This window comes from Anolis carolinensis, chromosome 3 (genome assembly GCF_035594765.1).
Source record: "Anolis carolinensis isolate JA03-04 chromosome 3, rAnoCar3.1.pri, whole genome shotgun sequence".
Taxonomy (NCBI): Eukaryota; Metazoa; Chordata; class Lepidosauria; order Squamata; family Dactyloidae; genus Anolis; species Anolis carolinensis.
This window is the reverse complement of record NC_085843.1, coordinates 242,385,371-242,501,888: the sequence shown is the minus strand read 5'-3', so window position 1 is coordinate 242,501,888 and position 116,518 is coordinate 242,385,371. Positions and strand designations below refer to the sequence as shown.

The 116,518-nt window shown below is 40.8% G+C and overlaps 2 protein-coding genes across 2 annotated transcripts; one reads left to right on the top strand and one right to left on the bottom strand.

Annotated features, from left to right (window-relative positions):
* The first annotated feature begins 2,121 nt into the window (after nucleotides 1–2,121).
* Nucleotides 2,122–10,448, top strand: srprb (SRP receptor subunit beta). The gene is made up of 7 exons (XM_008106362.3): nucleotides 2,122–2,343; nucleotides 3,816–3,910; nucleotides 4,344–4,421; nucleotides 5,898–5,980; nucleotides 6,883–7,019; nucleotides 7,559–7,613; nucleotides 8,379–10,448. Exons 1-7 carry the CDS (start codon nucleotides 2,202–2,204, stop codon nucleotides 8,593–8,595), a joined length of 807 nt encoding a protein of 268 aa, XP_008104569.1. The 5' UTR covers nucleotides 2,122–2,201; the 3' UTR covers nucleotides 8,596–10,448.
* An 8,257-nt stretch (nucleotides 10,449–18,705) lies between these two features.
* Nucleotides 18,706–102,007, bottom strand: rab6b (RAB6B, member RAS oncogene family). Its single transcript, XM_003218360.4, has 8 exons — nucleotides 101,670–102,007; nucleotides 62,039–62,097; nucleotides 44,700–44,753; nucleotides 39,359–39,464; nucleotides 33,263–33,374; nucleotides 32,846–32,939; nucleotides 31,876–31,942; nucleotides 18,706–21,178 (listed from the first exon to the last, which is right to left on the bottom strand). Exons 1-8 carry the CDS (start codon nucleotides 101,737–101,739, stop codon nucleotides 21,114–21,116), a joined length of 627 nt encoding a protein of 208 aa, XP_003218408.1. The 5' UTR covers nucleotides 101,740–102,007; the 3' UTR covers nucleotides 18,706–21,113.
* Nucleotides 102,008–116,518: the final 14,511 nt, after the last annotated feature.

The following is a 116,518-nucleotide window of genomic DNA, read 5'->3' as shown; positions in this document are numbered from 1 at the left end:
GTGAGCATCCACAAAACCAGATAAGCTGGGACAGAGAACAAGCTCTCTAGGTTGAAGGCAAGCCATAGAGGTTTATTACCATTTGGTCAAAAGGGATGTAAATAAAAGCAATACGCTTCAGAAAGTACAAACACAAATTCACAGAAAAATACAAGATATCTTATACAGTTCTGACAGCTATTCAGACTTCCCACTCCCTCTCCGACTGGCTGAAAAAGAGGCAGGCTAGGATTTGTTTCCCTGATGAACTCAAGTGTCTAGTTCCATGTGAGACAAAGGGTGCAAGACCAAAAAGACAAAGATGATAATTCTAGATATTCCAAGGGCATAGATGCTTGTATAGAGAGTTAATGTATTCATTTTTGCTGAGTCCCCTTTTCCATGGGAGTGGCAGACTCTCAAGCTGAACGAGCAGAAATCCTGAGCCTACCCTGGTGACAAAGATGATCATTTATCTGCATACATACACACATACACAAACAGAAATGATAGTTATCTGGCTTGGGAAATAGCTAGAGGGATCCTGGCTGTAATTTCCTTTCCCGAGGGATTATGCAAATGGAGGGCATGGAGAGGTAGCTGCCTTCTAGAAACATTTTGATACATTTCATTTGATACAGTTTATATAGTTGATACATTTAGGAATTTGCACAAATAGATACAAGATACAAATTATACACAAATCATCAAATTGATACATTTTATTAAAGGTTTAGCGTCAATAGAATTTGTAGGGGGCAGATGCTGCTAGGTCTATTCCAGAGCGCTTTAGCATTTCACATCTAAGGAGCCATGGAAAATGTTTAAAAATAATGAAAAAATCATATATATTGTGTGGGGTCTCTTGGTGGTTTATAAATCTGTTTTTTAGGGGGTGCCAAGGCTTGACAACAGGAATTTGTCTAGAACTATTTAAGAATATAAAGTTCAACTCAACACTGAAAACAGTGAACCCTTCAGTAATGCATTACAACTATGAAGATGCATTGACTGCTAGCTGCAGAGAGGCATTATAAAGTTGCCTTGGTGAAAACTGGAGAGGACAATTCAGTTCCCATGCTCTCCTGATGCCACTGACCCAGAAAAGGATGCCTGGCGTTGTCCATAGAGACCTCCAAGGTCATGTGGCCGGCATGACTGCAGGGAGCGCTGTTACCTTCCCGCTGGAGCTGTACCTATTGATCTACTCACATTTTGCATGTTTTCGAACTGCTAGGTTGGCAGAAGCTGGGGCTAACAATTTCTGTTGAAATTGTCCACATGCTTGTGGATTTCAGTGGCTTCTCTGTGTAGTCTGACATGGTGGTTGTTAGAGTGGTCCAGCATTTCTCTTTTCTCCAATAATATGTTGTGTCCAGGTTGGTTCACCCGGTGCTCTGCTATGGCTGACTTCTCTGATTGAGTTAGTCTGCAGCGCCTTTCATGTTCCTTGATTCGTGTCTGAGCAACGCAGTGTTTGGTGGTCCCTATGTAGACTTGTTCACAGCTGCATTGTATATGACCAGTCAGGCCTTGAAACTGCAATGTCATTAAATGCTAATCAAGTAGACTCCTGCAGAGGCGAGAGGATCCCTCTTGTCCATTGCTGAACAAAATCTGGCTACCAGTATTAAAAAACCTCAAAAATCAGGACAGTAAATAACGAACAACATTCAGAAAACAGGGGGATTCCAGACACGAAACAATCAGGGCCAGGTAACACCTCCCAACAAAGGATCCCCCCAGGCAGGAATCAGGTAGGCCTTGAAGTTACAAGGCCATTCTATGCTAATCAAGGTGGTCAACTGCAACATTCACACTTGCCTCCAACAGACAAGAGTCCTTTCTCCCACCCTGGACATTATTCCAGAGATATATAAACCCCATTTGCCTAGTTTCCAACAAACCTGACAACCTCTGAGGATGCCTGCCATAGATGTGGACGAAACGTCAGGAGAGAATGCTTATGGAACATGGCCATACTGCCTGGAAAACTCACAGCGATACAGGCTATTGTTTTGTTTCAAGGTGCCAAAGCCACGCCCACTTTCCAACGAGCCACGCCCACTTCCCATTAGCCACGCCCACAGAGCGCGACAGGTGCGCGCAAACGACCAGCCTCTTCAGGAGGAGCGGATTCCGGCGGCTCCTGCGTCTGCGCGCGGGGACCGGAAGTCGGCGAGGCTGGGGAAGGCCACGTCGCCGTACGTCACTTGAGCAAGATGGACGCCGGGGAAGTGAGAGCTGCCCGCCGAGGGTCCCCGCCGGCCCCTCAGGACGCCCCGCTCCCGGCCCCCGACGAAACCCAGGCCCAGCTCTTGGTCTCCGCGGCAGTGGCCTCCGCGCTCGTCATCGCGCTCCTGAGTGAGTGAGTCCACTCTTCGGCGCTGCAGTAGTCAGGAACCGCCAGGTGCAGCCACATTGGACAGCAGGCCTGGGCAAAGTAGGTCCCTGCAGGTGTTTTGGCCTTCAACTCCCACCATTCCTCACAGCCTCAGGCCCTTTCCTTTTCCCCCTCAGCCGCTTAAGCGGCTGAGGGGGAAAAGGAAAGGGCCTGAGGCTGTGAGGAATGGTGGGAGTTGAAGGCCAAAACACCTGCAGGGACCTACTTTGCCAGATTTTGTTCATTTTCATGGTTTCCTCCTTTCTGTTGAAATTGTCCACATGGTTGTGGATTTCAGTGGCTTCTCTGTAGTCTGGCATGGTGGTTGTTAGAATGGTCCACCATTTGTGCATTCTCAAATAATATGCCATGTCCAGGTTGGTTTATCAAGTGCTCCCAACAAAGGATTCCTCCAGGCAGGAATCAGCCAGGCCTTGAAGTTGCAACATTCACACTTGCTTCCATAGATACACAGATGCCTAGTCTCCAATATACCTCACAACCTCTGAGGATGCCTGCCATAGATATGACTGAAACGTCAGGAAAGAATGCTTCTGGAACATGGCCGTACAGCCCGGAAAATTCACAGCAGTGATTCCAGCCATGAAAGCCTTTGACAATACATCCGGCTTATTTTATTTTATTTTATTTATTTATTTATTATATCTCGCTTTTCTCCCAGAGCAGGACTCAAAGCAATGTCCTAGAGGGGTGCGATCGTCCCCCTCATTACTGGCCTTTTGGTCACAAATTAAAACCATTTTATGGGACCAGGCCTTTCCTGGCGACTTTATTGTTTTATTTGAATAGGCTGTGGCCAGACAGCTCTAGTAAGGTACATTATTAATAGCTACTTTAGATCTGGCAATGTTCCCATATTGGCAAAAGGAAATGGCACTATCTAGGAGATTATCACAATTGTTTTTACAAAGAATCTCAGTGGCCTGAGGTTTAGAGAGTTTTTTAAATTTATTTATAATTTATTAATCTGTCCAAGTATATGTATTGTGTGCTATTTGTTTATGTAGTTTATACTATTTTTGTTAAATTTTTATGCTGCTTTTAGCCATGTACGCTGCTTTAAATACCATTCTTGGCAGAAAAGTGGGATAAAAAATAAAAAAATAATGATAATTGTTATTTCGAATCACAGGAGTTGTAGTTTGGTGAGGTACTTTCTGGCAGAGAAACCTGAACACTATAAAACATTGAGCCAAAGTGGTTAATGTGGTATCAAACTGCATTAATTCTACAGTGTAGATACACTAATATACACATAGCCTGAAGGTAATTTTATACACAATATTTTAATAATAATTTTCTGCATGAAACGAAGTTGGTGTCCATTGAACCATCGGAAAGCAAAGGTGTCACTAGCTCAGCCATCCCTGCAGATAATTTTGGAATTCCGAATAAGGTATATTCAACCTATATTTTTTATATTTTTCTCTAGTTATTTGGAAACTTGTCCAGTCCAGAAAGAGCAGTCGGAGAGCAGTGCTTCTCGTGGGTCTCTCTGACTCTGGAAAAACTCTTCTGTTTGTAAGGGTATGTGAGTTTTTTTTGTTTTTCTTCTATTTTCCAGGCTTACATATTGTTTTTCAGTTTGCTAGAACTTCCTATGGTAGTCTTTTTTTCTTTTTAAGGAGCGGTGAGAATAAAGTATGAAACATTGTTAAGCTTCCTTATTGCATGTTTTGGTACTTTGCTTATATAAATGAAAATAGATACAAAGAATATTAAATTATACAGTTATTTTATTGAGTTATTTCATGTAATCCAGTAACTGGCAATATAAATGAAATGCAGATGTTACATGTGTAACAATCATGTCAAAACTTTCTGTCAAAACTTCTGTCAAAGCAATAATGTGTTCCTTTAAGGACCATTTTGTTAAATTGCTTATGTAAGTTCAAGGGATAATTATTTGAAATTAATAATATCGTTCTAACCTTTACTGCTTTCTTTTATTTTTTCTTAGCTGTTAACAGGAAGTTTTCAAAATACCCAGACTTCAATTACTGCTAACTCTGCTCTGCACAGAGTAAAAAATGATAAGGTAAAGATGGAAAGATCGTGTTTTTTCTTCTCTTCATATTTTTATGGCTTTCTGGACTGAAAGAGTGAAGGATTTTACTCAAATAACACTATGTAACAAAATTTGATTTTTTTGTTCCTCGTTTGATAATGTTATTTCTGTTTAATTGTGTGGTACTTACTTTGAAAGTAGTTGTTATACTCCTGAAACTTTGTTTTTGTAGCTGTCACAAACTATGTTGAATTGGTTCAATGATATGTTCATTGAAAAATTATAGCAAAATGTGCTGCAGGATGTTTTTGCAGTTTAATAAACCTTTCCCATTCCTGCTCATGGTCTAGAACACACCAGTAAGATGGCTATTATGTTTCTAGATGATGTTTGGGATGCACTAGTGAAAGATGGTGAAAGATGGAGGAAAAGCTTAGTAATGTATTATTGATATCTTCTTGCCCATGTCTCAGCCCTTTAAAAAAAATTGCTGAACTGAATCATATTGTTAGTATTTGCATGTATTACATGTTTATATGTCAGGCATATAACACTTACAATGTTAGGCATATAACACTTACAATGATCACATAATAAAAATAAAATATACAGTAGACTGTTAGTTATCTGAAACTCAAGCAATCTCAAGCAAATGGCAAAAAATCAGAGAAATAATATTTATTTGGGACATTTCTATATTGTCTTTCTCCAAGGAGTCAAGACAGTTTACAACTACAGTTAAAATATAACAATATAAAATAACCCATTAACATAATCCCAAGTCAGTCCATATTGAATGGAAAATTATCAAAATTACCATATATACTCGAGTATAATATAAACCAAGATTTTCAGCACCTTTTTAGGGCTGAAAATCCCCCCTCGGCTTATTCTCGAGTGAGGGTCCTGGCCGGCTTATATTAGGGTTGGTTTATACTCAAGTATATATATAACCAGAGTTGGACAGTCTTATCTTAGTAAAGTCTTATTATTATCTTAAATTACAGTTTTATGTAAATATTCAAAAACATTTAACCTTCTGATGCCTCAGTTCAGGTAATTTGGTATCTATTTTTATTTTGGAAATTTACCAGTAGCTGATACATTTCCCACCCTCATCTTCTACTCAAGTCAATAAGTTTCCCCAGTTTTTTTGTGGTAAAATTAGGTTATCTTGATCTAATAACATAATTGTTCCCAGGTTTTCTGTTCATCAGCCTTTGGTAGTTTTGGTAGAAATATAAATTTGTCATTTTATCACAATATCTCACATTCTGTCAATATATATAAAAAAAACAGAATTGATATGTGAAGTGATGTAAGTCTATAAATATTTATTTGAGAGTACTTAATTATGTGAGAAAATTAACTAAAATGATAATATTTGAAGAGAAAAACTCACAGACTTAACCAGAATATATCAGGCTGATTGTGACCTTCTGTCTGAAAATGTATCCTTGAATCTGTTTAGAGGTTAAAAAAAAACATATATTGCTTCTCCCGCAGAATGTGGACGTGACCTTGATTGACCTTCCAGGCCATGAGAGCTTGCGGCTTCAGTTCCTGGATAGGTTCAAGGCTGCAGCCAGGTAAGAATAGGAGGATAATTCGATGATTATTGCTCTCAGGCCAAACAAAAACTCTGCTAAAGAGGGATCATAATATTACCTTTCTGAAAATAAATCTAAAAATTTAAATAATTTGCTGATCATTTCCTAGTGCTCCTTCATTTTCCTATTTCTCTGAAGGGTCTGTCAATTGCATAGGGGAAAAAAATAATACAGGCAGACCCTGAGTTACAAATGACTCATAGTTACTAATGGGGTGAGGAAGTGAAGAGAAATCTACCTCTAAGAAGAGAAATTCACTCCTTTATCATGGAAAAAAGGAATCTCAACTGAAGCTTTATCATTAATCGTTGTTTGCACAACAAGCCAATTTTTTCAAAATCCAATTATCACAGGGACAGAAAGTGTAGTGAAATCTTTTAAACTGCAAGACAAACACCACAGGGGTATTAACCCTTCTTTATGCTATTCAAAGCATATATATGGTTGGAGTTACACTTAAAAAATGTACCTGTTCCGACTTACATATAAATTCAACTTAAGAGCAAACTTACACAACAAATCTACAGGCAAACACAGAGTGACAGACTCAAATTACAGAAAAAGATTCCACGGTGGAATTTCCACCATAATATTTGGAAGAACATTACTTACTAACATTATATTTGTTCAACAATGGAACATGCTGCGTCAAGAGTGCAACAGAGTATTCATTTCAAGGTTTTTAACAGAATCTAGATATCCATCTGTCAGGAGTGTGTTGATTGTGTGTTCTTGCATGACAAAATGAGGTTGGACTGGATGGCCCTTGTGTTCCCATCCAGCTCCATGATTCTTTGATTATTTATGCAGACAGTTGTTGGATGTTGGCAGTTGGACCAGTGCACTACCTAAGGCTGTTCTGTATATTTTCTTCCGTGTAGGGCAGTTGTGTTCATTGTTGATAGTGTAGCCTTCCAACGAGAGATGAAAGATGTGGCAGAATTCCTGTACCAGCTCCTGATTGACAACACCCTGCTGAAAAATGCACCTCCCCTGCTAATAGCCTGCAATAAACAAGGTACTACATATACACTTAAATGCCAAGTGGTGATTTATCTGGGTATTAGATACTTAGTTTGGCAGTTTTTTCATATCCCTTTGTTGCCTAAGTTGTATTTACAAATGTTGAATTATGTACTACCCAAATGAGTCCAGGTATATTACATTATATGGAAAATACCAGGGTTTCTGACAAAGAACACCCCACAGCAAAACAACAGTTGTAAAATCAGTAGTATTGTCTTCTATCTCTTTCCAACTCCACTGTTGCTGCTTTGATGGGAAGTGACCATTTGGTCAAATCAGTTTACCCAAACAGGTAAACACATTTGGCAACTTTACTTAAAAAGTAAATAATTGAATCATGGCACTGCAGTTGAATAGTTTGTATGTTTGTTTGTAAAATGAAAATCTATTTCCATTTGAACAATTTGTACAGTGCAATTTACAGTACTTAGTAGCAGAATATTTTACCAGATTAAACACACTTGGCATGAAATATTGAGTGTCAAAATAACATGAGATCATGTGATATAATCTAAACATTCTTTTCCTTAGATGTTACAATGGCAAAATCTTCCAAACTCATACAGCAGCAGCTTGAAAGAGAACTGTAAGTTTTGAGAATACTGTAGTTTGCTTGTTAGACTTCATTCATGTCTCTCTATTTCCTTTCTACCCATACCTGCCTATCTCTTCTTTTATCTCCATGGACTTCACAGTTCATTGGAATGGGATAGGAAAAGAAATGCTGAGCCACTCACTTACCAAGTGAGGAGGAGAGAATTACAGAATCACACAAGTCAGTTTAATCAAGCCACTTTATGGGTATCACACTTTTGAAATACTGCCTCAATCCAGATTATTTTGAGATCTGTTTCCTCAAGATTTTAATTACCTTGAATTATTGTCCACTAGATGGCAGTAATGTACCTCAGGCTAGATGGGTAGAAATTTCATTATCTCATTTGTGGTTACCTACTTTGAAGGAACAGGCAAAGGATGAAGTTGATCCTTAAAAATCAATGTTCAAATAATCATAAATGGTATGTATGTATTGTCAGAACTACCAACATGTTACAGAAGTGAAGTTCAAGGAAACTTTAAAGTTAGCTCACTTTTCGAACTCATAATGTAACATACAACCTGTTCTGTTGTTTAAGTAGGTAGTCATTTTAAGAACATCCTATATATTATAATAATAGTTGATTGTGTCTTGATTTTTATAAGCTTTGAGTATGGATCTCTGATGTAATAAGGTGGAACTTCCCCAGAAAAGTGAATATTCTCATTGATAGTTTAGCATAAGCTCTCTACATGAGATGTTTATTGCATGTGATGTTAACCTCTATTTATTTTTCTCTCCCCCTCCCCCCAGAAATACCTTGCGAGTGACTCTCTCAGCTGCCCCAAGCATACTGGATGGTGCAAGCTCTGGATCTGCATCTCAGCTTGGGAAGAAAGGCAAAGAGTTTGACTTCTCCCAGTTGCCCATGAAGGTGGAATTTGTTGAATGCAGTGCCAGAGGAAGCAAGGGGGAAGAAGGGGATGCTGACATTGAAGAGTTGGAGAAGTGGCTGGCAAAAATTGCCTGAGGACTGGGAGAAAACCAAAGCACCTGCCAGGAAAACGGAATTGGAATAGTATACAAGATCTTATGGGAAAGACTTGGAATTTCCAAGAGGAGTGTGGATAGGGTGAGAGAGCAGTGGCAAAACCATTCTTCTCTGGGATGTTTCGACTTGGCCCATTATGCTCCCTTTATTGCAACAGTAATGCTCTGTTGAGGAATCCTTGGTCTCCCAAGTACTTCTCAGCCAAGTGTAGGTCATTTATGTGCTTCCTATGTTCACTTGCCTCTGGTTTTCTTACTACATCTTATCAAGAGATGCTTTCAGAGAGATATTCTGCATTGGATGAAATTTTAGAGAAAGAGAGAGAGGAGATCTTCCTCATTATTTTTCCATCACACCTTATTTCCTTTTCATTTTCTGGGAAGCAGTACAGTACTCCACAACAAATGAAATGTTTTCTACCTATAACAGTGAACCTTTGAAAGCAATGTACTGCTAGATATTGCAGTGCCTCAGCATAGGTTGACACTGTATACAATATTCTGCTGCTTGGCTTGTAGCTATTTGGTATTTCTGTTGCAAATCTTCCAAAGTATCTTCTGTAGAGTCAGGAAGCCCTTCTAGCTGAGGCAAGTGGTTTCCAGACAGTGAGAATGAAAATGATGTGCTATACTCTACAATGCGTGAATGGTGCTACAGTATTTGGAATGTGCTTATGACACTTGTGACTGGAGCCCCTTCCATTCTTCAGCTTGTTCCTTCAGCACTTGCTAAAATAACCCCATTCTGGTCATGTTACATCTGAATGTCCCTTTGGTGCCCTAAGACGTGTCATTCCTGCAGTAGTTGGAAAGTGTTTGTTAGGCAAATTTGATTTTTTCAGAACTGCATTTTTATCTATGCTTGACTTTTTCTAACTTTCCTAGACTGTTTTTTTCCCCTGTCATCACCTTTAATAATACTTAGAGTGTGCTTTCCTGTTGTTTCTACAGCAGAACAAGGTTGCTTAGAATTTCTTGAGCTTTCTCATGAAATATAAAAGATTTTTTATGGATTACAATTCTTGACAGTGAGCAAGAAAAATGTGTATGCATATATATACACACACACAACTATGTAGTTGAATCTTATTATTCCCAACTATAGTAGATCTATTGAATCAAATGGATATTGCAGCACTGATTCATTGTCAACTGTAGTTTCAGTGGCTCATTTCTGTTGGGAGGCTACCAGTTGGATTGATGCTTAAGACTCACCCATGCCTTTAAAAACTCATACCCTTTTTAACATGTGTCTACAAGCACATGTCTATTACAGCTGTAAATTTGCTGTGAAAAACTTTTCCATGTTGTAGGAGGCAGCCTTAGCCTCAACCCACTTGAGGATATACCCATTGAATTAGTATGATTTACATATGTGTTGGCATTATCTTTTGGCATACCATTTATCAACAATGCTCAGTTTGCTCCACTTGTACATTCAGTTTACTCTAATTGGGAATAACTGTTAGATAGAAGCCATGCGTATGCTTCCTGCTAATGGCTCTGTCAGCCTTCATCATTTGCTCCAGTTTGTGGATTGATTGATAATTGATTTTACATTTCTGAGCAACTGAGTTGGGGCATTTGAGCGTAAAACAACTTCTGAGCTCAGGAACAGCACTGATATTGAGTTCATCTTGTGAGCCTTTTGCAAGGTTCACACAACAGGAGTAAAAATTCCAGTCCTCATGTATATTACTTGCCATTGAGTCTATGACTCCAGATATAAGAAGCTGTCTTATATATGCTGCATTCTCAAGTTGCAAAGTGGTATTGAGTCCAGGTCTTTTAAATTGTTCAGTTTTGTAAATAAAAAATGTTTGATTAAACTTTTGACTGGCATTTCTGTAATCTATCTCAGATACCTCTTCTCACCATTAAATTATTTTCTACAAACAAGATGAAGAACTGCTGCATTTACATAGTCTGAGTTAGCATACATTTCAAAGGATGGGGCTTTGTGATTTTGAGAAGACTTTATTGTGTTACAAAAAGTGCAGTTATTAGATGTTCTATATTTATGTTTGAATAATTACACCTTTTCTTAATGTTTTGCTCCTTGATTGTAAACCTCTAACATAGAAGAGGATCTTATTTTGATAGAACATGAAGATGTTGATTGCTGTTACAGTCTTAGTTCACCAACTTTTAACAAATTAGAACACAAGCCGCAGATAAGTTTTACCTCATGGCCTTTGTTAAAGATAGGGAAATTATTTGTGACAGGTACATTTTACAGTGTGATGGTTACACTCACTGGCTGTATATATTTTAAACATTTGTGGTTAGAAATATATTTGCTTATGAGATTCTAACTGCCATGTAGTTGATGCTACACATGTAGTAACATCTTGCAGATAAAACATTTTAAGACAAGAAAAAAATTAAGCCCAATGCAATATAAGATATGGAATGTGTTCATGGTGTCTCATAAATAGCAGTGCTTTCCTTGACATTTGGTTTGCTAATTTAATGTGTTTGGGCATTTAACCCTTAATGGATGTGCTGCAGCTGGAGATGGGCTTGAGAAGAATTTATTGTGAGAAAACTGTTAGTACAAAAAATGGTTCTCCAATTCTAGCTCAAGAAATGGCACCAGTGATGCATGCAAGGTGAATGATCTAATAATTACTGAGAGTTATCGCAGAGTTCAATTACAACACAGATTTCATTGGCAACTACGCCAGTGGGACTGTTCCCCCTCCTTTTTTTGGCTTGGCTGTCTCCAGGCAGTGTTTGTTTTCTCTTTTCAATTGCCAATTAGTTCGGTGGAGAACCCTCCCTTGTGTGATCTTTGTACACTGCTTAGGAGAGTGCTATGGGAGCTATTCCTTGACAGCCCTTCATTCCAACCATGCATTATTTGAGCTTTAGTTCTGCCTTCTGGTTTAATCTCATCAATTAATGCAAGTGGTGGGAGGGAAGCTCTGCTACACTTTTGAGTATTTCCCAGTGTTCTCCCCTTGTCTGTAAGCCGCTCTTTGTAAATTCAGTAATTTTCAGAATCATTGTGTATAACTGATAGCAATTATATTGAAGTGTGCATCCAACAGTACAAGAAAGTATTTACTGAATGCAAGCCAAAAAGGGGTTTATTAATTGTGTCTGGGTGCTTCCATGTGCTACTGAACTCATGCTAAAATTCTCTTGATTCAAAGGTTCTATGTCTTCTGTGGTTCTCTGCCCGCTTCTAGTAATTGTGTCATTCTGCTTTCCATCCTCTTCTAGTAACAATGCCATTGGTTCTGCAGCTTGACAGTAGCTACATGTGTACATTTAAGAGAGGGTAAGTTAGCAAAGAGGGCCAGTGTGGTGTAGTTGTTTGAGTGCTGGACTAGGACTCTGAAGACCAGGGTTCAAATTCCCATCAGTGACATGAACCCACAGTGTGACTTTGGGCAGATCACACACCGTCAAAGGACAACTACATATTTTGTTTGAACAAAGAAGAAATGCGAGACTGTAATCCGGGAAACCAGCTTGAAAGGTCAAAAGCAGTTACGTTGCAGAAGAAATGCGAGACTGTAATCCGGGAAACCAGCTTGAAAGCATCTGGATAAGAATCAAGGGAACCGGGACTCAAAAAGATCTTGTCGTGGGTGTCTACTACAGACCTCCGAGTCAGGATGAAGGACTTGATGAAGCCTTCTGTCAACAGGTGACCAAACAGGCACAAAGAAGAGATATAGTAGTCATGGGCGATTTCAATTATCCCAATATCTGCTGGAAAACAAACTCAGCCAAGAGTACAAAGTCCAACAAATTCCTCACTTGCCTTGCAGATAATTTTATGGTCCAGAAGGTAGAAGAGGCAACAAGGGGATCAGCAACTCTTGATCTAATCTTAACAAATGTGGAAGACCTGATCAATACAGTTGAAGTGGTTGGATCCTTAGGGGCAAGTGACCATGTGCTCCTGCAGTTTGCAATACAAAGGAATGCTGAAACTAAGACAAGTCAAACACGCATTCTGGACTTTAAGAGAGCTGACTTCCAAAAAATGAAGGAATTACTGAGCGGCATTCCATGGACGCCGATATTAAAAAACAAAGGAGTTAAGGATGGATGGGAGTTTTTCAAAAGTGAAATACTCAAGGCGCAAATGCAAACAGTGCCAACAAAGAAGAAAAATAGGACAAGTGCAAAGAAGCCAGAATGGATGTCCAAAGAACTTCTAACTGAGCTAAAGCTCAAAAGTGACATGCACAAGAAGTGGAAAAGGGGAGAAATCACCAAAGAAGAATTCAAACGTATAGCCAACACCTGTAGGGAAAAGGTTCGCAAGGCTAAAGCGCAAAATGAGCTCAGGCTTGCCAGGGACATAAAAAACAACAAAAAAGGCTTTTTTGCTTACGTTGGTAGAAAAAGGAAGAAAAAGGAGGCGATAGGGCCATTGCAAGGAGAAGATGGGGTGATGGCGACAGGGGACAGGGAAAAGGCAGAACTACTTAATGCCTTCTTTGCCTCGGTCTTCTCAGAAAAAGAAAGCCATCTTCAACCTCAGCAACACGGAATGGACAAAGTATTGGGGGAAATCCAACCCCAAATAGGGAAACAAGTTGTCCAGGAACACTTGGCCTCTCTAAACGAATTCAAGTCCCCAGGGCCAGATCAGCTACACCCAAGAGTACTGAAGAAACTAGCGGAAGTTATTTCAGAACCACTGGCAATTATCTTCGAGAGTTCTTGGAGAACGGGAGAAGTCCCAGCAGATTGGAGGAGGGCGAATGTGGTCCCTATCTTCAAGAAGGGAAAAAAGAACGACCCAAACAATTACCGTCCGGTCAGCCTCACATCAATACCAGGCAAAATTCTGGAAAAGATCATTAAGGAAGTGGTCTGCGAACACTTAGAAACAAATGCGGTCATTGCTAATAGTCAACACGGATTTACCAAAAACAAGTCATGCCAGACTAATCTGATCTCTTTTTTCGATAGAGTTACGAGTTGGGTCAATACAGGGAATGCTGTGGATGTAGCGTACCTGGATTTCAGTAAGGCCTTCGACAAAGTCCCCCACGACCTTCTGGCAAACAAACTAGTCAAATATGGGCTAGACAAAACTACGGTTAGGTGGATCTGTAATTGGCTAAGCGAACGAACCCAAAGGGTGCTCACCAATGCGTCGTCTTCATCATGGAAAGAAGTGACAAGTGGAGTGCCGCAGGGCTCCGTCCTGGGCCCGGTTCTGTTCAACATCTTTATTAACGACTTAGACGAAGGGTTAGAAGGCACGATCATCAAGTTTGCAGACGACACAAAACTGGGAGGGATAGCTAACACTCCAGAAGACAGGAGCAGAATTCAAAACGATCTTGACAGACTAGAGAGATGGGCCAAAACTAACAAAATGAAGTTCAACAGGGACAAATGCAAGATACTTCACTTCGGCAGAAAAAATGGAAATCAAAGATACAGAATGGGGGACGCCTGGCTTGACAGCAGTGTGTGCGAAAAAGACCTTGGAGTCCTTGTGGACAACAAGTTAAACATGAGCCAACAATGTGATGCGGCTGCTAAAAAAGCCAATGGGATTCTGGCCTGCATCAATAGGGGAATAGCGTCTAGATCCAGGGAAGTTATGCTCCCCCTCTATTCTGCCTTGGTCAGACCACACCTGGAATACTGTGTCCAATTCTGGGCACCACAGTTGAAGGGAGATGTTGACAAGCTGGAAAGCGTCCAGAGGAGGGCGACTAAAATGATTAAGGGTCTGGAGAACAAGCCCTATGAGGAGCGGCTTAAAGAGCTGGGCATGTTTAGCCTGCAGAAGAGAAGGCTGAGAGGAGACATGATAGCCATGTACAAATATGTGAAGGGAAGTCATAGGGAAGAGGGAGCAAGCTTGTTTTCTGCTGCCCTGCAGACTAGGACACGGAACATTGGCTTCAAACTACAGGAAAGGAGATTCCACCTGAACATCAGGAAGAACTTCCTCACTGTGAGAGCTGTTCGACAGTGGAACTCTCTCCCCGGGGCCGTGGTGGAGGCTCCTTCCTTGGAGGCTTTTAAGCAGAGGCTGGATGGCCATCTGTCGGGGGTGCTTTGAATGCGATTTCCTGCTTCTTAGCAGGGGGTTGGACTGGATGGCCCATGTGGTCTCTTCCAACTCTACTATTCTATGATTCTATGATTCTATAACAAATTTTGCCAAAAAAATGAGAGGGTCCATAAATCGGACCCTAAGCTTGCTCACAGCAACAAGTCAGCACAGTCTATGTAAGTAGTGCAATATTGCATTGGGATAGAAATTATGTGACCCTCCAGTTACTCTTCGTCATTGTATATGCTTGTTGGAGCTTCTGTGATTTCCAATCCAACAAGGTCTTGAGGGGCGCATAATTCTCCCCCCACCCCTGCCCCGGTTTTAATACAATTTCAAATATATGAAAGATGTTAAGTATTAATGTAGTTTATTTACAGTTGGCTTGCAATTGGTGTATGAGTGTTAATTAACTGGTCCAGAAAAAGTAAATAGTGTAGTATCATCTAGATTTGGATTCTGGTTTTTCTGTGTGAGATCAAGAATTAAAGAGAATTTATCTCTTTTTGTCTCATGCTACATTTTCAGTTGACATGGAGAAGAAAGTTGCCAATGACCCCTCCCCCCCCCTCTCTCTCTCTCTCTCTCTCACACACACACACACACTTGATTTTTGTTTTGGACCTCTGGGGGCACATACTGAATTTGGTCTGTTTTACTCTGCCTGAAGAACTGGGATTTTGTACCCAAACACCCAGGATATCCCAGCCAACCTGTCAGCTGGCCTCAAAGTATTCTGTGCCTAGTTTTGATAACAGTCTGAACTACAGATCCTTCTAAGCCCTGCAATGAGGATTAGAATGCTGCAGAAGCAAACTCAAAGTCATACTCTATTATTATTTTTCTCGTAGTGGACAGTTGCACAACAAAGCTCTTCCCACTGTGACAGTTTTCCTTTTTAAATGATCTGTGTAGCAATTCAGTGTGAAAACTACATGCTATACCATATCATGTTATAGCATTTTGACTTAAACAAGATTTCATGCCCATTGGTGTTGTTAGTTCACTGACAATTATCCCAGTTCACAGTGTCTTGCCTGTGAACTACTGGTATCTGTTTCCCTCATTAAGTTGTCTCTTGTTGGAATGTTCACAGTAACTAACACCTCTCCTCCCATATCTCTGTTCACCAGTATAGGGAAACATTATGTGAGTGACTTCTGTAGTTTTCTTTAATTCAGCACCAACTCTAATTCAGTGCCATATTTTCTGATATATCTTCCTGGACACCAGGTCGCCACTTCCATTAACATAGTTTTCCAAATGGTTTAGGGCTAAAGTGATGTTTGTTGAATTATGGGTATCTGACATTGTCCTGAATGGTGAGATGGCTGTATCCTTTTAACAGATTGCTAATTGTAAACAATTACATAATGTTACAAGCATTCTGGAGTATTACCCTAAAAGAAATGACATTCCAGAAACTGATTGATTTTTTATCAACTTTTCAGATTTTATGCAATTATAGCATAATGCGTAAAGGGGGGATTTACTGTGATGTTACAGTAGACATTAGGAAAATTACTCCCGTGGGAGCCCCTGGTGGTGCGGTGGATTAAACCACTGAGCTGCTGAACTTGCTGACTAAAAGGTTGGCGGTTTGAATTTGGGGAGCAGGGTGAGCTCTCGTTGTTTGCCTCAGCTTCTGCCAACCTAGCAGTTCAAAAACATGCAAATGTGAATAGATCAATAGGTACTGCTCCGGGAGGAAGGTAACGGCGCCCCATGCAGTCATGCCAGCCACATGACCTTGGAGGTGTCTATGGCCAACGCTGGCTCTTCAGCTTAGAAATGGTGATGAGCACCAACCTCCAGAGTCAGACACAACTAGACTTAATATCAGGGAAAGCCTTTACCAAACCTTACCTTTCTGGGTATGTACAAGTGTATTTTCCTCACCTGGGAGATAGATAGCTGAATAAACTCTAATTATGCTGGGACCTTGTAGAGACCAGATTGATCTGGTAATGGTGAAAGCAGGCATGTTGATCATGAGTCAAGCCTAGCTAGCAAAGCTCTTGATCATAGAGAAACCTTTTAAATGTAGATCAAACAGGGCATAACTGTAGCTTTAATCCAAATAGTAAATGGCAGTGACATCATCATACCAACATAAGCAAACGTGCACAAATTGGATTTTGGTTGGTTAAGGAGGTGGACCTGTGAAGCTGCTATTAGGATTATCTTTTCAATGACTACTGCCAAATTGTAACGTTGCATGTGACAGAGAGGTGTTTAAAATACCATATTGTGTGATTGCAACTAGCCAAAATGACAGACTTCAATCATTTGACTACAGGGTTTAATTAATCTTGTGCTTGTGATGCCACAAACAAGAGAAGCTATGAATGAGGTAAAGAAGACATTGTGAAAGACACAATTTAGGTGGTGGGGAATCTATTCTTTGAACATGCCAATAGTAGAACATGGTCCAGACCAAGACAGTTCTTAAAGAGAAAAACACAAAAATATGCCATGTTGGAAATTCATTTTTGCAGCTCTCTTTAATAGAAGGAAATTTATTGTCATCTACATTACTGTGATGATCCGGAAAAGAAAGAAGCAGCAATTATTGATTTAAAATTGTGTTTCGGGGGATAATTGCCTTTGTTTCCCTTCAAGGATGAGAGTATGTGACTTGCCCATGGTCAACTATTGTGTTTCTGTGGCTGAGAGGTGATTCAAACCCATGTCCCCAGAGTCATACTCCAGTGCTGAAACGACGACGTTGGCTCTCAAGAGTAAGTGCATGCGTGCAAAATTATCTTTCCAGAGAGATAAGTTTAAAGTTATTGGATGAATTTAATTTGTGCCAAATAGATCTAGCTCTATTTAGTGTTTCTCTTTATAGAGGATGAAATTCTCCAAACTTCTCACATATACCACTTCACTGGGGATTTCTTTTTAAAAAGGCTTTTGACACTTTCATTTTGCTTTCTTTTGTCTATTTTTCTCATTGTTATCTACTTGTGTAGTGATCTTTAAGGGGAAAGCCCCACTTCAAGAGCAGTATTTTTCAGTTTGATAGCAATACTCAACTGTGTGGTATTAATTTAATCTGACATTTGAATGGTTACTAGGTTAAATTATTGTGAATTGTTTCCCATGGTCATTCACAAACTGTATTACTATCCTCTTAGTTACCAAATGCAAGATACTCTTCTCACTTACCTTCAAAAGCCTGACTTAATATTGATTTTCTCCAACACGTTCTCAATCTACCTGATTTTACCAATTTTCAGAATGTTCTTATGGTCTCATGAAATACCTTGGAGAAGGAAATCCTGATACATAAGATTTCAAATAAAATCTGCCTCAGGGAACTTCCATGCTGTTAAGAGCGCTGTATTTTGACAGCGCTATATTTGCTGTATGAACATTACATATGATTTAAAGGTAAAACATGCAAAGTCCCAATGAGTTTCATTTCTTAGCATCCAATTATGTCTCTGCAACACACTTTTGAAGAGAAAACGAGAAACAAGAAGAGCAATGTAGCTGCTTTTGTGATGAATGAAGCATAAGGAAAATGAGGGTCATGGAGAGTCTTCAAAGATGGTGTGATGGGTAAGAAAAGAGAAAACACAGCAGGGGAGCTATCAAGTCAAAGGTGAATTGATTTGGGCAAAAAGGGAAACTCTAGGCAGCTGACTGTTGCTTCTGGCTGCAGGCTATAATTGGAAGAACTAAACTATGAATGGTATGAGGGTTTCTATAAGTCTGCTAATGAATAAAACAGGCCTCCTAATTATGTGCCGGTACATGTTTGAGGGTTTGTCTTTGGCCATACAGAACATCACACAAGTAGAATGTTTCCATAATGAGGAAAAGAATGCACTTGCCATATTTATTCCATTATCATATAGTGGTGATAACTGGCATTACTTACAACTTTGGCTAAAAGTTGGACTAGAAAACATCTGGTCCCCTTATGATGCTGTTGATTTGGGTGATGTGACAGTGAGGGGACATAAGATCTCATGGCAGCCACTTTTTCCAGAATGTGACTACATGCGCCATCACACATAGATTGACAACACCTGGAGGTATTTCTCCATGTATTTTTTTCTTGTTTCACATGTATCTGAGTTTAATTTATTGAAGACATAACAAATCACACTGTTCCCCAACAATAACAAAAGAAACCCTTTTAAGACCCACACATAGCAGCAACGGTAATTTCCCACAACGGTTGCTGGCTGCACTTTCAAGTCATAACACTAGGAGAAACCAAGCATCTATATTGTGCATTGTCCACACAGCTGTGTGAGCTTATGTTTTATGTCATTAGAAAACATGCATACACATGTATACAAAAATTAAATACATTATCTATCGCTTCTTTGTTGCCAAGGCAGTCTTCTTTTTCCAAGGAGACAGGGCCCCTTCCTCTCTTTTGCTCTTTGTTCACTCATGCAGAAGTTACTATCACTCATAATAATGATCAACCACCATGAACAGTACAGTTGGCTAAAAGTGAGATGGTCCCACTGGGTACATTTTTGAAGTTATAGTAATTGACAGTTCTGTTTGAATCGTAACCACCATTTTGAGTTGCCTCTTTGAAGAACTCTATTTCTAACAATATGCCTGGGGAGAGAGAGAGAGCCTTTAGATAGCATTTTGGGGGAAAATAATTCTAGTGTTTGCCTCAATCCAATTTTAGATACAACGTGGCTGCCTGTATTGTGAAGAAGTCTGAAAGGGATCAAGAGTTCTTCCAGAATATCCCTGGGCCAATCATGAATGTCAAATGACACTGTGACACTGATTTTACATATGTACTGCAGTACATATGTATGGTGATTTATGTTAGCACCTGGAATTTTTCAAAAGTTCTGAGACCTTGAGTGTATCCGCAATATGCAGTTATAGCAATTTGCATAATTTTAATTCCATCCTATACAATCCTTGGATTTGTGGTTTGGTGAAATACTTGGAATTTATTCCTAGACAAGTCTTATGTTGCAGTTTAGATGACTCCAGTAGAGAAGGACTTCCTAAACTATTCCCATTTTTGACCCCTTTTCATTCAAGAAATGTTTACGTGATCTCAGGTATATAAAACGTGTACACAAATCAAACATTTACTGATAACAAACCAGCATTTGCAAGACTTGCTGAACAGTGTGTTGTCAAAGGCTTTCATGGCCGGAATCACAGGGTTGTTGTGTGTTTTCCGAGCTGTATGGCCATGCTCCAGAAGTATTCTCTCCTGACGTTCACCCACATCTATAGCAGGCATCCTCAGAAGTTGTGAGATCTGCTGGAAACTAGGCAAGTGGGGTTTCCAATATACCTCACAACCTCTGAGGATGCCTGCCATAGATATGGGCGAAACGTCAGGAGAGAATACTTCTGGAACATGGCCATATAGCCCGGAAAACACACAACAGCCCTTGCTAAACAGGCTAATTTTTCTTTTTATTAAGTACAGCTGAAACATTTTTTGCAGAGTCCACTGTAACGATTTGCCAAGTCCACAGATTTGTACAAATGTCTAAAACAGCCACTAGACTGCATTCAGAAGTCTTAAAATGTTTTCTGTGAACCCAATATGGAGCCAAGGAGACCCTGTTTGGGATTGAGATTCATAGTTTAAGAAGCAGGGCACCAGAGCTCTCCAGCAAGGAAGTGAAAGTACATCACCAAACTACAAATTCCAGGATTCTGTAATAGTAGTATCAACAATATAACCAACATTGTGGATATATCTTATCCGAAACACATGAAGGCCTTAAAACAATTATTAACTGCAGAAGTGTTTTAAAATATCTCCTATTATAGTAAAATATAGTATAAAAAATGTTAGTAAGCTGTGCATGCACTGTGCCCTCTTGCATGAAATTGTTTGGGAACTATGGAGGTATACTCTCAATATCATGAGCAAAGTTTTACTAGTTGTTGTAATTCTCTCTTCCATGGCTCTATAGTCAGAGATCTTGTATGGCACACTGGTAGTTGCAGCATGCTTTGTTAGCCTGTAACTGGAGTGTGAATGGGATAGTTAGTGTTAGGTGGAACTAATCACTCTGGGACTACTTCACTAAAAGATATGTCTACAATTTATGCCAAACACGGAAACTAACCAGCCTGTATAATCTTGGGGATTTCTCTGTAAGTTTACAAATATACAATTAAAAAAAAGGTACCCAAAAAAGGATATACATCCCCACGGCTGAAAATTGTATACACACACAATTAAAGTGTCTTGTTTAAAATTCTGAATTGTTTTGGCATTTTTAATAAAGTACAATATATTACAACTGAACCAAAAAAGAAAACAGTATTGGCTGTTGAATCAAGTATTCTGATCCTTGCCACCCACCCCCTCCCTAGAGAGAAAAGAAATCCTCCCCATCCAAGAACACAATTTGTATTAGAAAGCTAACCAATAGGAAGCAACACAACAAGCGTGTGGTGTCAAATGGAGCTGACGAATCCTGCGCTTAGCATTAACAAGAACAGCCTCCTTCACTGGCTGGTGGTTCCTGTGGTTTGTCCAGTTTGATGTCAATCACTGAAGGAAAGAGTTAAGGCTGAAAACCAATGTGGACTATGCATCATTTTGGGGAAACAAAGCTTAGAATTGCTAGCATTTGTGAGAATGTGTTGAAAAAATCCATCCATTAACCCAAACAATAAGAAAACAATTAGTCACCTGTTAATACATTTGTAAAATTATTTTTAAAATACTAAAAATGGGCAATGGAAAATCAAATTATCAAACAAAACTACAGTAGAGTCTCACTTATCCAAGCTAAACGGACCAGCAGAATGTTGGATAAGTGAATATGTTGGATAATAAGGAGAGATTAAGGAAAAGCCTATTAAACATCAAATTAGGTTATGATTTTACAAATTAAGTGCCAAAACATGTTATACAACAAATTTGACAGAAAAAGTAGTTCAATACGTAGTAATGTTATGTTGTAATTACTGTATTTATAAATTTAGCACCAAAATATCACGATATATTAAAAACATTGACTACAAAAATGCACTGGATAATCCAGAATCTTGGATAGGCGAGTTTTGGATAAGTGAGACTCTACTGTACTTAAATATAATGTTGTTGCCATCTAACAATTACAATGAATATTAAATAGTCTTGAAATGTTTAACAAAGGTTTTTAAGACATTGTTTCTGATTTCTATGAGCAAGTGAAATGTCAACAAGATTTCCTTACCAACAGCGGGAAGTTAGTCGTACCAGGAAGTATTGATGTTATATGCAAGAGGACAGGCCTTTAAACGTATCATAGAGTGCATCAATGCAATTTGGCACCACTTTAACTGACATAGTTCAAGGCTATGGGAGTTGTAGCTTTCCAAGCTCTGTAGCCTTCTCTGCCAAAGACTGCTGGTGTCACACCAAAGTGCAACTCCCATGATTACAAAGCCTTGAGTTATGGCAATTCAAGTGGTGTCAAACTGTATTAATTCTACAGTGTGTATGCACTCGCAACAGTACTTTTCACTAGTTATTTATAAAATGTTAGTAATATTTATAAAACGTGAATTACAGACGAACTCGGGATAATGGATAGAGATTTAATTTTTTAATCACGCCAGAAGTGACTTGAGAACACACTGCAAGTCGCTTCTGGTGTGAGAAAATTGGCCGTCTACAGAGACGTTGTCCAGGATGTGTTACCATTCTGCTGGGAGGCTTCTCTCGTGTCCCTGCAAGCTAGAGCTGACAGACGGGAGCTCACCCTGTCTCGCAAATTCGAACCGGCAACCTTCAGGTCAGAAACCTATCCTTCAGATCAGCAGTCCAGCCAACACAAGGGTTTAGCCCACTGCGTTACCGCAGCTTCTCCTTCTTTCTTTTTTTTTCGTGTCAGGAGCAACCAGAATTGCTTCTGGAGTGAGAGAATTGGCCGTCTGCAAGGACACTGCCCAGGGGACGCCCGGATGTTTTTGATGTTTTACCATCCTTGTGGGAGGCTTCTCTCATGTCCCCGCATGGAGCTGGAGCTGATAGAGGGAGCTCATCCGCGCTCTCCCCGGGTGGGATTCGAACCTGGCAGCTTTTAGGTCAGCAACCCAACCTTCAAGTCACAAGGCTTTTATCCCCTTGGCCACCAGAGGCTCCACCGCAGTTTCTTATGGATAGAGGTGGCATGTCCCCTTTCTACAAGCATTCTACCAAGCTAACTTAGTACTGTAGAGTCTCACTTATCCAACATTCGCTTATCCAACGTTCTGGATTATCCCATGAAGTCTGCCTTTTAGTAGTCATTGTTTTTGCAGTCAATGTTTTCAATACATTGTGATATTTTGGTGCTAAATTCATTGGATAAGTGAGACTCTACTGTATCTGGAATACATATCTTCATTCAGTTTGTCTCCACCCTGAATCTGATTTGATACTAGCATGTTATTAGCTTTTATATGATGGGTTTGAGCACTAACTTCAGTAGACACCATGGTGAACATTAAATTAAGCACCCATTAACCTGTACCTCCTTGCTCATCTGTCTTTTGCCGTGGATGGATTGTTAGGCAAAATTAGGGCCCGGAAATGTTACTATTTAGATGACAACTCTAGGACAAAAGGCTTCACTGAAATGGACAACAAAACTTGGCACTCACTCACTTGAAAGCATCCAAACCAGCCAATGCATCTGATTGACTGAGGGTGTCTGCGAGAAATGTGTTGCCTGCCAGGCAAATGAAGACCGGGGTTGAATTTGTTTGCCTCCTGGAGCAGAGACTTCAGCCCTAAGGGTTCAAATGGATGACATCACACCTCCATCTTCCTTAACCAGTCACAGGGTGGTCTCTCCCCCTGTGAACTGCAAGTGCAAAGCCCAAGCTATGCTCTCCGCATGTGGTGCTGACATATGTGATGTATATCAGACGTAGTCCAAGTCCCCAAGGGAGCTGACCTTTCCCAGCATAAAAGCCAGCAATTAGACTGGAAGAGCTGTTGTCAGTCAACATCCAGGGACCCTCTCCCTTCCGCCACAGTGGCTCTCAGGCGCCATGCCATCCCCCCCAGACAGGCACTTGCTTCTTCTGCTCTTGCCTGTCGCCTGTGGGGCAATGAGGGAGAAATAAAAGGCAAGCTCAGCAGTTGTGCCGCTGCGCCTTCACTTCTCCTCTGAGATTGAGAGAGGAGCAGTTCATACAATTAGCAAAAGGAGGAGGTAAAAGCTTTTTCCTGGCCTCTATCTTTTGGGCTCTGGATGATGTTCTTGCAATTGTACATATGTTGGAATATTTTCCTAGAGCTCAAATCCTTCAAATTTCCTTAACTATGCAGGAAAAAAATAAAGATTTCGCAAAAGCAGCTGGGCTGAATGGATTCCCCCCTGCTATGTAGTATTTTATGGACAGGGTGGTTTTCTTTGTTTAGAAGGAAAACAATTAAATACAAAGCCATACTTCCTATTCACAAGAAAAAATAATCTAACACAATCTGGGACTCTTTTTAGTCTAAAGAAAATAATTCTCCATTCTGATATGTCTTGTTATAATACCTAAGAACAAAGGACGTGAGACAAAATGTGTACCTATAGTATCAGCATTATTATCACCATCATCATCTTCATCTTGCCTTTTCATTCAGAACTGGGACTCAAGGAAACTATGCACGGGGAAATAAAACACAGATGGGAAAATAAAGGGAAATCAAGATTGTGGAATTATTAAACTTATTAATATCTCTCTGTATCATGGGATCAAAAGGCTCTTCTTATACAGGGGGATGGAGAGGAAAATCATGGGGTAAGTGAACTAAGTTAATGCCCAGCTCAGATGTTTCCTAATTCAGGTGTTCAGCTTCTACAGTATTATTATTTTTAATCCCAATTATTACATCTTCTGACAAAAATAATGTAACTAGTAAGTATTGTTTGTTTTCTGTCTAGAAAATGCAAATCTGGTAAAATAAATCTATATATATATATAAAAGGGTAATGGAATCACGGCACCGGACAAAACAATTAAACTAAATGCCCCACAACCTCGAAAGTTGACAGCACGACCTCTCATCCATGCCTCTACGTTCATACAACAACAACAAAAAAAGAAAAATTAAGTCCTAGCCACAGCAACGCATGGCCGGGCACAGCTAGTAGTCTATAAAGGGGAAGTTACCTCAGAGGAGAAGTTGAAATCTGGAGAAAATAAACCAGTGCTTGAGTGTGTAACTGATCAAGAACAGAAGAAACACAGACTTTAACTTCATTGCTGAGGAGAAATGTGCTATGGTAGTCTGATGATCATGTACATTGTTTATAATTGCTAACTCAGGCACTAAAGTACACTGGAACTCAGGAGAAAAGTAACTAAACACCCAATCATTTGTAATTAATTTGTTTTTCTAGTTATTACAGTCACTTCAAAAAGGGATAGCTGTTCTTTTGCAATGTAACTATGACTTGTTACTTCCTTTTCCAGTTTAGGATTTGATCTCAATTCTCTCATTAAATGTTGGAGGACGACTATTTTTTGGTCGAGATTGCACAAAAGAGGTTGTCTGCTATACTAAAATATCTCAGGTCAAGAAGGGGACACTACATTCTCGTGGCACTCAAACTATTTGATGCCAAGCCAGTTGCACAACTTCTATGCGGTAACCAGTTAGGCCCCTTTTCTGACTTCACTGCACTGGAGAGTGTACAATCCAAATTCTTAAGATCGGCCCTCCAGGTACCAAGGTGTGTCTCCAACACCACCCTACGTCTGGAGACGGGCTTCCTGAGAATTGAGGCCAGGGTGTGGGTGGTTATACAACTATTGGCTTTGATTATCCCTCTCTCCCCTTGGCCTTACACCACTTACTACGTTGGATGACTTTCAGTCCAGATGGGAAAAGGCAATAGCAGTCAAAATTTCATCCCTGGGCTTCTCTCCAGGACTGTTAACCAGTATGGGCTATGACCAAGCCAAATCTCTGATTAAACAACGAATAACAGACACTGAGCACCAATCAGACTTAGCCATCTCCCTATTTTTTTATCATCAATGGAGGCAATATGTTTTGTACCTCTCCTCTGAAATATCTCACTATGCTGGAGGTTTCCAGCCACTGGAAGGCCTTCACTCTGGCACGTTGCCATGCCCTTCCATCTGCCATATTGGAAGGCCATTACCAGAAGATCCCATACTCTGAGAGACTGTGTCCCTGTTACTCAGGACACATAGAGGCAATGGAACATGTGCTTCTTCAGTGCCTTGTTCTATAGAGATATTCGATCCAGTTTCATTACGCCGTAGCTATACAAACACCCAGGACGCTCTGGACAATTTTACATCTCCCTGCTGCTTTCAGATACTAACTTGGCTATAACTTATGTCACCATGTTCTGTACGGCAGTGATTAAAATACAGCGGTTGATGACTGATAGCACAAGCTAATACAAGCCGGGACTTCATAATAACAGAAAATTGGGATTACAGTCTTTTAATTATAGTATAGTATGGATATTGCTCTCTCCTTTGTTTGAATGGACCTCTTCCCTTTGCCACATGAGCACCCCTGTTCCCTCTCCTTAATTCCATAAATATTGTTGGATTTTAATATGGTCCTGTATATGGCTTTTAGCTTATCTTAGATTCTTAAATTAATTAGTCCAACAAATTCCTCACTTGCCTTGCAGACAATTTTATGGTCCAGAAGGTAGAAGAGGCAACAAGAGGATCAGCAACTCTGGATCTAATCTTAACAAATGTGGAAGACCTGATCAATACAGTTGAAGTGGTTGGATCCTTAGGGGCAAGTGACCATGTGCTCCTGGAGTTTGCAATACAAAGGAATGCTGAAACTAAGACAAGTCAAACACGCATTCTGGACTTTAAGAGAGCTGACTTCCAAAAAATGAAGGAATTACTGAGCGGCATTCCATGGACGCCAATATTAAAAAACAAGGGAGTTAAGGATGGATGGGAATTTTTCAAAAGTGAAATACTCAAGGCACAAATGCAAACAGTGCCAACAAAGAAGAAAAATAAGACAAGTGCAAAGAAGCCAGAATGGATGTCCAAAGAACTTCTAACTGAGCTAAAGCTCAAAAGTGACATGCAGAAGAAGTGGAAAAGGGGAGAAATCACCAAAGAAGAATTCAAACGTATAGCCAACACTTGTAGGGAAAAGGTTCGCAAGGCTAAAGCGCAAAATGAGCTCAGGCTTGCCAGGGACATAAAAAACAACAAAAAAGGCTTTTTTGCTTACGTTGGTAGAAAAAGGAAGAAAAAGGAAGCGATAGGGCCTCTGCAAGGAGAAGATGGGGTGATGGCGACAGGGGACAGGGAAAAGGCAGAACTGCTCAATGCCTTCTTTGCCTCGGTCTTCTCACAAAAAGAAAGCTATCTTCAACCTCAGCAACATGGAATGGACGAAGGATTGGGGGAAATCCAACCCCAAATAGGGAAACAAGTTGTCCAGGAACACCTGGCCTCTCTAAACGAATTCAAGTCCCCATGGCCAGATCAGCTACATCCAAGAGTATTGAAGGAATTAGCGGAAGTTATTTCAGAACCACTAGCAATTATCTTCGAGAGTTCTTGGAGAACGGGAGAAGTCCCAGCAGATTGGAGGAGGGCGAATGTGGTCCCTATCTTCAAGAAGGGAAAAAAGAACGACCCAAACAATTACCGTCCGGTCAGCCTCACATCGATACCAGGCAAGATTCTGGAAAAGATCATCAAGGAAGTGGTCTGCGAACACTTAGAAACAAATGCGGTCATTGCTAATAGTCAACACGGATTTACCAAAAACAAGTCATGCCAGACTAATCTGATCTCTTTTTTCGATAGAGTTACGAGTTGGGTCGATACAGGGAATGCTGTGGATGTAGCCTACCTGGATTTCAGTAAGGCCTTCGACAAAGTCCCCCACGACCTTCTGGCAAACAAACTAGTTAAATGTGGGCTAGACAAAACTACGGTTAGGTGGATCTGTAATTGGTTAAGCGAACGAACCCAAAGGGTGCTCACCAATGCGTCATCTTCATCATGGAAAGAAGTGACAAGTGGAGTGCCGCAGGGCTCCATCCTGGGCCCGGTTCTGTTCAACATCTTTATTAACGACTTAGACGAAGGGTTAGAAGGCACGATCATCAAGTTTGCAGACGACACAAAACTGGGAGGGATAGCTAACACTCCAGAAGACAGGAGCAGAATTCAAAACGATCTTGACAGACTAGAGAGATGGGCCGAAACTAACAAAATGAGGTTCAACAGGGACAAATGCAAGATACTTCATTTCGGCAGAAAAAATGGAAATCAAAGATACAGAATGGGGGACGCCTGGCTTGACAGCAGTGTGTGCGAAAAAGACCTTGGAGTCCTTGTGGACAACAAGTTAAACATGAACCAACAATGTGATGCAGCAGCTAAAAAAGCCAACGGGATTCTGGCCTACATCAAAAGGGGAATAGCGTCTAGATCCAGGGAAGTCATGCTCCCCCTCTATTCTGCCTTGGTCAGACCACACCTGGAATACTGCGTCCAATTCTGGGCACCACAGTTGAAGGGAGATGTTGACAAGCTGGAAAGCGTCCAGAGGAGGGCGACTAAAATGATTAAGGGTCTGGAGAACAAGCCCTATGAGGAGCGGCTTAAAGAGCTTGGCATGTTTAGCCTGCAGAAGAGAAGGCTGAGAGGAGACATGATAGCCATGTACAAATACGTGAAGGGAAGTCATAGGGAGGAGGGAGCAAGATTGTTTTCTGCTGCCCTGCAGACTAGGACACGGAACAATGGCTTCAAACTACAGGAAAGGAGATTCCACCTGAACATCAGGAAGAACTTCCTCACTGTGAGGGCTGTTCGACAGTGGAACACTCTCCTCCGGGCTGTGGTGGAGGCTCCTTCCTTGGAGGCTTTTAAGCAGAGGCTGGATGGCCATCTGTCGGGGGTGCTTTGAATGCGATTTCCTGCTTCTTGGCAGGGGGTTGGGGTGGATGGCCCATGAGGTCTCTTCCAACTCTACTATTCTATGATTCTATGATTCTATCTTAATGTCCTAACAGTGATATACTTATTTTAAAGTTTTAAATCTCTTAACCCACAACTCAGATATGCTTGTATGGGACTATGCCCCTCTTCTCTTGATCTGGTTCATTGACTAGATGACATGAACTATATTTTGGTTGACATTTTTGCTTGCAATGTAATTTTTGTTCTGTTTTGAGCTGGATGGGAAGACAGTGTCATGTACCACAGACTAGCATTTTGTAGCATTTGAATAGTTTTTTTTTTTTTAAATTCTCATTTGAGAGAAAATTTGAAAGAACACTGACCTTTAAAAATTCAACAATAATGCTAACCTAAAATATTGGGGGTATGAACTGTAGACATCACTTCATATAAATATATTGGGGGTATAGTTATTACTCTATATTACTCCATCTTACTCAGAACCAAACTATTGCATTTTGGTTCTCTTGTAATCCCACATAACCTTTGCTTCATAAACCACTTGGCATATTGAAACCCCCAATTAAATCACCCTCTTGCCAGCACGAAACAGCAATTCAGGGCAGAAGGGGCATTCATATGGCCCTTCTACCTAACCGAAGCAAGGGAATGTCAGGCAGCATGCTATAATCTGTCATTCTTTGGCAAACATTCCCCATGTAACCATTATTCTCTTTTTCCTGCCAGCCCCAGCGACAGAGGGAAGTCATTACTGCTGTGTTTAATTTAGAAACCATGACTTTCTCTGTAATAAATAAGACTTAATTGGCCCATATTCATTAGTACTGCTCTATGGCTATGTTTTTCTTTTGTGTGTTCACTCCATAATGGGAAATGGGGTTTCAGTTTAACAAGAGCACTTTTGTGTCTTTGCAGAACTCCCATCAGGAAGGGAATGGCTGCTGGGTGTTTATATTTGCCCTGGACCTTCTTGCAATGCAAGGCTGAGAAGACACTGAGGCACACAGTCCATTAACGGGGGCACACGGTTTTCATAAATCCAGTCTTTCACAAACAAATCTGTCTGATGCATTTGCTATGCATCAGTGATCAAGATTTTTTTCTGTGGACAACACAATTCTCTAAAGGTCTGACAACAGTACAGAGCCATTACCACATGGTGCTTTTATTGTTGTGCTTTCAAGTCATTTAGACTTATGGTGACCTTAAGATAAAGCTGTTATAGGGGTTTCTTAGCAAGATTATGTACAAAGGAGGGCTGACTTTGCCTTCCTCAGAGGTTGAAAGAGCATGACATGCCCAAGGTCACCCTGTGGGTGCCACAGTTGAGTACAGATTCAAACCCTGGTCTCCTGAATCATAGGGTGCATATACACTGCCAAATTAGTGCAGTTTGACATCACATTAACTCAATGCTATGGAATCCTGGGATTAGTTGTTTGGTGAAGCACCAGCTTTATTTAATAGAGAAGGCTTATACAACTACTATAGCATAGATGCACCCTAAGTCAATGCACACCATGTTGAGTCTCTATGCTGACAGTCCTTTTCTATGCATAAACCTTTTCCAATTCTTGCAGGAATTCCTGTTTAGGAATGTCCAATTCTTGACATTCCTAAACAGGAATGTCAAGGCTAACAGAGGGCTCTTGGAGGAAGCCTGAAAAAAGTATTTTAAGAAAGCTCACACTCTTAACAAAAGCAAAACTTTTTTTCTTCATTAGGATGATATGTAAATTATGGAACATTATGTTCCATTATGTCCCTGAGTAAAAAGCTACTCACTGTGTATGTGTGTCCGTTATAAGCATACATTTGTACACTTAAATATCATGCCTATTGGATCCTTCCGCTAGTTATAAATGACACTGGAGGTTCTATTCAGCATCTGATTCAGGCTTTAATATAAAAATGGTAATTGTTTAAATTTTAGAGAGCCTAAGCAAACTAATTCACTTCAACTGATAGTAACATGGGATGTGTTGATGAATTTCATTATTAGTTTTAAAAGAAGCCCTATGAAAAGATGACAGATATTCCTATAGTCGAGTCATTCCCAACCTGTAGGCCATGGCCCACTTGTGGGCAGTGAGACCTAAATAAGGTCCATGAGACATGCAAGGAAAATCAGCTCTAGATTATTAAATATGGTTTTCTATGTGTGAGCAGATGACGACTACTGGATGGCATATGTTCTGTATCAGAAACTAGAGCTGATGTGGTCTATCCAATGCAGTTTTCTGAATTAGCATCCCAAATAACCAAACTGAATCTAAAGTTGACCAAAAACTGATTCGTAACCCTTTTGGTACTAATGTCGGAGAATGGTCCCTGGTCAAAGTGGTCCCTGGTCAAAAAAAGTTTGGAAACCACTGCTGTAGTCAATGAAATTGCTTCCCAGGCTAACAATTGGTTGTTTGCATCATTAAACTGGCTCTTTCCCAACTTGACCATTTCCACATGGCTGAGACATACAATTAAACTGCTTGTTGAAGCTGCCATATTGGAGAAAGCTTCCCTACAATCTGCCCCCTTTTGCAGTTAGATTTTTTAAATAAGGTTTTGGCAGAAAAGCATTTAAACATATTAATGTCTGCAAGTAACAGGAAGTGATGGTAATCTAGGTAAAACATCAGCACTTTACTTTTCTGCATGAATGAACATGACATGAGGCTCCTGAATACTAAGGATTTGTGGAGGATACCTTTAGAAAAATGCCTTCCCTCCATTTGGTTTCAGTAGAATCTGCTGAGGGTGGACCTGGACTTCTGGACTGGTTGTGAAAGCTTATTGAAAGCATATATTTCAAGTTTTTATTATTATTTTAATTAGTGGAAGTAATTAATATTGATAATTAGTAATGATGTTAAGAAATTGCTTTGAGTTCTCCTAGGGAACTGCTATAGCACTATACCAATGTTTGCCTAGGTTTTCATAAATACCAGCAGGCTATAAATAGTAAAAACAACAACAATAATAATTGTATAATGTTTGTACATTTTTAGGTTTTAATTGGACTGTGCTTTGTTTTATTGTGAGCAGCTTTGAGTCTCCTTTTAGAGCAAAAAAGTGGACCAATAATAATAATAATAATAATATTAAAAATAGGAAAATTGAGTGCAAAAATAAACACATTATTTTACTTTTTAGAAAATCCCGAATGTTCAAAATGGTCTGAAATTATATTTGGAAAAAATAGAAATCTAAAAACTATCGACCCCTACTTTCAATCCCATCTTAAGAAAATAAGCTTTTTAATCTTCAGATCCTGAATGGTTAGGTTTAATTCAAACCCCCCTTTTATTATTTCACAAAGGATACTCCCTTCTTTGCTCTTCTCTTGCACACTCTCCATTCCTGGCAGAGCTGAGGCAACACGTCGGAAGAGCTGCAGCAAAGCAGAGAAAGATGGCACAAGCAGACCAAGAGGAAGATATTTTTTTTTGTGCAATTAGGATTTTTATAGCTGTATCCAAAATACCCTTTTGGATACAGGTATAAAAATCCTAATTGCACAAAAAAATCTTTTGTTAACAGAATTAACAAAATTAAGGACACAGAAGAAGCCCAAAACATTTTTTCCATTTATACATCAGCAAAGAACAACATTAGAACTTTCCTAGTAGAAAATGTATTCAACAGTTGCATAGGGCATAAATTTCAGTTTTCAAGTTGCAAAAGGTAAGATACAACTAACTGTAACTGCAACTGGCACAAATAAGAAGAAACAAATGCACATTAACGGAAAGGTGAAAACTTTTCAATAGTGTCAGAAGCGATTTGAGAACATACTGCAAGTCGCTTCTGGTGTGAGAGAAGTGGCTGTCTGCAGAGATGTTGCCCAGGGGACGCCCAAATGTGCTAGCTGGGAGGCTTCTGTCATGTCCCCACAAGCTAGAGCTGACAGACAGGAACTCACCTTGTCGAACCAGCCACCTTGAGGTCAGCAGTTCAGTCGGCACTAGGGTTTAACTCACTGCATCACCATGGCTCAGGTGAAAATTATCAAATGATGACTGGAAATTTCTATTTTAGTGTTCAGTGGTCACTTACGGTGACTTGCTATATCAATGTTCTCACTAAATGGAGCAATCTAGCCAACCTATGCAATGTTTAATTTCACCATTGTGTATCTTATTTTTGTGCAAACAAAACCCCAATTTTTAAATATTTACATGCAGGGAAAAAAGGTGCCATGTGGCTTGTAGTAGAGAGCTGTAGCAAATACACTGGACCAAACAAACCCAGCAGGGACCCCAAGTACTGATATTTAGAAATAAAGGATTTTTACCTGTTTCACATTGTATCCTGTTTTTGCACTGGTCTCAATAAACATGACATTCAGCTCTTTAGCTCTCTGTTCTCCTTCTTCAATTGTTATTTGCCTAGGATCAGACAAGCAAAAAGAAGAGACGACAATAAGTGCATCAAAAAAGAAACTGGGGAAAAGGGGGAAATAGAGGTTTATTACAATATACAGGAGGAAGAAGTAGTGGAAAAGTAATACCCTCAAACTGAGCTACCAATGAAGTAACTCCTTGATGGTCAATCAGACCAGAATTGTTTCTTAGGCAATCTATTATGGCATTCAATTTTTTTAGTGTCCTGACTTATAGTCCCTGTAGCTAGTTACACATGGAGATAAGAATTCTGACCATCACAATCTCCAAAAGAAATTCATCACTTCCTTCTCTTTATATGTATTTACCTCTTATCTGCAAGGTCTGTTTTATTGCCCACTAACATAATGATGACATCGCTTCCTCTTTCTGTTCTGACATCATCAATCCATTTGGACGTTTGCTGGAAGGAGTTCAGATCTGTGTAAGAGAAGGAAAACAGGAAAGTTGGGCAATAGACAAAAGCAATTTTCCAGATATCTCTTATCTGACCAATTCCAACCAATTTATATACTTGAGTATTTTACAATTACACTTGAACAATAAAATATAGCAGGGTAGACACATTGTCAAGTTTTTTAAAAAGACTGAAAAAAGATAGCCATCTTTTAAGAGAGTATATTACCCGTCTGCAACCTGGAACCTTCTAGATGTGTTGCCTACAATTCCCATCACCCCCAGGGAGCATCACCCACATTAGGAAGACAACAGAAGGGAAAATCTTGGAACACAAGAGCACAGAGGAGTCATTTTACATGGCCATAATATAACCAATTAGATATAATGTGATGCTACACATGCCTCCAAGAGCTTTGAAGCATGAATTATGTGAAATAGCAGCGAATAAAGGAAATGGACAGCAAAATACAAGTTTAAAAGATGATTCTTGCTGCAGGAAGTGGAAAGCAGAGAAACAATTCGAGAAGTGGAGAGTAGTCGTTGGAGAAAGGACTAGCTGAAGAGAAAGCTCAAAGAAGTTAACAGAGTCTCTGACAAAGAAACTCCTTTTTACAAAGTTTCTCCTTGTCTTCTGCCTAAATCAGCGGTTCTCAACCTGTGGGTCCCCAGATGTTTTGGCCTTCAACTCCCAGAAAGCCTAACAATTGGTAAACGGGTTGGGATTTCTGGGAGTTGTAGGCCAAAAACATCTGGGGACCCATAGGTTGAGAACCACTGGTCTAAATGGAAGGTTGTTTTAAAAATAGCAACTGAACTGAGTGTGTGTGAAGGAGCGTTGAGAAAGACAGATTGTCACTATACACAAATACAACACAATACAACAAAGCTGGGAAAAAGCAGGTTTCTACTTTTAGACAATGTCTGCTCATACCAGGCAAGATAAACAGCACCTACTTCCAGGATCCCTTACTGAGAAAAGGTTGAACAGCAAACCAGAGAAAAGGACAGAGCAGTTAAGGCAGTGGTTCTCAACCTGTGAGTCCCTAGATGTTTTGGCTTCCCAGAAATCCTAACAGTTGGTAAAATGGCTGGGATTTCTGGGAGTTGTAGGCCAAAACACCTGGAGACCCACAAGTTGAGAACCACTGAGTTAAGGTGTCCTCACACTCTAAACTCGTATATAGGATTTTGAGGTGGCGACCATGGGAAGAAGGGCGAGGGAAATGCATTTCATCAGCTTAGTCGCATCTGCCTTAGCTAGCGCTAAGACAGACTGAGGAGGGAATTAGAGTGAACAGAAGAAGGAAGCATTAGGACAACAGCCTTCGAGATTGGCTGATTTGAGAGGGCTGTGAGAAGAGGCAGAGAGAAAGGACCAGTCCAAGGAAAAGTATACAAGGACATGATATCTTTAGAAAGTCAACAAAGATGGAAATGGAGAGGAAAGGGAAGAAAGAAAGAAAGAAAGAAAGAGCATGGGAGCTCAAGCTACATTTTCAGTGCAAACTGAAGGTCAAATGAGTGGAAGGGCTTTGCTCACAGATACATTTTTGCATATAATGTACATATCTTTCAAATGCAAATAGAAGTCCTTGAGGATAATAATTGATAGAGGGGAATTGGCGCAACACTAGGACTTTCATTCTTAAAATAATTCACTGGTAAGAATTTCAACTGAAAATGTTGCTTGAATTAAATGTGTGGTCACCAAAAGTGTCTCAAATGTTGCTTATTAGGGTGAATTACACTGCTTTTTCCTACCTATCCATTTGCTAGGAGAATGTGCCATCAATTAGTGCAGCTATGGCAACTGGAACACGGGACACGGATTTGCCAAAGCAATCTATTTAAAGAGAACTTTTTAATGAGCCACTCAGAATCCTTCAGCTGCCTAGTTTTGACCCTTGTTGCCGTTTTAGCTGGCTCAGCTTGCAAAGGACGATAAGAGAGAGGCAGACCAACTTTTCTGTCATCCTTGATTTCCTTTGGCATTAATTGCAATAAAGAACATAGGAAGAGACAGCAAATAGCAAAAGATGGCTACGGAAATGTTCATGGTCCTTAAGTCAGATATTAACTTAAAAAGTCAACGATGTATGAAATATTTTACTTGGTGTCACTGTAGGCATTTATTTTTAAGTGATTATAACAATGTGTGGGGTTAGCCCAGGCCTGAGCAAACTTTGGCTCTCCCTCCAGGTGTTTTGGACTTCAGCTCCCACAATGTACTATTGGCCTGAAGGAGTGATATTTGTAATAACAAATATATAACATAACAAATTACAAATATTTATTAAAATACAAGAAAAAAATACAAACTAACAGAAGTAAGACACAGATCAAACATTTTGTTACAATGGCTGATGTCCTACTCATTATGATCTCATAATCTCTGGAGATTCTTGTTTATAGTTCTTTAAGATCAAACATAATCCTCAAAGCCTACCATTACAGCCTGGCAGCATTCTTGAGATGTTTCTGAGGTGTTGCAGATCATGATGCTGGGAAATGATATCACCAGCACTCTCTTGGTCAGATGGAATATTGAGAAAAGCAGTTGCAGCAAAGCCTTGAAGGTTCTCTTCAGCTGCTTGTCTTCAATGCACCCTGCAATTGGGAGTATCATAGGAGACATCTTCCCAGCACCCTGATCTGTACCACCTCCAAAACACTTCAGTAGGCGTGTTGCCTGGCTTAAAATGTAGGTTTGGAGAGAGTGACATAATCCGAAGTAACTACAACTGAGCTACTATCATAATAACATCAGATGATGAAGGCTCTCAGTGAAAGATTCTCATTTGCCTATAAAAGACAAGAGTGGCGGGTAAGAACATGATCTCTAGTGGAAGAGAGTTCCATAACTGGAGTGTCATCACTGAGAAAATCCTACAATACATGGTGGCTCTTGTTGTTTCCAACATGGCAACCCTATCATAGGGATTTTTTTGGGTAAGGGTATGTGGCTTGCTCTAAATTCACCCAGCAGGTATCCATGGCTGAGTGGGAACTGAACCCTGGTCTCCAGAGCCATTAGATTACTGGGTTGTTGTGCTTTTTCCGGGCTGTATGGCCATATTCCAGAAGCATTCTCTCCTGACCTTTCACCCAAATTTATGGCAGGCATCCTCAGAGGTTAGGAAAACTAAGCAAGGGAGGTTTATATATCTGTGGAAAAGCCAGGATGGGAGAAAGGACCCTTGTCTATTGGAGGCCAGTATTAATGTTTTAATTAATCACCTTGATTAGAATTAATGCAAGCTTCTTTCCTGCCTGGGGGAATCCTTTGATCAGAGGTGTTAGCTGCCCCTGATTGATTCATGTCTGTAATTCCTGTTTTCAGAGTGTTTTTATTTCATTTACTGTTCTGATTTTAGAGTTTTTAAAATACTGGTAGTCAGATTTTAGACTATTCTTTATATCATGGGTGTATTTGTACTGAAATATATGCATATCTGCAGCGTTTTAATTTTTGTATATTTTTTATCATGTTTTTATCATGTTTTAATTGTTTTGTTTTTATAGTATATTTGTTGCTGGCCCTCGTGGCAGAATGTAAGCCGCTCTGAGTCCCCTCAGGGAGAAGGGCGGGGTATAAATGCATGTAATAAATAAATAAATAAATATCTAAAAATTCATCATATTTTGCCCAGAAACTACCCTTCAAAGCAAAGTACATCAAAGCAATGTAACTGATCCCAGATTTTACATGTAGAATGCTTGAACACATGACCAATTGTACTTTTGGGCAATCATAATATAAGTCTATTTTTCCATATCTACCTAAGCCAAAGATCATTGACATAACAAACTATTACATGACACAGATGTGCATTGGTTTGGGACAAGATGCTTCAGAGAAAGGCAGTCATTATCTCTCAACCTGAGCTACTTTTCAGTGTGTTCACAAAAATGAAAAGGGAGGTGGGGACTTTATACAACACTTCAGTCTCTCTGGAAATAGAAGAGAAATATATGCGTAATGATCATGTAAAATTTGTTACTATGCCTGTGATATAAGGTCTTGGGCAAAGCTTTTAAAATATTAACATAGATAATTAGGCTTTTCAATGTATTGCTAAATTCAGACTTTTCATGAAATGCCTGATTTGCAACCTGGTTTATTATATACCCAATAAAGAAGCAGCCCCCAAACAAGTTTCCAGCTCAGAATCTGGACTGGGTCGACCTTGTTCTAAAACCCACTGAGTCCCTGGACTTCCCTTACTAACAGGACTAATTGGACTTCCTAGAAATGAAATCTGGCACTTTTACATCACAACTGGGTGCCATAAAATTAGCCATTGTCACCTCCATAAAATATTAATGAGAGAAATTACTACAATTTGAGCACTCCAGCCACTTAGCATATGGTTAAGAACAGTGCCAGGAACAATGAATATTTCACTTGGTCATTACAGTGGGCTCAAGGTATTTGCTGGGGGTTGGTTGCAGAACCTCCTGTAGATACAATGATCCTTGGATGCGCATGTTTTATTATACACAATGGCATAGTAAAATGATGTCTCTTGTATAAAATTGCAAACTCAAGCTTTTCCTTTTGGAAGTTTTCATTTTTGGGGAGAGGGGATATTTTCAAGTCTGGATGCTTGAATCTGTGGATACAAAACAATCCATGGATACTGAGAGCCAATTACACTTGCATGAGAAACAACAAGGTCCAAATCCAAATCCTAGGGTGCATCAAAAATTGAAGAACGAAGATCGTTTGACACCACTTTAATTACCGTGGCTAAATGCTATGGAATCCTGGAAGCTGTAGTTTTACAAGCCCTTTAGCTTTCTCTTGGCAAAGAGTGCTGCTTCTTCAACAAACTACAAATCCAAGGATTCCATAGCAATGAGATGCAGCAATTAAATTAAACTACATTAATTTTACAACGCAAATCCATTGTATTAGTGTAAACCAGTGGTTCTCAACCTAGGGTCCCCAGATGTTTTTGGCCTACAACTCCCAGAAATCCCAGCCAGTTTACCAGCTGTTAGGATTTCTGGGAGTTGAAGGCCAAAAAAAACTGGGGACCCCAGGCTGAAAACCACTGGTATAAACCAACTGAATGCATAGAATTCATAAGTGCCGAATGAACATTTCAGCAATATGTTGTCGAAGGCTTTCATGGCCGGGATCACAGGGTTGTTGTATGTTTTCTGGGCTATATGGCCATGTTCCAGAAGTATTCTCTCCTGACGTTTCGTCCACATCTATGGCAGGCATCCTCACAACCTCTGAGGATGCCTGCCATAGATGTGGGGTTTTTTTCATGTCAGGAGCAACCGGAGTTGCTTCTGGAGTGAGAGAATTGGCCGTTTGCAAGGACGTTGCCCAGGGGACGCCTGGATGTTTTGATGTTTTACCATCCTTGTGGGAGGCTTCTCTCATGTCCCTGCATGGAGCTGGAGCTGATAGAGGGAGCTCATCCACACTCTTCCCGGGTGGGATTTGAACCTGGCAGCTTTCAGGTCAGCAACCCAACCTTCAAGTCACGAGGCTTTTATCCCTTAGGCCACCGGAAGCTCCTATAGATGTGGGTGTAATGTCAGGAGAGAATACTTCTGGAACATGGCCATACAGCCCAGAAAACATACAACAACCCTATTTCAGCAATAGATTGTACGGAACTTTTCTTGTTGAGAAAAGCACCAAGATTAGGGGCTAAATCTTGGATGAACGAGGCTTCTTTGTGTAAGCACAGTCTTTCTAAGCCAGTGGTTCTCAACCTGTGAGTCCCCAGATGTTTTGGCCTTCAACTCCCAGAAATCCTAACAGCTGGTTAACTGGCTGGGATTTCTAGGAGTTGTAGGCCAAAACACCTGGGGACCGACAGGTTGAGAACCACTACTCTAAGCCAAACATTCACATACTTCTGATACACATAAGCCACATACAGAGCTTGCTATATAACAGAAGGTCACAATGGGGAGATGATGTTACCAAGCTCCAAAGGGCGGTTACACTGTATGGACATCCACACCCAGACTTAACTCACTTGTGATGTCATAGACCACCACAGCTACTGTGGAGTCTCGAATGTAACTGGGGATCAAGCTTCGGAATCTCTCCTGGCCTGCTGTGTCCCAGAGCTGCAACCGCACCTGCCAGGACCAAGAGGAGAAGAGGAAAAGAGGGGACACAAAAGAGAGGAGAGACACAAAGAGTTAGGAGGAGAGGCAGTCAAGCACGACAGGAAAGGGAAAGAGCAAAAGTTACAAAGAACTAGCAGAAGAAGCATTTCTCCATTCACTATCTCTTACGTCTTCTTAAAATATTTATTCTTGTTAATCTTTAAATATACAATTCTTCATTTCTTATTAGCATGAGATAACTACCATGGTCCTGTAGAGGAAGATGTGTCCTTCACCGTACAGCTGTTCAATTTTACTGTAAAGGTTTTTAATTTATTATAATTGGAAGCTGACTTGAGTCAGCTTCTCAGGAAAAAGGAAGATCTACATTAAAAATAAAATAAATATTGGTGTGAAGAATGTTGGGTGTGTGTTAATAAAAATGTTGGGTAAGCTCCATGTTTAATCTATCATATGTGCATGGATTAAACCAGATGTAGGCAAATCAATGTCCTATAAATATTTTGGTCTACAGTTCCCTCAGCCATTGACCATAACTTAGGTAGGCTGTGGCTGATGGCAACTTGAAGGTGTATCTACACTATAGAATTAATGTAGTTTGACACTATTTTGACTGTCATGACTGAATGCTAGGGACTCACTGGGAGTTATAATTTTACAAGGTCTTTAGCCTTCTCTGTGACAGAGTGTGGTGCCTCACCAAGCTACAAAAAAACAACCCAGGATAGCATTAAGCCATGACACTTAAAGTGGTGTCAAACTGAATTAATTCTACAGTAAAAATACACCCATAGTAAAAATAAGTCTTCTGGAGGGCATCAAGTCACTGGCCAGTTTATAAGGACATACATTGAAAATTCTTGTGAAGACAGGAGAATATGCAGATTGCTTTACCTCTCATGTGTGTGTTTATTATATCAACACAGAACACCTTCATAAACTACTTGGGAGTTTTCCAAACAAAAAGTATGATATAAAGGAAGCTAATGGACTTGATAAAATTGAGAAGGACCAAAAATATAATTTCAAGGCACTGGAGCCCACACTGCCAGATAATCTGGGATAAACAGAAAACCTGGGATCAGATCCTGTGATACAGGGCTTGTCTGGAAAGGCCTCAAGTTAACGTAGACATTGAAGTGGTACTGTGTGTACAGCAGTTCAGCAATATCTGGACATTTATGTGATTCTAATCCCAGGTGTACACAAGTCATAGCCAAGCTCTATTGACTCTATCACAGTCAGCAGAGCTACTTGTACAACAGGAGACTCTACTTGTGCAATGGGAGATTGAAAGCCTGCATGCTCTGGAATTTCACCATTCAACTGTGGATTGGAAGACATGTATCATGCCTTCCAATGAGAAAGAAAATGAGAGTGAGCGAATGGATGTGTGTGTGTGTGTGTGTGTGTGTGTGTGTGTGTGTGTGTGTGTGTAGGAGAGTATTTAAGGCCACATTCACACTAATGCACACCTGCCAAGTCTAATTCTCACTGACTTTTGCAATGTCGGCCATACACATCTGCACTACAAGCAGCGCTAGATGGTGCAGGCACTCAGGCGTGGTGTTAGCAAAGAGTAGAGTGCACAAAAGCTTTACAAGAGTTTAAGCTTGAGAAGCACTGCCAGAGAAATGCTTGACTGCAGCTGTTTCAGACACAAGCAATTCACTCTGCAGTATATTTGACTTTTTCATTTTCCTGAAGCCCAGATCCTAAATACAACTGAATTGGGTTATATTTGGGGGAAAGGATAATGGAAATGAACAGAATATTTCATATTTCTGACACTGGATCTGAAACACCCCCTAGGGAAGCTTAGGAAAATCTAACAGTGCTTTTGTGTTTTGTTTTGTGTTCTGAGCTCCTGAATCACTCAGCCTGTGGCTTTCATTAGAGCAATTGGAAAGCCTCGGAACAACCCATTAGGCCTGAGATGGATGCTGGAGAGTGCATTAACGCTGCACGAGATAGTTAGCTGCTACTTATTAATGCTGCAGCTGCTGCTTTTCTCTCATTAGAGATAACTCCTGTCTGCATTGACATTGGGTTATCCTTGTACAAAGTTCCCTGCAAAATCCATAAATCAAGACTTTTTTTCATGGTGGACCTCCCCCGCTTCCCATGTCATTTACCAACAAGTGCAGGGAAATAGCAAAATGCAGGCAGGCAGGAAGGACTACTGAGACAAGGAGCTGATTGTTCATTAGCTAGACCACACAGGAGCACAGTCCTTGTTCATAAGGGGACATCTTGGCATCTTGTCTGCACTGCCTGAGACCTTGGTGAACTACTGCTAATCAGAGCAAATAACACCAGCTAGTTAACAGTCTGTTGTAAGTGTCTTAGCCAGATTTTCTGGGGGGAGGGGTGTCACTGTATGGCATTCCATAGGTGGCTGAACTCAAACTCCTACTAGTCTTAGCCAGTGCAGCTAACAAGGAAGGATGATGATGATGATGATGGCAGCTGCAGTCCAACAGCATTTGGAAGGCCACAAGTTGTCCACTTCAGCTACAAAACACTTAGGAGGCAGTTTTTTTCCACATCTAATGGATTCAAGGCAATACATTTTCAATTGAAGAGCTCTTTTGGAATAAACTCACACCTGCCATGGTCACAAAGATGTTGATCATATTCAAAGCGACTGCAGTGAACTCTGAGGGAGCAAGCCAAAGAGCCTTCTAGAACTCTTAGATCATCGGGGGAGGCCCTGTTCTCGGTCCCACCAGCCTCGCAGGTAAGGCTGGTGGGAACGAGGGACAGGGCCTTCTTGGTGGTGGCTCCTCGGCTGTGGAACACCCTCCCTGGCAACATAAGGCAGATACCAACTCTCCTAGGCTTCAGGAAAGCCTTAAAGACATGGTTGTGCACACAAGCTTTTAATGAATGAGAACATGGACTTTACATGACTTGTACGAAGATTTATTGAGGATTTTGGATGAATGGATTCTAATCTTGGACATGCTTAAAATTTTATATAATGTGATTTTATTTTGCAATGGTATCTGTTTGATATGAATTGTTGTTTTTACATAGTTTTTAGGCATTGAATTTTTGCCTATTTATTGTAAGCCGCTTTGAGTCCCCTCGGGGAGAAAGGCGGGGTAAAAGTGATGTAAATAAATAAATAAATAAAGAGCTGCACTCTTAGAGATTGGGTGTGCTGGCCTTCATCAATTGTGCATGCCACACCCAGCCACATCTGAAAAGAAAGTACCCACCCACAACAGAGGGGTTGGAACCTCCACCATCACTGGATAAAATGAGGGGCAGAATAAGTTGATGACAGCAGCTTTGCTGATTCCTCCCACATGGTGTCAGAACTGGGAAAGTTGTATATATTCCATCAAGCTGGCTGGTCTCAAGAGGATCTCCAACACAAGATTATATGGAAGAGGTGACCTGAATAACAATTGTTCCCACAGCATAGTAGAATTTCCAGCTTATGCTTCCCATAGTAAGTTACTGCAAGGACCTCTCAGAACGAGGAATTTAAGAATAAGATGTCTCTGGATTTGGGTCCAGAGCAGCCCAGTCCAAACAGTGGGTGAAATGGTGATCCTGATCTACTATCAGAGGTGACTGCCTGACTGGGTCTCATGGCAGAGTTGGTCTTCAGATGAACTAAACAATTTAGGATCAAGTTATCTGAGCCTGCCTCATCTCTCACACACCTCCCTAATTTTTTTCAAGTCTTTAGTGGAATGTCTTCTGGTGACGCCACTCTTTCCTTTGGGCATTCTGTGGGAAAATGTCACTCAGTGTACTTGCTTCTGTAATTAAGGCATCTCAATATCATCTATAAGAATCAGGTGCTTGTGGAAAAATATTTTGATGCAAGTTTTGCTAAATTAGCCTTACTGATCTATTATCCTGCTGGATACTTTTTCAGTTACTGGGGCAATGGGACAGAGATTATCCATGTTTTCCATCATATTTTAAAGCATGTGATTCTGCCTTTTATAATTCCCAGCATGATTGAAATGCCAATGATATAGCCCTTGCTCAGCAAAATGAATAGATGCTACCAATATAGCTAAATCTCTCCCCATGCCCCTAGAGGCACATACAGCACCATCCCAGGGGTTTTTGTGCCAACAATGTTCAGTTTTCCAATATATTTGTATAGCTCAGAGGCACTAATACTCATTCCAAACTACTTGTTAATGTCAGGGTAATAGAATCCTTTCTACCTGCCAACAGTTTTTGGGCTATCCTTGGAAAGACAGACTCCTTATCTTTTACTATAAGTTTCTGAATAGCAGTAATAGCAGATCAGCATTTGTGAAAAAAGTTGGCCTATCAAGATCACTATTTACCAATAATGTGAAGCTATGTGAAAACATTCTTTTTTTTATCCAGACCTTGAGATAATTACCTTTTTGGATTACAATTATCAAAATGCAATACAGCCTATACTAGATGGAGAATTCTTGTATTTGTAGTTCAAAACAGGAACTTTCAGAAGATCTGAGTTTAGGTCTCCCATACACAGTTCAAGGCCAAGGCACAAAACAGAGACTCCGTAGGCCTGGTCAGTGGTCCTCATGAACCAGTTGTCCTCTTCAGATCAATCCCCTGCCCACTCCTTTGTGGTGGATGATGGTTCCATGATAGATGCCCAGTGGTTGAGCTCATAGAAATATGTGAAGACAGCCTAGGATATTCTCTAGGATAAGGGGGATAACAGCAACATCTCTTGGAGAAGGACAAATACACAGGAATCCTTGACTGCACTTCATGAAAAAGTCATCAGCCACTAATATGAAAACTGCCTACTGAAGCTATATACCTCCAAAGTCAGACTTAACCAATATATGAGGAAAATATAATTTGAGGCTTTGGGATTGGCCATGGTATTTGGGGTCAAATTATGTTATACAATCAAAGTGTTCTTATATTCTAACCGAATGAGGCTAGTGCTAGACAAAGAGATCTGCTAAGCTAAGTCTACAGTGAAAAGCACAAGGGTAGCCTATGTAATATTATGCAGGACAAGAAGAGACCACATGATTTAACAGCACAATTCAAATCTATTTCAAATACTTCATGTAGCTAAAAACACACACACATATCACATATATAGATATAGCAGTCTGTGAAAAACAAACCAATGTGAAAAAACATGTGTATATTATGTACAGGATAATGTGCAGTTTGCTTTAAAAATCTCCTCTAAGTTTGCCTGTTACATCTATCTGAATATGTAGTTTGAGAATATCAGCTCCTCCTGCCACTTACTGTCCGGTCTTCCAAGTACATGGTTTTAGATAAGAAGTCAATTCCAATTGTAGCCTAAAAGAAAGAGAAAAATATACACACATTAACAGTCAGTAACTATGATATTTCAGAACAAAAGTCGATTTAAAATTCTGCATCCTACTTAGAATTTAGAGCAGTGGTTCTCAACCTGTGGGTCCCCAGGTGTTTTGGCCTACAACTCCCAGAAATCTCAGCCCGTTTACTACCGGTAGTTGTTAGGATTTCTGGGAATTGAAAGCCAAAACATTTGGGGACCCACAAGTTGAGAACCACTGATCTAGAGAATCACTTTGAGGGACCTGAAGAATGTGCGCTTAGTCCCAGTGGGATTTCCTCCTTACAGGTATTATGTCAAATAAAAAAACTGTGCAGAAAGTCCTTTCAGTTTCAAAAGAGATTGCTAGACTGTTTGAATCCAGGTCCCCCGGGGGTTAAGGTGGTGCAGAACAAGAAGCACATATACTTTGCATCCTATTGTCTCACATCTACAGTGCTGGCTCTTCTCACAGAAGCTGTTTCACACTAACCTTTGAAAAATTACCTTTCTGGAATGAAAACTCCTGGAATCCCCCAAGTGTTTTCCAGAACGTAGTTCAATATTTCCAAGTTCCAGTTTTACAGATGGGGAGCAGATCTTCCAGTCCTCTAACATTAAGTTAAAAATACATTTGTACTGCTTTGCCACCTTTTTGTCAGCATGGTCACCATGGAATAAATGTAGAACAACATCCAGATGTGTCAGATTATAACTGGCTAGGCAGATGGGAGTTGAAATCCAACATACCAAAGGTATCTGATTGGGGTGCTTTACAATGTGCCTAGGGTGCTTTACGATGTATCAATCCTACTTTGTTGTTATAATTAGTAATGATATTGATATCATAATGATATTGCCATTCTCTTTCTCCAAAAATTGATGGAGATCCAAAGAGACCCTCCAATCACAGACACTTGGAATTGTTTCACTGTAGATCCATAGACAAAATCAACTCTAAGATCATGGGATATCAAATAAGAATCCATATAAAGGCTAAAGTGAACATCCTTAGTTGCAAAATCATTTTGGATTATGATACAAGCAACATTTATTTATTATTTTATTAGCTTTATTTCTACCCTGCCTCTCTCCTCACGGGGACTCAAGGCAGCTTACAATAACATGACACAACATAATAAATTAGAAATCATAGCAGATACAAACATTGAGAAATTTAAATATTTGTGTCATATCCATGTGTCATATCCACAAATAAGTTAAAATACAGTTAAGATACAATACAAATACTTGTACAGTTCAAATTACACTTAAACTAAATATCCTCCCCGACTCCCCCCAACAACCTCCCCAGCAGTGTGCTCCTCATCCTTCCGCAAATGCCTGAAGGCAAAGGAATGTCTTAACTGGTTTGCGAAAGGCAAGCAGAGACGGGGCCATCCTGGTCTCTCTTAGAAGGAAGTTCTAAAATTTGGGAGCAGCGACCAAAAAGCCCTCCCCCTTGTTTCCACCAAACGTGCTTGAGTGGGTAGTTGGACAGAGAGAAAGAAGGCCCTCCCCTGAGATCATAGAATTCTAACAGATTCATAGAGAGCGATAAGCTGCTTCAAACAACCTGGACCCAAGTCATATAGGACTTTATAGGCCAAAACCAACACTTTGAATGGTACCCAGAAACAGGTTTGCAGCAAGTGGAGCTGCTGCAACAAGGGGTTTTTCAGATCCCCGTGTTCAGCCTCAGTTAATGACCTGGCTGCTGCTTTCTGGACCAACTGAAGCTTCTGAGCTTAACAGCAGTCTTGATTAAAAGAGTGATGTTATTCGTTTATGATGAGATATGCAGAATTGTAAAATATATTCAATGCAATTTTGATAAAAAAATTAATCTGGTTATGCACAATCATTGACTTGCAGAAGGGGAAAAACAGTGATCTTGTATATGCTAGAGTGGGAAGGTGGGAAGAAATTAATGTGTCCCACCACACACTGATTCTGATCAAGAACCCTGTTTCCCTGCTGTTATCAACAGGCCTGCAAGACACAAGTTACTTTTTGGATTGCCAGTAAGCTCCCGGTTCTAAGATCTTCTGGGGAGGCCCTCCTCTCGCTTCCACCAATGTCACAAGCGTGGTTGGTGGGGACGAAGGAGAGGGCCTTCTTGGTGGTGGCTCCCCAGCTCTGGAATGTCCTTCCCAGAGAGATTAGGCAAGCCCCTTCCCTATCTTCTTTCTGCAAGGATCTGAAAACCTAGGGGTTCCTGCAGATTTTGGCCCTCCTGGCTGTGACCTTGCTCAGCACTTTATCCACTTCCCAGCCCCATGCCATACTGTTGCACTTGACCTGCCTAGCACCTTATAGTTGGCGACCTCAACACTGAACTGCATCTTGGGCCACTGATTGAGTATTTTGTTATTAGTTTTTAAGTCTGTGGTTAATTGATTGATTTGTATGTTTTGTGTACTTATGTTCATTATTGTATTGTTTTATTGTTGTACAGTTTTAAGTTGTTATGTTGGAAACCGCCCTGAGTCCCTTGAGGAGATAGGGTGGCATATAAATATTTATTATTATTATCACTTCCGCCAGTTGGCTGGGAAATAGTTCTGTGACTTGTAGTCTAAAAAGTATCTTTTCCAAACTTTGGGAATGTGAATCTATTTCCTGTTACCCTGATGTTGACTTGGGCAATGAGGTCAAGCGGGCAAGGCTCATCAGGGATCCATAAAGGTTATCCAAAGCAGCCATGTGGCCCATAGACTGACTGCCTATCACATACTGTATGAAAGCTAATTTGTTTTCTTTACTACTGGAGTTTATGCTGGTTTTCCAACCAAGCATGCAAATGCTAGTCGGGAATATGGAAGGTAAGCTCTAGTTGCTTCTTGGCTGTGGAGGCTTGACCACTGTAATTAAAAGGAGGTGTTCTCTAGAGCTCCAGCACTGAAATACTCACAGCTTGGGGAGTTTGGATTTCAAGTCACATCTGCTGCCAGGTTTAGTTGATTAATCAAACAGTATGTGCCGCAGTCTGCTAGGAGCCTCCCCTCCAGAGGGAGCAGCCAATGTTTATAAAGCGACACACAGCACTGGCTCTATGCAGTTAGCCCTGCGCAGCCAGCTGAGTTTATCTAAGTATTCGGGAATGTGAAAATAAGAGAATCTATCCATCTTCTCCCGTCAGAACCCACATGGCTGTTATATGCTACCGAGTGAGCGGAGGCAGACATCTGGGAGTGCCTCCTCTATTATGAGTCTGTCACAGCAGAAAGTAAACAGATAGAATCTGATTTCTCACACATTTACATATAAGGCCCCGTAGCAATTCATTTTATTCATCTCTGCTCTTTGTAGGAAGGGGAAAGCTATAAGAAAAAAAATCAACTCCAAGGTTAGACTCCAATCTCTACAAAAGGGAATATGTTTAAAGTCTTAGGCATGCTTATTAAAGTCTTCTATCCATTGCTGCAAATCTGTCCCTATAAAATTGGGGAGCTCTGGATTTCACTAAGCTTGTTGCATTTCAAGGGGCTCAGTGTTAAGCCAGAAAGGTCTTATTCTCTCAGGTTTTCATGACAACACTTAGTCACCAAGCAAGCTTGGTGGTGGCACATTCTCCTACTCAAATATTAATGCTCGTCCTATTTACATATTCCGTGCTCCTTACTAACAGAGAATAAACCTTCAAGCTTCATGGCTGATTATATGAATTAAAGCTTTAGTTGAAAGCCAAACATGAGCAAATAAGACACGTACTGTCTACAAATGGCAGTGAGAATTCTCCTTGAAAGCAACATTCTCCTTGAACCTTAAAGGAGGTCTTGTTTTTTTTACCCATCATCTCTTAACATTCTTCCCACAGCTCTATTGTATGCTGGGGAGATGAAATCTAAGATTTAGTTTACTATGCTGTGCTGAATCTGGATTCTTGAGGATCTCGATTTTTGTCTTTAATAAGTCCTCACTTTCCCTGGGGTCGCTCCCAGGGTGCTCAGATGATGGATAAAATGTTTTCAAGTGGGCATGCAGAAGGCCAATGATCCCAGAGAACAAGAAAAGGGCTTTAGGGTCTTTTTATTGATTTGCTCTGGCAGATGTCGGAAGGGAGATTGAGTGGGATTTAAGACAGAAAAAGCAGCGGAGCCAGAAAGGCAATTAGGCTCAGTGTCCTCACAACTCCCATCAGAAAAGCAAATAACCTTTTGAGTTTCACGGACCCTGAAGCTCAGAGATAGCCGTCACTTAAAAAGAATGGCAGACAGCACAACAAAAAGGAGGCTGGTAAGAGTTGGGAAGAATGATGCTAAATCATTGTCCTGCCCTGTTCCAATGGGAAGTGATGAAACGAGATGAGAGAAAAGTCCTTGCTTGCAGCCTGGGACTGTTGACATACAAACTGCCTCTCTTGGGGGAAGTCCTAGAAAAGGGTTTGCTGAAGCTGTGTTGCCCTTCTGGTCAACTGACAAAAGCCGAAGGCTGGACTGTTAAATGCTGAACCCATTTCTTGCCCTTTAGTAAATGGCTTCATGCTCCCCCATTTCCCTACCCCCATTAAATCACTTCTTGTTAGCTCCCTGTTATCAAGATTGCTGGAGCTCAACAAGGTTATTACAGAGGTTGTTAACCTTAAAGCGCCATCAGCACTTGCCTCCAAATCTACTTTTACAGGCACACCACTGATTTATGAGTATGTTTAACATTTAGAACATGTTATCTTTTATGGATTTGTTTTAAATGGTTTTAATTGTATTGATCGTTTAAGTGCATTTTAAGAATTAATTTTGTATTCTTTTACTTATGTCTTGTTATGCCTTTTTATCTTTTTCATAAATTACCTAGGGTCCAGTTTCATGGGAAAGGTGGGATAAAAATGAATAAATTATCATTATTTGTTGTATGGAAACCTTTATGGGTCCCAAGACCTTGTCTTAAAACAAGATGTAATTACAATGTGTGAGAAATGAGGGCACAAATAGGGGAAGAGGAAAGACCAACAAGGAAGAAATAACTGGTTTTAATTGCAGGTATAACTTAGGTCTGGATCTCCTGGAGCCCCTGGTGGTGCAGCGGATTAAACCTCTGAGCTTCTGAACTTACTGACCGAAAGGCTGGTGGTTTGAATCCAGGGTGCGGAGTGAGCTCCCGCTATTAGCCCCAGCTTCTGCCAACCTAGCAGTTCGAAAACATGCAAATGAGAGTAGATCGATAGGTACTGCTTCTGCAGGAAGGTAACGATGCTCCACGTGGTCATGATGGCCACATGACCTAGGAGGTGTCTATGGACAACGTCGGCTCTTCGGCTTAGAAATGGAGATGAGCGCCAATCCTCAGAGTCGGACATGACTAGACTTAATGACAGGGGAAAACCTTTAAAAATATCTTAGGTACTGAAGTGGATGTGTTCCTGGGCATGGCTTTAATAGCAAATTTGGTACAAGAGGCACAAAGAACAAAGAAAGAGTGGGTATAAGTTTTTACATCACAAAAAGACTAGTTTAATGTACTTCAAGAAACTTTTTATTAAAAACTAACAAGTTTACAATAAGGTGGCTTTAACTGCTCTCCCATATTCTTTCAGTTTTGCTGTTTATAAAGCTCAGTAAGGGATTCTAGGGGCAGATGCTATGTACCTTGCCTGTTGTAAGTAAGCATACACAGCGACAGCAGAATCAGCAAGAATAGAAAATATTTTTCCCAGTGGAAACTTGCTTTCGTGGATTACTGCAGACATGCTGCTGTAGCCTGACCTTAAAGACCTGTGAGGTTCTGCCATCAGCCCACCTTCGCTTACCTAGTAGTTCAAAAATAACAGTGTGTCGATAAATAGCTATTGCTTTGGTAGGGAGGTAATAGGTATCCTGAAAAACATGCAGGCAAAATCTGACAAGGAAGGCATCCATGTACGACAGGTTTCTCGGTGTGGAAAATGAAACAACAGCACCTCTCTATGGCCGAGTTGAGCACAGCCGGATGCCGGAGATGAAAAAAGGGAAGCCTTGCCTCTGTTTATGTACTGTCTGTCTTTGTCAATTGTATAACAGCATTGAATGTTTGCCATATATGTACCTGTAATCCACTCTGAGTCCCCTCAGGGAGACAGAGCGGAATATAAATAAAGTGTGTGTGCATGTGTATGTGTGTGTGTATGTACACACACAGAGTATATGGTTTCCCTCTTTATATTAATTCATATGTACTACATTTCTTTCTAGACACAAGAATTGAGAAAAGTCCATGCAGCCTCTATAGGGCTAAGTGAGCTGGTTGGAGACAGAGCCAGTGTGGTTGAAAGCATGGGCTATAAGCCAAGGAAATCTTGGCAATCTCACTGACTTGATAAAGTTCACGCTACATGTGTGCACCCACAGTATATACCAGATGTTAGGGATTAACAGCAGGGGAAGGCTATTGTCAGCCTCTTCTGCTGCTTATGAGCATCCTAGAAGAGTCTGTCTGGCCAGCCGCTTCTGGTGCACACATGCTGCATTTGATGGACCAGCATGTCAATTCGTGTGTGAAATCCCTGCCAGATGAGATCAGCATCAAAACGAGCCTGAGCTGGCGCTGTCTGAAGACACCATTCAGTGGCTTTCTCTGTAGTAACCTTCCTTAAGAGGAGCAGGCATTTTCACACAGGCAATTCTTCAAACAGCTCTGGACTGAATTGGCTTGCTGTGCACAAAGTCAAAACCATTTTGGCCAAGAAGTACATTCTTCTGATTCCTCCCTCCCACTTCCATTAACAGGAATGTATTTATTTAATGCATTTTCTGCCTTTCAGGGAATATTAATCTAATAAGTGAATAAATCAATTGATATTTCTTAAGCATCGGTTCTTAAAATCTCTGCTGAGCTTTTTCTAATGTTTCTAATAATTGTGAACAGGAAAAAAAACTACATACTCAGGTAATTTCTGCTCTTTCTGATCATAATCTGTCCTGGTTGATACGGCTTTTATGTTGTGGTTTTACAGCTAAATTTGACTGTAATTTAGTTGTAATTTATATTTTATTGTAAAATGCCTGGAGTTATTTTTTACCATAAAAAGGTAGATATAACTGTCCAAATAAATATAGTGAATAGCATTAGGAAGGTGTTTTTTATGGTATGTAATCTGCGTCAAATAAACTCTTAACTAGGTGGAATGTACCCCCCCCCCCCCAAAAAAAACATCTAAAAAGGACAGAGGCATTGGGATAGCCTGCAGCAGCAGCAGCAGTTATAATCCAAATGTGTATGAGCCTTAGGAAACAACATTAAAAGACATAACAGAACAATGGTACCTTAAATGGGGAGGATAAATATTTTAAGCTGCAGCTACACTGTTCAACTGACAGGGGAGATATGTGCCCTCTTTACATCAACCCCTTAGTGACTAGGAACTGTGAGCTAGAGAAACCATGTGTCTTACTTCAGAGAGGGCAATACTCGATTTGAAGGAATGACAAAGGTAGTCCTCTATGTCAGTAGTTTTTAGTCATTTCTTCAATGTGAACCCCTTTAAATATCTTTTGCTGTCATTCACTACCAATAATTAACCCAAGATTTAAAACCCTAGGTAAAGGTAAAGGTTTTCCCCTGACATTAAGCCTAGTTGTGCCCTACTCTGGGGGTTGGCCTCATCTCCATTTCTAATCCAAAGAGCCGGCGTTGTCTGTAGACACCTCCAAGGTCATGTGACCAGCATGACTGCATGGAGGGCCCTTACCTTCCCGCCGGGGCAGTACCTATTGATCAACTCACATTTCCATGTTTTCAAACTGCTAAATTGGCAGAAGCTAGAGGTAACAGCGCGAGCTCACCCTACTCCCCAGATTCGAACCACCGACTTTTCGGTCAGTACGTTCGGCAGCTCAGCGGTTTAATCCACTGCGCCACCCGGGGCTCCTTTAAAATGTATCAAATATTTATTTAAAGTTGATCATTACGTCTATTAATGACAAAAGACTATCTTTTGAGAACAATTATCACCAGTTGTCTGTCTGTCCATCTGTCTTCCCTACATTGATTGACTCTTTCTATTTTATATGCTTATGACATTTCTTCAAGCCTTTGCAGATCTCTGTGAGACATCATGGTACCCCAGGGGTCCACAGACCACAGGGATATTAGGGATATCAGGTCTAGGTCTTGCTTTAAAATAAAATAAAAAACTACAGGAAAATATATGAGGTGACTTGAAGTTGCCCACTCAATGCTAGTACTTGGACAGCAGACTGAAGTGACACAAGGGTCAGTTGATCAACTGTTTCTACTCTATTGAGACATTCTGTTTTTGTGGTTATTTGCCTTAAAGTTGTGTCCAGCTATGGAAACTGAGTCAAACATATTTCAGGTTTTTCTTGGAAAAATAAAATGTTCAAAGGGGATTTTGATACTGTAACTGTGTTCATTTTAGATTGAACTGTTTTTACTGCTGTTTTATGATATTGTTTTTATTACGTTTGTTCATTCATGCCATTGTATGTTGTTTTGACAACTGACTGTTTTGTACATGCTGGAAACTGCCCTGAGTCCTCTCGAGGAGATGGAGTGGTATATAAATAAAGGATTATTATTATTATTTTGCCCAAGTGGGTTTCCTTGGTTGAGCAGGGATTTGAAGTGTAGTCTCCAGAGTTGTAGTCCAATACTCAAATCACTACACTACTCGGGTTCTCAAAAATGTTTTGTACTGCTAATTAAATAAAAGGCTGGATTTGTGTGGAGCATTTGTGAAGCGTAATGATCTGCTTTCCTGCCAACGTAGCAGTTCGAAAACATGCAAATGTGAGTAGATCAATAAGTACCGCTCCGGCGGGAAGGTAACGGGCTCCATGCAGTCATGCCGGCCACATGACCTTGGAGATGTCTATGGACAACGCTGGCTCTTCGGCCTAGAAATGGAGATGAGCACCAACCCACAAAGTTGATCACGACTGGACTTAACATCAGGGGAAACCTTCACCTTTACCTTAAATGATCTGCTTAGCCCACATGCCCATTAGGAAGGATAGATGGCTGGAGATGGCTGTGCTAAAGGGCGGGATGGGGAAGTCAAAGCTGGACAGACTTTGGACATATCATGAGACAAGATGCTTTATTGAAAAATACAACAATGCTGGGAAAATTGGGAGGCAGAAGGAAAAGAAAAAGATCACATTGGCTCAATCATTGAAGCTATGGTCTAAGTTTGGAAGACTTAACCTGGACTATTGGTGACCAGGCTCTTGAAATGTTTCATTCATAGGGTCACCATAAGTCAAAGTCTATGTGGTGGCAAACAATTTTTTCTCCTATGGTATCATAGGTGTTCCACATCAATGTCTCAGCTAAGTTTCTATAAATATTCAAATATTTTGTTGATTTTTGTTAGTTTGCTATTAGAATGCATTCCCTGGTTCCTATTGCAGCAACATCCTCTGTCAGCAGAGAAAGATTTGTGATTTCTGACTAAAACCCACTGTATTTTATTTTAAATTTTTCATAGCCATGCAAAATTCTAACTACATGTTTATTATCTCATCCAGATCCAAGTATGAAGCCAAAACCATTTTATTTATTATTTTGGTTGAGATTCTGTTATTTGCGTGTAGTAATTGACCTGACTTCCAGTGAACTTGTGTGCTCTGATATGGAAGGATTCCAATTCATCTTATCTCACTCCACATTCATCCCTTGTGATTCCTTCCTGCAAACATGTTTTGTTTCTTTTCCTGAAAAAACCTGAATTAGATACCCTGTGAAACTGTGCCAGTTCACATGGTGTGGACACTGACAGGATTTTATGAGAAGTTAGTTTCCTTACAGTAATAATAAAAGGAAATGTGTATCTCTGTTTATATCTGTTTCGCCTGAATTTCCAAGACCACGAAACTAAGACATCAGAAACTTGGTCCATATACCAATTGGAATTCAAGCATTGTGCACCTCTCATGCTTATTTGGTTTTCATAAAATATTTATTTGGATTAGTAAGATTTGTTTACAGTCTGCTGTACCATCTTGAATCAACAGACTCTGTAGCCTTTCACAACCGTCTTCTTTGCCTTGTGTAGATCAGGAATATTGGTTTTTCCTCAAAGCAGCATTAGGGATATTGATTTCTCCACAAAGCCGATAGGCAGCACTATGAATTCCTTCTTTCTGAAGGGCCCAGAAGAGACATAGAAAAAGACAGAGAAGAGGACGTGCTGCTGAGCAATGGGTGGAGGAGGGCTGAGAAGTAAGAAAGGCTTAAAGAATACCATGGTGGAGGGAAAGATAAATAACAAAGAACAACATGTTGTTCTTGTTGTTGTTGTTGTTGTTGTTGTTGTTATTATTATTATTATTATTGTTGTTATTATTAATTTACTTAATTTTTATCCCACCTTTCTCCCGTTATAAGGGCTCACAATGGAAAATTGTCAGCTTGAGTCTCCTGTATTCCTCCTGCAATCTTTCTATGCATGAGATTCACATGTTTATTGGTGAAACAAAAACAGTATCTGAACTGGTACCGCTCCAAACCAAGTTCAATGAATTGTGCATGAAATAATCCTTATGGTTCCTTTCAATTATTATTATTATTATTATTATTATTATTATTATTATTATTATTATTATAATTAATAATAATAATAATGTACTTAATTTTTATCCCACCTTTCTCCTGTTATAGGGGTTCATGATGGCTTACAATAAATACCATGCATAACACAATGTAAATTAAATCAATGTAAATGTATTAAAATATGAGTAAATAATTTAAAAAGCCATCTCAGCCCTTTGTGTCATCAAACCTTTATGCATAAAAACATTAAAATGCATTAAAAAGAAATGAAAAAGCAAAGGGGAAAACAACTAGGATTTTGAAACTAGTACTTCTTTTTCTTTAAAAAAAAATCTGGTTCTCGCTCTGTTAGCCAGCAGATGTTGCTTTTTTGATTTTTTATATTTTGCAGGGTTAGGATGGTGCAATTACTAGCCACCTATCTACACTGATGTATTATGTAATTTACTGTAACACCAAGGTAAAAAGAGAGGTTAAGTGTCTCCAAAAGAAGTTCTTCTTTTCCCAGCTCCTGTCTCATCAGTTTCAAAGGGTATGTCAGTAAGAGCTTGATGAAATGCAAGGCTGGACAGGTGCATAGAGATGAAAAATACAGTCAATGAATGTGGCACCTGAACTCATGACCTCATTCTCTGTTATCGGAAAATATGGAAGGCAAAAGAAGGATGGTTGCTAGGTAAGAGACAGATAACAAAAGAGCTAACCCTAGATAGCTGCATGTATATGCAGGAAGGCAATGAAGCATAAAGCACTATATCCCCAGAATAGTTCCACACTACATAAGATTGCATTTGTGGGATGTTATTAAAAAAAACACCTATGGAAAATTGTCAGTTTCAGTCTCCTTTTTTCCTGACATGCAATTTTTCTATGCATGAGATTAGCATGTTTATTGGTGAAACCAACACAGTATCTGAACTGGTTATGCTCCAAATCAGGTTCAATGAGATGTGCCTGAAATAATCCTTATGGACCCTTCAAAATTTGTTTAGAGACCTTAAAGATATACTTTAATGTTTGTTGGTTGTTGTTGCTAACATGCCAACATGTTATATTCTTTTTAGGTCTTGTATGTAGCAATTTTTGTAGCTAGACTAAAGCTCTTTGAAGGTGAGCTTTAGGATCTACAGTAGAGTCTCACTTATCCAACATAAACGGGCCGGCAGAACGTTGGATAAGTGAATATGTTGGATAATAAGGAGGGATTAAAGAAAAGCCTATTAAACATCAAATTAGGTTATGATTTACAAATTAAGCACCAAAACATCATTTTATACAACAAAATTGACAGAAAAAGTAGTTCAATACGCAGTTATTCTATGTAGTAATTACTGTATTTACGAATTTAGCATCAAAATATCACGATATATTGAAAACATTGACTACAAAAATGTGTTGGATAATCCAGAACGTTGGATAAGTGAGTGCTGGATAAGTGAGACTCTACTATACCTCTAAAACACTGAGCAGAGAGCAAATGATACTTTTTTTGTTCCACTATCTCTTGAAATTAAAGAAATCCACTTGAGGATGGGAAAAGACATTGTAGTTGATGCTGGGAATTACCAGAAAACACTCTTCCACAACAGCAATATTACTGTGTATTTCAAAACCCATGAGAACTACAGCAACAAATATTACTTCCCAACCCATTTGTTATGTGTGCAGGAACCCATTATGTTTTGCTTTTCTGCTATAATGCGACACTCAATCTAGCTAGCTAGAAAGAAATGGAGATGTACTGAGACTGAAGATATTGCTTTAGCCTAAAAGGCCATAATCGAAACTCAGGTGTAGTTAAACAAGAGAATCCATCTAGCAGGGCTCTCATACAGTATGTTGTTCTTGTGATGCATTTTAAATTGCTTGTCAAAAGGTGAAGGGGGATTTGTTTACCCCACTAAATTGAAACACTAATTGAGCCAGGTAGCTATTTAAACCTAACATGGCAAAGGGAAAAAAATGCTCTCAAGGCCAATGGCCCTTCAGCTTGGCTAAAATACATTCTGTTGCAAATGGCCCAGGAATATCATCCTTTGCTTACAGGAGATGAATATTCATGCTGTCTACATTAGAAATCAGAAGAAAAACACCCAGAGGGAGAGAGAATGTGAGAGAAACAGATATGAGTAGCAACCAGGACCCATTTCTCTTCCATCTTTGTAATATTATCTTGCCTTCTTAGCACTGGTTGAATGAGAATTGCTTCCAAGAATGGATGAGAAGGCCAGTACTAATTCCTTGCTAGTCCTCAGTGATATAAGCGCTGTTGGAAATAGCAACCTTCCAAGCCTCTCACTATTTATTTGTAAATGTATATATTTGCTAACCTGTATTCTATGTGTATGTTGATTTGCCAGTTTGACTGACCTCTTTGGTGTGGGAGGGGTTATAGACATGTGATTGTACTGAGCATGTTCAGACTCAGGACTCCATTTTGTATTCTCTTTTACATCAGACCTCAGTGGAGTTGGATGTACATTGCTGTTTGGACTTCAATACAGAAATTTGCTTATGAACTTCAGTGAGTATAACTATACTAAAAGACTATGGACTATTGATTAAGAATGATACCTTGTGTACTCAACACAGAGAAGTTATATCCTATCTATAACTGAACTTCAAAAAGAAATGTGCCTGTATGGTGAATTAATACAAGATGTTTATGAGTAAACAATATATATTATTATTTTAAAAAGACTTTGTTTTTTTATCTCTGAGTTCATATTTTAAACTAAGAGGTTTCAATGGAGTGTACAGTGTTCTCTCACTACTTCACGGTTCGCTTTTTGCGGACTCACTGTTTCGTGGGAGGAGAAGGAGGCAGCGCCATGTTCCCTTCCCGCTTTCTTCCCTCCCTCCCTTCCGTCCTTCCTTCCTTCCTCAACTCTCCTTCCTTCCTAAGGAGAAGCCTAAGGAAGGAAGGAGAAGCCAAAGGGAGAGAAAAGGAGGCTGAAGCAGCTTTGTTTTCACCTCACAAGGCAGCGGCACCAGCGGCAGCGGGCATGCGCGAGTTTGAGAGGTGAGGAGAGGAGAGGACAGAGATGCTACTTGCCGAGTGAGATTGTAAACAACACAAATACGTCCCTACGACCTGGAATGTAACACCCACGATAAGTGAGGGAACACAATTACAACTGCAAAGAAACAACCATCCTCTGCTAACCAAATAAATTTTTGTAGTGACATGTCTTTATCCTTGGCAGTTTAAAAACATGGTTCTTCAGTTTAACAGCTGAGTTATCTGTCTGCCATTACATTAATGCTTGTAAATATCACTTGGTCAAAGAGTTGACTTCTAACAAGGTCATGCTTTTCTTGACTAGTGGTTTTTAAAAGGTGGTTTCCACATATTCATGAATATCCAGATTTGCCAAAAGGATATGTGCTCAGAGACGGGGTGCAATTCTTTTCCAATAAGCACAAGTCCTCTTTTTCGCCAAACGAACTGCACCCTGCAACAATTTTGTATCACTTAAATAGCCAAGACTCCTGTCTAAATAACTGTAGGAACGGTAGTTTGGTGAGATAACAACAAATCTCTGCTAAAGGTCTCTATAGCTCTCCCAAGCGACTCTTAAGTAGAACTTTGCAATGTTGCCTTTTTTCCAGAATTGAGCTCCAAGAATTCAAACAACAGCTACCCATGATTTTGGGAGATGTATTTAAAAATTTAAAAATTCAGTTCCTTATCTTAGTAGCATTGAGCAGCTAGAGACAGGGTTGGTATGAGTACTAGGCTTGCTCAAATAATTCGTTTTCCCCGTTAACCGTTATTAATTCGTTATTTTCGTTTGTTTTGAAGCAATTTTGAAGCATTGGTTGTCCACACGTCTGGATATCGCGGTTTCGAATCGTGAGAGGCCGTTTTTCGTTATGTCGTCGTTTTTTTCGTTAGGAAAAAAAAGCTTTTGCAAATCACCCAAACTCCCACCATTCAGGCCCTTTCCTTTTGCCCCTCAGCAAAAGGGGCGTCACGGGCTCAGCCAATGGGAGGGGGCGAGGGGGAAGGAGGCCGAGGAGGAGGAGGAAGACGGAGGGGGGAAATGGCCGCCGCCGCCGCCTCGCCTCAGCTCAGGCCTGGTGTCTCTCTGTGAGGCGGGAAGGCGGCGGATGGAGCCGGGAATGGAGAGACCGAGAGAGACAGAGAGGGGCCCGGCGGTGAGGTTTTGACGTCTGTGCGAAGCTAGGCAAGTGGGGTTTATATATCTGTGGAAGGTCCAGGGTGGGAGAAAGAACTCTTGTCTGTGGGAGGCAAGTGTGAATGTTGCAATTGGTCACCTTGATTAGCATTGAATAGCCGTGCAGCTTCAAAGCCTGGCTGCTTCCTACCTGGGGGAATCCTTTGTTGGGAGGTATTAGCTGGCCCTGATTGTTTCCTGTCTGGATTTCCCATTTTCTGGGTGTTGTTCTTTTACTGTCCTGATTTTAGCTTTTCTGTAGCTAAAAATGCATATAAAATTGATTCTATAGGGAGGATAAATGATTGGATTTCAACTCCTACAGCTTAGCTTTCTCTGCCAATAATGGTACCATATCAAACTAAACCTCCCAAGATTCTGTAGCAGTGAGCCATCTTGGATATTGTAAGGGATTTATTATTATTATTATTATTATTATTATTATTATTATTATTATTATTATTATTAGACCTTGCTCCCAGGAAGGTGCCTTCGCTGTGGCTCCCAACTTATCTATCTATCTACCTTTCCACATATTCTCCACATTGTGTGTATGTGTATGTATATTATATATACATGAGCCCCGATGGCAAAGTGTGTTAAAGCACTGAGCTGCTGAACTTGCAGACCGAAAGGTCCCAGGTTCAAATCCCGGGAGCAGAGTGAGTGCCCGCTGTTAGCTCCAGCTTCTGCCAACCTAGCAGCTTGAAAACATGCCAATGTGAGTAGATCAATAGGTACCGCTCTGGCGGGAAGGTAATGGCACTCCATGTAGTCATGCCGGCCACATGACCTTGGAGGTGTCTATGGACAACACTGGCTCTTGGGCTTAGAAATGGAGATGAGCACCAACCCCCAGAGTCAGACATGACTGAACTTAACGTCAAGGGATACCTTTACCTTTACCTATACACACACACACACACACACACACACACACACACACACATTATGCAGGGACTATATACACAGTATATATCACACACACACCAATTTAACAAAGTTTCAGCCACAAAAACAAAGTTTCTGAAGTAGAACAATGACTTTCACAGTAAAGACAACCCAATTTAACAGGAAATAAGACTTTCAAACCAGGAACAGATTTCTGCAATTATTAAAAAATGGTTTATTATAAAAGCTATGAAAATTCGCCAAAAATCAGAGGATAAGGGAAACGTTCCAAATTTTGGTGAGCTATCAGTGTTAAATGTGTTCTACCACTGTACCAAGTTGGAAGAAGATCACTCAAAAAATGAGGGTGGGAGAGTCCTGTAAAGTCCTCTCCCTCTGTGCTGTTTTTGGGAATTGCGCATGCGCGTCCGCCATTAACGAATTAATTTAGAAAATAACGAATTTTTGTTAATTTCGAATTTTTTGGGGGGCCAAATTCGGAAATACCATCAGAAACGAAAAGCTGCCCCCCTCTAGTTTTGAAACGAGTTTAGAATCAAATTTTTCGTGGATCGATCAAGCCTAATGAGTACCTAGTGCCTTTGAGTTGATATCAAGGTTTCATTACCATCACATGCTACTGCTAATTCCTAAAATCATAGAATTGGAAAAGATAACAAGTGCCATCCAATCCAATCCCCTGCCATGCAGGAACATACAATGAAAGCACCCCAAACAGATGGCCATCATGCAGCCTCTGCTTTAAGATCTTCAGAGAAAGAGACTTCACCACCCTCTGAGGCAGAATGTTCCACTGCTGAACAGCTCTTACCATGAAGAAGTTCTTCCTAATGTTTAAATGGAGTATTTTTTTTCCTGCAATTTGAATCCATTGCTCCATGTCCTATCCCCAGAGCAGCTTGCACCATCCTCAATGTGACATCCTTTCAAACATTTAAACATGGCTCTCATGTCCCCTCTCAGCCTTCTTTTCTGTAGGCTAAATATAACCAGATCCCTAAGCTGTTCTTCATAGGGTTTGGCTTCCAAACCTTTGATCATTTTGGTCCCCTTTCCTTTGGACACGTTCTAGTTTATCAATATCCTTCTTGATATTGTTAGTGGACACACTAACAAACATGGTGTTCAGGATCAAAGAATTTATGGCAGGTGGGCTTTAAGCATCAAACACTCTTTGGTAGCCATAACTGTCTTTCAGGGCTATCTCAGGCCCCTACTACACTGTCCTTATATTACAGGATCTGATCCCAGGTTATCTTCTTAGAACAGGATTATATGAGGCTCCAGTGTCATATAATCTGGGATAATCAGATAATCTGGGATCAGATTCTGGGATATAAGGACAGTGTAGAAAGGGACAAGCTTGAAGAGAACTCCACTTACAACTCACTTCAGGAAGAAAATATATGATGCAACCAGGCAAGTCAAAGCCATTTTTTGCTTTCTAAAACAGTTTTCTTTGTAGTGCCAGGGATAAACTGGTAGAGAAAAAAAAAAGGACCAGAAAGATGTGGCTCTATATATAAGGCTAAATTTAAGGAGATTTAAATTCTGCTTCTCTTCTGGTGCCAATTTTCATTTGCCATGGGAAAAGGGACAAGTTGTTTTGTAGAGGGGACACCCTTGTTTTCAACATTGCTTCCAAATAATTTTAATAAGCATTGTACTGTAATAAACACTATAGAAATAGCAAGGCTCACCTGGTATGTGTTATCAAAACTGTCATACATGAATCTTGTGATGAGGGATGTCTTCCCAACTGGAAAAAACAAACAAAACACCAGTTATAAAATAAACATAATGAATCTTCACACAATGTATAATCCTGGAATCTTCTAGCTGCATTTGGGGGTACTTTCAGGTACAGGCCGCTCATGTAACAACAGAGAGTCAATTTCATTCTCTTTAAAAGAATTTAGAGAGAGCAGCATTGTGTATTTGTATTTGTGCCTCAGTGCATGAAAGAGAAGTAAGTGAGGCAGTTAATCATTTCCATGTGCATTTCCATTTGTTCTATTGCAATTTGAACATTTTATAAGCCATCTTGGAAACTCATTGAAAGGGCGGTATAATTCTTTAAACAAACACAGTTGTGCCATTCTCTCCAAAGAAAATTTACCTGCCCTCACTTCTACCCCACATGTGCTTTTAAACCAACAGATATTAGAAGATCTCTGGACAATCTAGAGAACATTCAAATGAAGGCCAATAGTAGAGGATGCATATTCAATAAGAAAATATCACAATCATACAAGTTAATACACCAAACATGAAGGATAACAGAGGTTTCTGCTATTATATTGAATCTGATTCTCAATTTTCATGTGGAAACCATAAATCAGAAAGAAAGAAACAGAGAAACTCTCAGTATATGTGCAATGAATAAGCATTCTGCAAAGAAACGGGAAAACATGGAAAGGATTTCTTGAGGTTAGGAAGCCTTTGGTTGAGTTTCAAACCCATCTCTGTAAATTTTTTATATGTTTCAGGATTTCTAGGAGTATCCAGCTAACCCCCTGGAAACAGATACAGTAGAGTCTCACTTATCCAACATAAACGGGCCGGCAGGACGTTGGATAAGCGAATATGTTGGATAATAAGGAGGGATTAAGGAAAAGCCTATTAAACATCAAATTACATTATGATTTTACAAATTAAGCACTAAAACATCATGTTTTACAACAAATTTGACAGAAAAAAACAGTTCAATACACAGCAATGTTATGTAGTAATTACTGTACTTACGAATTCAGCACCAATGTATTGAAAAGATTGACTACAAAACATTGACTACTAAAAGGCCAACTGCGTTGGATAATCCAGAACGTTGGATAAGTGAATGTTGGATAAGTGAGACTCTACTGTAATACTTAAGCACCTGAAAATTCCATACACATAAATGAAAATGGTTTCAAAATGTTTTTACAATGGCTTTAGTTTGTCTCATTCAAAACATGTCACATACAGACCAATTCACCTATTTTCTTCAAAGTGCCAGATTACAATTCCAAGAGCTGTTTCATGCAATAGGAAATAGCAGCTGCCTTGCTGTGAATGTTAAAAGTATCTTCTGTTTTCACACTGTATATAATCAAATGTTGAGACTATATTTCAGAGGCCTATGTAATCAATATGTTGTAGTATTTGCAACTGCATTACCTGATAGGAATATGGTTCTCACATAAAGTTTTACTGTGTGAGGCCACATGGGACGTCAACCCTATTAGGAAGGGTAAAAACTGCTGCATCTCTAGCGTACACTTTGCTGCTTGTCCAACTATTGAAAAACACTTTTATTTTTTCCCTGGCTCTGGATTGCCATATTACTTGGGCCTCTTCCACAACTGAATAAAATACCACATTATCTACTTTGAACTGGAATATATGGCAGTGTGGACTCAGATAACCCAGTTCAAAGCAGATATTGTGGGATTTTCTGCCTTTATATTCTGAGTTATATGGCTGTGTGGAAGGGCCCTTGGTTAGCCAAGTTCTGTGAAAATTATGTGCCTGCTGCCCTCATACAGGTTTCTGCAATATTCAGAAGCATTTCCAGGTCACCCCTTTGATCCTGCACTGCCCCTTGATTCTCCATGTTCACTTTGAAAAGTTCTGAAAATGGGATGCTGATGAAATGGCAGGTCTATAGGGAAGCATACTATTTTTTACACTGAGGGCAATCAGATAAAAGGGACTTGGAGAGCTGAATCTGATTATCAATACCAACAGGAGTAGACCCACTGAATCAATGCAAGTGACCAAATTACTATTGATTCAATGGGTCTGCTCTAGTTGGGACTAACAATAGGATTTTGGCTAAGAAGTGCTTATAATAAACAGCAGTTTAATAAGCTAAATCTATTATGAGTAGTATCTTAAGGTCATGATTAGAACTCTAATGCAGAGAAAAGATGGATCATCTCTCCATTCTATTAATGGAGATATAAATAATAATATACAATTCTAATAAATATAGGAGGCTGCAATCCAAGCAGAGCCACGTGGATTACTGACAAACAAAAGAATGAACATCATTGCTGATACCGGATTTTTCCCAGATAAATAATTCTACAGATAAATAGATGGAAGTGACTGTGAGTTAACTAACATGGCAATCATTCCAGACATCATCACTGGTCCAGCAAGGAACCAAACTGGATATTAAGTGCATTCAAACATAATACCCAATTAATGATTTGGTGCATTCCCTCTTCCATCCTTCTCTGTCTTTCCCTTATGCATTTTGATTTTCTTATTGGATTTTGGTTTCCCAGCAACAAAATCACATCTGAATACGGTAAGATGTTACACCTGTTCTGAATGCAACCACCTTTGTTTGGTCCATAGATTTCCAGACTGAATGATGTAGAGCAAATCAGGGCAACACACTGCAGGAACTGGAGGCAGGAGCGAGCTCTGGAATCAATGGCTTATAAGTAAGGAAAGTCAAGTATTAATTTTGGGGTGAAATTAAGATACCGTGTTTCCCCGAAAATAAGACAGTGTCTTACATTATTTTTTACTCCCAAAGATGTGCTAGGTCTTATTTTCAGGGGATGTCTTATTTTTCCACGAAGAAGAATCCACATTTATTGTTGAACAAAAAAATGAACATTTATTCCATACTGTACAGTACTTGTCATCACAAACCAACATAACTAAACCAGACAAACTGTGACTCCTTCAAGAATTTCTTGTTACTACCATTATTTCCATATACAACTGGTATGTATATTTACCAATTCTGCATGCTATGATGTTTTGTTTGGCGGGCACCGGGCATGCTTCCAAACAAAAGCTTTGCTAGGTCTTACTTTCAGGGGAGGCCTTATATTTAGCAATTCAGCAAAACCTCTACTAGGTCTTATTTTTTGGGGATGTCTTATTTTCGGGGAAACAGGGTAGCTCTATCGTCATTTTTTAAAAAGGTAGTTCACTCAGTAATATCACTTTTATTGTGCACTGGGGTAATCTGAAATTGACTAAAATGCTTTCAAATTACTGTCCCCATTATAAGCCACACTTTTGTTCTTTTTAGGATTAAAAAAAAGAAATGAAAAATAAGAAATAATATAGTAGCCATCATCATCATCAGACTTTTTACTTTTTACCTGTCTCTTTCTAAGGCTCAAGAGAGTTACAGACTGAGTCAATAAATACTTTATTTTAAATCAGCAGCAGTAAGTTCCATTTTTTCTGTTGCATTACAGAATAAATTCATTTTAAAGTAATTTTCCAAACTGCGAACATGGTTTTAATCTTTTTTGTGAACAGTTCTAAGCAAGTAATGAAAAGCCTCCAATGTATCTCAGATGTATTCTCCATATAAAAGGAAAATGCAGTGTGACCCAGGGGACAGAGTGATGGCTTTGGAAAATCTGAATTAGTCCATTCAGCCATAGACTGCAAGCCTAGGTTAAGCAATTCATTCTTTCTCAGCCAAGTTTCTAGCCTCTGAAGCTGCAAAGATGGGCACGAAAATATTTCAATAATTCTTTGTCTTTCTTCATGAATGAATGATACAAAGTTATGCAAATGATTAAGATACTTGCATTATATTTGTATTATTTACACAGGTTACAGAATTCAGGTTTACCCTGTACAGAGTAAGAGGAACTAATCTTGGAAGTTAGCTTTTTATTTTTATTTTTCAGCATACAGAACCTCGGCAATAATAGCTCCATAAGGAGAAAGGTAAAGGTTTTTCCTTGACATTAAATCTAGTCATGTCCTTCCACAGATATATAAACCTCCCTTGTTTAGTTTTCCAATATACCTCACAACCTCTGAGGATGCCTTCCATAGATGTGGGTGAAACGTCAGGAGAGAATACTTCTGGAACATGGCCATACAGCCCAGAAAACACAACAACCCTTTGACAACACAGTTATGTACCAAATGAGTCAAGACTGTTGCAGAACGTCAGAATGGTCTCAAGAAAGCTCTTGGTCCTTCTCTTGGCCATTTCCTAAACACAAGTTGCTTTGCTGCCCAGATTGGCATTTTTGGGCAAGGCAACTGGAGAAAAATGGATTTTGGTTTCTCTGGAAAGATTGGATTGAAGCTAAGCAAGCTAAATGCAACACACACATTGTTAGAACCTTTGTAAACAGATGCCTTGCAGACATACATGGGTACTTTCTGTCTCTCATGACATTTTCATATCTAGGATCACCTTTTCTACAGAAAACACACCCTATATACATGGTGATGACAAACAAATGCCCTGATCATGCTAAGTCTACACAATAGAAAAAAAGGAAATGTTTAAGCCAAACTTTGGCTTAAGATTCATTTTCCCAGAGGACACATTTGTTAATTTAAAAACTTTACAAAGTCATTCATCAGGAGCCTTAATTAAATATGCAAATTCCTTCCATATTGTATCATTTGAAATGACAGGATCTGTCTTTAGCTTTAATGAGTGCACAAGCATTCTGCTCACAGTGGAAGGCAGCTCTTTGTCTAGAATTTCTTTTTCTCTCCCAGCCAGCCCAGCCAGAATCTCTCCTGAAAAGAAGGAAGCATGCACCATATTTTGCCTCTGTGTTGTTCTTGTGGATGTGGTCGAAAAATCTTTGCACTCAGTATTTGGCACTAGAGATGTGATTGGTCTATAGGATGGACAGCTGCTACTTCATGAGTGACAAATGTTTAGTGAACATTAGGGGTGCAGTGGATACTTCTTAATCTTTCTTAACTGGAAAAGTAAGCATGGATGAGTAGTGTGCTCTCCAATAGCCACCACCCTTCTTTGGGTGAGTTAACTACTTTCTTCTGGAACCTAAGAAAAATAAAGGGGAGGCTTGATTCCATGTGTCCCCCAATGAGGAAGAGCCTGGCTAAACTTGTAATTGGACAGCACTGTACCAAATCATTTTGCAGCTGGGATGACAGACAAGATGGCATCCTTCCCATGATATGTGCAGACAATGATTAGACCAACAGTTGAATCTTGACATTAACAACAAATGGGCCAGCATCTTCCATTGTTCTTGGTGGTAGCAAGCAGGTGAAGGGGTAAAAAGTAGGCCACAAATGGCCCAGATATCTTTGCCTCCCAGTATTTTCTGAGATTCCTGCCATAGGTGACCTTTATATGTCACTTAAGGCAGATTCTTCAGTCTGCTTCACAGCTGGACACTAGCAGAATGAAGCAGCCTGCTTCATCAGATAGGCAAGAAACAACTTAGTTTGCATCATATTGCCACTATATATAATTTGGGTTTTCTACCTCTAGCATCAAAATACAGTACTTTGATCTAGCTTTTGAGGAAGAAGATTCTAAAGGAATGGCAACTAATAATTCTGAGGAGATCGACCATTTCCACAACATGTTTATCAACACTGCATCACAGCAATGTAATGGCTTTTTGATGACATGATGCCATCATCTTAACTGATGGTAACAAACTTTCCAACCACAGTTGTACTTTTGCAAGAAGGAAGGGGCTCCATAATATGAGCTAGATGATAGCAAGACTGTAAATATCTAATAGAAGACTGTACTAGCCCATCTGACAGGACATGCTGAAACTCAATCCCTTATGTTTCTTACTCTGATACTTAGAACTCAAATGTGCTGGTTTTAAATACTTGGGGCATTTTGCCTTCTACTGGGTCCCTTTCACACTACATAGTTACAGTGTGATTATTCCCATTCTACAGAATCTTTGGATCTGTAGTTTAAGGAATCCCTGGCAGAGCTATAGTGCCTAAACCAAACTAAAAATCCCAAGATTCCCTAACCATGACAAGTAATGTAAAATCACAGAACTATAAGTGTGTAATATGAAAATCAAAAGCCCCAGTAGTTCCTTGCAGTATGGAAGACAGCAGGCTAGCTGAGTCACCTTGGCAAGAAGCAACCAAATGTGTTTCTTGCCAACCTTGGATCCTGGTATCCAAATTAGCATAATTTCACATGAGTAACTCAAATAACAGTATACACTATTTCTCTTACTTTTATTCATTTTTAAAAAAGCAGATGCAATTTTGTCTGTGAACATTCTTTCTAATCTACAGACAGAGATGAGTGTGAAGAGACCGCCACTTTGTGCTAGAAAACTCATTGCTCCTGCTCTTCATACATTCACGCCTTCTATAGAAACAATGGTGAACAAAAGGAACTAAAATAAATTGTGGATATTTATAGAGCAGCTCTAGCCTGTTCAGCAGAGGGCATGGGGCTGGTGCAGAATGCTAATTGGCTGCTGAGGTCTACAAGGCACTGACTGATGTTTGCTCCCTGTGGATGCTCTAGAAATCCAGAGGATCATGAAGCTGCCAACCCCCCCCCCCCCCAAAAAAAACCCACCCGCTTTCTCTTCTGCTCTCTCTCTCTTCTCTTAAAAGATATACTGTTGCTTTGCAGACCTTTACAGGTTGGTTGATAAACAGGAGGAAAAATCTGAACTGAATTTGTTTTCCATTATTCAATCATTGTTGCTACTGTTGTTGATTGAACCTACACTTATCTACATTTAAATTGGATTTCATTCATTTCCACATCCTGATTACTTAAAGCATAGTTGTGCATTAGTGGCTATTGGTGAGTATATTTGTGAATAAAGGAAAACATTTGTGGATTTTATGGGGGGTGGTTAGTTTGTTCAGCCCTGTCTCAGTTCTTTTTAGATGTTGCCAACTGTATCACTTCATCATCCATCAAAATGGTTAGGAGAGTAGGGATGGAACGTTCAGACAGACAGGGTTGATAACCTGGAATAAGCAGCTTTAGAGCTGAATTTTAGGGACAGGAATGATCCCTTAGTATGGAGACATGGGATATCGAACTATTAATACTGAGAAATCAAACTCCCAAATTACGAAATGTATAAAATGTCCCATGTCCAAGCTGGGATTTGAATTCTGGTCTCCAGAATTGTACTCCAGTGCTCATATTACTCCATCAGATTGACTTTTTCAAAACTTGTTTCTTTATCTTCTGTGAAAGATGAATATAAAACCTGTTGTTGTACAATCTCCTTTGTGGGTTTTGTTGCTCCAATATGTTGAAAATAATTGTCATATGAGAACATTACTATAATTCTCTTTCACTGTGCTTTATCTGTCCAATTAATACAACCCATATGCAACTAACAAGTGCAATGTATACTGAGGGCAGCAGAGGAAAGTTCACAAGTGTCACGCCAGTGCTAATATAATTTAGAGAAATGCAATTACGGGCAAAGAAGGGCAAAGAGAAAATTATCCAGGCAGATTTGCAGAACTTTGGTAGAAATTGGCCCTTTTTCCAGATGCACACTCTATTGGACATCTTTAATAAGCATGAAATACGGAACACTGCCGTGCCTTTTGTGCAGTGACCTTTCAGTGAAACAAGTCTTCGCATGGCACTTAATGCTGGCCATGACTTCTCACCATGCTGAAGGCAGAAAAATATTGATAACTGGTAGGTGCAATATCACAGCTAGCTATCAAGGTGAAAAAGAGCACAGAGAGTTGTTGATGATACTCAAGCTGGCCTGAGTGAAATGGACAGAATAGTGTCATTCATGTACCTGGACAATGAATGGATCCACTTAGAAATATGGGAAATAGATTTATTTATTTGCAATATTTATATGGTTCCTGTCAAAGGAGGAGGAGGAGAAGAAGCCAAGGCTATATTGCTGAAATAAGGGAATTGGACTGGGCTGAGGCAACTGGCCACACAGATGAAGGAGAAAGAAGCCAGGCAATGGAGGAGGAGGATGAGAAAGAGGAGGGTGTGGAAATAGGTAAGAGGAGGAGGAGGGGGAAACCTCTACAAGCCCTTCCAGACATTTACTGTCCTTCCTCCTTCCCAACCACACCCCCTTGCTTGAAGGAAATTAGATTTTTTTTTGGTTATTTTAATGATTGATCCTTTACCTTCCTATAGAGCTTGGCTTGGAATAGGTGGGCCATTTGTATTCACAGATTCAATCATCCATGGCTTGAAAATATTAATATATACATCCAAAAAGCAAATCTTGAATTTGTCATTTTATATAAGGGACACAATTTTGCTACACCATTATATACCATGGGTGTTGAGCACTCACCAGTTTTGGTATCCATGGAGGGTCCTGGAACCATACCCCAGTGGATACAGAGAGCCCACTGTATTTTACTTAATGGGGTTGACTTTTATGTACTTGGGATTTAGGCATGCACTCATTTTTATTTCTGTGGTACAGTTGGCCTTTCGTATCCACTGATTTAACCATCTGGTATTTTTAAAAAAGTTTTATTTGCATACCTACCATATATACCTATATACTCATGGTAGCATAAATATTTCTCTGGCAAAAAAGAGTTGCAAGTGGAAAAAGTTTAAGAAGATCTGCTCTAAAGGATGCAATTCAAATTGGAGAATACTTCATTGTTGTTGTGTGTCTTCACACAGTTTTCAACTTGGGGAGACCCTATCCTGGCATTTTCATGGCAAGGTTTATTCAGCATCAGATTTCTTTTGTGTTCATCTGAGGCTGAGAGAGTATGACTTAGGCAAAGTGACCCAGTGGGTAGCCATGGCTGAGTGAAGGGAACTGAACCCTGGTTTCCACAGCCATAGTCTAAAACTCAAACCACTAGACCATAGTGGTTCTTCAGAGAGTGCTTATGGCATACCAAAATCACAGTCTGAATTATACAAATATTTTTATATATCTGTTATTTGTATGGTGGGTGGGGGGAAATCTGCAAGTAATCAAAACCATGAACCATAACAGTCTCATTGATTCCTCTCTAGCGATGAGTGACTCCATTATCTGTGGAATGGTGATTCTGTCCTGTTTTACTTTGAAGTTTAAATGAGCTATCCAAGGTGCTGAACTCTATTAAAAAATAGATGCAACACATGGGCATCACAGTTTTCACTATTCTCTAGCTGCGTCTGGACTTTCACAAGGGATTGCTGATAAGTTTATTAAATGTCTTAAAGCTGAAATAGCCAGAAATGGGTATCAAAGGGCCCAGCAGTTTTAAAGAGATTGCATTCTGCACCACTGCTTGATTTCCACACTTGAATACCGAGATCATACTGAGTCATTGATGCATATGCCTTGAGAGTAGTTGCGTCATAATGCATTTTAAAAGATGTTCTGCTTCTACCATTATAATGTGAAAACTGAAAGATGCCTTAAAACTGGATTTCTTCTTGTTCCACCGTTATGAAATCTTCAGAAGCTCTCTTTCACTACTACTAGAGGGAGCTGGAGATTAGGACCAACATAATTAAAACCACAGAATTGTTCAGAGAATTTGCACAGTTGAAGAGACGGTGCTGATTAACAGCTACCTGTATAGATTTTTTTTCTCCATTAAGACTTGGAGATTGCATTTTAATGGGCCACCCCTGGGAATAAAATGCTATGGAACTCCCTTCCTATCCCTCGTTCATTCTTCAGAACAAATTGTCCTCCAATCCTGGCATTAGTCATTTCACTCGCACAAACATGAACCACATTTAATACAAGATAGGTTTCTTTCATGTAAGTGACAGAACACCAGGCAAGCTCACTTCTAAATACTGACTTGGTTCAGTTGCCCCAGGAGTGATGTAATTAACAACTGAACAAAAGACAAAGGACAAATGATAGGATCATACATTTCGTTTTGGCCCACCCAAAATCTTATTTTATCTCCCCTTTCATTATTTAATGGATAGACAGATCATTCCTAGGCCTGTACCCTAAAAGACATCAGATCCTGCTTGATCCTGGAAGCCAAACAAGGTCAGCCCTGCATAGGAGAATGCCAATGAATACCTGCTATAGGCTGTATTCAAAGGAAGATACTCATAAAACTATATTCACAAAACTACCACTGAGTATTCTTTGCTTAAGAATATGCTATGGAACTCATGGAGTCACCATAAGTCAACAGGTGGCCTGAAGGCACATACACATAGACCAGGCATGGGCAAACCTGGGCTCTCCAGGTGTTTTGGGCTCCAATTCCCACAATTCCTAACAGCTGGAAGGTTGTTAGGAATTGGAGGAGTTGAAGTCCAAAACACCTGGAGGCCCCAAGTTTGCCCATGCCTGACATAGACAGATGGACGATTACTACCTGAGCAAACTAGTAATCAATATTTATTTTTCAAGCCACAACTTGAAATCATGGATTGGAGAAAAGTTCTTATTGACACTAACCATAAGTTACTCTGACACCTGTCAGTCAAGCAAATCATGGTTTTACCAGTTTATGGCAAGAAAGCATGGATTAGCATATGAAAGAAGGATGGAGGACTTCAACCCATGACACATCATCAGGCCCCAAAACCATTTGTTGGAATTCCATCATCCCAAATCACCTACAATTTTAGCACCAAAACACAGAAGTGACTGTGATATTTTTGCTCTCATTGTACACAACACATTCAGTTCTTCATTTTCTTCCCTCATACTTCTGTGAAGCATCATGAGCACACTTTGAATTACAATTGTTAGGACATTTATGAGGATATAATCACAGCACAGGACTTTGGAGAAGTGCAAGCAATAAAAAGGCACAAGACTCAGGCTGTGATGAAATAAACAGGCTAATCATGTGACTTGTTCTGCACAATCACTCCAATTTTAGTTTTCAGGGCATGCCACAGCAGTTATTTCCCCCCCCCCCCCCATTCCATTAATATCCTGCTTGAGAGTAAATACTAATACTGTATAGTAAATGTTAAGATCTCCAGGGATGTTTCCACCTACCTGTGAATGCCACACTGCACTGAAATGACTCAGTAGAAGATCTGCACACATTCCAAAAATCTTTGACCAGAACAGTAATTGGAAGTGGGAATATTCTTTTGCTAATATTTGCTTTTGCAATATGCAGTAAAACATCTCTATTCAGAAGGCCAATGATGTAGGGTGGTTGTGGTTCAGAAACCATAACAAGGACAATAGGGATCATGACGTTTCCCATGAACAAAAAACCATTGCCCATTAACACAACTGAACAGGCACAAAATTGTCTTCCCCACGCAACATAGTTCTATTTATATTACAGTCATTACTTCCTAAATTCTCTCTTTCCCTCCCTCTCCCCCTACTTTCCTCCCTCCCTCCCCCTCTCTCTCTGTGCTGTATTTATAAAACACACATTCACATTTGCAATTTTTAAATAATAATAATGATAAAAATATTTATTTATACCATGCCACCATCTCCCTGAAGAGACTCGGGGCGACTCACAGAAGCAATCCATACAGACAACAATACATAAGTATAAAAATGACAGTGCACATATCATCCCAGCTAATAAAATTGTAAACATTGTAAAAATTATTAAATTTCCTAAAATACAATAGAACCTGCGAATAAAGCTGGCTATCAGCAGTAACAAATCAAAGTGCGAAGTGACATAATCGGTGGATCATTGGACTGACTACAGAATTACACAAGTTCAAAGTCTGAAGAGCCATGTTTTTAAACTCACCCAAAGGGTTTGAAGAGTGGGGGCTAATCTAATTTCTTTAGGAGGGTATTCCAGAGCTGGGGAGTCACCACCAAGAAGGCCCTCTCTCTTGTCCCCACCAACCGTACCTCACCGCACATTCATTTCTATTTTTTTACTTTTAAAAATACATATCTCCTTTTCAAAACAAGCAGGCATTGTATTATCTAGCACATGATGATTCTATGTTGGACGCAGGTGGGGGATCAATACGCTATGTACATTTAGGATGAGGGAGGAAGGTTTAAGGGCCATGAATTGGAGATCTGAGCTGTGATACTAAGTGCTGTGGCTCACCAAAATAAGTTTGGAAGGCGAGAAAACCACACTGTACTGTGGCAAAGATTGTTCTGGGCCATAGGAATAAAGACAATCTTACTAGGAATGAGTTCATTATCACTAGTCAGTCCATTCTGCAAGGCAGGTTTATGTTCTTGAATTGATTTACTGTGCTTGTTCAACAGGTTTGTTATCAGTTATGGTGGGGTGGGGCCAAGGGAAGTTACTATGAAACTTTGTTCCTAAAGACAGGTATAAATCATTATGTGAGATAGTCAACAAGCCCATGGTGAATATATCATCTATTTTTATTAGCTTGTAGCACAACGTTTAGACAGGCAGTGACCAGGAACAACTGTCCCATCTCTAGGAAGAGAACAAGAAATAATGAATTCTGCTACAAACTCTGGATGCCAAGAGGAACTAGATGGTGGCAGACCATTTATTCTGAGATGCTCTCCAATTGGATGCCTCCTTTTTCACACAGAAATTTAAGACACGGAGCAACATGTAATGCAGGGGAAAGGCTATTGTTTCAAAATTATTTTATTTCCAGAGAACTATCAGGATGCTTGTTCTATTCTAGGTATATCCCATCCTGGAAATACTGGGCAAGAAACCTTTCCAAGCTGGGGTGGAGAACATGTGGCCTTCTAGATGTTATTGGATGGCAACTCCCATCATCATTCATCGTACCTGGCTATGTTGGGTATATGAGGTGGGAGCTATTAAGAGGACTACAGGATACTCACCCTTGTTTGAAGCTCTAAAAACATCATGTAATTTTGGCAAAGCACATCCAGGTATGGTGGTCCTTAGTTTCTTATGCTATGATTACATGTATTCAGGCATTTGGTACAAGATCCATGCATTAAATCAGAGATGGCAATTGTGAAGCCCTCCAGATCTTGTTGGACTATAATTCCCAGCATTCTTCACCACTGGCTATGATGCCAAGGCTGCTGAGAGTTGCAGGCTAACATCTGAATGATCCCAACCTCTGTATTAAACAAAAGGAAAAATGACTACGAATATAAGACTTGGCTTTACAAGTTTTCAAAGCCCTCTGCAGCAGAGAGAAGCTCTTTGGGTCTGCACATATATTGCTTGGGAAACTGAGCAGTTACTCAGCAAACATGAAGCAGGTCATTGATATTCCAGTCCCATGCATCACCAGCAACCTGCTCAAGATTTCAAAAGGGAAATGCAGTCCTTAGAAGACAGCTTTGAAACATGCCTGGGGAAAAAAACAATAAAGAATTCGAGCTTTACAATGGGATTTCTCGAGTTCACGCAGAGATCTGAATAACAAAAATCTAGCAAGGGACAAACAGATGAATGTAAAAATGAGTAAGATGATTTTGTACTTATTGCCTTTTAGAGGTATAGTGGAGCCAAGGTTCAAGGGGACAATGCCATGGATTTTTTGATTAGCAACCACCTTGTGTGACTGTGGAGCAGAACAAACAACTCTGCATATGTATGCTTGCCCACAATGTCCTGCCTCATGTACGGAGGAGGAGTTGTTTAAAGCTACAGACAATGCGTTCGCTGTTGCCCACTTTTGGTCTAAAACTATTTAGTTGCTTGTGATTTCCTTTTTTTCATAATTTAAAATGTATTTGTTATGCAATGCTTTTGACACAAAATTAAAAAATAAAAGCTGTAGTCCACACTACTGTTGGGGCTAACTTGGATTATTGCACCTTTTATTCTTTTGACTTATCCCTCTTCCAATCCAAAATATTCTGCGGGGAGTTCATTCTTAAATGGGCAGGAATTATTAGCTATACAAATGACCTGATCTTGGGGGAAAGGTGCAAAATTTACCACTGTGATGGCTCCTCTTTCACAAAACGGTAGGGGAAAAGATAACATGGTCATTTTGTACTTCCTCTGATACTTCAGTATTTACATATGCAAAGGACTTCTAGGCAAGGAGTACTTATGGTACTTTATTTTTTACAGCCCATGGAAGGAGGCTTTCAATAAGGTTAAAATGAGATAGAGCTTAAAACCTGACGATAAAACAAGCTATTACACTACAACATTTATTTTAAAAGTACAGTAAAGGTTTTCCCCTGACATTAAGTCTAGTTGTGTCTGACTCTGGGGGTTGGTGATCATCTCCATTTCTAAGCCGAAGAGCCAGTGTTGTCCGTAGACACTTCCTAGGTCATGTGGCCAGCATGACTGCATGGAGCGCTGTTACCTTCCCACAGAAGGTATTGATCTACTCACATTTGCATGTTTTCAAACTGCTAGGTTGGCAGAAGCTGGGTCTGACAGCGAGAGCTCACTCCGCTTCCCAGATTCGAACTGCCAACCATTCGGTCAGCCAATTCAGCAGCTCAGCAGTTTAATACAATTCTTTAAAACTTCACAGTAAGATAAAAATAAAGGACCACCGTTCCATGAAAAAGACCCTTCTGAAATTGGCCTCAAGGGCCTTTTTCATAGGATGTTGCCACAAAGAGGAACATACAGTGTATTCTCTGCTGTCAGAGGGTAGAACTAGGTCTAATGGCTTGAAGTTACAGGAGAATGGATTCTGGCTGGACATTAAAAGGAACCTCTTGACAGTAAGAGCTGTTTGGCAATGGAACCAACTGCCTAGAGAGGAGGTGGTGTCTCCTTCTCTGAATATCTCCAAAAAGAAGTTGGATAGCTACCTGATGAAGATGCTACCAGGAGGTCCTGTACTGAGCAAGGGGTTGGATCTTGATGACCCACAGGACCTCTTCTAACTCTATAATTCTATGGTTAGGACTTTGGAATCCAATGAATAGAGCAAAGAATCATCCTAATAGCTTCTGCCACTGCCAACTCTCTTCCAAGTGATGGAAGGACTAATACATAGAGAAGTGTAGGCTCAGCATTTGTCAACAGACCAGCCAGATCTCCCACCGCAGCCAATATTCTATCTCTCTATCCTTATTGGTAAACTTGTAAAGATGCTGAACAGCAAAAACAAAACAAAACAAAACTCCAAACCCAATTTTTATCCATTAGCCAAGCAACCCAGCCAAATCAATACCAGATCAAAGGTGTCTAGCAGAAAACAGCCCAAGCAATTCATCATGGGGACCCTAGCCCTCTCTGACATTATATATGCAGCACACAAGAAAAGTCTGTGACTCTGTGTGTGTGTGTGTGTGTGTGTGTGTGTTGACTAGATAGGAAAGGAGCATTGTGGCTTAGCACCAATAGCCTCTTTGTATTGTAGTCTCTCTATAAACAATTGTCTGCTTGTGATAGATTCCAAATTTTGAGAGAAAGTGTCTTTTCTTTGGGTTTCTGAACAGTATATAAATACAGCTGGATGTCACATGCCCCAATTTTTTTAAAGATGACACTAAATTCTTTGGGGGAAAATGGTATCACCACCATTATAATATACGACTCATGTGATGATACACAGTCTACAATATACAATTTTCCAATTTGGACAGATTTACTTCTATGGATGTCAGGTCTGGATTAGCCTGGGCCTGAGACCCCAAGCTCAAACCCTAAAACGTAGGGACGTCCCCTTTCTGATTCCTTGTGAAACCTGTTGATATTATCAGGGCAATGTTACAAGGGACAACCCTGATGATACAGTATTCTTAAGCATGACACATGACTTACCTATCATAGTTACAAATAGTATTTCATTCACATATAAAACACTAAGTCTAATAAATGAGGACAACACATATAATGCACATATTTTTCAGAGCTTACCCTGAAATCCCTCTTCTTCTGAGAACTCAAGAAGAAAAGAGTCCAGGCTCTGAGATGTAGGAATCCTATTTACTTGAGATGACTTGAGAACAGCGTCTTAATTTAAATTTATATAGCAGAGGAATTAGAAACTGCGCTCCAGCTTGTACTTGCTCTTACCTTATATGTGTCAGTCTTCCACTTTCATGGGGTTTAGGGGTGCATGCGCTTTGCAAAACTGGAAAAATAACATTTTTTTAAAAATTCTACTTTTTTCATCCCAAGAGAAAATCTCTCTAGGAAACTTTATGTCCAGGGCAACTACCAGTATGCTTAACTTTTGCTGGAAGTTGACTACAGATCTAGAAATTCATAGAGGGAACACATTAATCAAATTCATAAGTAATTAAATCCACAGAAGCGAAAAATCCGAATGTGGAGGGCTGATTGAACTATTATTTCATATTCCAATGTTCAGTCTAGATGGATGGAGTAAATCAAAACCTGGGCGGCTTTTTGTTGAAAAGCAGCCACCCACATTTCAGTGATCAATCATTTATGAGCTGCCACATGATGTTTGTGATCCTTTGCTGGGAAAATGCCATTGTGTACTTCATAGAGATGGAAAATGTATTAAAAGTCATGTAAAATGATGATTGGGAACCCTTACAAGAAGACTTGGGTTTTGGGAACTGTCCCAATTTGAGAATTTGCACACAAAATGGTTGTTTTGCCCTGAAAACACCATTTTCAGCAGAGTAAACAGCATTTTCCACACAGAAAATATTGCAAAACAGAAATATGAATTCTGTTGTTCCCTGCACAGAAAATGCTGCAGGTGGGGATTTATTTTGTATAAAATATGCAGATGTTTGATTTGCTTAGCACAGGATTTAATATTTCTGCATTGTAACAAGAAATCAATGTACACATCCCCGCGTTATTGTTAAACAATATTCATTTGTTTATTGTATATCTATTGTTAATCAATATTCATTTATTTATTGTTTATTTTTCCTGGTAGAAATAAACTTAAGTAAAAATAAAGGCATATAAATGAAAGCGAGGGGTCCAAAACGTCACTGAATGAATCCAGACTGCATGTTTATGCTCACTCTGTAAATGTCAAGGGAGGAATGGGTTAAATATGTGTATGTCTGAATCATATTTATTGAAGATTTTGACTTCACCATCACCACTTGAATAAATGCTTATTGGCACCTCTCATCAGATATGGAAGAGGGTTACATATGATTGTTAAAGCCAATTTCTCCAAATTATAAATGGGTGCCAAAAGCAGCTGTTAGCTTCTACCTAAATGTGGAGGCTTCTTCAAAGATCAAATGTGCCAAGGCACTTTTGATGACTAACATAAAATGCATCAAGACCCCAGGCTATAAAGCACATAAGGCGCCATAGCAGGCAAACTGGTTATCTCGCCCTCCAACATGCCTGTATTTATCAATTTCATATTGGTTTTCCTGCATCGATCAGGAAGGTCTGAAATGTGTTTGCCAAATCCAAACATGTCAAGTCATTTCACTGGAGGTAAAATCATCACAGAGCGGGTACACTGTAATGTGCATCCCTCTACCTTTGATGGCCAAACAATTAATGTCTAATAAACAGCATCATTGTTCTTCTTTTGGATGCAAGAAAGGAAAGATAAGGGGCATAAACAATAACTTAAGCCCTCTATTCAGGCATTCTGTATTTATGCTAAGTAGACATGCAAGGAGAAAAAGCCTCTCTTTCTTTCTCTCACATACATCACTCTCTTTATGTGAAAAACAACTTTGTGAAGGTGTTATTCCTTTGGGTTGCTATGAGTTTTCTGGGCTGTATGGCCATGTTCCAGAAGCATTCTCTCCTGACGTTTTGCCAACATCTATGGCAGGCATCTTAAGAGGTTGTGAGGTTTGTTGGAAACTAGGCAAGTGGGGTTTATATATCTGCAGAATAATGTCCAGGATGGGAGAAAGAACTCTTGTCTGTTTGAGGACGATATTAATGTTTCAATTGGCCACCTTGATTAGCATTGAATAGCCATTTAGCTTCAAGGTCTGGTTGTTTCCTGCCTGGGGGAAATCCTTTGTTGGGAGGTGTTAGCTGGCCCTGATTGTTTCATATCTGGAATTCCCCTGGCTTCTGAGTATTGTTCTTTATGTACTTCCTGATTTTAGAGGGTTTTTTTTTAAATACTTGTAGCCAGATTTTGTTCATTTTCATTGTTTCTTCCTTTCTGTTGAAATTGTCCACATGCTTGTGGATTTCAATGGCTTCTCTGTGTAGTCTGACATGGTGGTTGTTAGAGTGGTCCTGCATTTCTGTGTTCTCAAATAATATGTCATTTCCAGGTTGGTTCTTATTCATTTACTCAAGAAATCTCTTTATGTGTCCCAGAATTGTGAAAAATCAACTTTCCAAATCATGTGGAGAGCCTATATTGAGTCTCCTCTATCTGGAACAAAAAACTGAATGTATCTTTTTAAAAAATTGCTCAGGCCTTTTAGATATATCAAACTTTGCATTTACTTTACACGTATTTTTGACTGCTATGTTGGTTTAATTGAATGATTTTAGAAATGGATTTGATCTTATTGGTTTTTTGCTGTTGTAAACCGCTCTGCAAATCCCCTTGGGTCAGAAGAATGGGGCTTTTAAATTATTACAACAAGAGTAATTTATTTTTATATAGCCCAGAGAAATATGGTTACTAGGCACTTTAAAAATCTAACAAACAATGCCTGATAGGAGTTCATGTAAGTGACAGAACACCAGGCAATCCACTTTCTTTCCTTGGTATGCTCACATTAAAACACAGTATCCCTCACGTACCATAACAGATATTCCCACTGCTAATTATTTATGTGATCCCTCATCTGAAAACACATATCAGGGGTCTTTGGTTTTCGTAAAATTGTAGTGCTTGCGGGAGAAATAATAAAAACAGAGTTGTTCTCACAAAATGCAGGGAGGAAACATGGTCTAGACATCATCCTTAAAAGCTAGCCATTCTGCTGGGTGTCTTTAAGGTCCTTCATACTTAGATGATGGACCCAGTTCAGCCCCCAAGGCTGGTCCCAAACGTCTCCAAAAAATTGAGGCTGATCTTTTACTTCTACCCTGATGATAAATTTCTTTTCCTGGAAGTGTTCAGGAGAGGCAATTTACCTCTAAAATAGGTTGCTGTGAACCTTTGCTGTTTGTCATCAAAAACCACCCATTTGTCAAAACCACAATGTGGGTTTTGACAAATGTGTACTATTTTATTTTATATCTGGGCAAATGTGATTCTTCACCAAAAGCATGGTCCCTATACTGCCTTTCACAAATAAATAATTCTTTATTTCTTTATTTTGACTGTTCCCTTGCAATAACCAGGTGCCTTCAAAATGTACTCAACTACAGCATAGGAGCAGATGGTACAAACTGGTTTAATACACATGGAAAATATAAAGGTGGGCAAAGTTGATTCAGGTCAGGGCTGGGGACCTTTAATCCTCCAGATGATTTGTCCCGCAATACTCTCCAGCTTTGCCTAGTATGGCAACAGTAAGGGACATGGAGCTTCAGTTCTACACAAATGGAGGACTTCAGATTATCTTCCCTTGCTTTAGAACAGTGGTTCCCAACCTTTTTTTGACCCGGGGCCACTTGACTAGGGACCACTTTGACCAGTGACCACTCTCCAACAAATCCGTTTTTGGTCAACTTTAGATTCGGTTTGGTTATTTAGGATACTGATTCAGAAAACTGCATTGGATAGACCACATCAGTTCTAGTTTCTGATACAGAACATATGCCATCCATTAGTCACCATCTGCTCATCCACAGAAAACTATATTTGATAATCTATAGCTGATGTGGTCTATCCAATGCAATTTTCTGAATCAGCACCCCAAATAGACCCAGGAACAGTCCTAAAAAGGCACTCCTGTTTCCAGGCGCCACATGAAACAGCTCCGATCAGGTAGGGAGGAGAAGCAGCAGTCAGGAGGCTTGTTGTCGCATCTTTTGTGGGTAGTCAGCCTCTCCCTGCCTGACACCCCCGTTGCCTCAGCACTATAAAAAGGTTTCGCGAGACCATATTTTAGTTCTTGGGTACCACTGGTGGTCAACGGACCACAGGTTGGGAACCACTGCTTTAGAGCATGTGTGGACCATTGTACTTTCCAGAGCCCATCCAGTAGGTCATATTAATTTTGGGCTGTTTCCTCCTCCTTTTACATGTTTCAGAGAAGTTTGCAGTGGCTTTGCAGCATTAGGAGAGGGAAAGTGCTGCATTGTAGGTTATTGTGCCAATTTGGGGTCAAAATTACTTTAAATTCGAGCCTCAATTTTTTAAAAAATTGGCGAAGCAAAGGGCTGAAGAGATCTTCTGAAGGTCCCAAGGTCTACTTAGAGGTCTCACTTTGCCCAATTTATGTTTAGAAGCACAGTTTTTTTCATTCAGGGTGAAGAATATTTCTGCAGTCTTTTTTTAGTGTGTGTAAAGTAGACTGTCCCCAGCCAACAATACCCCAAGATTCAGCTCATAGCACTGACAGTAAAATTCAGCTGAAAAGAGAAACTCAGCTCGGCAAGGAGAGAGCAGCATCTAGAGGTATCTGAGGATGTGGTAAAATCTACACATAAGAGAGACAGAAGGAAATAGCCTACTGAGAAAATGGCAGATGATAAGAGATGCCAGGAAAAGAGAGATGGGAACAAAGGAGGAAGCCTATGTGCACTTAAAGGAAAGCAGGGCTGTCAGGTGTTCTGATGTATAATTAAAAACCATCCCGCTCCCCCACTGAGTGGAAACTGTTCTTCCCGCGTCTGGTTTGCTAAATTAGCCATGCTTGGGCAGGTGGAGCACACGTCACGCTTAACAGGGGACCCTAGAGGAAAGACAACCCAATGCATTAGTCACAACAGTCGCTACTAGCGGAGGGACAGCATATCCCCCTCTCCGGCAAACGTTGGCAAGGGACTGGCACCAGATGGTCCCATTGCCAAAGTGGCGAGGAATCCAGGGAAAGGAGCCGGTGCCTGTGATGGTGGGGTGAGCTGTGCAGTGCCACAAGTGGCTGCTCTCTTTGCAGCGGGCTGGAGCTAATCAATGCCACCTCTATGCGCCACGCGTACCAAACTGGGCTCCCCTCCATATCACACCAGCTGGCTCCGCAGCCTCTTTAGCTGTGCTTCCGTTCCTTCACAGTGGGAGAGATCATCCAATTCGCTTTTTTTTGTTTGCCGTTGGCCTTTTTAAAAAATGTGATCCTGACAGCAGGTATGCAAGATACAGACTGCCACTATTCACAGTTGCCAAGCAACAGACGGCAAAAGCGAGCAAGAAAGCCTGGAAGGGTCAGGCAGAGCCGGCAGAACTACAGGTGATGAGCTCTGGGCCACACTGCCGGCGGAGGGGCATAAACACCCAATTAGCGTTCCGCCTGCGCCCCACTACATCCACTGAAATGCACACCCGATAACCTTGAACGGCACTCCGTCCTACACAAAACACACTGCATTCCCACCTTAAGCTGTAATCCTAACATACACTAGGGAGTAAACCCCTATGAACACTATAGGGCTTATTTCTAAGCAATGTGCACCGATTTGAATTGTATCTCTTGAAAGAATTCAGCAAGAACAACATAACCAATCATATTCAGAGGCTGGGAAGGAATTGTGAAAGTATTCACAACCTTCTGAAATTCTGTTTGTGAGTCATACAGGCATTGTCAAAAGTTACAGGGATGAATAGTCCTATATAGGGCACAATGCAACACAGAACAGAGCCTCTGAAATGTGATGGACTCCAGGGTTTTTTCATTGTGTTGCTCTATAGCCATAATGTTCTCATACAAGATGCACTGAAGTCATTTTTAATCTAATGGAGAATGGCTGGATACTCCATGCTGGGGTGGGGTGAGAAGGGCAAAATGCGGCTTCTCCGTAAATTGCATTGTCCATCAATCCCAGACAGCATCGCTAATGATGAGGAATGGTGGGAAAGCACTGGACAGGGAACACTGAACTAAAGCTACTTGCTAATTTACAAGAATTCCTGTACCATTTTCTACAAAAACTGTAGTTTCACTATGGCTGAATACACAGAGATTAAAAGCCAGTTTTTAAAACGCCTTCAGAGCTCTCTGGATTTTATAATGTATTCCTTTTATTAGATACTAGCTTGGGGACCTGGTGGTGTCCGGGTCATTAGAAGAAGGTATTGTTTGTTTTGGGATGTTTGGCAATATCACTGAAGTTTGATCCAGATCCGTTGTTGGCTGGGTTCAGGGCTCTCTGGCAAAGGGTGAACTACAACTCCCAGATTCCTGGGGCAGTTTTCCTTAAACCCCTGCCAGTACTTGCAGTTGGCCATGCTAGGTCTGTGTGCCAATTTTAGACCAGATCTGATGTCAGTGCTTTCTGGACGCAGGTGAACTATAATGCAGGTGAAGGTCCATTCCCACTGACCCCTGCAGTATGTTCAGTTGGTCATGGGGCTTCTCTATGCCAAGTTTGGTCCCAGTCCATTGTCGGTGGGAGTCACAGTATCAGTGAAGGTACTGTAAGTCCCATTATCCGTAGCAAGTTCAGTCCAGATCCATTGTTGGTTGGGTTCAGAGTGCTCTCTGAATGTAGGTCAACTACAACTCCTATAAATCATGGTCAATTCTCCCCAAACCTCTTGTTCAGTTGCTGATCAATTCCTCTGTTTGCTGTGTGTCATAGGAAAGGGTAGGAAAGGATTAAAGTAGAGGAAGTGGGTGGGGTCATGCAAATTAAGGAACCCTGGTTGTCAATTCTGGAGGAAAAACAGTACATCTAGGATAAAATTGTCCCCCCATGAAAGCCTTCATTTGGGTTGGGGGGGGGGTGGCAGAATAGTGTTTGTGGAGGACACTGGCAGGGTTTGGGCTACATGTTAATGGCACTCACTATAACCTGCATGTCAGTGGAGGGAGGGCCATTGGTGTCTCCTGCTCAGTGGGAACTATAGCTGTTTGTGGAGGCGGGAAGTGGTCTGTGTAAGTGGACACCTCTGCCACATACACACATACACATTTTCACTTTTATTATATGTATAGATGATTGTAATGGTGCTATTCGTTTTTGTTGTATGTTATGTTTTTCTACTTTTTACATGTTGTTTGCAGCTCTGAATCCCAAGTCGGAAGAAAAGCGGGAGAGAAATAACTAAATAAGAGGAATAATTTGGCTTGAACAAATGAATCTGACAATTTTTCCTCCAGCTCTGTGTGAATGTTCTGAAAATTCATTTAATGAATTTGTGAAAAAATGTGATTTTAAAAAAATGATATGGTAGGTACCTCTCACTGCAGTATTTCAGACATCATGGGACTGAGGCTGTTGGAATGGAAGCAATCCATGAAGCATCCAGAAATCCAGGCTACATGCAGTTACTGCATTAATCTAACAAAAGCCTTGACGCTAGATCAATAGCCTACAAAGCTAACCTGCTGTAAGTTAATATATGAAATACATAGATACCAATATGAAAAAAAGGATCAGACATATTCCTATTGATTATAGTAGTTCTAGGGCACATTTGTACCAATGGCACAGTTGCTTTACTTAGGGCAAGATGAATCACTTCTACACATTAGGTTTTATGCTGACTTGCTGAAGTATACTAATACAGATTAGATACACGCTCATGAATAAAGGAATGTTTCGAGTTCTTCCAGAGATTCTTTACATCATACAATATTGCTGTTGCATTATCTCAATAATTTATAAACAATTTTTCAGATGCTGTGAAATTCCTATTTGTCAATTTTCTGCAAGTTTTGTCTGCCTGACCTTTTAGCAGTTAAAGAAAGAGGGGGGAAAGAGATGCCACCTCTAATTTAGCATCAAAAAACTCTGCTAAATACACAGTGATTCAAAACCAGATTTTTAAAAGTTCAACTCTTCAAGTCCTCTGCCTTGCACATATAAATTTATCAATTTTTCTTCTAATCTTGGGTGGATACCCTAAATCTCAAGTACTTCCAGGAATTAATGACCACACTGTGAATTTTCTAAAGTTGTCATGTGAAAAAAAAAAACCTTTATCACCCATTTGTTGAAAATTTCTGATAGAAAGCATGGACCACCAAAATGAAAAGGAAACTGCAAGAAGACAGAATTAGAACAAACTATGATTTTCACTGGGCAAACAGATGGGAAGGCAGGAAAGATTAATAATAAGTTACAGGAGTTTTGTGGGAGGAAAGTTTTGTCTGGAAATGATGAAAAAAATAAACCACAGTGTACCCATTTTAAATTAGAAACTGCAAAAATGGGGACTGAGCATGCTCAGTGGCAACACAATGCTGTCTGACTGTTGGATGAGGTAACATATTGGGCCAGCCCAAGGCAAAAAAAGCAAAAGATGGGACCCATCTAATATTTTCAAATACTTTTCTTAAAATGTTAAAGAGAAGATAGAAATACAACTGGTCTTATGTATGTGTTGTGTGTCTTCAAATCATTTCCAACTTATGGCAATCATATGGCAAATCTATCATGGGATTTTCTGTATGACTTGCCCAACGTCACCCAATGGGATTTCATGACCTTGCCAAAATCCCACATTATGTGATCCTATGTTTTCTACTGAATGCCTTTCGTCACAGTTCTTATTGTTGTGGACCATTCTGAAAGTTTTATGGTAATACTGAAGGGTGACAAATTAAATTATTTATTAAAATACTCTTTCCTCATTTTTGTGGCATCACACTAGACAGTTTCCCACCCCAGTTGATCTTATGAACACTGAGATGCAGGGTAGGCTGGGAATACAAGTTAGTTCAAGATGTCTCAGCCAGCATCATGGCTTAGTAAGGCTTCCATCATGCAGCTCCTCAGTGCTGATCTAAGGGTTCATAGGATTAATACAGGTTAACACCACTTTAATTGCCATGGCTCAATGCTATGGAATCCTGGGAGTTGCAGTTTGGTGAAGCTACAGCATTCTTTGGCAGAGAAAGCTAAAGATCTTGTGAGACTATAGCTCCCAGGATTCCATAGCACTGAACCATGCTAATTAAAGTGGTGTCAAATTGTATGAGTTCTACAATGTAGATGTACCTTAAACCAGAAGTGAAGGAGTCTGGAGAACGAGGGTCTGGAGAACAAGCCCTATGAGAAGCGGCTTAACGAATTGGTCATGTTTAGGCTGCAGAAGAGAAGGCTGAGGCATGATAACCATGTATAAATATATGATAGAAAGCCATAGGGAGGAGGGAGCAAGCTTGTTTTCTGCTGCCCTGGACACTAGGATGTGTAACAATGGCTTCAAACTACAGGAAAAGAGATTCCACCTGAACATTAGGAACTTCCTCACTGTGAGAGCAGTTCAGCAGTGGAACCCTCTGCCCTGGAGTGTGGTGGAAGCTGCTTCTTTGGAAACTTAAGCAGAGGCTGGATGGCCCTCTGTCAGGGGTGCTTTGAATGTGATTTTCCTGCTTCTTGGCAGGGGGTTGGACTGGATGGCCGATGAGGTCTCTTCCAACTCTATGATTCTATGTGTGCAACTCCTACTGCTTATGCTGGCTAATGCTAATGAGAGCTAGGGTTCAACAACACCAGGACGATAACATTATTTATCTTAATGTATAATTCTATTTCAAAACCAGTATGGACAGAAATGGCATTGGGGAAAAAGTGCTGTTTTGAAAGGACAAAATATTAAATGCTTAGGCTCCAACCTCACATTCAGTTTATATCTGGGGGATACATTTCAATAAAAGAAACCTGTGAATTTTTTAGTTTCAGACATCTAGAAATTAAATGAAAATGCTAAAAAGCATGGGGAGAAAGAGAATGACTGATGAATGAATCAGCATTCAACGAACCAAGTCTGAGAATTGCATAGTCATGACAAAATACTACTCACTCTAATATACACATATTCAAAAGCTTGTTTGTTACATGCCAACCAGTCAGCTTCATTGTATTACAATGTACATCTCCATGGGAACTGGACATCAACATCTTGCAAATTCAGAGCACTGGCTTCCCTGAGCAAACCCACCCATATATAACTCGCTCTTCCTCATTTTCTATTTCCTTCCTCTTTACCAAGCACTAGCATCATTTAAAAGATTTCTGTCTATTCTAACATTTAATAGCTTCTGTTTAGTCTTTTTTGTCTTTTGGTGAGAGATTAGGCTTAATTAGCTCTTGAAACCATTTATCTTTTTAGCGGTCATGGTACCAGTCAAGCTGTTCTCCAGCACCATATATCAAATGACTTGATTTTTCCCTTGTCATCTTTTTTTTTTTTTGCACTACAGCTTCCATATAATTGGGAATATTGTGGTGTGGGTGATCTTTAGTATTCAATGTATACAGTTACAGAAATTGGTATTGATATACAGGGCACAATCCAAATAAACACAACTTTGACTAGAACTCTCTGCCTTCTCATGCAATTGCCAGACCTTAGCAACTGATCAATTGCCAGTTGATTCAACTTTCTGATTTTCTCATGCCTTCTGGCTTCTGGAATTTTAATTTAAGATACTACAGTACTTGTATTTGGCTGCAGTCAAAAACTCACTGGATACTTTTATTCACTTAAGTATTAAACCAAGTCTGGGAATGTAACTAAGGATATGGATTTATTATTTCGCTGGCATCAGCCAATTGGCACTGGGCACAGCCTGCTTGTTCTACAAAATCCAAATAAAGCAACTAATTTCCTTCATGTTTACTTCTACAGAAGAACTGTTATTTAATTGCTTGCATTGCTTGAGTGATGTTTCATTTGTATGCAGACCATATTACATGAGGTCAATGCCACGGATACACTTCTCCTTCATTTACTTCACGTGAATAAAATCTCGGGAAAATCCTTTAGTGTTTATACAATGTATTGAAAGGACTAGGAAATAAAATCAGGACTGTGACATGTTTTTGAAGATATGGAAATCTAGAATGTATTGGTTTAAATGAAGATGCATTTTGCAGCTTGAGTTATGAAGAGCAAACGAACAATGGCTGTGCATTTTTGCACTTTTATTCTGCTTCTGGTTTCATATATTATCTGCTGACATATTTTCATCTCTCCTGCTAGTTTTAATATGGTTGCTGTATCATTGCATTTTATACCTCTAATCAACTGTACGTGATGTAGAAAACTCTGGATGGTGGGCAGCTTAAAAGTGGAACCAGTGAATGAAAATAGCGGCTCATGATCAGTAACTTTGAGGAACAATGTTCAAAGTTGAACATTTCACTTTAAACACGATTGGACAGCTGTTCAAAGAGAAAGAGATGTTCCCTGTAAAACACTGCACATGGTTACCCTAGACTCGATCCAAAAAAACAGAATTAAAAAATTGACTGTACAGTTCCCTGGCAGGTTATAACCATCACAACCAAGCAGACAGCTCTCTGTGCTGCACGTACAAAGATGCACATCAGCTCTCCCAAAATCTAAGCCACACTTCTAGCAGATGGTATGTGTGTACTAGGCTTGCTCAAATAATTCGATTTTCCCGTTACCCGTTATTAATTCGTTATTTTCGTTTGTTTTGAAGCAATATAGAACCTTGGTTGTCCACACGTCTGGATATCGCGGTTTCGAATCGCGAGAGGCCGTTTTTTCTTATTTCTTCGTTTTTTTCGTTAAGAAAAAAAAGCTTTTGCAAATCACCCAAACTCCTTTCCTTTTGCCCCTCAGCCAATGGGAGGCTCAGCCAATGGGAGGGGGCGAGGGGGAAGGAGGCCGAGGAGGAGGAGGAAGACGGAGGGGGGAAATGGCCGCCGCCGCCGCCTCGCCTCAGCTCAGGCCTGGAGAGACCAAGAGGGGCCCGGCGGTGAGGAGGAAGAGGCCCGGGATGCGAGGGGGTGTGGGCCAGGCCCGTCCTCGGCTGCTCCCAGGGGCCCAGATTCGCACCCTCCCTCCCCCCAATACAGGTCTCCAGTCCATACCACGCTACATGAACTTGAATGGATACTGTGGTTGTGTTGTCGAAAGCTTTCATGGCCGGGATCACACTGCTGTGGTATGTATTCCGGGCTCTATGGCCATGTGCCAGAAGCATTCTCTCCTGACGTTTCACCCACATCTGTGGCAGACATAGAGGTTTTGACGTCTGTGCGAAGCTAGGCAAGTGGGGTTTATATATCTGTGGAAGGTCCAGGGTGGGAGAAAGAACTCTTGTCTGTGGGAGGCAAGTGTGAATGTTGCAATTGGTCACCTTGATTAGCATTGAATAGCCTTGCAGCTTCAAAGCCTGGCTGCTTCCTACCTGGGGGAATCCTTTGTTGGGAGGTATTAGCTGGCCCTGATTGTTTCCTGTCTGGAATTCCCATTTTCTGGGTGTTTCTGGGAAGGTAATGGCACTCCATGTAGTCATGCCGGCCACATGACCTTGGAGGTGTCTATGGACAACACTGGCTCTTGGGCTTAGAAATGGAGATGAACACCAACCCCCAGAGTCAGACATGACTGAACTTAACGTCAAGGGATACCTTTACCTTTACCTACACACACACACACACACACACACACAAGCAGGGACTATATATATATATAATATATATACACAATATATATCACACACACACCAATTTAACAAAGTTTCAGCCACAAAAACAAAGTTTCTGAAGTAGAACAATGACTTTCACAGTAAAGACAACCCAATTTAACAGGAAATAAGACTTTCAAACCAGGAACAGATTTCTGCAATTATTAAAAAATGGTTTATTATAAAAGCTATGAAAATTTGCCAAAAATCAGAGGATAAGGGAAACGTTCCACATTTTGGTGAGCTATCAGTGTTAAATGTGTTCTACCACTGTACCAAGTTTGAAGAAGATCACTCAAAAAATGAGGGCGGGAGAGCCCCCTAAGTCCCCCCCCCTTCGGGCTGTTTTTGGGCCACCGCGCATGCGCGTCCGCCATTAACGAATTAATTTAGAAAATAACGAATTTTCGTTAATTTCGAAAAATTTTGGGGGCCAAATTCGTTATTAGCAACAAAAACGAAAAACTGCCCCCTCTAGTTTTGAAACGAGTTTAGAATCAAATTTTTCATGGATCGATCAAGCCTAGTGTGTACACATATGTTGCCTCAGTTTAGCATGTAGGCCATTCCTTTCTGAATGGCACCTAGATCTAAGCCAGCATCTATTTGGGGGGAAATCAAATAGGACTATAAACACATATGCATGGAAAATGAGAGGCATCCAAGCCTGACCATTTAAAGCTTTGAAGGTATTTGAAGATAAATAAAAGTTCAGTTCAGTGGAAAGATTATTGATAAAGGGGCTATATTATTTATTCATTTATTTCATACATTTTAATCCCATCCTTTTCACCCCCAGAGGGGTACTCACAGCGGCTTCACAACTTGCAATTAGATGCCAACCGCAACAATAATAAAACAATTATAGTTAAAACAATTAGTTAAAAACATCTATTATAAAATATCATTTTTAAAATTTCAACACTTCAAAGTCATAGTCCAGAGTTTGTCCACTGTCAGTCACATAAATCATTCTCATTAATTATTGCTGTTTAATTCTGCTCAAACGCTTGGTCCCACATCCATGTTTTGAGTTTTTCCTAAAGGATAGGAGGGAGGGGCCAACCCGATTTCATTAGGGAGGGAGTTCGATAGATGTGGGGACAGCCCTGAGAAGGCCCTGTCTCTCGTCCCCACGAATCACGCCTGCGAGGGTGGTAGGATGGAGAGCAGGGCCTCCTCTGATGATCTTAACTTCCGAGGTGGATCATGGAGGGAGATACATTCGGACAAGTAAGCTGGGCCAGAACCATTTAGGGCTTTATAGGCTAAAGCCAGCACTTTGAACTGTGCTGGCATTAGCCTATAAATCAGAGAGAGAAAAGTGGTCAAATCAAATAGACAAACTGCTTTTATCAGCTTTATCTAAATAGCTATTCCAACACCCTTTCTTTCATTTTGAACATTGGAATAACCAACTTCAAGTTAACCACTGGCCCAGATAAAAACAGGACTGCCAAAGGCATTTTGTGGCGCAAGGCAGAGCACCAACCAACATGCCTATCATTCCAAAAGTCAAGATGCACAACATTCAAGGTCGGTACTTGAGGCAGAAAATCTCAGGGAATGTGCCTCCCCTTCCTGGCAGTTAGAATCATAATAAATTAAACAACCAAGATTTTTTTTGCCCTTTCATAACACACTCAGGATCCTCTCCCTCTGGGGGCTGCCTCTCTCTGCCTAACAGAAGGGCTGGCTGTGCAATACAACAACAGTTCCTTCCAGGTGAATACTATGGTTTGCCAATCCAGCAGCAAAAACATCTAGTGACACTTAAACTTGCAAGTAAGCAAGCTGACAATAAAATTGTAGCTTACGTAGCTATTTTATAAGTGCAGCAAGTGCCGCTTTGACAAAGTAAAAAGGCTTTTGAACAAAACCCAAACTTCCTTGGAAGACCTCAGCTCCTCTGCATATTAATTCAAACCAGTCAAGTTAAGGCATTGATTGTGACAGTATTAACCTTGCATTGTGAATGTTAATAAAGCACCACCAATGTTGGCATTTCTGGGTTTCACTAAAATGAAACAAGAAGAGGCAGCCAATGCAATATATGCTTGAAAAGGTTTATTCAAAACCTCCACCCCAGTTTTAAGACCATATTGCAAAACATAGATCCACAAGGATAAGGAGCAACTTTTTTTCCTTCCTACATAAATATTGGATCTATGCATACATTTATTTATTTATTTATATGTCTCATTTCTATCCCGCCTTTCTCATTCAAAGGGACTCAAGGCAGCTTATAGATTAGGCAAAAATTCAATGCCAATAAAACAACAATCCAATCCAATAAAACTTAAAGCAGCTAAAAAACAATTTACATCAGGCATTAAAACACATGAGACAGTATACAAAACTTAAAACATATGAAATGCATAAATCCATTCGTCCAAAGACCATGTGCATAATCCTTAATCCAGACCGTGTCGAAGCCGTAAAAACTTATTCGTTAAACGCTTGCGCACATAGTCAGGTCTTTAGTTTCTTCCTAAAACCCAGAAGGGATGGAGCCTGCTGGATGTTATTGGGGAGTGAGTTCCACAGCCAAGGAGCCACCATTGAGAAGGCCCTGTCTCTCGTCTCCACCAGTCGCGATTGCGAGGCAGATGGGACCGAGAGCAGGGCCTCTCCAGATGATCTTCAAGTTCTAATAGGCTCATAGGAGGAGATACATTTGAACAGGTAAGTCTGCATGCAGCTGGAGTCTGTAGACAACTCCCAGAAACCAGGGTTATTAACCCTGTGCTCAATTACCAGTCCAATAACCCCAACACAGTTTGCTGTGGAGTTATGAGAGCTAACATCCAATACCTGATTGGGGAAGACTGATCTGGTTCCAAGAGCAGGACTAATTTTGGGGAGTGGCCAGAAAAATGACTGCTCGGTTAATTAAATTTGATACAAGATAAAAAAAATTATCAATCCACACAAGATGTACAGATTCTTCATAATTGTTGCAAATTGTCAAGTTAATAGTTTGGACCAGCCTGTTTCAAGATGATTAAAACACATTTAGCTTGCATCAATTCTGTGGCTTCACCCCATGGGACCTGCAGGTCCCTCCTTGGTTCCTCTACTGGCTCACCTTAATGCTATGGGGTTACTCTGTGTTTTAATAAAGTATAGGAAAGACAAAAAACTTGGGGGGGGGGTGCACAACTTTATTCCTCTCTATATGGGAAATAGAGTTAATCTGCTATGATTACAACACCATCCAGAATTTAGTTAGACTCATGAAGGCATTTCAAACCAGGACAGCCTTGTCCATGAAGTTCAGCCAATGTTCAGTAACTACGTGCAAGCAGGAAATGGGGGCAATGAGCAGAGATATGTCCACCCACATCTTTGTTCAAAGCAAGGAAGAAAGGAGAATGACAGAGAGGATGTGGCAAGTTACAATACCTATTTCTGGCTCAGCTTCCATCATTAGATATGGAACCAACTGCCTCTTCCCATAGATCAACAAAGTTCCCATGCCTTCGAAAAAGAGAACATGTGACCTTCGAGAAGTGAGTGAATTGCACTTCCCACCATCCATCAGAATTGGTGACACTGGATATCACTTATTGTAGTTACAGTCCAGCAGCCTCTGATGGGCCTATCATCCCCATATCTGTTGCAGTAGAACCATTGGCTGTAACTACCAAGGAAGGGGGCAAAATACGGATATTGACCAAATTTCTAGCATCACAGTATCTTATAACTTCAGTTGAGCACTTATGAAACAGAGTTTAGGTATCCAAAGAGATAGAGTGGGCAAAGTTACTAAGGGAATTGTAACAAGAAAGTAAGTTCCAGGTGTAAACAACTTTCAACATCTCACCCTCCGCAATACTGAAAATTATACTGAAGAATAAAGTATTTTGAGGGGCAGATTTCGTATTTAGGATGACAACATGCCCTCTTACCACCCATCTCTCACAGCTTTTTTTGTGTGTGTCAGGAATCATAGAAACATAGTTGGAAGAGACCTCACTGGCTATCCAGTCCAATCCCCTGCCAAAAAGCAGGGAAATCACATTCAAAGCACCCCTGACAGAGGGCCATCCAGCCTCTGCTTAAAAGCTTCCAAAAAAGGAGCCTTCACCACAGTCTTCAGGACGGCAGAAAACAAGCTTGCTCCCTCCTCCCTTTGACTTCCCTTTACATAATTATACATGGCTATCATGTCTCTTCTCAACCTTCTCTTCTGGAGGCTAAATATGCCCAGCTCTTTAAACCACTCCTCATAGGGTTTGCTCTCCAGATCCTTAATAATTTTAGTCGCCCTCCTCTGGACACTTTCCAGCTTGTCAACATCTCCCTTCAATTGCAGTTGAGAAACTGCAAGTCGCTTCTGGTGTGAGAGAATTGGCTGCCTACAAGGACGTTGCCCAAGGGACGCCTGGATGTTTGATGTTTTACCATCCTTGTGGGAGGCCTCTCTCATATTCCCACATGGGGACCTGGAGCTGACAGAGGGAGCTCACCTGCTCCTTCTCGATTCGAACTGCTGACCTCTTGGTCAGCAGTCCTATGGGCACAAGGGTTTAACCAATTGCATCACCGAGGGCTCCACCTCTCACAGCTATACACTTGAATTACAACTAAATCCTCTTGTCCTTCTATCCTGCAACATTCTTGCTTCAATTTGGAAGCATTGTTTATACAGCACATCAAAACAAAGCAAAAACAGAGCCTCACAGAAACTAAGAAATAATATATAGAAGATAATGTGCCTTGATCACAAGCTTTTCCCTTGGAATTTGACAAACATGCAGCAGTGGAACCACTGAACGCAGGAGACAGGAAGAGGAAAAAATGAATCAGAGAGGAGAACCCGGAAAGCAGTTGCTTTAGGTCTTTATTTTGCCCCAGGACAGGTATGGGGATTGGGGAGAGAGGCATGGAAATGATCATGGATGGAAAAAATTGATCAACGGATAGTTCTTTTTTTGATCAATATTATAAAACCAGCACAATTGTCAGAAATACAGCTGCCTATTTGATGCCTGCACACAGGCAGCCAAGGTCATTTGGTTTTGCTACTCTCTTCAGCATGGTTCAAAATGCAATTAAAATTACCTATAATACCAACTCAAAACATTTTTTGTCTGAGATCAAGCAAAAGCTCAGTTTCCCCTATTGTGGAAGTTTACAGTGCATAATATCCAATTTCAGGTGAGTTGTTTTGGAATCTAAACATATAATATTAATAAATTAGAAAAACCATTCCTGTTTTATGCCACCCAGAATTAGATGTCCAAAGTATCCATTAATGGTGGCCATGACTTTACAGAGGGGAGGGGCTCACCTATATAGTGACAGAGGATCACTGAGGGATACTGAGTAGACACAAAGTTTGGAAGAGATATTACTATATTAAACAGCAGTATTCAGAAACTCCCAGCCCACGTACACATGAGACATGGCATTTTGGCCTGCATAAATAGGAGTATAGTGTCTAGATTCAGTGAAATCATGCTACCTCTCTATTCTGCCATGGTCAGACCACATCTGGAATACTGTGTCCAATTGTGGGCACAGCATGTGAAGGGAGATGTTGGCAAGCTAGAAGGGTGATGAAAAATTATCAAGGGTATGGAGAACAAGCCACATGAGGAGTGGCTTAAAGAGATTATTTTCTGCTGCCCTGGAGACTAGGACACAGAACAATGGCTTCCAACTACAGGAAAGGAGATTCCACCTGAATGTTAGGAAGAACTGGGTTGCTGTGAGTTTTCCGGGCTGTATGGCCATGTTCCAGAAACATTCTCTCCTGACGTTTCACCCACATCTATGGCAGGCATCGTCAGAGGTTGTGAGGTATACTGGAAACAGTTTCCACAGTTTGCAATATACCTCACAACCTCCGAGGATGCTTGCCATAGATGTGGGTGAAACGTCAGGAGAGAATGCTTTTGGAACATGGCCATACAGCCCGGAAAACTCACAGTAATCCAGTGATTCCAGCCATGAAAGCCTTCAACAACATCTTAGGAAAAACTTCCTAACTGTGAGAGCTATTCAGCAGTGGAACTCTCTGCCCTGGAGTGTGGGAGGCTCCTTCTTTGGAGGCTTTTAAATAGAGTCTGGATGGCCATCTACCGGGGGTGCTTTGAATGCGATTTTCCTGTTTCTTGGCAGGGGGTTGGACACGAGGTCACTTCCAACTCTATGATTCTATGACATGCTGGCTGGGAAATTTGAAAAAGTAGCTATTCTAAGCGCTAACAGAGATACCCGTGCCTTGGCATAACTGAAATATTCTATCTCCCTGTTTCCAGCATTTATGTTAAGAATGACTCCATTCTTTCTCTATAGAACAGGGTCAATTCAGGATATCTTCCTGCCTTAGGACAAGAAAAAGATTTCTGCTTCCACATTTCATGAACAGAACCAACAACAAGGCAAGCAGTTAAGCAGTGGAGATGAGACAATACTCTCCACTAAGGACTGGAGGTTGGTTGAGGGATACTACAGAAGGAAACGTAGCATAGTGGCACCTTTCAACATCTCATGATGATTCACGTGTAATTGTCACCAGAGTGCATCTGTTACCTGCCTAACAGGAGGGCTGGTCCTACTATTAGATTTGTACTAATAAGTAGGAAAGCTGTGGAATAAGATGGAAGAAGTCCCATAGCAAATACAAATGGAGACATGAACTAAGGACGAATTGGGTGCCGAGCAAAGTTTCAATGCAAACCATGTCACTTTTAAGATGCCTCATGGCATTATGTAAACCAGTGGTTCTGTGGGCTGCGAGAATGAAAATCCGGTCCGCGAACCTCCTTCCTATTTATTTACAGAACATATCCCATCCAGTAGTTGCCATCTGCTCACCTACAGAAAACCATATTTAATAATCTAGAGCTGATATGGTCTATCCAATGCAATGGTCAGCTCTTCATAAAGGAGTGGAAATAAAATAAAATAAAGAGGTTTGCGGACTGGATTTTTGTTCTCGTAGCCCACGACCCATAGGTTGAGAACCACTGCTTTAACAGATTGTGCCTGAAAAGTTATCAGATGGGCTGCATTTGGGGAGTAAATGTGAGCCTATCACAGAGATGAGAGCCAGTGTGGTGTTGCGGGTTAAAATCTGCACTTAGTCATGGAAATCCAGTAGGTGACCTTGGGCATGTCACATTGTCTCAGCTTCAGAGGAAGACAACGGCACACTTTGGGTCCTTCTACACAGCCACATAACCCAGAATATCAAGGCAGAAAATCCCACAATATCTGCTTTGAACTGGGTTATCTGAGTCCACACTGCCATATATTCCAGTTCAAAGCAGATAATGTCAGATTTTGTTCAACTGTGTGGAAGGGGCCTTCCTCCCATTAAACCTTGTCAAGAAAACCCCTTGATGGGTTTGCCTTAGCACAGCTTCAAGTCAAATGATTTAAAGGTACACAACAACAAAAGGGAGACTAATGTTTGAAATTATGACTCCCATTTTCCAGATTTCAGGATATTATATTTGAGAAATTGTTGACATTCTTAACAACAGACCCCACCTTTGTGTTCTTAAAGAAGAGCAGGGATTTAGCAGGCAGAAGTGATAGGAAGAAACCAGTAGAAACCAATTTCCCTATGAGCTTCAGTAAGAAGTCAAAAAGAGGATGATCAGGACAAGAAAAAAGATGAAAGATCCTTATGAGTGAAAGATTTGAGGGAAAGTCTTCCTGTAATTATACCACAAGCTTAAAAATCACTCAGAGAAGGAAGTGATGCTGTGCTGTCATATTTCTCTCTTTTTTGCCAACAACAAAAGTGGAGGAGGAAGAGCCGACATACCATCAAATGAGTCATTGGAGACCTTAGAAGACTGGGAATGTTAAAAAAAACTGCATCCATTTAAATACATCAGCGTAAGCATGCAAACAGCTCTCTCTCTCCTCTGAAAGGAGACTGGAGAAAGCAAAAGCTTTGCATCAGCTTTGTCTCATCTGGCATCTTCCAGAAGGGTTGGACTACAATGAATATCCAACCTGTTTGGCCAGCAAGCTGTCTGATGTAGGTTGTAGGTCCAATGAATTGCAGGAGCAACAGGTTGGAGAAGGCTGTTAGCTACTCTATGCTTCAAATCAAATCAAATCACGTTTTATTGATTAGCCCATCGGCCGTATCAAAACATATAACACATAGACATACATACAACATATACTCTGTACTTAATTTCCAAGGGTAAAAGGGAAAACATAGGAAGCCCAGCTTCCTTGAAATCACCCTTTCTCTGGTGGAAAATGACTCCACTGTGCTTGGAATGATTGGTTAGTGGCTTCTTTATTTTTGTTTCCTTTTTTAAAAAAGCAGTATGTAATTGGGTTTTCTGGGCCGTATGACCATGTTCCAGAAGTACTCTTTCCTGACGTTTCACCTACATCTATGGCAGGCATCCTCAGTGGTTGGGAAGTATATTGGAAACTAGGCAAGGGAGGCTTATATATCTGTGGAAGGTCCAGGGTGGGAGAACTTCTGTTAGAGGCCAGTGTGAATGTTGCAATTAATCACCTTGATTACAATTGAAAAGCCTTGCAGCCTCAAGGCCTAGATGATTCAGAACACTTGATTAACCAAGCAGGACACAGCATATTATTTGAGAACACAGCAATGCTGGACCAATCTAACAACCACCATGTCAGGCTACACAGATAAGCCACTAAAATCCACAAGCATGTGGACAAGTTCAACAGAAAGGAGGAAATCATGAAAATGAACAAAGTCTGGCTACCAGTATTTAAAAACTCCATAATCAAGAAGGTAAATAAAGAACAATGCTCTGAAAACAGAGGAATTCCAGAAAGGAAACAATCAGGGCCAGCTAACACCTCCCAACAAAGAATTCTCCCTGGCAGGAATTGGCCAGGCCTTGAAGCTGCAAGGCTTTTCAATGCTAATCAAGGCAGCCAATTGCAACATTCACACTTGCCTCAAATAGACAAGAGTTCTTTCTCCCACCCTAGACATCTCCACTTGCCTAATTTCCAAGGTAATTTCATAACCTCCGAGTATGCCTACCACAGATGCAGGCAAAATGTCAGAAAAGATATAATGATATAAGAATAAAGTTGTGTATTCTTATTCTTATTATTATTTTGGAGCATGGCCATATAGCCCGGAAAACTCACAGCAACCCAACATTTCCATTGTTTGCTACAGTGCAGTATAAAAACCAACAACAACAAAGGCAGACCAATTACGTGCTCAACAAACTGAAAGGAAATAAATACACCCTGGGCTTTCTTGAGGACTTAGCTTCCCTTTCTGCCCGGGGGAAAGCAAAGAGCACCTGGCAGATGGATCACACCTGCAGGAAGGTATGGGGCCTCCTCCCAGCACCCCCTCTCCATCCCTCCCTCCAAGGAGACAGCAGAAGGGCCTCTGGACCAGGGAAGGCAAGCTGGGCGCATCTCTTGGCTCCTTTCCCTCTCTAGGTGGGGATGGTCTTTTTCTCTCTTTCTCTCTGGCTCAGAGTTCCATCATCTCTGCTGGCACCACCCAGGCATCTGCGGATGATGAGCTGTGCGGTCTAGGGATTGCGAGGCAGGAGAGGGGGGCTGGGAGCCTGGGCCTGCCGTAGGGTGTGTCCTCCCCCCCCCCCCAAACACATACACACTCTATCCCCATCTATCCTTCTGCGCCCTGCTGTCTTGGCTCATCAAAGAAGCAATGGGTCCAGGAGGGGAGAAGACCTGCCATCTCCTGATGTTTGGTTTGCAGATTGTGTGGGGATGGAAGGCAGGGAGAGAAAAGGACATGATACCCCACCACACGCACACATCAAATCCAATACAAGTGGCCTGGCAACCTTGACCCACACTGATTTAATAAAAAAAAAACACTTTGCAGGGGACCAGCCTAGACCTGGACCCTCCCAGGTTTCTTTTTCCTGGAAATTCCTTGGACAGGAGCCTCGCCCCGGCTGCGTTGGCTGGAGGCAGCTCTCCCAAGAAGTAGGGAGGGAAGAACAGCGCCCAAGGAGAGGAAGCTGCCGCAGCCCAGTCACCGGGGACCTTTTCCTCCTTTTCCTCCTCCCTTTAATAAGGAAATTAGGGGAGGAGAACAGAGGAATTCCAGACATGAATCAATCAGAGGCAGCTAATACCTCCAAACAAAGGATTCCCCCAGGCAGGAATGAAACTGGCAAGACCATTAATGCTAATCAAGGTGATTAATTACAACATTCACACTGGCCTCCAACAGACAAGAGTTCTTTCTTTCTCCCACCCTGGACCTTTGTTCATTTTCATGATTTCCTCCTTTCTGTCGAAATGGCCCACATGCTCATGGATTTCAGTGGCTTCTCTGTGTAGTCTAATGTGGTGGTTGTTAGTGTGGTCCAGCATTGCTGTGTTCTCAAATTTGAATTGTTTATTGTACTAGCCATAGGCCATGACATCAGTAATATACAACCTTTATAAACACTTTCCAATATAAACATTAAAACCTATTCAAAAATTAAAACTAGTTCTTTAAAATTATGATAGCAGCAACATAACAATGCCAGTGTCTGATTTGTATCATCCCAAACCATCACCATTTCCATTTCTGACCTCAAGTATGGATTTTGCTACTTTAGCTTTGATTTTTTGGGCTGCAATTGCAAATGTGGTGCTCCCCTGCTAGAACCTCCAAACAAGCTCAAGGTGTTCTCAAATAATATGCTGTGCCCAGGTTGGTTCATCAAGTGCTTTGAATCAGCCAGGCCTTGAAGCTGCAAGGCTTTTCAATGCTTTGTCGAAGGCTTTCATGGCCGGCATCACTGGGTTGTTGTTCATTTTCCGGGTTGTGGAATATGGCCATGTTCCAGAAGCATTCTCTCCTGACGTTTCACCCACATCTGTGGTAGGTATCCTCAGAGCTATCACAACTTCTGAGGATGCCTGCCACAGATGTGGGTGAAAAGTCAGGACAGAATGCTTCTGGAACATGGCCATACAGCCCGGAAAATGCACCACAACCCACTTTTCAATGCTGATCAAGGTGATTCACTGCAACACTCACACTTTCCTCCAGCAGACAAGAGTCCTGTCTCCCACCCTGGACCTTCCACAGACAGAGAAACCTCCCTTGCTTAGCCATCCAACAGACCTCAAACCCTCTGGGGATGCCTGCCATAGATGTGGGCGAAATGTCAGGAGAGAATACTTCTCATACAGCCCGGGAAATGCACAAGAGCCTAGGGGAGGAGACTTTGCTCCATCCTTTCCCCCTTCCAAGGCTTGGGCGTTGCTCGGCCGCCTCGGAAATGCAGGCACTTGCCGCAGCCCCAGCCTTTGCAGCAGCCCCGACTTTCCAGGGGTCCAGAAAGAGAGAGATGCAATTGGTGAGGGGGGGGGGGGGGGCAAGAAAGTGGGACGGGGGTCGACTCACCGCTCTGCTCCCCTAGGAAGACCAGCTTGAATTTCCGAAGCGGGTTGCCGAAGTCTCCTGCTGTCGACATGGCGAGCAGGTTGTTGCGGCGGACGGCAGCGCGGAGGAGGAGGAGGAGGAGAGAGGAAGCCTGCCCCTCGGACTCCGGGCAGAGGAGGGGCCACTCCGCCCACGAGGCTCTGTCCGCCCCGGCTCTGCACTTTCTCTCCCCGGGGAAGGAGCGCCCTGGAGAAGGGAGGGAGGAAGGAAGGAAGGAGGCACACGCGCGATCCCGGTTCCCTTCCTTCCCCGCCCCGTCTCCCGTCCGCAGCAGCGCCTGCGCTCTCGCCCCTCGGCGGCTACCCTGATGTCATGCTGGAGCAGCCGGCAAACCAATGCGGTGTTGCGAGGGGAGGGAAGGAGAGGGAGGGGAAGGGGTGGGGCCCGCTTTCCTGCCTGGAGGGGCCTCAGAGGAGCCCCGGGCCTCCCGCACCCGCACCACGCGCTTCGGTTATTGCTGCTGCTGCCCTGCCTCGGTTTCCTGCCAAGCAAGGGGCAACTAATCCCTCTACAATGCCAGGAATACAAGCCTGCAGCCAAGGGGGGAGGTGGGGAGGTGTTAGGGGATCAAGCCCCCCCCCCGAAAATTTTCAGATTTTAACTGATTAACCAAATACCCATGATTGTCCACTGAAGTTTCTCGGTCTTGAGTGTCCACTGAAGTTTATCCATGGAGCCCGATTTCTAAATTATTTTGCCTTATGGAACTCCTCTTCACGATTCGCTAAAAAAGTTTCATTCCCCCCCCCCCCACACACACACACAATTTTTTTTCTGACTATGGTTCAGTGAAACATTAGAAAATGTCTTCCATTTCCGCTACCTTGGTAGCCAGCTCTCCACAAAAGTCAACATTGACGCAGAAATACAACACTGCCTGAGCTCTGCGAGTGCAGCATTCTTCCAACTGAAGCAGAGAGCGAGCTCTGCGAACGCAGCATTTTTCCAAATGAAGCAGAGAGTGAGCTCTGTGAGTGCAACATTCTTCTGAATGAAGCAGAGAGAGCTCTGCACACGCAGCATTCTTCCAAATGAAGCAGAGAGTGAGCTCTGCGAGGGCAGCATTCTTCTGAATGAAGCAGAGAGTGAGCTCTGCAAGCACAGCATTCTTCTGAATGAGGCAGAGAGTGAGCACTGTGAGTGCAGCATTCTTCTGAATGAAGCAGAGTGAGCTCTGCGAACACAACATTTTTCCGAATAAAGCAGAGAGTGAGCTCTGCAAGGGCAGCATTCTTCCAAATGAAGCAGAGAGTGAGCTCTGTGAGTGCAGCATTCTTCCGAATGAAGCAGAGAGTCTTTGAGGACCGGGACATATCTGTAGGAATACCGGGGTGCTTGTTTAGAAAGGTATTGTTCTCCCATCCTTTTATACACCTGCGGAATGTGGACAATCTACAGACATCACACTCAACTCCTGGAACAATTCCAACAGCGTTGCCGCCAAAAAATCCTGCAAATCTCTTGGGAAGACAGGCAGACAAATATCAGCGTGCTGGAAAAAGCATTGAAGAGATGCACCTGCGCCATCAACTCTGCCGGACTGGCCACGTTGTCCGAATGCCGGATCACCATCTCCCAAAGCAGTTACTATACTCCCAACTCAAGAACGGGAAATGTAATGTTGGTGGGCAGGAAAAGAGATTTAAAGATGGGCTTAAAGCCAACCTTAAAAACTGTGGCATAGACACAGAGAACGGAGAAGCCCTGGCCCTTGAGCGCTCTAACTGGAAGTCAGCTGTGACCAGCAGTCTACAGAATTCAAAGAGGCACGAATGGAGGGATTAAGGGAGAAACGTGCCAAGAGAAAGGTACATCAAGCCAACCCTGACTGGGACTGCCTTCCACCTGGAAAGAGATGTCCTCACTGCAGAAGAACATTCGGGTCAAGAATAGGGCTCTACAGTCATCCACAACCAAGATGATATACTTGGAGGGCCATCATCCTCGGGTTACGAGGGATTGCCTAAGTAAAGTAAGTAAGGGTGAGGCTGGTGGCTCTCTGGAAAGAAAGCGGAGGATATCATCTTCTTGCTGTTGAGGTGGTCCAGGAACTTGTTTAGTTCATCTCCTCCATTGCTCCAAATGGTGAAAATGTCCTCCACAAATCTGAACCATACTTTGGGGGTTTTTTCGGGTGCTGTTTCCAGGGCTTGTTTTTCAAAGTGTTCCATGTAGAAACTTAACAAGTTCTGGGACCACCTCAACAGCATCCACCCAAAACCATCCAATTCACCATGGAAAAAGAAAAGGAAGGAAAGATGCCATTTCTAGATATCCTAGTCATCCATAAACCAAGTCTGTAAACCAAGGTGGATCTGTAATTGGTTAAGCAAACGAACCCAAAGAATGCTCACCAATGCTTCCTCTTCATCCTGGAAAGAAGTGATGAATGGAGTGCCATAAGCAGGGTTCCATCCTGGGCCCAGTTCTGTTGAACATCTTTATTAATGACGTAAATGAAGGGCTAGAAGGCATGATCATCAAGTTTGCAGACAACACCAAACTCTCTGGCCCAAAGTGTGGTAGAGACTCCTTCTTTGGGGGCTTTTAAGCAGAGCCTGGATGGCTATCTGTCAGGAGTGCTTTGAATGTGATTTTCCTGCTGCTTTGCAGGAGATTGGACTGGATGGCCCACGAGGTCTCTTCCAACTCTATGATTCTACATCAACAACTGGGTCACACAGTTTACAGAAAACCTATACACACTGATAGATATCTACATAAAAACCATCCCCCAGGTCAAAAAAAAGAAGCACAATTAAAGCCCTGGCAGACTGTGCAAAAAGAATCTGCAAATTCCACCTCCTCCAAGGTGAACTGAACCACCTAAACTGGGCTCTACAGGCCACTGGATACTCCACCACAGACATCAGAAGAGCTGCAAGGCCAAGAACAAGCCATGAGAGTAAAGACAAAGATCCACCAAGAGGAAAAGTGTTCTTACCATACATAATGGGAACCACTTACCGCATAGGGAAGCTGATGAAGAAACACAACCTACAAAAACTATCTATAGACCCACTAAGAAAATCCAACAAATGCTACGTTCAGCAAAAGACAAGAGGGATCCTTTCACCTCTGCAGGAGTCTACCTTATACCATGCAGCTGTGGACCAAGTCTACATAGAGACCACCAAACGCAGCATTATCCAAACACGAATCAAGGAACATGAAAGGCACTGCAGACTAACTCAACCAGAGAAGTCAGCCATAGCAGAGCACCTGGTGAACCAATCTGGACATAGTATATTATTTGAGAACATAGCAATGCTGGACCACTCTAACAACCAGCATGTTGGACTACACAGAAAAGCCATTGAAATCCGCAAGCATGTTGACAATTTCAACAGAAAGGAGGAGACCATGAAAATGAACAAAATCTGGCTACTGGTATTAAAAAAACTCTAAAATCAGGACAGTAAATAAAGAACAACACGCTGAAAGCAGGGGAATTCCAGACAAGAAACAGTTAGGGCCAGCTCACACCTCCTAACACGGGATACCCCCAGCCAAGAATCAGACAGGCCTTGAAGCTGCAAGGCTTTTCAGTGCTAATCAAGATGGCCAATTGCAACATTCACACTTGCCTCAAACAGACAAGAGTGCTTTCTCCCACCCTGGACATTATTCCTCAGATATATAAACCCCTAGTTTTCAACAGACCTCACAACCTCTGAGGATGCCTGCCATAGATGTGGGCGAAACATCAGGAGAGAATGCTTCTGGAACATGGTCATGTAGCTTGGAAAACTCACAGCAACTCAGTTTCTTAGTCGTTCTCATCAACATATGGCGTTTTTAGATCTTTTATAGGATCTTTTGTTATTCATGATGAACAGGCCCTTCATTTTTCACAGACTTTTATCAGCTGCGCATAATGTTTGTCTGAGAAGTGCCAAAGAATGACGTTACTAAATAAGCACTGATGTCAAGCTCATGTGTAGGGCATTTTCATCAGTAAAAAGTGAAGTGGTTTAATTCACTGTAATGGTCATGGCAGTCCCATTAAAGAGAGAGATCAGGATTATGAGAAGCTGAGGTTGCAGTATGGCCCCAGTGCTCTCAAGAGCCATCTAGCAGAGCCAAAAGACACATATTAATTTAGCCAGGCAACACTCACAGCTTTGAGTAAGAATATAGACTTTGCAAGCAAACAATCTCTGGTTCAGTGTCGTGTCGAAGGCTTTCATGGCCGGAATCACTGGCTTCCTGTGAGTTTTCCGGGCTGTATGGCCATGTTCCAGAAGCATTGTCTCCTGATGTTTTGCCCACATCTACCCTGTTTCCCCTAAAATAAGACATCCCCAGAAAATAAGACCTAGTAGAGGTTTTGCTGAATTGCTAAATATAAGGCCTCCCCCGAAAGTAAGACCTAGCAAAGTTTTTGTTTGGAAGCATGCCCAACGAACAGAACATCAGAGCATGCAGAATTGGTAAATGTACGTACCATAGAGTGTTGTACATGGAAATATTGGTAGTAACAAGAAATTCTTGATAGGATTCACAGTTTGTCTGGTTATGCTGGTTTGTGATGACAACTACTGTACAGTATATAATACATGTTCATTTTTTTGTTCAACAATAAATGTGAATTCTTCTTCATGGAAAAATCCGACATCCCCTGAAAATAAGACCTAGCGCATCTTTGGGAGCCAAAATTAATATAAGACACTGTCTTATTTTCGGGGAAACACGGTATGGCAGGCATCCTCAGAGGTTGTAAGATATATTGGAAACTTAGCAAGGGAGGTTTATATATCTCTGGTTCAGTGCTCAGTGATAGGAAATACCAGGGAAATACCTGAGATGCTAAAGAATTGCAGTCAAGTTGCCAGGCAAGTAGTCTGATCTATACTATAAGGCAGATGACTGCCTGCAGTGTCACTTTTTTGTTGTGTACTTTAAAGTTGTTTTCAAAAGTCGATTTACTTTCCTTTGAGGTTGAGAGAGTGACTTGCCCACTAGGTTTCCATGACTGAGTGCATATTTCCACCATGTTCTTCAGAGTTGTGCCCCTTAACTACCCCTCCCTGATGACTTCGGCATATTTTGCACTTTGGCCCAGATCAGTGATTTTAACTCATGTTTTTAACACCTTATTTTGTATGTTGACCTTTTATGACCGTTTTTAATCGATATTGTTGTTTTATTGTTGAGTGATTTGCTTTATTGTTTTGCTTGCTTTTATATTGTTGTGTTTGGGCATGGCCCCATGTAAGCTGCCCTGAGTCCCTTTGGGGAGATGGGGCAGGGTATAAGAATAAAGTTATTATTATTATATTATTATTAACTCAAGCCATTATATCACATTGACTCTTACAGTGTCCGATTCTTTTGGTAATTCATTCCAGTTGCAAAACCTGTTAGAATTCAGTGGCTTGCAACATGTGGGTCCCTAGATGTTTTTGGCCTTCAACTCCCAGAAATCCTAACAGCTGGTAACCTGGCTGGGATTTCTGGGAGTTGTAGGCCAAAAACATCTGGGGACCCCAGGTTGAGAACCACTGTGTTAGATCATAACAAAATAGCACTTTATTAGGAAAGTCAGTTCCTTCACAAAATTTATTCAATTAATTCTTTCGGCCAAATTATATGCTCAATGAAAGACTTTTGCACATTAATTAGGATGCGTTGTCCCAGATCTGGTCTGCTCCAATGCAGTTCTTGCAAGATCATTGTTTTTTAAAATTTATCTGGTTGGTTATTTATTACATTCATACCCTGTTTTTCTCCTGACACAAGACCTGAAATGGTTTACAATAATTTCAAACAAAGTTGTCTGAAAGTCAAATTATGACTATGATCCTATTACAAGTGATTTGAAACAGATTATAACCTGTTCAAAACACAATTAAAAATATAAGATGGTGAACAACCTTTTCCCATGATTTAAAACTCAAAGGTTTGCCTAACTAAAAAGGTCTTAGCTTGCTGGTGGAAAGAGAACAAAGAAGGGGCCAACCAGACCTCTATGGAAGGGAGCCATAAACCCCAAGGACAGCTATTGAGAATGTTATCTTCTCATATGTCATATCGGCAGTCTTCATCTTAGGTTGAGAAGAGATTGATTTAGTCAAGGTCATGCAGTGGATTTCTATTCTTGAGTGGGGATTTAAATCCTGGCCTCTCAGAGTCCTAGGGTGCATGTATACTGTAGAATTAATGCAGCTTGACACCGCTTTAACTGCCATGACTCAGTGCTATGGCATAGTGAGAGTTGTAGTTTTGCAAGGTCTTTAGCCTTCTCTGCCAAAGATGCTGGTGCGTCACTGAACTACAAACCCAGGATTCAAGAGCAATGAGACATGGCAGTTAAAGTGGTGCCAAACTGCATTGATTCGACAGTGCAGATGGACCCTAGTTCAACAATCAAACCATTTCACATATTTGCAGCTAAATACAAACTCTCAAAGAGCACAGATTTAGCAAAGAAATATTAGCTCATTCACCAGTAAGCTAAAAAGGCAGTACCTACAGCCTCTATTCGTATCCTTTTGGTTTTTAAAGGTGATTTTGCCTTGGGATTGGACAGTTAATTGAAGAATTAAAGAAAATGGTTTAGCAATTACAAGGCAATTGAATTATACAGGCTTATCTGATGTTAAACAGTAGAGCACAGCAACATGGATTGCTGAGGTTTGTTTTAGCTGCTTATCACAGTAACAGTTGTTTCAGGTCATTTCTTTATGAAAACCCCTTCTATTTGGAAAAAGTAGTGGAATAACCATGCACTCTTTCACATCATGTTTTCATTAGGGCTTCAGTAGTGTATGAAAATCAGTTTGGTGGTGTGGTTTGAGGGTTGGACTATGACTCTGGAGACCAGACCAGTTTGAATAGCTGCTTGACAGTGAAATACACTGGGTGTCCTTGGGCAAGTCACAGTATCTCAAGCTCCAAGGAATACATTGGTAAACCTCTTCTGAACCGATCTTGCCAAGGTAATTTCATTTTATGACTTAATCACACATAGTAAAATCAGCGTTTCTACACATTTAAGAAATGGCAACCCACGGTGCCCTTGACATGATGAAACGGCAACCCACAGTGCCCTTCAACTGTGGAGGTGAGGTATTTTGCCATTTCTACAGTATTGGTATTTCCAGCAATTCCTGAGTTGCTTGGCAATTGACTTATTTTTAAATTCCTTGCAGAGAGATGGGCAAAATGGCCAATTTTCCTGTGTGATGTGAATCCCTGTTGCCTGCTTGTAAATAAAACAATAACACTGTGTGTGAGAGGAGCAGAAATGCCGATTTCCTCAGATCGCCAATGCAGAGATGCTTGGGGAAAGATCAGGGTTAATTTAAAATCCCTTCCTATGATCTGGGGTGATGTTTTTTGTTTTTTTGTTTTTTTTAAAGATAAATAATCGAAATCCTGGAGGGACAATGGGAGGAAATCTCAGTGCAAATGATCCAAGGGGAAGTGCCACCTAAAGAAAAGTGCTTCTGTTTCAGGAGAAGATTCTTGAGGCAAACGACCCATTGAAACGACCCCTTAAGAAAGATGCCTTAAATCTGCTTCAGTGGAAGGAAGCCTTAAAGGAAGCCTGTTTTAAAAAGTGTGCTGGTGTCCTTGAAATGGGGGGGAATCATCTCCTGCCCATGTGATGGGAATTAAGCAGATGGTTGAGTTAGAAGCTGGAGGAGACGATCTTGGTGTGATGGAAGTGAATAAATTCTTCGTCTTCTTTAAAGACAGAACCTCATGAAACTCCACCCTTTTCCCCGCTTTGCGTCATTTTCACCAGCTCCTTGTCATGAAGTCCTTAGGGTCATAATGAATTGGAAGTGCTTAAACACACACAAGTGTTAGTTCCTGTGTTTGCTCTTTTGAGTTGAAATACAACAATACCGATTACATCCTACTGTCTCCTTTAGCTTCTGCTCCATGACTGATGCTTTCTTTTTTTTAAATGGGAATGTAATGTCACTGTTATGGAACTAACCCCACTTTCTGTCCAGAGGAGCACACACTACACATCCCTTTAAAATATGCTTTCCCTCATAAATTTCTCATAAATCAACATTTTCCTTATTTTGCTTTGGTATATTACTCTGTAAACCTTTGTATATGCACATTATTCTTTAAACACCATCGCTTTCCTAGGAAGAGATCTTTCCTAGCATTACATCTGAATTGTATTATTGCACTGTATTTCTCTCTCTCTCTGTGTGTGTGTGTGTGTGTGTGTGTGTATGCCACTGAACACAGAAAGAAGTCATCTGTATCCATATCCACCGATGATGGTGATATTCATTTATATGCTGCTTTTTGCTCTTAATACAATATGCCATACAATACAAGATTCAACTTGGTCCCCAAATGTTGTTGAGTTTCAACCCCATCAGCCTAAACTAACATAGTCAACAGCCAAGAATAATGGGAGCTGTAGTAAAACAATACATAGAAGGCCAATGATTATGTCCCTCAGGCCTAAATTGGATTTTGAAATGTGGTGCTTTAAGAGATTAAAGCAACAGCAAGCTAACCAACTGTACCTGGTAGTGGATAGCAGTTAGAAGTAAACAGGTGGCTGATGCTCAGTTTCCATGCAATTTTATTTCTCTTGTTTTGCAGCTGAAAGCTGAGGAATCACAGGAGAGAAGAGGAAAAAACTGGCAAAATCATGTAAAGACAAGTGAATGCAAACAGTTTTTTTAAACACACACACACACACTTAGTTAAATGCAAACAAGGTTAACCAAGTTGGTATGATTAATAAATATATGCCTAGAAAAAGCTTTTGTGGCACTGAGTAAGCAAAATTCTGCCTTTGGGATGTGAATGGCAATGGCATCTACTGAAGCTTGAAAAAGGGAAATCCAATAAAAGAGCCACAGATATGCAGAGCTGAACGAAACTCAAAGGCCATTTAATCTCAGGCAGGCACATTTTGTTTTGAAGGATACAAAAATTATCATTCTGCCTTAGATATGAACTGTGGCTTGAGCTTCGGCATGCAGCAGCTTAGTCTAATCAGTATGGGCCTAAGCAGATGAGGTCTGTGTATGTGTTTATATTTATGTAATATATTTATTTATGCTTGATATTTGTTACTTAACTTTATATCCCAATCATATCCTTCTATGAGTTCAAGATGACCTGAAGTACTTACTTTCTTCATATTTATTCTCACAACAGCCCTGTAAGGTAGGTGAGTCTGATAGAAAATTTACTTATTTATTTACTTGGTTACTACTTTATATCCTACCTTTCTCTCAGAAATGTGACTGAAAGTGGTAGAAAGCATGCTGCATATCCCCTGATTCCAGGAATGACATTTCCCCCCTCTCATAAATAACTATTGTCCCAGTGTTAACACATGCAAGGAGTGGTGGTCTCAATGCAAGATGTCTGTAAGCAGTATTCGTCAGCAAATTCAATTCCACAAATAAGGGTGCTATCTAAGCTACCCGTATTCTCAGTTGTGTACATTGGTGACTGTCCTTCTTCAGTCAATTGGGAACATCCTATAAACCTTTCATATCCAATAGACAAACCTAATGTGATTTCATTAATTCTAGGAATCTCCATATTTTGGGTGGAATAGGTGAGAAACTGAGTCTATGACAGAATGTACAATATGTAGTCCCAAAGCTCCATCCAGCAAGAATAAAATTGACCAACATTGAGATTGTGTTCATGGTTCTAGGAAAAAATACAGTCTGTCCACCAGATGATATTGGATTTTGGCTTTGGGGGTTTCCAGTCCAACAGCAGCTGTTGATACACTCATTTTGTATACATAGATTAGTGGTTCCCAACCTTTTTTGACCAGGGACCACTTGACCGGGAACCACTTTGACCAGGGACCACTCTCCAACATTAATAACAAAAGGGTTATGAATCGGTTTTTGGTCAACTTTAGATTCGGTTTGGTTATTTGGGGTGCTGATTCAGAAAATTGCTTTGGATAGACCACATCATCTCTAGTTTCTGATACAGAATATATGCCATCCAGTAGTTGCAATCTGCTTGCCCACAGAAAAAAATATTTAATAATCTAGAGCTGATTATTCCCACATTTCTCATGAATCTTATTTTAGATCTTGTGGCCCACCAGTGAACTGCAGCCCACAGGTTGGGAACCACTGGTATAGATTAACTTGGGGGTGCAGCCACACAATAAAATTAATACAGTTTGACACCACTTTAACTGCTAGGTCTGTGGGAGTTGTAATTTGGGACAAGCACTCTTTGACAGAGAAACTCAAAGAACTTGTAAAACTATAACTCCCTTTATTCCATAGCACTGAACTGTGGTATTTAAGGTGATGTCAAACTGCACTAAACCTACCAAGTAGATGCATCCTTGTTCTTGCTCTCCATTGTGTCAGTAATTTTTTCCCTATCACTACAAAAGACAGCTTAGTGGATGAAGATTTTGGCTCAATTGCACAAGAGCAACAAGTTCTAAACGTTCACTCTGCGTATCCTGCAGCCCTCATGGAGATTGGGCTTCTCCCATGCCTCCTTCATTTAAAAATACTCAACTAGTTATATTCCCATAATTAATATCCTCTGTAGCTTATCCCAATTCAGCTCCACTATCTGTATAACATGTCTCAATAGCAACCATCTGGCCTTTTTCCTTCCTCTCCTATTTTTCAGAATGTAGATAAGTGAAATAGGATAGATTTGTACTGCATACAGGTTAAGGAGCTATGCAGAATCGCCCACTAGAGGGAGATGCCTACACTACTGTATTCTATTTGGTGCCTCTTGGCATTTCATTTATAGCTCTAGGCATTATCATTTCAAAGCAAAAGGATAGAGTTTGAGAAGAGGGTAAGACAGAGATACACCACTGGTATAGCACTGACCCAGAGTGCTATGGTTCCACTTAACAACAGCTGCAGCTGTGGAGTTTGTAGTTCAGTGATGGGGAGTCTATCTCTCCCTAAATTTCAAAACAAACAGCAGTTAAAATGGAACCACAGTGCTATATATGTGCAACGTGAAAGACCTGTGAATTTTGAAATGGAGAGAACAAGAGAAGCTATATGGCAGGAATGGCATGAGAAAATATCAAGGATATGCATAGCTGGGCACTTACAACTTCATCACATGGGTGGCTGCAAGCGTTGTAAGACGTTTGCAGTACAGCTGATCTACGAGCCCCACGTTTCACTTCACATGACACTCACTTCTGGTGGGGCTCTGTAGATCAAATGTGGTGTAAGCGTCCTATAATACTTCAGAACATGGTGTTCCATAGGGAACAACAGGGCCAGACCAGGGAGAAGGCACATGGTGATGCTTCCCTATACGTGATGGGGAAGCATTGCTGCGGGCGAGGCAGGGCGCAGGGCACTGGGATTGCCTTGCTGGCCCGCAGATTCACCTGGTGAATTGTCCTGCTGCCCCTCATCAATGTGATGACCTCCTAAGGGATCCATGTACAAGTTCCCCCCACTTCCTTTATTTTCTCACACCTTTCCAATGTTCTTATTCAACCACCTTTTGTTTTGGTTCAGAGAAGAGTCTAATTATCTCATCACAAAGGTCGCTGTAATCATCATGCATTGTGGCGATTCTGGCTGGATTCTGGCTGTGCCTGTCGGGGGCATAGGGAAGCTGTTGCCCCAGGCACCGCATCGGCCCACTCACCTGAGTCCCCATTCCATGGGGGGAAGGGTTGACCTCATGAAACAAGGGAAGTCCCTTGTGTTGCTGCCACAGCAGAATGCTCAACTTCAATTTCCATTTAAGCACAAAGCCCTGCTGAAAGTAGCTCTGTGTCATGGAATGGGAGCCGGCAGTCTTTGTGCTTAAAGGGAAGGCAACAGGCTTGAGCAAATTTTTCGTTAGATCGTTAAATTCGTTTAAAATTCGTTTCGTAATTACTTTTGAATTGATATTGAAACATCTGCTCACTGCCTTACAAATATTACGAATTTGAATAATAAAAGTACCTTTTTTTCGTTTGTTTCTGATGTCTTCGGATCGCCCCCCCCCCCCCCCCCCGGACCACACCGGCTCAGTAGAAGCCTTCCGCGAAGCAGGGAGGGAGCGAAGAGAAGAGAGAAGAGCCATGCCTGCCTGCGCTTGGCCTTCTCCTCGCCCTGCCTCGCCCTGGAGCCGCCGTTTGGTTTTGCTTCTTCAGCCAGGCTTAAAGGGGAATACCAAAACAAGGCTTGACTTCCTAAACGGAATCCTTAGAGCCAGAGGATATCCCTTTAAGAGATATCTCCACTGAGGAGATCTCCCGGAAAGGATTCTGGCACCAGCTCAATTGCAACAGATTCAGTGCCATGTCATGTGAGCTGTAGTTTTACAAAGTCCCTAGCCTTCCCTGCAGAAGAGAGCCAGTACCATGCCAAACTACAACTCCCAGTTTTCTGTCAAATTGTTTTGGATTTCAACTCCTACAATTCCTAACTCCAGACATGGGCAAAGTTTGCCCTTGCCTGGTATAGAAGCATTCTATTCTTCTCCAGACATGCCAACAGTATTAAGTGATAAAATCTTGGGCATTTTTTCCTTTAATGCTAAAAGTTCATAGGTTGTTCAGCAACAGCCTACTGGCTGGGTTGCTATGAGTTTTCCGGGCTCTATGGCCATGTGCCAGAAGCATTCTCTCCTGACGTTTCACCCACATCTGTGGCAGACATACTCAGAGGTTTTGACGTCTGTGCGAAGCTAGGCAAGTGGGGTTTATATCTGTGGAAGGTCCAGGGTGGGAGAAAGAACTCTTGTCTGTGGGAGGCAAGTGTGAATGTTGCAATTGGTCACCTTGATTAGCATTCAATAGCCTTGCAGCTTCAAAGCCTGGCTGCTTCCTACCTGGGGGAATCCTTTGTTGGGAGGTATTAGCTGGCCCTGATTGTTTCCTGTCTGGAATTCCCATTTTCTGGGTGTTGTTCTTTTACTGTCCTGATTTTAGCTTTTCTGTAGCTAAAAATGCATATAAAATTGATTCTATAGGGAGGATAAATGATTGGATTTCAACTCCTACAGCTTAGCTTTCTCTGCCAATAATGGTACCATACCAAACTAAAGCTCCCAAGATTCTGTAGCAGTGAGCCATCTTGGATATTGTAAGGGAATTATTATTATTATTATTATTATTATTATTATTATTATTATTATTATTATTATTAGACCTTGCTCCCAGGAAGGTGCCTTCGCTGTGGCTCCCAACTTATCTATCTACCTTTCCACATATTCTCCACATTGTGTGTATGTGTATGTATATTATATATACATGAGCCCCGATGGCGAAGTGTGTTAAAGCACTGAGCTGCTGAACTTGCAGACCGAAAGGTCCCAGGTTCAAATCCCGCGAGCAGAGTGAGTGCCCGCTGTTAGCTCCAGCTTCTGCCAACCTAGCAGCTTGAAAACATGCCAATGTGAGTAGATCAATAGGTACCGCTCTGGCGGGAAGGTAATGGCACTCCATGTAGTCATGCCGGCCACATGACCTTGGAGGTGTCTATGGACAACACTGGCTCTTGGGCTTAGAAATGGAGATGAGCACCAACCCCCAGAGTCAGACATGACTGAACTTAACATCAAGGGATACCTTTACCTTTACCTATACACACACACACACATATATGCAGGGACTCTCTCTCTCTCTCTCTCTCTCTCTATATATATATATATATACAGTATATATCACACACACACCAATTTAACAAAGTTTCAGCCACAAAAACAAAGTTTCTGAAGTAGAACAATGACTTTCACAGTAAAGACAACCCAATTTAACAGGAAATAAGACTTTCAAACCAGGAACAGATTTCTGCAATTATTAAAAGATGGTTTATTATAAAAGCTATGAAAATTCGCCAAAAATCAGAGGATAAGGGAAACGTTCCAAATTTTGGTGAGCTATCAGTGTTAAATGTGTTCTACCACTGTACCAAGTTTGAAGAAGATCACTCAAAAAATGAGGGCGGGAGAGTCCTGTAAAATCTCCCCTCGTGCTGTTTTTTTTTGCCACTGCGCATGCGCGTCCGCCATTAACGAATTAATTTTGAAACTAACGAATTTTCGTTAATTTCGAATTTTTTGGGGGGCAAAATTCGGAAATGACATCAGAAACGAAACGCTGGCGCCCCCTACTTTTGAAACGAGTTTAGAATCAATTTTTTCATGGATCGCTCAAGCCTAGAAGGCAAAGTGGAGCATGTTGCTGAATGTATCCCTGTATGATGAGGTTGTTACTGTAGTATGGTAAACATTAATCCCCTCTTGGCAGTTCTTGAACCTACACCAGTGCTGTATTGTTGACCTGAGCATTGAATTCACTACTTTACAATCAAGCTGAACTTTGTCAAAGACAACTACATTGCAGCCGTTTTACAAATCTCTGCCCTCCACTTTAAATATAAGACTTTCTGGAAACCATTGCTTTGGGCTTATTAAACTTGAGCCTTGCTATTCCCAGTTGCTGGGGCCAGTTTCACTGTTTAACCTGGGGTCTGTAATCCTTCTGGCTTCTTTTGTCTTCCTTGCTTGTTTTTGTCCTCCCTTAAATCACTCTTGCAAGATAGCTAGCTACAGCTTCACCAAGCTGCTGTTGATTTCCCTGCTCAGATGGAATGTTTTTGATCCTTACTGGATCTCCCTTCCCCGGCATAGAAGGGTTCCCTATCTTTCCAAGTCTCCTCAGGTGCACCTGCAAGCCTTACCTTCATCTTCTTACATCTAGACAAGGATGGTGGGGAGACATTTGCTCATTATCTGTCTGCCTGTCAAAGAAGCAAGTAACAAAAGTAGCGAAGAGAAACCAGTGAAGAAACTGCACTAGGAGCTGCCCATGTGGAAAAACTTATCCTCTTCTGATAAAGAACAAA

Bases quoted from the DNA above. Each gene is read 5' to 3' on its own strand.
- srprb (XM_008106362.3), top strand. From the start codon at position 2,202: ATGGACGCCGGGGAAGTGAGAGCTGCCCGCCGAGGGTCCCCGCCGGCC. The intron at 2,344-3,815 runs GTGAGTGAGTCC...ATTTTTCTCTAG, and splicing joins GCTCGTCATCGCGCTCCTGA to TTATTTGGAAACTTGTCCAG. The intron at 4,422-5,897 runs GTAAAGATGGAA...CTTCTCCCGCAG, and splicing joins ACAGAGTAAAAAATGATAAG to AATGTGGACGTGACCTTGAT.
- rab6b (XM_003218360.4), bottom strand. From the start codon at position 101,739: ATGTCGACAGCAGGAGACTTCGGCAACCCGCTTCGGAAATTCAAGCTG. The intron at 31,943-32,845 runs GTAAAAATCCTT...GCTTTGCTGCAG, and splicing joins CAGGATACAATGTGAAACAG to CTCTTCCGACGTGTTGCCTC. The intron at 21,179-31,875 runs GTATCCTTTGTG...TCTTTCCTTCAG, and splicing joins AGAGAAGAGCAAAGAAGGGA to TGATTGACATCAAACTGGAC.